The sequence below is a fragment of the Nyctibius grandis genome, chromosome 1, assembly GCF_013368605.1.
Source record: "Nyctibius grandis isolate bNycGra1 chromosome 1, bNycGra1.pri, whole genome shotgun sequence".
Lineage (NCBI taxonomy): Eukaryota > Metazoa > Chordata > Aves > Nyctibiiformes > Nyctibiidae > Nyctibius > Nyctibius grandis.
Genome location: NC_090658.1, coordinates 86161415 through 86285692, shown reverse-complemented (window position 1 = coordinate 86285692; position 124278 = coordinate 86161415). Strand labels below are relative to the sequence as shown.

At 40.7% G+C, this 124278-nt stretch overlaps 2 protein-coding genes across 2 annotated transcripts; both read right to left on the bottom strand.

Annotated features, from left to right (window-relative positions):
- Positions 1 to 61236: 61236 nt before the first annotated feature.
- GPR63 (G protein-coupled receptor 63) lies at positions 61237 to 89046 on the bottom strand. The gene is made up of 4 exons (XM_068400265.1): positions 88775 to 89046; positions 73009 to 73094; positions 68174 to 68251; positions 61237 to 66035 (listed from the first exon to the last, which is right to left on the bottom strand). Exon 4 carries the CDS (start codon positions 65890 to 65892, stop codon positions 64633 to 64635), a length of 1260 nt encoding a protein of 419 aa, XP_068256366.1. The 5' UTR covers positions 65893 to 66035; positions 68174 to 68251; positions 73009 to 73094; positions 88775 to 89046; the 3' UTR covers positions 61237 to 64632.
- Positions 89047 to 116332: 27286 nt separating this feature from the next.
- On the bottom strand, positions 116333 to 119775 carry NDUFAF4 (NADH:ubiquinone oxidoreductase complex assembly factor 4). The gene is made up of 3 exons (XM_068407135.1): positions 119625 to 119775; positions 118873 to 118970; positions 116333 to 116659 (listed from the first exon to the last, which is right to left on the bottom strand). Exons 1-3 carry the CDS (start codon positions 119749 to 119751, stop codon positions 116363 to 116365), a joined length of 522 nt encoding a protein of 173 aa, XP_068263236.1. The 5' UTR covers positions 119752 to 119775; the 3' UTR covers positions 116333 to 116362.
- Between the last annotated feature and the right edge of the window lie 4503 nt (positions 119776 to 124278).

Below are 124278 nucleotides of genomic sequence, written 5' to 3'. Positions count from 1 at the left end.
ATACTGTTGGAGGCTGTCCTGAGGAGCCACGGACCCCTGAGGCCCCAGAAGAAGTCAAGATAGAGGAGGAATCTGTCTTGGTTGATGAGGGTTGGGTCAGGGACCAATTAAGCAACCTGGACGTCCATAAATCCATGGGCCCTGATGGGATGCACCCGCGGGTGCTGAGGGAGCTGGCGGAAGTCATTGCTAGGCCACTCTCCATCATCTTTGCTAAGTCATGGGCAACGGGAGAGGTGCCTGAGGACTGGAGGAAAGCGAATGTCACTCCAGTCTTCAAAAAGGGCAGGAAGGAGGACCCGGGTAACTATAGACCGGTCAGCCTCACCTCCATCCCCGGAAAGGTGATGGAGCAACTTGTTCTTGGTGCTGTCTCTAGGCACATCAAGGATAGGGGGATCATTAGGGGCACTCAGCATGGCTTCACCAAGGGGAAGTCATGCTCAACCAACTTGATAGCCTTTTATGAGGATGTTACCCGGTGGATAGATGATGGTAAAGCTGTGGATGTGGTCTATCTCGATTTCAGTAAATCGTTTGACACGGTCTCCCACAGCATCCTCGCAGCTAAACTGGGGAAGTGTGGTCTGGATGATCGGGTAGTGAGGTGGATTGTGAACTGGCTGAAGGAAAGAAGCCAGAGAGTGGTGGTCAGTGGGACAGAGTCCAGTTGGAGATCTGTGTCTAGCGGAGTCCCGCAAGGGTCGGTTCTGGGACCAGTTCTATTCAATATATTCATTAATGACTTGGATGAGGGATTAGAGTGCACTGTCAGCAAGTTCGCTGATGACACCAAACTGGGAGGAGTGGCTGACACAACGGAAGGCTGCGCAGCCATTCAGAGAGATCTGGACAGGCTGGAGAGTTGGGCGGGGAGAAATTTAATGAAATATAACAAGGGCAAGTGTAGAGTCCTGCATCTGGGCAAGAACAACCCCATGTACCAGTACAAGTTGGGGGCAGAGCTGTTGGAGACCAGCGTAGGGGAAAGGGACCTGGGGGTCCTAGTGGACAGCAGGATGACCATGAGCCAGCAATGTGCCCTTGTGGCCAAGAAGGCCAATGGCATCCTGGGCTGTATTAGAAGGGGTGCGGTTAGTAGGTCGAGAGAGGTTCTCCTCCCCCTCTACTCTGCCCTGGTGAGGCCGCATCTGGAGTATTGTGTCCACTTCTGGGCCCCTCAGTTCAAGAAGCACAGGGAACTGCTAGAGAGAGTCCAGCGCAGAGCCACGAAGATGATGAAGGGAGTGGAACATCTCCCTTATGAGGAGAGGCTGAGGGAGCTGGGTCTCTTTAGCTTGGAGAAGAGGAGCCTGAGGGGTGACCTCATTAATGTTTATAAATATGTAAAGGGCAAGTGTCAAGAGGATGGAGCCAGGCTCTTCTCAGTGACATCCCTTGACAGGACAAGGGGCAATGGGTGCAAGCTGGAACACAGGAGGTTCCACTTAAATATGAGGAAAAACTTCTTTACGGTGAGGGTGACCGAACACTGGAACAGGCTGCCCAGAGAGGTTGTGGAGTCTCCTTCTCTGGAGACATTCAAAACCCGCCTGGACGCGTTCCTGTGTGATATGGTCTAGGCAATCCTGCCCCGGCAGGGGGATTGGACTAGATGATCTTTCGAGGTCCCTTCCAATCCCTAACATTCTGTGATTCTGTGATTCTGTGTGAACCAGGAGAGCCTCTTTCCAGAACCAAGAGGGGAACAACTCTGCGGTCAGTTTTAAATTGATGCTTGATCAGTGTGCTAAATGGCATATATAACATGATCGCCTGGGATAGCAAAGCACTGGGCAAAACGAACCAGATGGTCAGCTTCAGTCTTTGTTGCTAACGTTTGATTTACTGCAGGATGATCAGGGTACAGACTCCAGTGCAATTCATTTTTCTTTAATAAACATCAGAGGATGGAAGTTTGAGAGATTTATTTTTAAGTCATTTTTTTTTTACATCATGTGCTTTTCTTTAATATTGTACTGTTTTATTTTAAAATATGTCTACTTCCTCCCTGTGTATTAGCTGCCCAGCTCTAAGGTAATCACATTGCTTTAGTTATGGTCAAGTTCAATTATCCTAAGGTGCAGTGATGTCTCTAATGTCCTGATCATGTCTCCGCTGTACTCATAGTTATCCCAAGGGACTGGGATGGAGGCTGCCATTTGGGACTAAATTCTCAAGAGTGAGGCAGGTGTCCTATTACCTCCCTCAGTGCTTAAGGCTAAAGTTTAACTTCTTTGACCACTGCCTAATTGCCAGAGACCTCCCAGAGATAACATGCTTAAAATATGAAGACGAGCCCTGCAGTATTGTTACCAAGTGACCCTTCTCTACCCATATTTCCAGATGTCGCAGTTTTGACTCTGAGACAAGTTCATATAGAGAGAGCAAGATATCAGCCTTTTCCTGGACTACTACTTTTAAAATCTAGGCACGTTTTCAGTAGATGTTTTAGCAGGCAACACAGAGCAGCAGTAATGCTGGAACCCAGGATCACTTCCCTGCATTTCACAGGCAGAGGCACATGCTCCAGACTCAGGACTTATGTCTAGGGTGAAACCTAGACATCATCCATTCTCTCTCCTTGTCCCCTGGTTTTCTGGAAAGAAAATCTGTGAGTCTAGGCTGGGGAAGATCTAGGGCATGGGCTGGCCATATCAGTGAAGTGGGTGTCACATCACAGTGTAGTTTTTCTGCAGTATCTCATGAAGTTCAACTGATTCTTGTACTTCACCAGAGGGTATCATCCCAGGCTTTCCTCATGGTAACAGTGGGTCAGTGCAACCACAGGAGCATTAGGAGGGGAGTGGTAAGGTTTTGCAAGGCCTTCTGGACCATGTTTCCAAACACTTCATGGGCCCCATCACGAGAGGGGAGGTACCTGTTTATACCCCCCTGAGCTGACCAGCAATTACAGCATCTGGTCAAAGTTTTTATGAATCTCACTTGATTTAATAGAATGGATGTAGAGCAGTGTATTGTATTTTAGGAAGACAAGTAAAAACACAGTGACATTTATACAATGACAGATATCAATAGCTGAAGGAAAGTAATGTTAAATGACTGCCTAAGTGGAAGCTGGGAGATCATTTCTGTAAACAAAACAGTTGGATGGGATTCAAGACTATAGCCAGAACAATCTTGTTTACCAGTCAAGCAGGAATGCTGCAATAAATCCTCTACGTTCTTGTTAATAATATGTCAAAGAAAATGTGTGTGTGTGCGTGCATGCTTCTTTACCCTCGAAATGCCAAAACTTGAATGGATTAAGTCACAGGAAACCTGGCAACTTAAACCAAAGTACAAAACATCTAGCATGGTTATAGACTACTATTTCCAAACAGAAGTTTCAGTTCATTATATTTAGAAGTACCAGGTACAAGTACTTTAATACGAAAAGAAGACAGGTAAGACCTTTGGAGGACAGATATGGCTGCACACAGGGATGTAACGCAGGGATGTTATCCAATTGGCAATACGCGGCTGCAGTGGAGGATCTAGAGATATCAGCTTTGGCCTGAATCATTAAGCTTTTCTTAGCTTGTTAGAGAGAACATTTGTCCAATAGCGTACATTTAAACATATCTGTAGACTTTCATCCTGCATTTTTCACTCAAGTCCTTACTGGGGCTCCTTGAAGATGAGGGCAGTCAGGAGCATCTCTACAGCACAGTCACACAGACGTGCACAATGGCTAGCAAATACAGTCCATAAGAACCTAGATTTGCTCAGTGAAAACTAATTCAATGTCAGAAGAACAACCATTACACAGCATTACATCCAAGCTAATAAACCTTATCTCTGTCTTGGATATACTCAATATCTGGTTTTATCAACATGTGCCTCTGCTGTAAATTTTTTTCTGTCCTCTACAGTAACATATTCAAGACTGTAGGTGCTCATCTGATTCATTGCAGATTTTTTTTTTAGCGCTGACTGAATTACTAAGTTGCTGCATACAAGAAGCTGCATTACCACCACATCTCCGAAAAATGGGAGCCGTAAGTCCCTTTCATGCATAGTCTGTGTGAGGCTTTGAGAATGAATCACATTAAAACAACAAAGAAACACTTGGCTCCTGCCTGTAGCCTGGGCACAGATATGAAGGTGACCACCAAAATACTCAGACAAGATCACTTATGGAGCAAGCAAAGGAGCATGGTCTCAGATGTTTGAGGAACTGAGTCAAGCAGAAAACTACTTAGCAAAATCAAGAAACACTTGAGCAAGTTTTTCAGGGTTCAGGTGTTTCACTCCAGTACCTCAGCGCTCTCTCAAGTCACTTGTTAGCTCTCACCCAACACCTCACATCCTAATCACCCTCAGGTGCATTCCTGTAATTTCCACTTATGATCAGGAGAACAGCTTGCTGTGAAAGGACCTCGATCTGGCACAATGACCCAGCCTCAGGAATCTCCTGGGTGCATTATTAAATAGAGTATTGGTGCAGCTGGAGGTAACAAAACACAAACAGCCTTAGATAGTTGGTCACATTTGAAGCCCAGTGCTCAGCTTAGAGTAGTTTTATAGCAAAGACATACCTCAGGTAGTCATATCCACATTGTTCCTGGATGAAGATCCTCATTTGACCATCTCTGTCTTCACCTTAGAGTTTGGATTAGCTTTTGCTAGACTAATTATCAAATAAATAAATAAATAAAAAACCCTCTTTCATCCGAGCACAGCTTTCCTGGATTAAAAAAAAAATACAGTGCAAAATGATGTAAACAGTTTATCCAGTTCTGCTGAATTATATTTTTTGTTGGTTTTGTTTCCCAAAGGAAAAAAAAATGGATTACTTATTTCTTGAGAACAAGCTCTTGACTTATAAAAAAAGCAAATCAAGCCCTTAGTCAAACATTTTCGTTGGAAGGAGAGCAATCTGAGTAGAAATTTCTGGCTATGAAAGCAGATGGCCGTAAAAGGCTGCTAATATGAAGAATAGGACTTACCTCAAATAATAGAAAAAATGATAACAAATCTGTAACAGAAATGGTAGCCCAGCATGTACTTTGTGAGCCTGTGTCAGAAGACCAAGCTCAGGACACCAGTCTCCTGTTGGGGGCCAGCCTGTTCTCATATGGCCTTGGAGAAGTGACAAGTTGGGTGACCTTAACGTCACATTCCAATGTTTTTAAACATTTGGATTTCTTTGACCTTTAACTCTTGAATTTCCCGGCATTCTCACAATAGCCATCTTATTCCTTGTTCTTATTCCTTATTGTTTTTTAATTGCTACAAAATCCTTATTGTGATCTTAACTCTTAACTCACTGGAAAGTAAACAACCCTGACTGACTTGGTGGGGGGCAGTGTCTGTTATCGGTTACCAAGATCTTCAACTTAAAGTGTGTTTTCACTTGCCTATAAAACACTGTCAAAGTTAAATGCTTTGAGCAGAGCTCTGTGCCAAACTTTCTCGGGCCAGTTCCTGCTTTTCTCTTCGTCTTTTTCCTTTTCATTCCCAGAAAATTTCAGTCATAACCATCATACATTTCACAAAACGAAACACAGGAAAAAATATGATGTTTCCCCTATACTAAAGAACCCTGAACCTTTTCTTTGAAGAATTCAGGTACTTCACTTGATTTTAGCTCAGGAACCTAACTGACAACAAAAAAGAAAACTTTCTCTCATGGCGATGTCTCCTGCCATCCCCACAAAAATTCACTTGTCCCAGTTATATCTCTTCTGCATTAAGGAATTGCAGACACATTTCCCACAGGGCAAATGTGTGGTCCAGATACTACGTGCTTGGTGACAACCACTTGTAAGCATTTTAGGTTGGGTACATGTTTCAGTTCCTCTGCTGTAAAATGCAGATAACTCCCCATCTTGGAGGAATCAAGTTAGACAATTGCAAAAATTGATCCATCTAAAGCACTGTCGCAGACTGCTGGTGACCAACCTGACAAGGCCAACCTCTGAGTAAAGCTCCTAATTCTGTCTTCAGAATAGATTTTAGCATGGAGTTGCAAAGCGAGCAGTACTGAGAGTCCCAAACGCAGGATGGTGCTCGCTGTGAGAGCATGATCCACTCTGAATGGATGATGGGGAATGGGCTCCCTAGGAAAATAATCATTATGGGCCATTTTGCTTAAAGCCTGTGCTATGCGGGATAGGTAAGGGCACCACAGAGGCAGCTCTAAATCCAGTGTTTCCTCACCAGGATCAGAGACAAGCTCTGAAAAGTCCAACCTAAATTAGCCAGGATTAGTCACTTTTATTTTCGTTTAATATTTTTGGCAACCTGCCAAAGCCCACAAGGCTTTTCAAAAGAGGACTTTAGCAGGATTTCTGCCCATGCCAACAAGGGAGCAGAGGGCTGGCCACGGTGCCCAAGCAGCCCTTCCTGCCAGCCCCCACTGGATGCCACGGCACAGTGGCCTCCTGGCCCACAGCCGCTCCAATGCAAACCTGACACCAACTGCAAAACTTCATAAACCATTACAGTTACACAAATCCAATTAAGTTTCCCTTGCTTCTGAGGCAGGGATGTGCCCTGTGGACTCAGGCTCGCTGTACGTTTAGCGTGCACTGCCTCGGAAATGATGCGATACTTATTTTCTGTATTTATTAATGCTCGTCTGCTCCTCCTGTTGACGTGCTGCTGTCAGGCACAGAGATGGGAGATGCACTGGACCCAGCTGCCTCTCTCCCCTAAGAGACCCCCACTGATTTCCGCAGAGCTGTTTCTGGAAGATGGAGATTTCCCATCAGAAAGCAAAACGCAGCGCTGTTGACTACAGAGAAAAGTCTCAGTCAGAACACAAGGCTGTGATACTGCTCTTTATAGGCATCTAATTGTTTCCCATTACTGAAATCAAAGTCACTCTATGTGACAAAAAACACTGGTCAAGGGTGGAGATTCAGCTGCAACTACAGTCTAATAGTTAAACAAGAGTAACTTAGACCTGCCAGAAATATTAAAGAGGAATTTAGGCTGAACAGGATTCCAGCCTTGCTTCTCTTTTGCCCGGAAGCTTAGGTAGTCTGCTGCATTCCTGGTACAGAAACAATTGCTGTTATTTCCTTGTGGGAGGGAAGCAAGGTCATATCCCTGTTCTACCCTTCAGACTTACTGGTTTACAGTGGGAGCGTTCAGCAAGCTGGGATTTGCACTCTGTACCAAACAGAGAATTTGCATCGAGGGAAGGTAGCTGGTAGTCACCTTACTGTCTTGCACATCTTTTTTACTGCCTAAAACAAGAATATACCATCTAGCAGAACAGCACATGCTTTCCTTTCAAGCATGATATCCAACGACAGTTAGTGCAGTAGTAAAGACTGCTAAATAGCCTGCCATCTGCAATGGATGTGATGAAAAACCATACCCCAGACACCAATGTTTGTTTCCAGCCACCTTATCCAGGTTTACAAAGTCTGTGTTGCACTACCTAAATTACAAGGTCCTTATTGTCCCGAGGAATCACGATAGGCTTCCTTTTAGGAGGCACAGAGAAGCTGCATCATCAAAAATCAGGATTCACAGCAGCCATTGGACTGAGTGGTAGAGTGTCTCAATTATCCAAAATTAAACATTGCTGGGAAGGTTATAGGCTAAGTCACACCACTCACTTCCGACTCATTAAGGGCAGGAAAGCAACACATGTTGTTCTCTGGGATTCAAAGCTGTGAAAATTCTACCAAGATACTTAAGCACTCTACCGAGATACTTCAAGCAAACACAGTCTTGACAGAAGGACATTTGCGCATTACCACTCTTCTAGACGTGAGAGCTCAGCAGTGAGCATGGTCACCAAGAATGTGAAAAAAATAGAGTTGATGCTAGTTTTCAGCTCTCTTCTTTATCCAGTTTGGATTAAGTATTTAAACTTCCTCAAGAAAGTGTCCTGTCCTGAGCACTGGTTATTTGTGCATTCTGGAATCAAGAAAAGTGCCACATTTCTTGCTGAAGACATTTTCATATTATGTAGTACAATGAAATATTCATTGGTTCAAACATGTGAGAAGAGCTCTATCATACACAGTTATGTCCCTCAGTTGGGAAATCTGGAGGATCCACTTCCAGCTGCAGCAGATGACAACAGTCACTACGTGACTACATCAACCAGCTCCAAAAGTCAGACAGAAATTTGTTGGGATGCAGCTTTTCCAGAGGAAAGGCTGCTTCTGTGGACATTCATACAATAGGATGAGGGCATTGTTGGCTTCTCTCCTCTGAAGACCGCACTATGGACATCATGGTACATGTTCAGCTGAGAGATCCCCTCCAAAAACAACAGATCCCCCTCCAAAAGAACCAGTTTCAGCATGGTGGTACACAGTCAGGGTTATTAATCAGTAATACTGGCTGTAATATTCTGACCTTCATTTTCTCAGAACAGTAAACATGGGAGGCAAGGAATTTAGCTTACTCATAGATATTAAGAATATTACCAATAACACTGACGCTGATGGGAACCAACTCTCTCTGAGGAGCAGTAGACAAGTGGGTTTGCAGAGATGCTGCTGGACACCCAGAGGCTGGGACAACGACAAGCCAAGGGGCAGTGGGTCCCTTGACAGAGGCAGAAGTTTGTCATGGTCTACCTCTGATCAAATGACCTGAGAGCTCCTTTTGCACCATATTTCCATAGGCACTCTGGAGGTGGTGATTCATACATTTTATCAGGCAATTGGGAAACCTTTCAAACATATCTACTTTCTGCTTCTCGTTCTATGTGGCCAGATGTGAATTTTAAAATTACATAGAATGGAAACAGTCAAGAATAACTCTCAATCGTTCTGTTCAGGGAGGAATTGTTGGGTTAAGAAGGATTACTTTTAGTCTGTTCTATGATTGGATAAAATAGAAATAGACTGTCCCTAACAATATCCCTGGTGGGTACTAAGGTGGATATAACTAGTAACAGCTGGATGAAAACTTCCCAAATACAAGGGTATGGTGTAAGCAATGAAAGAAGGCTGTATTAACAGAAAAATAAACCCAGTAATAACTAACAGAATGAGACAGAAAGTAAATAGGTCTGTTGTAGCTAGCTCCAGCTTTATTTATTGGAATAATCCTTGTAAGTACTGAACCAAAAGCATATATGTAATTCCTCCAAATATCAAATATTAGATATGCAGACCATGTTCTAAGAGTGACAAGCATAGTAACAGAAAAGTGAAAGGGAGAAAATGAAATATAGGAAAATAACAGCAATGCATCAATCAGTATTAACAGCAAAACTGCCTTATATTAAAATGATGTAGCAGTTTAGTCACAGAAAGATGATGCTCAATCTAAAGACTTGCCACATGAATCAGGCATTAAGAAGAGTAATTTTTGTCAAAAAAAAAAAGGAAATAAATAACTAAAAACCAAAGTCGTTCATCCTATATAACTATCCTATATTTCATTTTATTGTCTATTGTATTGTCACAACAGTCCCTGGGTGACAAGTTAATACAATAAAGTGCCATGACAATTTTAAATGCATTTTTCCCTATAAATCATTGATATATTTTCAGCACACTTAGTATTTGTATCACTTAGGCCACATACAGTAGAGTTTGTGCAGATGCCTATCATTATAATCCAGGCTAGCTAAGATTATTTTCACTTGATGAACACATCTTGTGTTACCACACAGATTTCCTTATCTTGTTAACTGGAGAGATAGGTAAGTGTGTGTGCGCATTTATTTCTCACTTGTCTCATAGCCTTCACAAACAAAGGAGGGAGTTTTCTTTGTCCTGGTGGATCTATGAAAAGCAAGTCCTTCAATTTTTTTTAGTCCTGTGTCCAGCAGAAGTAGGACAAAATTTTAAAGAGGCTTTGACTACCTTACCTTATGGCCACACTCACAGTTACAAACTCAATCCTCAGTGACATGGAAAAATTCAGGAAATTTAGTTTTGCACCCACACAATTTAGAAGACCTGGCTTCTTCATTCACGTACAGATCTCAGTCAGACACCAATAAGCCTGTCTTACCTCACTGCACGCAAGTATGGCTTGTCAGGATGCAAGCAGCTTGCACAGCTTCTCTGCGGTTATACAGCACACAGAGAAGCGTGAAAGTTAGCAGGACAGCTAAGCAAGGCTACTTCTAATCCACCAGGTCGCAATCCATCCTCTACTGTGTTCAAATGAGTCTATGATAAATTATTTACCCCTGAAGTTACACGTGTACTCTGTCACACAGTGTGTGCCAGCCACATGAGATGGCTCAGAGATGAGCGTACCCGTCTGGACCTCGTCATACAAAGCTCACACAGCAGCCTCCCTGCTGTCCTGCACATCAAGCTGGTGCTGAACAAGCCTTCCAGAATGCACTCTCCAGTGAACTCAAAACCTGTTTTGTCAGGTCACAAAAGAGAGTTGGTGGCTCTGACAAGTTTAATGAAAAAACAGAGCAAGTGGGTTTTATGCTCTTCACATCAGCCCTCAGGAATGACCAGAAACTCACCTTTCAGCATGAAGAAGCAGAAATGCAGGTCGTTTGCCATTATCCTTCATAAATTCAAAACTCACTAAAGAAAGCTGTTGAAAGGATGATCTAACAGAGTTGGTAAAACATCACCTGCAGTGCAGTAGTTTTCTACCCCAGGAATCTGTTGTTCATGTGTCAGTCAGGTCAGCTATGATACCTCTCACAAAAGGCTCTTCATAGAGCCCATCATTTACATCCAGACAACTGCAGCTACTCTCATTAAGTTCATCATTAAGTTTGTTACAAAATACATGCCACTTCCTTGGAAACAAGAAGTATTCAATGATGTGACACACTTTTGCCATTTCTACATTTCTGGGGTTGAAATTCATCTCTCTTCAAACAGAGTTGCTTAGTGTTGCTACATGTTACTTGACAGACAGCCTGTCAGAGACAGTCCATCACCCCAAGACCACCTATAATCTCAGGACATTGCCAGTTATCTGAAGGTTTACCGCGTGACATTGTGTGAAGGAGAAAAACTACATTTTTCTCATCTCTCTACCAACTGTCATGCGAGCCAGTAATTCATCATAGATATCAATACTGCTTGGTATGTAATATTCACTATCTTTAATGTCAAAATCAAATATAAGACCATCCTGAGCCAGGAGCTCCTGCTTTGCATGGAGGTAAGGACCTGTGAATGCTGAGTAGGAGCACATCTCCTCCTTGAGACTGAACTCTTACTGACAACATCTGGGATTGGAGAGCGGATGCTTTATTAGGACCATCAGAAGAGAGAAGATGGAGGGTTTTCTGACAATAATGCATTTAGAATTGGAGTTATGTTCATAAACACAATTCTTTAACTGGGATTTTCCCTTTTTCATACCTGAGACATTAGCCTTTTATTTTTAGATTCCAGAAGCACAAATCTTTATTTAATGATATTTGGCAGTTTTTCAGTACAGCACTTCACAGTGCTTTGGAAACATTAATGACATTTTAAAGATACAGAATAGCAGCTAAATAAATTGATGTATTTATAGAGTCATGGGCAGTTGGGAAGAGGAGGGAAATGGGCACACATCTGCGATTCTTTACTCTCATGAAACAGAAGTCTCACCTTCATAAAAATCTCAGCAAGCAACAAAACCAAAACCTTTAGAAGCACACTGGGAATAAGACAAAACACAAAAACACAGTTCTCTTAACCATGTAGACACATTTTGAGACACTTACTAGAACTGGTATTGCTTAACTTTGCTAATGACCTAGGTAACAGGAGAGCATGTACCCCCAGCAAACTGTGGACCATACCAAATTGTAGGGAGTAGTTCATATACCAGAGGGCTGAGTTGCCATTCAGAGAGCCCATATGGGCTGGAGAAATGGGCCAACAGGAACCTCATGAAATTCAGCAATGGGAAATGATGTACCTGGCCCCGCTCTGAGCAGAGTGTTGGATGGAACAACTTCTGGAGAGCCCTTCCAACCAGCAGAGCCTCTATGTCTGTTAGCAATCTTATGATCCTCACAGCACCCCTTTGAGGGAAATGTATGTGTACGTCATATCACAGGGGCTGAGGGAAACCACGTGAAACACAATTGATGTATTCGGTACCAACACTGTTTCATGGTTTTTAATCACGCCTCCAAGAGGAAAAAAAAAGAAAAAAAGACACGCAACGTGGTAACAGGAGGTGCACCCTAACTCAAATGACTGAAAAGGTTCAAATTTCTTCTACCCAATGATAACACTGTTATATTGTCCTAGATAATATTCATGACAGTACTGTAATTAGTCCTTAGTAATTTTGAAAGTTTTAATTAGAGCCAGTTATGAAACTTCCCAAATTAGGCACAGTTATGTTACATTATTTTCTAAAAAGCTCATACTTCATAACAACCTGCTAATGTGCATTCAACAAGCTGTACTAGGACAAAGAGAACTCCACTGGAAGACTTCTGTATTCACCACAGGCTTGGACCATAACTTACTTTGTATAAGCTCTCTTTGCCTGGCTAAAAAGACTACAAAAGGTGAAAACCCATTTAATTTAAAACTGTTGGACAGAAGTTATAATTCTGTATAAAACTTCCGAGGACTTAGGGGATTTTATTGCTTTACTTTTGGGTCTTACACTACTGTGCAGCACAACTATTTAGTCTATACTCTAGAAGTGCCAGCAGAGTTTGCAATGATGTATTTGTCCATATGTAACTGTAAATCATGCCCACAGCAAAACCAACACACTTCATAAACATGATTTATTTTCCTTTGAAATTATGATATTGCTAACACACTCCAACCTGTTGCAAGAGCTTTCTTTTCCTAACCCTGCTCCTCAGAGGAATGTATCCTAAAAGATGTTGGGAAAGAAAAAAAAAGCAGTATTCATCTTTTCTAAACGGAGTTTTTAAGCTAGTTGAGGGATGGAGGGTGGATTTTCGTGGCTGACTTACTGCATTGAATGCACATAACAACTCTGAAATAAACAAAAACAAGAGTCATCCTGCAATTCGTCAGCTATGAAGTAAATCAGTAGTGCACAGAGATAGCAGTTTGTGACCCTGATCAACCTTTACCCACACTTGCCATGGCATTGAGGAGACCTTTGCACAGTGAGATAGCACTCCTACACCTGTGTGGTGGAGCGAGAGATTCCTGCTGCTCTCGAGAGCTGTGTCTTGCTTCATTTGGCTGAGCGGAGGAGGATGCCCAAGGTCTGGAACAGGCCCATGTCAGAGCATGAGTGTAGTCACTAGAAAGGAAGACACTCAAAACAGCATGGAAAAACTTCAACTCCTTCCCTCTGCACAAAGAAAAAAATTATAGTGTCACATAATGCAATGAATAGGCTAAGGGAGAAAGGATAGAAGAAAATGTTTCAGAAATAAGAATGGGATAGAGACCTGCAACCCAAGCCCAAAAGGTCGATTGGAAAAGACATTTCCTAGGTACAAAACAAATAATAATTTCATGTAATTATCTCATTATTTCAAAAAGAAAAGAAAAAAACCCACAGAACTCATCCCTACCTCCTACCAACACTCCCTCAAATCCACCTAAAAGGAGAAAACACATTAAGCCCTCCCAACAGCAGAGTTTGCCATGGGAAAGGAGAGCAGAGCAGAGCAGAGTCCACTCCCAACAGAGGCAGTCAGTGACACTCGGCTACACCCACATCCACAGATGACTTTCCAGAGGATGTTACTGGACAACTGCATCAACAGCTACTTCAAGACCAATAAAATGGCAGCTCTCTTCTTTTCCTTCTCCTTCTTCTACTAGACAAGTTTGCTTTTTCTTTCTCTTTTCTGAAAAGTGACAATAGCCACATAAGTAGTAAAACAGTTCAAGTACAAAGGACTTCACACACTCAAAACTGGCAGCACAAAGTGGTCAGAGCTTAGATTGCTTCATCCCAGAGTTTCTATAATCTTAATAGCTACTGAGACTCAGAAAAAAATCTGTTAGATTAGATGTCCAGTTAAGCTTTCTGTTCCCACCCATTTGTTGATGTACTATTTACTAGAATAGTATATGAAAGGGAAGAATTACTTTGCTCATTTTGATCAGCCAGCCCAAGCCAAACACGTTGTCACAGCACTGATGGTGGCAGTGCACCATTGGTCTAACCTGTGAGAAGTTTCAAAACTTGTTAGTAAATCTATACTTAAAAATAAACAAGGGCTACTGTATATGTTCCTAAAAAGAAAGTACAATAACTAGAATTATTTTCTGTAAAAAGTATTCATCCAAACATCAACAAGAATTAATCAAATTAATTGTAATATCCTGGTAATATTTATTTTCATTTCAAAATAGAGGGACAATGTTTAACTTGCTTTTCATTTGTCCCAGAATACAACAAATGTTTTTACGCAGAAGTCCTGTGTGAGAGCATTGACACATGAGGTTTTGGGTTTGAAGATATTATTACCCCTCCATTTGAATGTCCATCTTTCTGCTTGTGGTTACCACAGCTAAACTGAAAACACCCTGGACAGAGAGATTTGTTCTAAGAGCCCATGCTATGATCTGCAAGCACCAGTGGTTTTGCTGGAAGAAGCACCAACACCCTGGAGGTGCTGATCGACAGCCGGCTAAACATGAGCCAGCAGTGTGCCCAGGCAGCCAAGAAGGCCAATGGCATCCTGGCCTCTATTAGGAATAGTGAAGCCAGCCGGTCTAGGGAAGTGATCGTCCCTCTGTACTCAGCACTGGTGAGGCCGCATCTTGAGTACTGTGTTCAGTTCTGGGCCCCACACTTCAAGAAAGATATTGACGTGTTGGAGCGAGTCCAGAGGAGGGCGACCAAGCTGGTGAAGGGTCTGGAGGGTCTGACCTATGAGGAACGGCTGAGGGAGCTGGGGTTGTTTAGCCTGGAGAAGAGGAGGCTCAGAGGTGACCTTATTGCCGTCTACAACTACCTGAAGGGAGGTTGTAGTGAAGTGGGAGTTGGCCTCTTCTCCCAGGCAACTAGCGATAGGACAAGAGGACATAGCCTCAAGCTTCGCCAGGGGAGGTTCAGGTTGGACATTAGGAAGAATTTCTTTACAGAAAGGGTTATTAGACATTGGAATGGGCTGCCCAGGGAGGTGGTGGATTCACCATCTCTGGATGTGTTTAAGAAAAGACTGGACATGGCACTTAGTGCCATGGTCTAGTTGACAGGGTGGTGTCAGGGCAACGGTTGGACTTGATGATCCCTGAGGTCTCTTCCAACCTGGTTGATTCTGTGATTCTGTGATCGTAGCCACCTTCCACTCAGACAGCAATGTTCTCCAGAACCTTCCTGTTATGTCCTCTGCTGTGTCCCAGACTCACATTACTATAGGAAAGCTTTGACAAATCAACGAATGTCACACAACATTCTGTTTACAGACAGGATTAATCATTTCCTGCAGTAGCTCATTCCAGATACATCTCAGAGACAGCTGCCTCCCACTGTAGACATTTAATTAGGTCAGCTTGGGGCTGATTCTTTCATGAGAATCCATTGAGAAAGGCAGGAGTACATGATCCTCAACAAGCTGTTTTAAACATTTTGCTTCTATATGTTTGTGAAGCTTGTCAGATGCCATTCAGTTCAGACATACATTTGAACTCACAGGGTTAAAATTGCTAGTATACCTCTAACATGTAAACCAGATCATGAAAACTGCTTCTATGTTGAACTTAATTTACAGCCTCATCTCCAAAATATTTGCATGCATACATATATACACATGCACAATGTGTTACTGCATTTTCAAGAGCTGCTGCTGCAAAGCTAACTCAGCCAACGTCATCTAAAATGATACTTGCACCCTTTGATAATAAAAATTTCCTTAACACCATTGATAAAGCAGAAGCTATGCCATTTGGTGTGCATTAATATGGACATTTCTTTCTTCCATGTTTAAACTTTTCTGGTTTATTTCTACTGAAATATAAGGGTTAGCCTTGCCTTTTATCTGTACAGTGAGAAGCTTACCCTGAATGGGACCTCAAGCTTGTATTCCAACATATTTAGAATAACCTTTCAGTTAGTGAGTCAGCAAGGCAATGTAACTTTCTGGATTTATTTCATCTGTATCTTTGAAGCAAACAGTTAAGCTGCCTGTCTCAGAAAGAAAATAAAGTGCTTGAACTCTTGCCTTGGTCCTAATTTAGAGTTCTGTTTGCATGTTTGTTTTAGCATCTTCTGGGAACATTCTGTCTCCTCAAGAGCTATTCTATCAACATAGAAACACAATTTGATTGAGGTTTTTTTCATAGGCTGTGTCAACCTAATTTTCTCTTAAATACTCAAAATGCAAGGATATAAATTATGCTTGGCATTATAAACGCATATGGCCATAAATAGAAAATCTCAGCAACTGTTATGCTGCCATTATATGTGAATACAGTATTTGGCTGCTAAATGGGATGTCAGCTAGAGATTTTTTTAGAAAATCTGAAAGAAGTCCAGTTTCCACCTCCCTAACCATTTTCTCCAAACCACCTAAATACCCATGAGACATAATGACTAAGTGCAAGATCACATTTTTATGGACTTCTCACTTCTGCATGTTTGAGTGTTAATCACACCTCATGGAACTTAATGGTATTTTACCTTCTTAAATTCCTGCTACAGAAAGGCAAAGGGAGCAGTTCTTTGGGTTTTGATAGTCCGATCAGTAGGCAGAGAGCCCACTTAAAGCAAGTTCAGTGAGCTGTAGCATTACAGTCGTATTGGAGTACTTCATAGCATGCAAGAAGTTTGTACTCATAGGAGTTATGGACACAGCAAATGTCTGCCAGGACTGGAAGCATTGTTCTGCATACATTAACATATTTGTCACATTGCAGAATCATGTAAAACTGCTGTAGGGTGAGTCAGTTGTGCAAACACATGGGAGAAAGCAATTCATTACCACAGGCTTAAACTTCAGTTGAGAGGCTGCTTGTGACAACCCAAATGCGATAGAAGTACAATAGGATTGACTGAAGAATGGCGCAAACCACAACGTAAATCCATTTTTGATCACCGTAGCATGTTTGCATTGGATGTTCTCAGATGTCATCCTCAGGGTAATCTCGGTGATAGCCAGTCTGTCAATACAAGACGTTTGCTTTGCAGCTATGCCAGCCTCAGAGGCTGATCTTCTACACCAGCCCAGTATGCCAATACTGTATTTACACTACTGCACCAGAGCTGACATAGTATTAACCACTTGTTTTCTCATTGCTGAGCAGCACTTACTGGTCTCTTGAATTTGATGTTAATTCTGGAGTAATTACAAAAAAAAAAGAGAAAGCAGTTTAGCCATTTCCTTTCCATTGTGCTGGAAGAACTGGCTGAAGCAAGCTCAGCACACAATGTCTTCCTTTAGGTGACGAATAAAGAATACTTGTGTGCAAGATAATGGTAAATTTGGATGGAACAGAAAGTTGGAGTATTTCACAGGTGATGAATTACCCTTGCGACAAAGCATAGCTGGCTCTCAGCCAGTGATACTCCAGCTTATTCCAAGATCCCCAACATCACAAACCTGATCAGGTTTCACATACCAAGAACCAAATGACAGCTTTCCATGCAGGGGAAGGCAGCAACAACATGTACCCATGGAAAAAGCAAGTCGAAGTAGCAGCTGCCATTGTGAGTTTTGGGGAAGGAGAGGAAGGGGAGGTTTGTGACATGATGACTCTGTTTGAAACAGCTGTTTAAGACCTAAATGCAGTAAAAATATCCAAAGTAGAAGGATCAAGACTTGGGCATCCCAGAACATAATGCATTTTAGGACTGCATGAAAAACAACAACCACCAAAAAAAAAAACCAATAAAAAGTTATTTAGTAAATATATTTGTGTTAAGGTTTTTAAAAAAAAAAAAATAAATGTCCTTGGCATAGGAGAAATTCTGTCATCAGAAACCTGTTTATACAAGGAAAATGCAAGGGATTTAGACGCAGCACATGATCTTCAAGTTGGCTTACCACCAAATAAGCTTGTCTTCCCTCCTGTCTTATTAGATAAGATAACCTGAGTGAAGGACTTGTGCTTGTTCACTTATTTACTCTCTTGGTGAAAATAAGCTGGTTATACTTCTCTTACCTTTGTAGGTCTGAGGACTGCAACAGCTGACAGAACCAGCTGTTCTCCATTCCTCTCTTCTCATATTTTTTTCCTGGCAGAGTACCTAATTAAGTTTTGCTGGGATGCAGTTTCTGTGCTATTGAGTAAACAAACACATGTATTTACTAAAGAGAAAGAAAAATCCCATTGTCTGGTTGGATCATACTGCTTAAATCACAGCTTGTAGCCATCGCTATATCCCATGTAAAACTGCAGAGAAATAAACATCTGAGACCTGGTGGACGATGAAACTAACACTAAGAAGTACATAAACTTAGCCAAAATAAAGCAATATATTGGGAAAGAGGATTTGAAAAATGGATTATCAGTGGCCGTGAGTATTCATTAAAGGAAAGGCTGGACTACATCATCACCAAAATAATTTTTAAAGTCTCCTGTGGTTAATCCTGTGATTACTAGGACAGTAAGTCCAGTGTCCCTCTCATTAAGCCAATAGCCCAGATGCCTGGGAAGAAAAGCAGAAAAGCTCTAAAGCAGGCAATGGAACATGCTCTAACTGAAATCTGCCATTTTATTGCTAAGACAGTGGAAAAGGCCTTTTCTAGAGCCAATAGGATCAACTCACAATTTGGCATTTAGAGATCTGGCATTCTCATCAAGAAGAAAAGATAGATTAAGTGAAGAAAAAAACTGCTGCAATGCAGTAGTGTATTTATCATAAAATCTGAGGTCCATGTTTTTCCCCTTCAAAGTGAGATATAATTAAGAGTTTTCTGGCATGCAAGGAAACAACACAAAATAAAACAAAAAAGCAGGTAATGATAACAATAGGAAAATAACAATTGAAAAATGGTGACTATTGCCTGAAAGTTAAAAAAAAGTTTAATATACTCCAGGAGAAAAAGTGTAAGACAAGGATAACCAAGCTTCAGGCAAGACTTACGGAGGCAATTGATATTCAGTTCACATTAAAATTAATGAAAACCAATTTCAAACCACTTATTCAGAGTTGTACCTTTTAACCTACAACGGCATTTCTTCTAATTTAAGTACAGGAGTTCTATTATAAAGCTCCAAATTAAAGATGCAACAAAATGCAATAATAAAAATGTATTTCAAATACATCTGAACTAAAATGAAAAATAATTCTTCATGTTCTTTCTTATATGAGAACATTTGTTCCTGCCAGTAAGTGTTTTCCCAGTTTCTTAACTGGATTCTAATTCTGGAGTGGGACAATATCATTCCTGCACATTTCCACCCTATCCAAACACTGTTAGTTTGGGCAATAAAATGAGGCTTTTGCTGTCACCACCGTTCTAGGGAAAGGCCTAAGTAGAACATAAAATCTCATTTCAGTCAAACAACCCATTCTGTACCTTATTGAGCCCTACTGAACAAATGCACACCCTTCCAGATTATATGGGCTTCCTAAGAAGTTCAGACAAATTGAAGAATAATTCAGTTCAGTTATACCAAATGCAGCAGACTATACTGAATGCTTTCAACTACCTATGTTCAACCTAAAGCACTGACAGCTCTGATTATCCGTGGTAGTTCTCTCTCCCTCCTCCTACATCTTCCTCTAGCCTCAGCTTAATTGCTCCCAGCTGTTCTTAAGCTTGCTATAACTTTCCATAACTGACCATCCCTCATTTCTCCTGCAGCTTCTTGCAATGCTCTCCAAGCCATATACAACTCATCTTCCAACGGGTGTTAACAAACTTCAAAGCTAGCTGATTTCAATGCATGTGAAGCATTCAGTTGCCAAACTGGGTTTCTTTTTTAAACAGGCTGTGCAACAAGCAGAAATCACATTTCGGGAGATAGCTTGTAAGAGGTGAATTGGTTTTAGAGTTCAGTGTTGTGAATGATTTGATGCTTAGTGTCTGTGTCTGATTATGGAGTTCTACCTCCCCGCGCTTCAGCTTTATTTTTCTTCTTGGGAACAAACACACATTAGAACAGATCTAAAATTTACACTAATTTACAGAAAGTTCGTGTTGGCAATCTAAGGTTGCAATCACCAGTATTGTTTCTAGGTCCCCAGGTGGCCTCTGGAGAACTTCCAAGAGGTCTCCTTCACCAATAATTCGTGGATCTTATGCATGTGCCCTAGGAGGACTGCACCACTAGGCATTTGAAACGAAGGCACGAGTTGGGCACCAAATTTAGGCAGATGATATCCCTCCCTTAATTCCCTCCCTCCTTTTTTTTCCAATCATTTCTGTTGAAATGGCTCTGTTTAGCCCAGTCACCAAACCACACAGTGGACTTGAGCAGCTCTACCTAAGCGAACAGATTCAGTCAGCACCCTAAGCTTCTCGGTTTGGGTGAGCCCCCTAGGCACATCTGTAGCCAGCCCCATGTCAAGACGACATCCAGACACGTGCATCATCTTTCTTCCCACCTTATCCTTATCCTTTCTTCTTGCACTTTCATCTCCACCAGAAGGGAATCAACGTACTCAAGTCAGATAGCTCACATTCATCACTCAGCTTGGGTGCAGAAAGAGGGGCTTGACCTGTACCATGTTAGGCCTTTTCCTGGAACACAGGACACACCAGTGTCACTTAGTCAAGACTTGACGTAGCTTTTTAGATCTATCTAACCACAGTGCTCTTCTGTACCAGGTCTTTCACTTCTTGAATGCATACCAAATGCTCTTCTTTTTTCCTCCCATTCAGATTATGAGATCTAGCTACAGTTAACAGAGCTGCACAGAGTATGGCCTATTTTACACCATTTGTGGGTAAAAACAAGCTATGAATATTGTAATAAATAGCTTCTGTTACAAATTGGTTTCTACATACAGACAGACAGTATCAGAGGCAGTGTTTAAGAGCATGAAGGGCAGTTTTATGAGTGGTTTATGCTGGCTTCTCCCCTTCTCATTTGGGCCTTTTGTCCTCACTGTAACACATCAACTGACTGATTTTAAAAAAAAAAGTTTCTTTCCAGACAGATCAGCAAGATGATCTGACTCTTTCCATCATAATACCAGCACAAGGCAGGCAGTTAGGCAGGAAATCTTCATTAATGAAGTCGGTAAACTGTTAACAAAAATATTTTTCTGAGCAGCGTTCCAAGTGCATCTTAGTTACAGTCTTAGCATTTATTGCACATTTTCTAGAGAGTAAATTAGGTTTCTTCACAAGCTACCTTGGACTACATCACACTCTTGATTGCCAGGATGATAGCAGGCTCTGGTAACAGGCAGTATGGACTGCAGATCTGCAGGTAATAGGCAATTGTTTTTAAAGAAAGAAAAAAGACAACATCTGTTCAACTTGTGCAACTTCAGAAAGCAAATGCTGAAAGGAAAAGCTTTCTAATATAACCAGATTAAAGATAAAAAGAAGTTCACGACTGTAAACAGTGCCAGCTTTAAACACAGGTACTTGTTCAGGTGAAAACATGAAAAGCATGGGGAGCAGAGAGGAGAGGTGCAGGTAGGGAATATTTTAAAATTTGTATATTTATAATTATCTGAAAATCCTGCAAATGTGTCTGAGTTTTAGATATTGGATGTTTACGTCTGCCCTTTTCACCCTGTTTTGCTTACCCTGCTCTCAGTCCATATAAAGCAGAAAGCACATTAGAGGATCCTGACAGGAGCACTGAGCACTCTGTAATTTCAAAACCTACACAGCATATTTGATTTGATATTTGCGAAATTGTCAGACAATTCTTCTTCCAGTCTGGTATGAGTTTTCAGGCTTAAGTATCTTCTGGCAAGGATTTTTAACCTAAAATTTGCAAACTAACTGACAAGGCCCACTAAATTGGTGGCAGTTCCCTCAGTTTTCTAGAACGGCGTAAGCCCATTCCACCTCAGCAAGACACTTCGGTCTGAATTGATTTACTATCCCCTTGTGCAGGAGTATGCCCTCATCAAAACAAATGGATACTCATTTTGCAAGAGGGATCCAAAACCCATAGCACACAAAATGAAGCTGTTCAGATGGAACATCTCAGCTTCTTCACTGCTTTGAAGTATTCACTGGGACTTGATCAACTTCTTCCAAGATGCTACTTCCTTTCAGTCGGTTAAGAAACCTTTTCCTACCTCAATTTGTAAGTACTGCCTAGGATGACACGAGGTGTTCTGTACCTCACTAGCTGTTTCTAGCAACTCCCAGGTTAAGAAATGCTGATCTGGAGCAGTCAGGACTACAGTCCACTCCCCAGTGCTCTATCTTATAAAACATTTCTCTAACTCCCTTCCCTCCCCTACATAGCTAGTAAGGTATCCCTCATTTTACAACTTTTATATAACTGATTTCCCATGCAATGTCTTTGTCATCCTCATGAAGTGAAGAAAGCTTCTTCCATGTGACCTCTTACTTAGTTTCCTTCCCAATAGTCTTCGTTCATTGCTCATTTTCCTTGTGGTGTCCTATGTAAGTGGACTTTAAAGTCTGTGCTGTGCCACCAGAAAGGCCAACCCCACATTCCTGCCTTTTTTTCCTTTTACCAATACTAACACCCCTTTGGTCATTGGACAACTACATCATGCAGCATATCCACCTGAAATCATTGCAAGAGAAAAAAAAACTCATTTAAATTAGACTTCATAAGCTCTTACTTGCATTAATCCCTTAACTGACTACCCCTTATGATCAAATGCCCATGAGAAAAAGGCCAGCACAACATAAACCAGATCCAAAATAGAGAGACCCAAGTGTGTTGGTCCAAGTTAAAGTCAGTTTTGCATTCCTGAAATCTTAGGGGTGGTCATTGTTCCTGACAAAGTTTATAATCATCAGCTCACTGCTAACTTACATTCTTAAAAACAGTTCCCCACGCACAGAGTTACCATTAACCACACTTGGGAAGGAACATAAGCCCTATCTGAAATCTCTGGCTTCAGTTCAGCTACTCCCTAAACCTTTGGTTAGGCCCTTCATGGAGAAACCAAAAACAATCAGTTACCAAACTTGTAACTTTCCTACACTGAGTGCATGCTTCTCAAGAACAAAAAAGATCTATTTGCAATTTGTCATTTGTGAATTCACAGATTCTCACCTTTTCACATATGCAGTGTTAATTAATTCAGAGTTATAGCGCAATTATTATAAATACAGACCTCTCGAGATTTGCTAGGACTCCAGGCAGGTCTGTGTACACACACAAATAATATTATAAGGGAGTGAAAGTTTTTTGGGGAAGGAGTGACCTGCAGCTGACTCTGATAGCAGAGGTTTCAAAATCCCTTTTCCCTCACTGATCTTCCTGTCAACTTGACAAGAAACTTCAAAAAATATAAATGTAAGGAGTATGGCCGATGGCAGAGAGTCTAAAATTGTAAGACCTCAGTCATGAGATTAAAAAAAGTTAGAAACATCAGCAAGAACTAAAAGATCTTTTCTGTTACTACTGTAGCTTTTGTTAGTATTCAGCTTTCAAAGTCTCCAGCAGTTTGATTCAAGTTGGGGGGATGCTTCTCTACAGCATAGAGAAACTGAAACATGCCTTATCTTTTGTAAAATACCTGATATTCTCACTGAATTAGCCAAAGACACTCCCTGGCAGTGTTTAAGGCCAGGTTGGATGAGGCTTTGGGCAACCTGGTCTAGTGGAAGGTGTCCCTGCCTGTGGCAGGGGGGTTGGAAATAGATGATCTTTAAGGTCCCTTCCAACCCAAACCATTCTATGATTCTATGATTACAAAAAAAAAAATAATCTACACCACAAGCCAGGCAGGAAAATGAAGAATAGTGGCAGTGCTGCATGCCACTTCTTTCTCATTCCGCCCAGAACAGCAGAGAAACACTGATGATTTAGTTGACCGTGAAAAGACAAAAGGAAAGGACCAGCACCTGCAAAGAGCTGCTCCCGTTTAAATCCTCTGGAAGTTGCACTTCTCAGAGCAAAAATGGTCCAAAGACTTGATTCAGTGGCAAAAAGCAAACTTTGGTACTTAATTTTTTTGTGGACCTCTGAATATCAGTGCAACTCCCCCAAAGCTGCAGAAGCCTTTGAGCTGGTTTAGTCTAGGCTTAAACATGAACAGCTATTGTTAGGATGGCAGTTTCAGTAGGGTCACCCACCAGCCTTACAAGCAGCTGTCTTTGGAGTGCCGAAGAGCAATCCAATACCCAGGCTGGGTGGCCTCATTAAAAGCATCCTGGGACTCCTCTCCGTGCTTGTACGCTGATTACCCGTGCCTGTGCTAGGTATTGTGTCTTATCCTCAAAACTAATGAGGTCTGTTTCCAGATCCGAGGCAGGGTCATTGTTCTCAGTCTTGCCGAACTGACAATTCTCTCGGGGACATAGCGTGAGAGAGCTCTCTGGAATTACAAAGGTGCCAAACATTACTATAGCAACTGGGGAAAAACAGAGGCTCAGTATATATATCCCAGCTATATTTTCTATTTCTTTTATCATTCACACTCAGTCTTTACGCAACTATACTGTGTATACTTTGGCATCATAAGCTTTTATATTTATTACAAATAAAGTAAAATGATGTTACTCAACTTAATTGCATTTCCTTCCCTGGAGATTCGCCTTGCACATTCATTGACAGGCTAGCTCCCTTTCTCTGTCAACAGAGAAAATTAAATCTTTCTGGCCTAAAGTAAACTGAAGAAGAGTAGGAAGCAGCATGACAGAATGTATAATGAAAACATTCATTTATAACTTCTTATTTTTTTAATGAGGTGTTTCATAGTTTTTTACTGTAATTCTCACAGCATTGTAAAAGGCATAAGGGAGACCTGAATGCTGAATTTTTCTGGTTTTCCAGCTTTAACATTTCTCTGGTAGGTGTTTGAAGGAGCACTGGATATGGAGTGCTACTTGATTGCATAACAATTGTTATATGTTAAATTCCTACTAATTTTTTCTTCTTTCAATCTTTTATACACCTAAATGTACTATGTTCAATGAAGATAATTTAGTGGGTCAAAGAGTGTGTTAAGGGGGACTCCAATACCTCAGATTCCAAAACTGCCTGGGACTAGGGATCAGACCCCAGATTTCCCCTTTATGTGAAAGAAGGTATGCCAAAAAGTTGCACTATCCATCTGAAGAAAAACAACTCCATTTTCTCCTTTATTGCTCTGGATTTCAGCACTGGATTCCACTCGCTGCTCTGGCAGTTACCTCTAGCTTCATAATACTTTGGTGGACTTAAACCACAAAAAAACAGAAATAAAGTCCAACTGCTTTCCAGCAATATGATCTAGGTGTTTGGGTTTTTGTGTTGGACTTCAGATCTCAGCGGGAGAAGATGGTGACGTAAGCTCTACATGGGTCCTGTACGATGACACATTCTTGTGTAAAAAAAGCCTTCTAAGGTTATTAACACTTTTTATAGAGATTTTTTTGTGGACGTGGGTGTATTTATCTCTGATGGCCTTTGATGAAACAATTCCTATTTTTTATCATACATTTTTTATCTGAGTTTTGGGATAATTCTAATAATTTTCAGACAGCTCAGACTAGGTGTATATTCTAAAGGGATTTTGAATATTTATCTTTAAAATGAGTAATCCTGTAATCTCACGTTTGGAGTCATCAGCATTTGCTCCACTGTGCAGAATTTTTTTTTCACTTTTGTTTAAGGTGATTCTTTCAACATTAATCTTAATAATGTGCTACCCCACTTAATCGTTCTCATATTTGAGCAAGTGATTTGTTAAGCAGAGTCAAAAACAATGAAGACTTTGCTTTTCATAAATTTTGATTCTTTTTTAAGTAATAACTGGCAAAGTATGACTAATTTATTTAATAAAGATAATGTTATAATTCATATTCATTGGCTAAAGTATAAATGTGGAAAAGACATAATGGGTTCAGGACAATTTGGAAAAATATAATCTTAGCAACTGGAAATGGGTCATAAAAAGAAGATACCTTGACTATCTCTGAAAACTTCAAAAAAAAAGTTCTCTCTTTCATAGGCATATGTGTGGTATATGTCAGGCCAAAGATAATTCATATAGCACTAAGAATAACCGAGCTATTACCTAGAAAGACTCTAAGCCTGCCTTCATAGTCCAGTAGCTCCTGCATGATCTGCATTTTTGAGAGTAGAATTACATTTTAAATCATGGAAAATATCCAGTGTTTATAAGTAAATATGGTATAATCAGCGAGAGAGAAAGATTATGAGTAAACATGAGAGTAATTGGCTGAAGCAATAACAAAATAAAATGCTCCATGCGCAGAGAAACAGAAGAGGCTTGGAAACATGAATTTATATTACATCTCTTACCCCTGTCCTGCCCCTCTACTCCTCTCTGATGAGACCCCACCTGGAGTACCACATCCATCTCTGGAGCCCTCAGCACAAGAAAGACATGGATCTGTTGAAGAAGGTCCAGAGGAGGGCGACAAAAATGATCAGAGGGATGGAACACCTCTCCTAAGAGGAAAGGCCGAGAGAGTTGGGGTTGTTCAGCCTGGAGAAGAGAAGGCTCTGGGGATACCTCATAGCAGCCTTGCAGTACTTAAAGGGGACCTGTAAGAAAGATGAAGACAAACTTTTCAGTAGGTCTGTTGCGATAGGACAAGGGGTAATGGTTTTAAACTAAAAGAGGGTAGATTTAGGCTAGATATAAGAAAGAAATTTTTTACCATGGTGGTGAAACACTGGAAGAGGTTGCTCAGACAGGTGGTAGATGTCCCACCCCTGGAAACATTCAAGGTCAGGCTGGACGGGGCTCTGAGCAACCTGATGTAGTTGAAGATGTTCCTGCTCACTGCAGGGGGATTGGACTAGATGACCTTTAAAGGTTCCTTCCAACCCAAACATTCTATGATTCTATTATTCTCACCCCAGCTCGTCCACATTCACTTATAATACACCCACTGGGAAAAAGAAATCAGTGACTATGACTCATCTGGAGCTGAGTCCATGTGGATAGGCCAACCTGTTATGTGCATGCCTTATTAGCCAGGAGGTTGCTATGAAAGAGGATTACAATGACTGAGTTGTGCCTTCCTCAGAGGAGTCATAAATTTCTCCTTTATCCTGATATTTATTTCCATTAGACTAGTAGGAAAACATCTTTGAGTGCTTTTTCAAACCTGGTTAAAATTAGCCAGCATCAAAAATAATGGGGGGAAGGGACTTGGCAAAGGGATCAATGCAAAAATCATATAACAATCTTTTTTTTAGGAATTCAGGTCTAAATGGATTATAAGTTGAAGCATGCATGCTCCTTTTCATTACTAAATGCTCTTTTACCCATCCCAAATTCAGCTAAATGAAATGTTCATTAATTTCCAGGGTGAACAAATTTTTCACAGCTCATAACTTGAGCCCTGATCTTGCAGTGAGCACTGAGTCTGCTGCAAGGCCCATGGGATTCAGTGGGGTTGAAATATCCCAGGTAGAGATGAGGAGCTGCCTACCTAGGTTGTTTTAATGACAATATTTACTCAGCCAATGGTAGCTCAGCACCTCATAAACTGCAAGTTATTTATTTTCATCTCTGTGAAGTATGAAGGCCCCTAGTTTACACATAAGGTAATGCCTAAAGTTACCTCCACCAAGGGAAATGACCAAAGAAGCATTTAGCACTGTTGAAGTAAATTTGCCGAGGCCAAGCTCCTAAGCAGAATATATGTTTCTTCTAGAGGTCTTTGATTTCCTTTGTTGAGCAAAGAGCAATTTAGGTGCCCAAACATTGGTAGACTGCGTATTTGATACCTCAGGGTATCCCATCTTGCCTCCAGATGCCACTCCAGGAAGACACACAACTCCAAACATACTGTATCATATCTGTCTGCTCCACATTGATGACGTGGTAACCAAGGGCGTCTCCAGTGGCACTAGGCACTTATGTTTATGTAAGTCCCACTGTAGATAGTGAATTCACATGGGAATTCACAGCAATCAGCATTCTCTGCGTGGATGAGATTGAAACATCTTAAAAAAATGAACAAGTTCAGAATAGGCAGAAGCATTAGACAAAATACTGAAGGACTCTAAATTTTTGAAATCTTTGAGAGTTTGGGCATGAACCAGGTGTATTCCACCCAGCATTCACCAGGAGGATACTGTCAGCACTGAGAGTTGTAAACATGAAGAATTTTGTAAGGCTTTAGAGTCACTGCCAGGTTAAGAAACATCTGATCTTCACGATCTAGATTTTGAACCTGGCTGCTTAAATACCAGACCTAAATGATATTTTAGGCCTTAACATCCTTTGTATGCTTGAGCTGAAATTATCTGATCTGTCATAAAGAAAGTCTGCAGGACAGGGAGAAATTGGACCCCTATCTCCCATCACATAAAGCACTGGCCCATCCACCCTTACAGCACATGGGCTTGAAAGTTAATAACATAGCAATCCCAACCTAGTCCCCATTTCCTTGATTCTTTATTCTGTTTTTATATTTTCTGTCCTAGAATTGACAATAAAGAGGTATGTTTAAAGAGGACAAAGGGGATACAGACTTTCTGGGAAGTCAAAGGCAAAGCCACTGGAAGATTGGAGGAGGTTAAACAGGACTCATTTGTGCGATTGGAAAGTACTGCTCAAGAAAGGTCTTACCTCCTTTAGTTCTGGTACCAGGACTGATGAGTGTTAAATGCACTGGCACTGCAGGATAAATACTAAAAAAAAAAAAATGAAAAGCAAAATAAATGGCAGTCCTTACTCTCCCTAATTGAAACAGAGTAGTTACAGCAATTTACTGTCACGATTAACACAGCATCAGCCAGGCAGATGTGATCTATTAAATAGCTCTGCTTTTGCCAAAAGAAATTAATTCAGTATAACTGGATTTTATAAAATCTTCATTGCATCTAAACATCTGCATCTGAACATCTGCATCTAAATCTTTATAACTTTATGGCACCTTTTGCATTCCCTTTTCTAAATGTTCTATTACCAGAGGGTATTATAGGCTTTAACAGATTTATAAATGTGCATTCCTTTATCTGTGTCCTCTATTGAGAATGCAGTAAAGCGTTGTGTAGATTGCTGTGGCAATCATTTCAACCTCATAATTAACAAGAAGAATCAAGAAAGCTACAGTTTTCATGGCACTGGACCTCCATCTAGTGAGAAGAATAGTGCATGTTTCTGGGGCATAAAACCAGCACAGTTCTTGTTTCCATGTTAAAAAATGTTTTCATAAGGGGAACTGTGCTTAGCTTCCAGAAGAGATGTGGATATATTTACATAAAACACAACAGAAAATGTTATTTTATATTGTGAAAAACTTCACAAACTTCATAGTCTCAGTTTCAGTTAAACGACAGTGATTGCTCACAAATCTCAGTAAAGGAAACAGACCATGAGAAAATCCTGCTGTAGTCAAACACATGTAACAGCTGATATTGTATTGCAATGCCATGCTCCACTGTTTATCCAGCTTAAAGACTGAAAAAGCCAGTCTAAAGGCCCTCTTCTGAGGTGGGGAGGTGCTGTCACCCCCACCGCACAGATACGGAAGAAACACACAGACCAAAGGCTGGCTTTGAAAGGTTTAAAGGTGTAGAGATAGGCACCTACTGATCTTTTCAGATATGCCTAAATCCTTTTTTTAAGTCAAGGTGTTAAGTGCCTGACTCCTCCTAATCATCATGGCTGTCTGCATCTATTGCCACATAAAACCTATAAAACTTGTCCTGACGTGCCAGACTGATACCCTGCTCTTCCTCCTGTCTGGAGGGTGACAGAACTGCAGCGTTAGTATCCGCTACACTGATACACCTGCAATAATGACAGTCCAGTATCTCCCCCAGGTGCTTGCATTGAGGAAATCCTCAGAGCATGCTTCATGAGGTCTCTGTAATAATTTCTGCAACCTTTTTACACGAAGGACAAAGACACCACAGGCATCTGGATACCCAGTTTTCTCTGATGCCTTAACTTTAAAAATGTCAGTTTGAAATTTTTTTCAGCTGCTTTTTCTAGATTCAGGCATCTGGATTATTGCTGTGAGATGCCATACTACAGAAACACCTTTTTCAAGCTAGAAAACAATCTTTGCAAGAGCCTGCCTCAGTGTTTGCAGGTCATAGACCACCAACAGACAAGGAATATTTTAAGAGGCATAGGTATTGCCTACAAATATTATGACAGGTAATGTCTTCAAACAAGAAATTTGCGTCAAACATAATAAATAAAACCATATGACATTTTCAAAAGAGGTTCGCAAGAGAATGTAAAGCACTTACGCTGACATAAATCCACTCCTACTTTCAAAGCCAAAATTTGCACATAAACACACATTCTGTTTTAAAGCCATTAGATGACTTTTTTTTAATTTAAAAAATAAATCTTGTTTCCCAGTTCTGTTAGACCATATCATTTCCTCCAAATCATATGTTTTGTGGGTACACAAGAAAAGCAGTAAACCTAAATAGTATGATCTGCATCCCTGGAAAATATTATTATATACCAAGGAAATATTCTCCACATAGTACAAATTTCAGGTGAAATACTGCAGTGATGAAATTTCAGATGAAATAAATGAATTTATTTGCATTGATATATTTGTCTGGACCATAATCTAATGTTTCTGTAGTTGTGATTGCACCAGATTTAGAATTCCAGATCCCTAGGTATGTTTCATTCACTCTTCCAGCCTCACCTTAGTCAATTTAGTTATGGGGAGTGCTTCTACATCATTTGCACCTTAAGCAGAAAAAATTAAATCTACTATATACTAGATATAGTGGACCTTAGTAGCAGCCTTTCTCTTTGCCAGAATGTGTTAAGTTTTGCTATCTATCATCTAACCCATTTTTAGCATGAGATGTCAAAGAACAACTGCAAAAATCTAATAAGGAAATAAATGTATATACTCCTGTTCCCAGACAAGAAAAAAACACACAGTAGGGAAAATAGGGTTGAGAACAGTAGCACTGCAAAGTATGGTCATAGATTTGGAGCAGCAGGAGGGTTTAAATATTAAAAGGTCCTCCAGATTTATTTTTCAGAGTGGTTCACCAAATCTTTGATCTTCAAGGGTTATGAAACTTTGACTGAATTGAATTTATGTTCGCAGTGTTTTGTCATATGATTCTTCATGATGCTTACACTGTTCACCTGCATTCTGTGAAACAGCTTCTGCAGGTTTGGCAATACCAAACCCTTACTGATAACACTGCTCCAGTCAGCTTTTTGGGCCACAAATACTGCAGCTCAGTATCTGTTCATGAAATGGACTGATTTGTATAGAGCCAAGTAGTTCACAGGCAATAAGAAGTTGAATGAGATACACAAAACCTTCCTGTGGTTCAGGAAAGATACACTAGAGATTGGAAAACCTGAAAGCAGAGCTCTGACTTCTTACGTGAATCCTGGGGATGCCCTGGAGAGCTCTTCATTTGATTCTATAGTCCAAACCTTACTGCACATTAAGTTTTGGACTTTGTCATAAAATCAAAGGCAAGAGGCAAGCCCATGTTCAAAGCAATGCTCAGCTCTCAATTTAAAAGTGCTCTCACTAGGCAAACAGGAGCTCTGGATAAAGCCAAAGTAAGCCCCAGGTAAGTCCTACAAAGAGAAAAACAACTCCTTCCTCAAAAAAAAAGGCCCATATCATTCAACGATGTTAATGATTTGCAAATTACAGATCACTGAGATATGCACATCCAGACTGAAACTCTCTAAAAAAAAGTCAGATGCCAGGCAGTCACTGAACTACCTCTAGAGAGCTACTGAGGCAGATTAAAATAGCCTTTAATGGGCTGAGCTGCTAAATTGTAGGATCTGTATTTGGCACAGAAATCTGAGCATTCAGCTTAGCCCACATGGATGCTTATTGCAAAGTCCTGCCTGATAACTGTGTCCCCTTTTTTTTCTGCATTAGCAGATGAGAGTCTGAGGGATTAGACATTGGTTCTGTGTATTAAGATGCTCTAGACTGTTTTTTCAAGGACTGGGAAACTTATCTTCCTTTTTCAAGGGGAATTACCTAAGGATACTGGAGAAGTATTGGTGTTCTGATGATCAGACGTTATAACCTTACTACAGAATGAATGGATCTGTCCAAAGATAATGTACATCTCGTATTTTAATCCATGTCTTAAACCATGTAAAGGAGATTGGTTTAAACAATAAAGAAGACTATGGTTGGGAGGGATATACATGAATACTAGAAGAGTTGACAAAAACACTTGTAGGCTGGAGTGGTTTCTCTGTGACTGTAATTATAAATAAACAGTTATGAACTCTAATACTATTGTTAATCAGAGAAGTATAGCAACCATTTGAGATATGTTCGTAAAAACAATGCAGCATTTGGAAAATAGGATATAGGAAATTATTATAGAAAGAATTGAGAAGAAAAGGAAAAAAATCTAGTAAATTCCTCCTAACCACTGCATATGGTTTTGGTCACTTCATCTTGAAAATAATAGGAAAGGGTGCAGGAAAGTATGTCAAAGATGATGGAAGAAAGGAAGTGGTTGCCTAGGAGCTTTGGAATAGATTTCTGACAAGGAAATACTGACTAAATCAGGACACTTTTGTTGAAAGGACACAACTGAGAGAGGATACAAAGGAGTATCTTTTAAGACAGAGTGGGTGAATCAGAAGCAATTATTCGTTGTGTCCCATAATTCAGAATATGGATGGCACTACCTGAAAATATTAAGCAAACGCTCTGAAGGGAATGCTTGCTCACATTGTGTGGTTAAATTGGGTTTGTCTAGTGCTACTGAAGTCCGTGTTTCAGATGTAGCCTCCAAAATGGGTGGTCTTTCAATTGCTGGTACCAACAGCTGGGAAAATATAAACAGGAAGGATCACTTTATGCATGCTCTCTGCTTTACACTTTTTATGAAGAAATGCTCCCCAGCTGGGAAATGTGGGCCTAAAGGAGGAAAGCAGGCTGTTCTGTACAGAAAGAGAGAACTTTTTAACAGCCGATTTGACAGAGCAGAGGTTAAGTCCTCTGAGATTTCAGCAAAAGATGGTGTTGTCCATTTGTGATACCGCTTCTGCCAGAGGAACCGAATGACAGGCACACCATCACCAGGCACATTTAATAGTCTTTAACACAAACGGAAAACAGAACTGGAAGATCAAGAGTGGATATAATTCAACATTAATATATACTGCACTTTGCAGACAGAGGAACTAATCCAGAGATTATTAATACCCTGTCAGTTTGGAGATAGAGAGCTCTCATCTACTCCTTCCTACCTACTAAACTTTAGAAAGGCTTCACGCTTACAGACTCAATCCAGTTTAACATAGTTCATCACCTGAACTCTCCACTGAAGAAAATCCCTCCAGAAGGTGTTACTTTAAAAACCAGTGTTTACTGAAGTAACGATGACTTCAGTTGATGTTGTTTCTGGAAGTTTGTAGGGTGGTATTTGCTTTTCTGCACACAGTTTGAGAGATTTGACCTGAGGATTAATTGAGATAGCTCATGGTTCTTCTGTCTACAAGTATTTAAATACGTCCCCCTGAAGGTCATACACAGCTCTTCTATACTGCAGCTATGACTAAAAATAATACAATGAATGAAACTGCTGGAGTTGCAAAACATTCATCAAAACCTTCTGCTTTCTCTCTCATTTTCCACATGACATAGCTTACTTTCCTCTGAGTTTAGAAGTCCTGTTGTTTTCCATTTTCAGATTAGCAATGCAGGTCTCACCATGCCGTTTCTTTGTGCAAACATTAACCCTAAGATTTTCTGGATATCTTCTAATTGAAAACTCTTAAGATAAATCAGCTATACAGTCTTGCATTTCTGAAGGAAACTATATAACATGGTTGCCTGGGATAGCAGAGGACTGGACTTAACTCAGGAGATGTTTTCCTGCCCTGTGTTACTGATTTCTATTTTGTCAGCCTGAAACAACTTCAGCCTAAAGACCATTATGCTCACACCATACTCTCCTTGCCTTATGTTTCTTCTAGCAGCTGAGATTGCCGAGTGTGACATTTGCCCTCTACAGTGATGGCAGGATGGCAGCTATGATGTCCTTCATCCCCTAGATCATCCTCTCTTCATCCCCTCTTCTGCCCTAGGGCAGAAGAGCTCTATAGAGTGGGTTGTTCAAGGTAAAAACTGCTGAAAGAAGATCAGAATTGGGGGTTGATATCTCTGTTCTTGAAGTGAGTGGGACTTTGTAAACCACTGGCATTCTTCTCGGCTTCGGGTGAAGGAGGTGGTCCCCCATGGTGGCTGGCAGGCAAGTGGATTGAAAAAGCTGGTTCCTGTGTGAAAGTGCAAGAAAGCTCCAAGGCTTTTGAGAGCAATGTTATCAAGTTTAGGGCTGGGAAGTGAAGAAAGACACAAGCCCAACAGAGTGCCAATAGAGAATGGAAATGCCATTCAGGATCATCGAAGCTTGGCCTTGCCTTTGCTCCTTCCTTTTCTTGTGCCTTTCTTGTGCTGGAGGAGGTGGAAAGGCTTCCTGTGTCTTGGGGCTGACACAGGCCCTAGCAAGGAACCCACCAAGTGGGTTGTCCTTGTAAGGACCACATGACACAATAGATGCCTGTGACAACAGGCTGATCCCTTCACAAGAAGGGTTGACCCTTAAGGCACGTTGGCCAGGCTCACCACGTACCCCAAATATAACTAGATTTCCTCCACTACGCTCTCACCAGAGCCCCACTTGGCTTTAGGTTGTGCTTACTTTAGTAACTCCTGAAAGTGCTTTTCCAGAGCAATGGTATTCATTCTGCCTCACCCCTGTCTTCCTGATGCAGAAATAAAGTCCAGCTGGAGTTCGTTAGCTCCTGGTTAGTATTAGTTTCCACTTTGGAGACCAGTATTACGAGAAAAAGCTGTAAAACACTGATTTTGAGGAAAAGCAAGCTGGCATTCTTCTTTCTGACTCTCTAAGGTTTCCTCACTTATCCTGGGATTCAAGGAGCTTTTCCAACCCTAGCAAAACACACAACATAAATAGGACAGCTCCAGCCAGCTTTAGTCGATTCCTTCAGGTGTGAAAATCTTAAGTATTTATAAAACATTTAATAGAAATTTACAGGATTTCTATATGTAAAATAAAAGTGTATGAGATATGTATGTATATGTTATTAAAATTGCCTCTTTAACTAAATATTGACAATAAGACAAAGAGCTATTAAATGAGTACTGAGCTTAGCTTCATGCAAACTGGACATAGGAATGCGTAAACAAATGTCAGATGCGTCATTAATGCTATGGCAATTTTTTCTTCTTCTTTCTTAACTCCCTGGATACTATGAAGCCTACATAAGTGTTAAGAAACTTCTTATATTATTGTCAGTCACAGACTTGACAACCTTACTCAAAATAAAACCATTGAAGTGGTATGCTTCTCTTAGCTGAAAAAGAAAAAAAGATTCTCTGTTTTAGCAGGACTTTCACACCACCAGAGTTGCGCTACCAGTTGCCATTTATACCTTCCCTACTTCCCTATCCTAATTTAAAACATTACTTTTGAAGGCTGCACAGAGGTAATATATTAACAGCAGCTTATTAACTGGCATAACGCAAAAGGAATCCAGGGCTGGAAACAGTGGAAATGAGATGGAAATGCTGCAATAATGCAGAAATTGTGCACATGAAACCACTGATTTCCTGAGGCTCCTTGCACCTTGCTGTCATTGCCTTTTATGTACCTTGACATGTCTGCCACCATCACTACCAGCACATAGAAGTATTAATGTATATTTATAGAAGAAAAATGTGCTAAAGCCTGAATGCTTTATATAAAAAAATACATTCAAACCTTATCTTGTAACTCAAAAGCCTATGACTGCAAAGAATCACTTCTAGAAATGGCATCTGAAATACGGCTGTAACATTACAAGGTTCTCCAGCCACATGTACAATTATATTCTGCCTTCCTCTAGGTATGTATTCCTATTCAAAGTTATCTCATTGCTTTGTTATCTTGTGAGGCAGTAGGGAAAAACAATTGTAAATTCCTCTGGTCTGCGTATTTGCTTATTTGTTTGCATTTATTCTATGCGAATGTATTATTCTGCATTATTATTTACTATTTTATTTAAATTTCTTAATTATGCATCTATGTATTTACTTAAGGCAGAAAAACGTGTGGTGTATTTTTTTCTGAATATGCTATTACCTTGTTCCCAGCATATACAGTAATTTCTTGTCATGTGTTTCTAAATTCCTTACTAGATTTCCTTTGTCCAGTTCAGGAAAGCCACTCTTACATACAGCAGTCTCAGGTGTGGATTCCTCACAACTGTTTTTAGGATACGCTTGCACTAAGATTTATACCATTCTCTGGAGGCGTCTGTCTTTCTATGCTGATTAAATGGGCAAGTTGCATGACTAATCTTCTAATTTAGGCATCTTGAGGCTGGTTTTAGGCACAGGCAGTTCTCTGGGGTCCTGGCCACATCACCTGCATATCTGGCATCATTAAGAAAAGCACCTCCCTTCTTACCAAAAATCTTCACTTCCACTGCATGGTCAGAAAGTGACAAGTTATTTTGTCCTTGGCCAGGAGACAGCAAAATTCAGCATTGCCTGCCCTCCATGGGAAGACCTTGGTCACTTTGAGCAGACATCTCAAATCGGCTGCCTGTGATTTTATAACTCTCAGATCAGGACCTCCACCCACAGTTTGAGTTCAGCTGATAAGGCTCCACATATGTGAAGAGTGAACCTGTACAAAGCCAACCACGTAACACAAGGCTCCCCTTCGGGCGTTATGAGTCAAGAGGATGTTATTGCCAGCACTGCCAGGAGCTGTTCTGTGCTCTTCACTTCTTTTATTCCAGATCTTAACAGAAGAGCCATCCATCATTTTGCTCAGTTTATTCTTCATAAGTATGAATTTGTCATGGATTTTCATCCTGACTTTCTTGGATGGTTGTCAAATATTGCAGAGCTTTATAATTCAGATAGGGATGGAGAATTTTTGATCTTTTGCTGTTTCAAACATGAAAAGAAAAACATTTCTGACTCCTTACTTCTTAACCATTGATTCCTTTCACAGTATACCAGTGTACATTCAAAAAAAACACAAATTTCCACCTTCAGAGGAAAAGTTTCAAATATTTTTCTTCTTGTATTTTTCACATTGCTTTCTCCTTATATCTGTCTAAATAAAGACAACATAGTTAGCTGAAGCACTGGTTTCAGTATCCCAACCATGCGGAAATAGTAGAAGAATCTTTGGTCCATAAGTGACATCCCTACTGTATTTTGTGCTATTCAAATATTTATACTATACCTGCTGTTGCAATTGCTAAACATCTGTCAGGGCGACTCCTCCATTTTTCTTTTTACAGCTTGTTTGGCAGAGTCTCTGGATTCTAAGATGAATGATCTGCTGGCTTGGAAACCTTCTACTGCAAGTATTTGCAAGAATCATTTCCTTAGCTTCTATCTCTTTTTTTAACTATTTCTCAAGTTTCTATTCCCCTCTTGGCTCGTCTTCAAAGGATCTATTTGAACAATAATCCAGCATTATAGTCATTGCCTGTTGCTCTGGATTGTCCTGGTCAGGACTTCATTGCCTTAATGGCATGATGATCTGTTCAAACTGATACAGCTCATCCCATGTGTTGGACAATCTGCATATTGACTTCAAGTTCAGGTATTGGGAGGACAGTCAGAAGCAAGATCAAGTAGGTGCCGTGGCACTCACATGTACCTCAAAAAGTCTTCAGAAAATAGTGAGTCTTGAGATTTTTGCATCAGCTTGAGTGGGGAGGTCCCCCAAGACATCAGTATGAATTCTAAGGATTTGCACATATTATAAGTGAAAACGAGGCCAATATTTGCTTCTGTTCTGATTTTGATTCTTAAGAGTATGAATCCAGGAGATAAGATGTCCTTTGGAGGGGAAGGCAATATTTTCCTTCTAAGAGGCTCTCTTTAATCAGTCTTTGCTTGGTGTGTTTGGCAGGGTTGTGCTGTAACTATCACAGTGTAAGAAATGAGCAGAGAAAGCTCAAATTAACATCAGTCAGATCAGCCTGGTCTGCTTCAATTTGGTGTTAGAGGTCCTCAGAAATGAGGGCCTCAGGAAGAGTAAATATGTGGATTTCTCTGACACAAACTGTGACAAATATAATAAGAAAAAAAAATGCCTCACATGATGCATCCGAATGAATCACACACAACACTACATGGACAGCATGTTCACAGCCATGAAAGGCGTCACTCTTAGTACAGCCCCTTGCTGACTCCTTTAAACACTGTTATTATTTCTGCAACTCAAAGCTACAAAAAACTTGCACAAACTGTGCTGTATCATTCTCCTCCCCCACCAAAGCTTAAAGTTCTCTAAATTTGGATAATCTTTAGATTTACACTATGTTAGATTACAGCATATTTTGAAAACAAAAGCCTTAGGAGAAAACCAATGGCTGTGAAGGCTAAAAAAGCCTTGAAATAATAAACCCAGCTCCTGCTGGAACACATAGATTCAGCACTGCAACTGTGTGAAAGCAAATCAAATAATCAGTTTGGATTGCCAGTAGATCAGGACTCCCCAGCAGCTGCCTTTTCAGTTTCTCAATGGGGACCAACAGATGGAAAAAAAGCCAGAGAGAGCAGGCTTGCTTTCTCTGCCCACTGAATAATTTCCCTCTTATGCCTTTTTGTCCATCTGTAGCTTATAGCTCTATTTACCCAAAATGATTAGAGCTTTCTGTGAAGCAGAAGCTCGGGGGAACAACAGAAGGTCATGTATATTCTTGCTGATACAGCCACCTGTTGTCTTGCCACATGCCCCCTCTATTTACTGCTGACTCACTCAACCTTTCTCCCTAAGCCCAGCAATGCCAAATGGGACCTAGATTTCTTCTTTTCAGTTTCACTGTAGCAAGTTAACAAAATGCTAAAAGCTGTCTGCCAAATTTTGTAACCTTTCTGTAGTGAAATCTGTCCTATCTTAACCAAAAATCTTCACGGTCTTACCTCCTGCCACCTGCTCAACCATACAGAGACGTGATGGTGGCATGGGTTTCCAGACACAGGAAATAATCTTGAGTCAAGCACATAGCCAGAAAGGCACAAGAGGGGGAGCAAGGCAGGTTATTTATAATGGCTGAAGATGCTTCATGATGGCAAATCATCTAAGCCCCTGGTTTATTTTCTGAAGTGACTTGGCTCTGCTAGAGATTAATTTTCTCCACAGGACTTTTGGCAATGTTGTTAAAGCCTGCTGAGACACTCTGGACTGCCAAAATCCACACTAGCAAGGATCTCCAGTATACTGACATTTCTAGGTCAAGCTGGTTCTGAGAGATTTTTATAGAAAATATCACAAGGCATTTCAAAAAATGAAGCACCTAGGGTTTTTGAGAGTCCCTTGTCTGCAAAATAGAAATGGTCCAATTATGTTGGAAATTTTCCAGAAAAATGTACCTCTGGCTACAGCTCCGCTCTACCTGCCAATTTCAGATGGAAAAGACTTTAAAAAAGAAAAAAGAAAAAAAAGAAAAAAGAAATCATTTGTTGATTGGATAGAGATGAAGCAGCCAGAATTAGACTTATAACAGAAAGTGATTCACATTTTATCTTTGAACTCACTGTACAGCATCTGTAATTTCAACTGCTCTCGTTTTGAAGGAAAGTGAGGAGCAGAAAAAAGTATGAAAGACTGGATTGGAGATAAGTTGAAGGGGGCCATGGGCCCAGGGGAAATGCAAATAACTATCTCAGTGGCCTTTTGCCACAGTCACTGTCTCCTACTTCTCAGAGAGGCTGGACAAACTGAGACATATTTAAAAGACTTTCCCAATTGCTTTCAAACTCTAATTGACTAATTCTTCAGACGGGTCGTCTCTCTAGTGGATGTATTCCATGAAGAAGCCATGTTTATTTTCTTTTCCAATCACAAAGGTGTCGTTTTAGTGTTTTTAAATGTTTGTGGGAGGATACAGTCTTTAGGTTGCCTATCTTCTTTAGTTACTGCTATCTTTTGGTTTCTACTGAAACCAGCTAGCTTCCTGACCTGAAAGAGCAACTGGGCAAGCACCATTTGTTTGGGGTAAACCTTGTTAATAATACTTGCACTGGGAAGGATTAGGTTGGCTTTAGTCAGCATCAACATTTTATTTCAGGAAATCTGTTACACGATCTGTCAGATTATATTCATTATGTGAAGTTTTTTAGGAAGAAGCACTCAAATTAGACTTATAAATACTGCAAATCTTTGAGATACGCGAGAGAAAAACCCAGAAAAACAGACCCCACTGAAAAGAGGGCCAGGAGAGCTCAGATGTGGTGTGTTTTATGGGCTGGTAGTAGCCATCTGCCCAGCCAGCCCATGCACTGCTCTAGCTTAGCCATGGTATGTTCTGGCTGGCATTTAGACCCAACACTTCAAAAGGGGAGGCTCCAGCACCCAAATGGCTTGAGCTGGCTCCAGCAAGCTTCATGGTTTCACATGTGCTTGGTCACAGCTCCCTGCTACTTGAAGAGAGCCACAGAATAACACTCATTTATTTTCCAGTACTATACCAGTTGTCAACAAGGAACCCATCAAGAACACATTTTTTTCTGCTCAGAAAGTGTCTGGAAAGCAGTATGAGGTCACGTCTGGGATAAATCCAGGTAGGGCACACCAGGACAGAGTGACAAAGGAGATTTAAGTTGTAAAAAAATCAATACCTCCTATCTCAAGGTCTAGGAGTACATTTCCCATTCTGAGAATGCATGCCATATCTACCCTCCCAGTGAAATCCCTACGAGGTCTCTGACAGAAAATCTACTTCTCTCGGTTACAAGATCCCTTTAAAACTCTTACTAAGAGAGCCATGTTTTGGTCAGTGCAGCCCCCCTGAACACCAGCCAAGCTCCCTCCCCCCAGCCAGACCTGAAATTCATAAAAGGCACCCAGCAAGGAGATATTTTGGTGCTTGTTTCCACCAGCCCTCCTGCACAGCCTTCTGCTGTAGCCCAGACTGCTGGTTCTGCCTTGGGGTACCGCTGTCTGTGATAACAGCCAGTATTGATTCTGGGAGCAAGGACAAGAGGTAACCTTGCCCTTGGGTGATACAGACATAAAGGAGCCTCATGGCATAATGGGTCGCTGTGCCCATTGACTGGCTCAGTGGCAGCTTCGAAGTTCAGGGCAGCTCTGACTGTCCTGTCCTGTTCACTCCAAGGCCTCACAAATGCTGTGGCAGAGCACTTAACATTCAGGGCATCCAGGACATTAGGGAAAATCCACCAAACTGCAGGTAAGCATCCAAATGCATGTTCCACAGCAAGGAGCTGATACCCCAGCAGAGAGCCTGTGGAGCCTGTGTTATTATAACAGGAAACTAGGAAAAAAGGATGGGGAAGTACATTGCACTTGCCACATCACAAGCTGATAGCCTCCCATTATCCGTGTTCCTTCGCTGGTAGGAAGAGGTCATTAGTCTGTCACTGAATCTGCAAAGACGGGACTCTTATGTTTGGCCAAGGGATGTTAGGGCTCATGAGCAAGCTGATCCTGATCTTTCCCCAGCTCCCTTGGTAGCACTGTCATAGCAGCTCTTTCTGATTGCATAATGAGGTACCCACTCACCAGAGGAGACTGGCCTATAATGGTATCTGTGGCCCCTGCTCTTCTACAGAAACTTTGTTCGAAAAACAATTTTCCTTACCCTGAGGGATAGACACTGAGCTGAAGACGATCAGGGTGGGCTCCTGGAAGTTTGAATGGATGCCCCAAGGTCAGCCACAGCCTTTTTGCCTTGTAGCTTGGGTACCAGCCCCCTTAACAGTGTTTCAAAGACAGAGGATTTTGCTACCCTTGCCAGCAAGAGTAGGCAGAGTTGATACAAGAATTGTCATAGAGGTGATGCAGACAAGCTGGGGGAGAAATGTGGGCAGAGAAATCAGTGTTGGTGAGACATGAAAAGCCAGCGAAACAGTGAGATGGAATTTACTTCTGCCAAATTTTGCACTCAACTGAAGCAAGCTGGAGATAAATGTCTCTGTCTAAAGTAGGCTGAGACCAGAGCAAAAGTTGGGCAACCCATAGTGCCCCCTTCAATGAAAAATGGCTTCTTAAGGTTTATATCTCATCTCACCGCTAGAATAGCAAAGCACTCAAGCTTCCCAGAAGCAAGGGAAAGGAAACTGAAGAATTCAAGCTGTAGGGTAATGAAATGCGCTTTCCACCCACTTAGATTTAAGGTTGTGATTCAGTACTGCATTTATGCAGTTTCTGGGATGGAAGGGCATTGTGGTGCATCTAAATCAGATTTCTGAGCCAGTGGTAGCAGATGGACCTCAAGAGAAAAACCACACAGTCAGATAGCTAAAATAAGCAGATATTTTTCACCGCCTCTGTTTCAGCGATGGTGTCACCCTCTGTCATTGCCAATTCTTAGAAGACTAGTAACCTCTTTAAAAAATGTGACACATGGAAGATAAAAATATCAGTAGCAGAGGTTAGCTAATCTTGTAGCTTCACAGTTTTTGCACAATTTGCATCATCTGTATCATCTGTCTGACACTTTGACACACAGTGTATGCAGAGACTGTACTGGCAACCCAGGAAATCAGCCATTAAAGGCTATCTCATCAATACTATTGTAAAAGATTACATTAATAGAAAACCATTAAAGATCGATGTCAGCCACACTTCATAATGAACTCAGTTTTAAGGAAAAATTGTAAGAGTTTGAGAATTTGTATAGTTTTATCACTAATTTGTTTTATTAAAAGATAACTCTATAATAAAATAGGCAAATGAGGCATTGGAAAATCTCTCATGATAACAATCTTAACAGAGAACAGTTTCATCCACTTTAAAAGTTGCTCAGTCTTCCTGTAAATTTTGCTTAATGTTTCCCTATCAAAGCAACATTTGCTTTTCTCATTCCTGCATTGGGAAGTTCTGCGCACTCACTTGCTATTAAAAAAAAAAACAAACACCAACTTTCAGGACAGAATGGCTGCTTCTTATTTGATTGGGATGCTGGTGACAATCCAGTGTTCACCCAAAGTGTGCAGTTTAATCTGAGGGTGATCAATCACTCCAGCATAATGCCAAACATTGCCTGTGGTTTCAAGAAGAGGAATAATTAGTCCTTTCCAAGTCTAGCCTAGGTGGTGATATTAATAACAAGTAAATTTAGAGTTGCATGTGAAGTAGAAAAGTTCAGTCATTGAGAGGCAAAACAGAATAGCATATAAGTTAGGAAGAGATACGCGCTGATGTAACATTTTTTGTTTCCGAGATATCCAGTTACAGAAGTTGCTGTAGTCAAACGTCATTATGATTTTATTCAATGCTTAAGATTAAATGTGGCAAAAAGCATCCATCTGTTCATCTTTAGCACCCACCCAGACAGAATCTATAGTGCCAATTTCTGCTTAGAAGTACACCGAGGTAAACTAGTAATACCTACTTTGACAGTAATGTATTCACTCCAGGTTTAATATAGAATAAAATTTGTTTCCTGTTTGGCAGTTCTCAGAAAGATTAGAAAATTTCCCTGGAGCCCTACCTAATATTTCTTCTGTAAAAATCTCCCTAAGCCCTACCTAATACTTCTGAAAAAAATAGTGCTCCTTATCTACCATAGTGTTTAAGTCACCATTTGGCAGATAAGTGTAAACACTCTGCCCACTGCTTAACTGCTGCGCAAACTGCTTTAAGGTATCATAATTTAGAAAAGCATCATACAATGCCACAGTCTATTGAATATGTAGGAAAAAAATTACAGACTTTCTTTAATATCTGGTTCTCTTATTAGAAAATGCAACATCTGTGGGCTATTATAGGAAGATTTGAATATTATTTCTTCAAACAACCAGTTTCACCCTACCTGAAGCAAAGCTACACAGAGTTAAGGTTACATCAGTCTTGTGAGCCTGCATATTACCACTGTCCTCATGGGTAGTTAACTGAATATTTTCTCTGAAGTGCAAACCTTGACAGATTTTCTAAAAGCCCTTCTTCACTTCAAATCAATTCACCTTGTGTCTCAACTGGCTTTGTAAGCTCATGAAACCCCACGCAACACTTGCACTACATATCAGATTTTACCAAGAAAACTTGTTTTTACCCATATTCTAAGAATATCTGGAGCTTTCTTGCTACATTCCTCCATACTGGCAGCTAGTGTTTTAATTCACAGATTCGCCAACAAACATTAACATTAGTTTAAATTTGCCTGGGCATTTTGAAAGACTGGAGGTCTTTTCCTCACAAAGCCTAAGGGAAAAATTTTCCCTGTCCACCTCCACTCTTTTTTCAAAATTCGGTAAAGCACCTTTGTTCTCATCTCAAAGATGGCCCAGCACATTCCTAGTAAGGTAATATGCAGCTCTGTTCTCATTATGAACAGATAATGTTAACTAATGGCAAGGAATGATATTACAACACAGTGAAAGATAAAAAAAAAAAATTAGTCTAAACTCTTCCATCACTTTTTCACAAGAATTCAAAAGGCAAGATGTTAAATGACGATGTGGTGCTTAAGTGGCAGTGTATGGAAAGCTCTGCGCCTCTTAGGTTCAATGGAGACTGTGATTGCAACAATGCTGGGACCTTACGGTATGGCTGAAGAATGTGTGATCATTTGCACTCACCAGGCAAGGCCTTTGATATGTATGTTATTTAGTAGAAACATATTAAAGGGTGGTAACAGCATGAGCCCACACCAAGTTCTGAGAAAAACTCTAGGGAACCTCCATTTGAAAATTGTTCTGGTAAGAGTAGCTGGATCTTACTATCAATTTCTGAGAACATTAGTGGTTGCTGAAGGCCCTCCTAATCTTGGATTTGACATCTCTAATCTAATTAAAGTTTCGATTCACTTCTGTAACTTTCAGAGTTTCTAAAAGGCAATGGCATTTTTAAATGTTAACAGTAAAACTACTGCATTTGTAGTAAAGAAGTGCATCTCAAGTTAACTGCTGTATTTTCTACTTGGCCTAATAGAAGCAATATAGGAAATTAATATAAAAAATGGATTGCTGTTAAGTTTTTAAGAACCACCTGTTATTTGATAACTTCAGAAATCTACTTTGAAACCATGAAACATATCCACTCCAATTCATTAAAAATTATTAATCTCTCTTAAGCCTGAGTATTACAAGCATGTGGAAGCACAGTCACCATTTACTGATGAAACTATAACCACTGGAAACATATGCCGTGACTCAGTGTAATAACTGAAGTTAAAACAGCTGTGGGATTTACTAACTAGGTGCTTTGGTTTCTCATACCTAGAAGCAAAATGAATGACAGGTAAAATACTTCTCGTCTATCCTTATGTTTCCAACGCCAGTTATTTAGGTTAGCTAGGATAATGAAATAGGTGTTTAAGAAGTTTGCAAACAAGCCATTGGCACTACCTTATGAAAAACAGAAAGGTGGCCTTATGGAGAAGTGGAACACATGGAAAGGGAGCTGAGAGCGCTCGCTCTCCTTCGCTTGCTGTTTTGCTGTGTCTGGGGTTACCTGCCCAGAGACAAGCTGAGCTCGCTGCAGCAGACAGCCTGGCTCCCAGGCCTGCCACAGGCCATGACTATTTCACTGGCTCAGTCTGTTGCCTTACCGCAGGTGCCCTTATTTTTTTCTCTTCCCTTGGATGCACAGCAGACCCTGGATGCGGTGCTGTCAAGGACTTTATTCAGATGTAAGAGCTTGCTCAGGAATTTAGCAAAAGTTTCCTCACTGCATTCCTGCAGTGGGCGTACGAATTTAGCTGTGGGACTTTGCTGGCTTTAGTGGGAGTTATGCAGCAATATCTGAGCACAAATGTGTTCGTCTACATGTTCCCGTGGCTGACATTCATTAATAGGATTATGTCCACAGAAACATAATAATCCTTTCTGTTGGGCTTCTCACGTATAATAGGATAACATAACATTTGTCTGTATTTCTGTCCACTTTCACCTTTACTTTTGCTGAAAGTAAAGCTACTTTGAAAGATCAGAAACCGCCTCTTTATGCAAAAGCAGGGGTTTTTTAAAAAAATGGCTTTTTACAGTTTCAACAGTTTTGAAACAAATGTACCAGCTGGTACAAGGGCTAAGAAAGGTTAGCGCTTTAGCATCTCTAGCAAGGAAGAAGTTCCGGACTCCTTACTCCTGCCCAGTTAGCAACTCCCATTTTGACCTATAATCAACAGATGAAGAACAAGTTCAGTGCCCCGGACAGACCTTTCAGAAAAACCTTCTTGATGAAACTGCAAACATGATTGTCGATTAGCACCAGTGTGGATGGCAGCTTGTTAAATCTTGGAAAAAGCTCTTAGAAATTCATCTCGCCTAGCCCACAGACTTGCTGGGAATAACACCATATGCTATGACATTTGACAGTATTTCTTCTGCCTATTTAAACACAGCACCAGGTTAAAGTAACCTGGACTGTGTACCACAGTCCCATAATACATTACGGTAACCATTACAGTAATGTACTGTAATATTGTGGAATATTGTGTCCAGTTCTGGGCCCCTCAGGTCAAGAAGGACAGGGAACTGCTAGACAGAGTCCAGCGCAGAGCCATGAAGATGATTAAGGGAGTGGAACATCTCCCTTATGAGGAGAGGCTGAGGGAGCTGGGTCTCTTTAGCTTAGAGAAGAGGAGACTGAGGGGTGACCTCATTAATGTTTATAAATACGTAAAGGGCAAGTGTCATGAGGATGGAGCCAGGCTCTTCTCAGTGACATCCCTTGACAGGACAAGGGGCAATGGGTGCAAGCTGGAACAGAGGAGGTTCCACATAAATATGAGGAAAAACTTCTTTACGGTGAGGGTGACCGAACACTGGAACAGGCTGCCCAGAGAGGTTGTGGAGTCTCCTTCTCTGGAGACATTCAAAACCCGCCTGGACGCGTTCCTGTGTGATATGGTCTAGGCAATCCTGCCCCGGCAGGGGGATTGGACTAGATGATCTTTCGAGGTCCCTTCCAATCCCTAACATTCTGTGATTCTAGTAATCACGTACCACTGTACATCACAAGCTGTGTTGTACCTATATTTAGGTCCCAGACCGTGAGGACAATTCTCTGTAGGTGGAATTGAAAGGCTGATTTGCTGAAGGTATTAAAGATATCCTCGGAGAGGATGGATGAGAGAAATGCTGCTGGATGCAGCTTGGAGCTAAAAGAAAAACCTTTAGACAAGCTTTTCTCTGTGCTGTATTTTATATTATTCACTTTTTTTTAAAAATGGCTAAAACAATATCATATACCCATACCATAACAGGAAGTGTTTTAAAAGTCTAATAGTAGCTAAATATCACGAACAATACAAGTACTAGATTCAGAATTTGATGGTAGCAACATTAATAATAGTAATCAGGCTGGAACATCTGCCTTAACAAAACATTTGTATTATTCTTTTAACAATTGAAAGTCAAAATCTTATAGTAATGATGCAAACATATAGTAAGTTACCTACAGGCAAAATTAACAGCACAAGTTACTGGAAGAAAGCAAAATGTGATGAGTCCTGAAAAAAGGGTGAGTGCCTGCAAGGCCTGCCATAAGAATCACGCTGGAGAGTCTGAGAAGTGTTACCTAAAAACGTGGGGGTCATCTGTGAGCTTTAAGTAGTGTCATACAGGAAAAGAACAAGGTGCTTATTCTTTCTGTTGCTCACACACTTAACCAGAAGCAAGAAAGAAGCAAGATGAGAACACTGGCTAGTCAAAATTTGATCTAAAGCAATCTACTCCCTCTTTATACCTCTGAGTAGAGAGGATTGTTGCACATATCCAAAACATAGTGGGAATGCTATATGAGATACCTCATTTCCCTGCCCACACAGGATTTGATTCAGTAAAACTATAGAATAAGTGTCATGGAATAATCATGGTGTAATTCTGTGCTTTTCTCTTTTTAAAACAAACATGACCATGGTAATAAACAAGTGACAGCTGGAAAGTGAAGGAAAAAATGAGCTTCATCTTAGCACACTTCAGATATGCAAAAGTTAACCCACCAGTCTAAGTTTGCCCTCCTTGAGAGTCACTGGAAGCAGGTGAGCATTTCTGGAGAATGACTCATCCTCCTAAAATAAGTTTCTTGGATAGATGGGATGATTCACCACCTGAAGGTACCTGGAGAGCACATGGGAGTAGTTAGATTAGATGCCTAAGTTATTGGTGCTGAAAGTTAGGTAAAATGAATCTCTAATACAGTAACTATCTGATATTTCTCAGAATCCAGAAAAAAAATACAACAGAAGATTCAGGAATTTGCCTTACTCTGCTAGACTTACATTGCTTTTCAAAAGCCAACAAATAGTTACAGCTTATTCTTGACAGAGTTCAAAGCAATGCCATTAAAAGACATGTACCAAGCAAGTGAGTGCAGTAACAAAGTACCATTTTACTGTTCCTTTTGTTTCTCACATTACTATTAGAGAAAGGAGACACAAAGTGATCTTGAAGTGTAGTTATGATCAGGAAACCATAATGGGTCCCATTATTACCTTTCAAATACAAACCTGTTAAAGCAATGTGCTTTTCACTATAAGACATAAAAACCCACACAAAATCATGCTGATCCACAACACTGACACCAAGAACATTAAGAAACATCCAGCCTGTTTCCTTTAAAATCCACCAGCCTATACTGACTGGAGACAAAAACAAAACCACCCAAGCTCAATTCACTGCCTTGTTAACAAATGTTTTATTGTGGTAGAACTGGATATAGCTCCTGCAGGTCGCACAACGGTGGAGATATCCCAGCTCCTAATCCCTACTGGAGCCTTTTTTCTAAAACATCTCAGGGTATAATATGTAGAAACTGGAAGTAATTGGCCATTATTCTCAAAATGAAGCATCCTCTGTATTACTTTCACATGAGTATATTTCACAGAATCACAGAATCAATCAGGTTGGAAGAGACCTCTGGGATCATTGAGTCCAACCATTGCCCTGACACCACCATGTCAACTAGACCATGGCATTAAGTGCCATGTCCAGTCTTTTCTTAAACACATCCAGAGATGGTGACTCCACCACCTCCCTGGGCAGCCCATTCCAATGTCCAATGACCCTTTCTGAGAATTTCATAGCAATATATGTCTCCAATTATTTCTTCATCTGGAGGAGGTTTCAGTCCACATAGCCATGCAACTTTTTTAGTGGGACAGGGGTGAATGAACAGCCAGCGAGAGGCTGCCACAGTCCATGTGCTATACTAGTCCTGGTGGCAGGGAAAGGTCAGCTAGGTAAAAAATTTGCACGTTTGTTATTTTCAATAGTCCTTTGAAAGAAAATAATCCCAATTTCTGGCAAACACATTTGAACTAATTCCTCAGAGACAGGGTAATATTAGGCAATAGCATGAAACTGTGGGCAACCGCATGTTCTGACACACATATTTAGAAAATAGTTTCTTTTTTCAGAGGTTTAAGCACGTTACTGCCTAAGCCATAATTGCATTTCCTCTGCATTTGCAGTGATTCATTGCATTACTAGTACTGAATGAAAAGGTCTAAAAAGCAATATAAAACCAGATTTTACTATACACATGCACACACTTGTTTTGAGTCAAGTAAACCAAAGTTTTCTACTGCACTATGAGCTCAGCAGGGTATCTTACCATTTGAGGCACAGCTCATATGGAATACTATGATAAATATCCTTGACTATAAATAAGTTAAATTAAAATACCACTGGCTTGGACAAGTTCATTGGAAAAAATGTATAAATTTGATTGCTCAAGACTTGCTTGCTAAGTAATTTTAATGAATTCTGAATAAGAAAAGTGACATATGGGTCATCAATGCATTACAAACACAAGGACTTGGTGCTCTACAAGAGCCATTATACTTCTTTGTCTGAAATATTTACCCAGGTTTATATTGTAAGCATGCTTGTTTTATCCCCTCTGTCTAGGTCAGCCCTCAATCATAAGACTGGCTCTACAGGCTCAAAGAGCAGTGCCTGTATCATGATATTGTATGATAATGATTGATATGATATAATGACTAAGACTACTTCACTCTCCACCCCCAAATGACAGCCTTGTCATTTACCACTCCAACAGGGAGGAAGGCCGGTACAAAGAGCTACAGTCATCCCATTGCTATTATTTGAAATGTAGTAGGAAATGTGTAGCTGCAGAGCCTTCCCTTTTCTGCTGTGTTGTATCTATCCTTAAAGACCAATTCCAAATTATACCATGTGTTATACAGAGCTTTGTGTGGATAGGTCTGTAAGCATACATGGATGATGATGATGATGACGACAATGATGCCAACAATATGTAAGTACCCATACACACATGATTAATCCCTCCCAAAAGTACATTCATCCAAAAAAATATTTAATTCTGCACAAAGGAGAGTTTCATACTTTCAATATTGGTGTCTGCAAAAGCTCAGAAAAAGACTAGTGCATACCCACTCTTCAACTGAATGCACAGAATTTACTTCTACCTCAGACTTCAAAATGAAAGCACTTGGAACAACTGACACAAATAATGAAATTTTAATATTAATTTTAAATAGCATTTTAATTTCATCTCTTTCTCCTTCAGAGATCTGTTCTGTACTGATCTGGTAGAGCCAAGTACTGCAGGATTATATTACAAAGTCTCTTGTGACCCACTATATTGAAATGAATGGATTTATTTCACGTTTACAATTGCTCTAATGAGAGTAAAAAATAGGCCCCCTGTAATGAAGCTGGTCCAGCCTTGGAAATGAAGATTTGGGAAAAGTAGTCCAAAAAATTTTAAATACCTGAAACATTTCCAAGATGTTTTTCATGTAACACCAGCAGCATACAAAAATTGACTGAGGTACTACAGAATGACCTGGAATGAATAATTTAAATACATAAGCAAGCTGAGGATCTTTTCTAATCATGTTTGTAAGCCATCCTTCCTAAATACATACAGTTTTGTATTAAAATATATGACCTTGGAGAAAAGGTAGTTTTTCAAATGCCCTATGATTCCTTAGGGTGAAAAAACTATGTTATGTGCATATTTTTTTAAAAAACCCACATAACTTCTGCATATCATTTCTTCAAATGTCAATGGATAAGCTGCAAATAGATCAATAAATGGATCAAAAATTATAATGCTTCCCTCCATTTCAAGGGCTGGCAGGTGAGAACTTGCCCTGGTTGGTGGGAATTAGTAGGAATTCCTAAATCCCTGCTTATGGCAGTGTCCTCATTTAGCCCGCAGCCAGGGCTAAACAGTAAACAGTTTTTCTATCACCCAATGTCCCTTCCCCAAATGAGGAAGGGAACTGGGAAAAGGAGGGAAACTTGTAGGTTGAAGTTAAACAGATTTAATGAAATAAAGAAATCAATATAAACAACAACACAAAAGAGACAAATCTATACTTATCTACAGAGCACTATCAAGTTGCTCCAGGAATCACAATCGTTAGAAATTAGGAAGGAGGCAAGGAGAGCATAAAAAACCCCACCCCTCCCCAGCAAGCCCTTCCCTTCTATAGTGAACTTGATGTTAATGATAGAGAATACACCTGTGGGCCAGACTGGGTCAGCTGCCCTGGATTTAAGTGCTAAGGGCCTTGATCACCATGGCTGGCCACAAACTGAAACCAAATCCCAATGCAACCAGGACAGGCAGGAATGAAACAAGCGAATGAAACAAGCCAGGGATTTAGTTCTCACACCGAAAGGCATGGCTCAGCGCATATACATCCAGTTGAGGTGTCCCTTTATGATACAATCTCTATACCTGACTTGTTAAATGGCACAAACCCTGTCCTGTAGTAACCTGCGAGAAGGCTTATTGGCCCATGACAGATTAAGCATGTTAAATATTTAACAGCAAGGATTGTGTTCAGCCATGTTGTCTCAAGTATGCCCTGGACCATTTAGTTGTACTGACCTTGTCTGGAAGCCTGCAGCTCCCCAGCTCCCTCACCATGTCCAGGGCAAGGTGACCTAAGGTTTTCAGGGTCCACAGTTTTAGGTGGCCCTGATGCAAGGCACTGTGAGGCTGAGGATATTGGGTCTCCAACTCCCCTGATACACAGGTAAAAGTCTTCATGCCTCTGGAGCCCCACCTTACCCGGGATTTGACTGCTTGGCTTGGGCTTTGCAGCAGAGACCCTAAAAGCATTTAGGGAGTTGGTAATTTAAGAGTTTAAGCCTCCTGATGCTCCTTCTCACAATGAGACATCTACACACCCTGGTCTGACTCTCTGGAGGTTGCCTGGGATCCCGGATAGTCCGGGAGCCTCTGGAACAGACAGACAGCAGCATTTTGTTGAAGAAATATCAAAAGAGATGCCTTCTGCTTTTCTAAAGGAATTGTTTCTTTGTTTGCAGAGAGAATATTGAAACTTCTAACTTGCCTTTTGAATCAAAATTAAAACAGTCTCAAACTGCCAGCATTTCCCACAGAAAGGAAATCTCGGCTTTGACAAGCTCTACCTCTCAACAATTTCAATCCACCTCAACCCAATACAAGAATTTCACATATGGGATCTGAACTTTGTGACTCAGATTTCTCTCCAGATTTTTCTGGCGTCTTCACTTTGTTGCTCCCAATTGTAGACCTCTGCCTGCTCAGACCTGCTGCAGAAACATAACGTGAAATTCTCCGTGCCAAATTATTCTTGTGAATAATACAAATTACTCCACCGGTAGCAGAACTAAAGAATCCTGGTTTCCCAGTTTACAGACGACACACAGTAAGCACATATCTCTCTTTGTTCAACTTATTTTTGTTCCTTATAGTTTGGGATGTAACAAAACGCACTGAAGCCAGCCAAACAATAACTTCTCTATGCCAACCTAACACAACGTTTTAAAGTAGTGCTAGTATCAAAATTTTAAAAACCAGTAATGTTCTGAAGGTTTATTACTCAAATCCCTGAACCAAAAGCATCGATCTAGATATGTAATCGACCTATGGCAACATGGTAAAATCTTAATTGCTGCAAGACTGAAAGCAATACTTTCTGTAATCAATTAATCAGCCTTCCTGTAACTTATTTATTCCAAACCCCTGCTTGAATGATTTAGAGCTTGCAACATTAAATGAGGATATAATTAAAGAAGAGAACCTATTTCTAACACCACATTATTTTTTAAAAGCAATCCAGTCATTTGATACATGTAATGTAAGCAGATCCCACAGAGACAGTGCTGATCTTTAATCTGAGCTGCAAAGTTCCTACACATCTCTGGATGGGAGAGATATGAGGGGTTCAGATTTCCAGGCATTTTTTCGCCCATTTTTCCTTCATTTAACCTGGCCGAGAAGTCTTGGGGAAACTGATTCTAAAAAAATGAATCAATTATTTATGTTTGAGTACTGAGATAGTGCTTCACGGTGGCATCGTGATCCTCACGTGACAGGGTACCTCCCAGAACAACCTCCCAACCATGAGCTGCAGAGTGTTCCTGGGGCAATACTGGACAGTGCTCAGATATTCACTACACAGCACCAAGATACCCATTCATCCAAAACCGGTTATGGCTACCGGGTGCGATGGCTATAGAGGATTTCTCTAGAAGAGGAGAGACCTGAATTCAAGTCCTTGTTTAATGAATACATGTGGTTTAGAGTCCTGGGTTCTTGAGGAAAAGGGTGGGCATGAGATCACTGTATTAGCTCTGCAGGCAAAAGCGCTGCATTAAATGCCTGGACCCCGACACAGCTTTGGTATGACTAAGGCACCTACAACCCAGCAAGGTGAGGATGCAGCTGATTCTGGGCACGCCCAAAGAACAGACCTCGTGCAGCTTGGAAGCGTAGACACCTGCCAACCCTCCGTACCTCCAGGGACAGGGAAGCATCTGACTAGAGATTCTGTTTACTTACTCTTTTTTTTTTTTTTAATTAATGTCTCTTGTGCATCATTTCTCACTTTATAAAAAATTGGATAATAATACATCTTTCCTATGCAGTGTCAGAAAATATGCATATTTGGCGAAAAAATTGTGTCAAAAAGAAAGAGTGACTGGAATGATCAGAGCAAAAAAAAAAATATTTGGCGGGGATTTCTGTGCTAACAATGATTTTGGACAGTCTCTCCTTACCTTTGGGAGTCTGACATTCATGACCAGATACATTTATTATTTAACTCAAATATTTAGAACATTTTACTTACTTTCAGATTGTATGTATCCTACATACACACCATGATTAGTCAGTTAAGTCATGATAATGATACTCTTACTACTGTAATGTTTATAAACGCTATTGAACAAATATTGAAATTCAACTCGTAAAATTGATGCTAGAAAATGGCATCTCTTGAACACTTACTCAAACCGAACACAAAAAGAAAAAGGAACTTACTCAAACATTCAAAAGATTATTGGAAGTAGTTGTGGTCACTTTCTTTTTTCCTTTTTTTTTTTTTTCCTTTCTCCTCTATCATTTGTACCATGTATTTAGCAAAGCCATCGGATAAAGCCAAAGTAAGAGGAGAGAGTGAAATCTCTATCCTCAAAAAGATGAGTAGCCAGGTGTGTTTTTTTTTACTTAAGCAAACTGCAAATATATATTTCTACTCTGACACAAAGTGGCACAGAAGAAAAGATGACATCTTTTGTGACTTAAGAAGGCACTCCTATATTTCATTTCACTCTGTCCTCACAACTAGAATAACCATTCTTTTTTTAATAAGGCTAACATATTCCAGCTGATTGCTTTTCTCACGAGAATTCAGTATGCTGAATTATATTTGGACTTTTTTTCATTTTCCCTTGATCGTGCTGTGGTGTATCTCTACATTTGAGGAGAGGCTGAATATTGTTTTACATTCACAGTAGACGGTGATATGTTTTATGTTCATCTTCAGCTCCCGCAGGAGTATTTCCTTTGGTCAAACAACAGCTTTCAAGGAAGGAGACTCCAAAACAGGCCCTGTACATGGTACTATTCGTGGCCTCTCTGTCTTGGGATAACATTTCATCATTTTTTCCACCTTGTTTTGCTTTACTTTTGTACATACAGTAGTTTCAGCCCCTCAGGAGACACTCCACAGAATCTGTTGCTTAGTAATAGTAACCTTCATGGAAATTAGCTTAAACTTCAAAAGAACAAAACATCTTTCATTAGTCACAGGTTTTCAGATAATTAATTCCTTTGAGAAAGTTGATTAGAAAAGCCAGCCAGAATCAAGTACCACTAATGTTGACCTAAGATGAATTACAAAGGTTAGTAATGCTCTTGAAAGGGACATGTCTTTCTACCCCCTTAAATTATGTTCGAGATTCTTTTTACCAATACCCAGGGTCACCTTGACAATGGCACTAGTAAAGTGAAGTTTTATGTAAGTGGAAACAGCCTCATATACAGAATAAAGCCGCAAAGAATTACTGTGGTCATATAGTCTGGCCTCCTGTGTAATAAGTCACACAAACTAATTATTGTCCTAACAAAAGCACCTCAAAAAATATTCTCAAATATAAAATGCTTTTTGAATTTTTCTTTTTCTTTAAAGACCTGCTTTATTTAAAAGAACTCCTGTTGCATGGTAAGGAAGAGGGGTTAAGGACCAGAGAGGCACCAGAAGAGCTGCAGACTCCCACTGAGAGGGTCAGAGATAGGGACCTACATCCTCTGCGCTGTGAGCAGAGAAAGTCAGCCACCTCTGTGGGCTGTCTCAGGTCACCCACACGACAGGAAAGCAGCTGCACAGAGCCACTCAGCAGAAATGCTTGGCAGGACTGACACCTTCCCGCTGAAGTCCTGGCTTCTGTCCCCCACTGCATCCAGCTGAAATCCTACATCTCCCTGTCATTTGGAGGAAGGCAGGTACCTAACTAAAAAGAACTCGTCTCCTTTAAAACACGGCCACGTGGAAAAGGACTAATCTCTCAGCCTGATGGTTAGCGCATGCTGCTGAAGAGGCAAAGTGAGCAGCAGTGAGGTGGATTGTGAACTGGCTGAAGGAAAGAAGCCAGAGAGTGGTGGTCAATGGGACAGAGTCCAGTTGGAGGTCTGTGTCTAGCAGAGTCCCGCAAGGGTCTGTTCTGGGACCAGTTATATTCAATATATTCATTAATGACTTGGATGAGGGATTAGAGTGCGCTGTCAGCAAGTTCGCTGATGACACAAAACTGGGAGGAGTGGCTGATGCGCCGGAAGGCTGCGCAGCAATTCAGAGGGACCTGGACAGGCTGGAGAGTTGGGCGGGGAGAAATTTAATGAAATATAACAAGGGCAAGTGTAGAGTCCTGCATCTGGGCAAGAACAACCCCATGTACCAGTACAAGTTGGGGGCAGAGCTGTTGGAGACCAGCGTAGGGGAAAGAGACCTGGGGGTCCTAGTGGACAACAGGATGACCATGAGCCAGCAGTGTGCCCTTGTGGCCAAGAAGGCCAATGGCATCCTGGGGTGTATTAGAAGGGGTGTGGTCAGCAGGTTCTCCTCCCCCTCTACTCTGCCCTGGTGAGGCCACATCTGGAGTATTGTGTCCAGTTCTGGGCCCCTCAGTTCAAGAAGCACAGGGAACTGCTAGAGAGAGTCCAGCGCAGAGCCACGAAGATGATTAAGGGAGTGGAACATCTCCCTTATGAGGAGAGGCTGAGGGAGCTGGGTCTCTTTAGCTTGGAGGAGACTGAGGGGTGACCTCATTAATGTTTATAAATATGTAAAGGGCAAGTGTCAAGAGGATGGAGCCAGGCTCTTCTCAGTGACATCCCTTGACAGGACAAGGGGCAATGGGTGCAAGCTGGAACACAGGAGGTTCCACTTAAATATGAGGAAAAACTTCTTTACGGTGAGGGTGACCGAACACTGGAACAGGCTGCCCGGAGAGGTTGTGGAGTCTCCTTCTCTGGAGACATTCAAAACCCGCCGGGACGCGTTCCTGTGTGATATGGTCTAGGCAATCCTGCCCCGGCAGGGGGATTGGACTAGATGATCTTTCGAGGTCCCTTCCAATCCCTAACATTCCGTGATTCTGTGTGATTCTGTGAGGTCTGATTGTTTCTCCCACCACTTACCTGGGAGCACAGCGCAAGAAGCAGCAGAAGCTTTGTGGGGCCAGAATGCAGGGCACAGGAATGAGTGAGATGCTGGTGCCTGAAGACCAGGACACTTGAAGCCTCAGCTCCCACCTGCATTTACGGGATTGCTAACACATTTCACATCAGGTAATCCCTGAACAGAAACTGAAATCAGCTAAGCAGTTAGGACTGTCTTTGACATTTCCGACTTGCCCAAATTAGTAGGCTGCAAAGTCAGGCCTCCTCAAGTGAGTCCCTAGGCTTCTTTCTTACTTTCCATTTAGTCTTCTAAATCTCCCATTGCTCCCTCTATCTAGTCTAACAAAATAGACAGGAGAGCAGCTCAGTCTATCCAACGATGCCTTCTGGATTTCTAAATTTGAAATAACAGAAATGGAATAATTACCAGAACTTTAAAAAGTCGTGCTAAAAGGCTGGGTAATTTTAGAAGTGACTTTATCAAGTCTTGTCTACGCTGGAACATGAGAAATCAAAGACCAAGTAATTAAAGGCACAAGGGTAACGCATTCTAGTTGAACAATGCTAAATCTCAGTGTAGATGCTCTCACAGAGAAGCAAAGTGATCTAATTCCTTCAGACAAATTGGACCCAACTGAGGCCAGTTTGCTTTTGCAGGAGAAAATCCACACCATGGTTAAAAGTACAAGTATTTTGCATCTCTTGTCTACAAAGCACTGGAAGAAGTGAATCAAGTTCTAAAACGCACAATCTTTTTTTCCAGTGCAGTTATCACCAGAAATCACAAAAAAAAAAAAGACTACAGGTAGATTCAGACACTTTAGAAAGTCAAAGGTAGAGCCTTAAAGCCCTGTTCATCTGCATCTGACCTTAATGTTCATAGGTGACTAAGTTTCCCACATTAAAATTCCTTAAATGGTTTGGGGTGAGATTAATCTGACCTACTGTGAACATGTATCTCTCAACGCTCCAGGTTTCCTTCTTAATCACTGGAGAGACACTGGCTTTTCCAGGCTGTTTCTCTCACTCCTTTTGGAAGGCAAACTTCTAAAACAGCTCCTATAAATCGTACCTGGAAACATCCACTCATCTCCACTGACTGCAAAGGAGCCTCAAGTGATCAGTGGAGCTGTCTATGCTATAGATAGCTAAAATATCATAGATGTATCCCATCACATACATCTGCTTCTGCCTATGTCCAGAAGTGCTGCAGCACTGATGGCAGTGAACAGTGCAATGCCCATCTCAAACTAAAAATTTACAAAATAGGCTTTACATTATCTATGTCACATGAGAAAGTCCATCTGTAGGCATTTTCAGAGCTCAACCAACAGCTAAGGCTGCAAAAACCCCATAAAGTAAGACAGAAGTCTTGGTAGACCACTCCCTTAACCTAATAATTCAGTAGTGAAACACTTAGGAAGGAAATACGATTTCAGTTGCTCTCAGGATCCCAGAGGATTTTAAACAGTCTCTCCTGAATGCTTTAAGCAGCGGATTACCTAATCTGAGGTAAGAACAGAAAGGGCACTCTCACTTCCTCCATAAAAGCTGTTTCACTTTGAACAGAATAATTAAGTATTCACTAGAAGAGAGAGATGCCTGGGCTGGGGTAGCTACTGCATGTGACGGGGGGAACCTGGCTTCCACTTCTGCGCTCCCGACAGCGTAACTGTGAACTCTACACCACCTTGTATCAAATGGTGGCTGAAGCACAGCCTCCCACTTTCTTGTGAGTACACTCGCTCTTTCTCTCTGGCCCAAGGAACATAAAGTGTGAAAGAGTCCACAGGAGGGACTGACGGTATCTCCCACATCCTCTAGGACACACCACAGTATACAGGCTGATACATGACAGCTTCAAATCTCTTCCAGTGAGGAAGGGAAGGAAATCCAAGTCCAGGGAACCAAATTCGAAATCACTATTCTCACAGTTAAAGTGTCAATAAAGAAGCAAGAGATGATGGAAGAGATGCCACTTCACCATCTCTCTTCCTTTGAAAGGAATGACTTTTTCAGAAAAAGACACCACTGACACCCCAAAGAACAGCAGGGCTTAAACTACAGCACTGAGATTTTCCAGTAAGTGTCAGTGGCTCCCTCTTGCCATCCCAGGTGTTTAGGCAATACCCTCAGCCATCAAAATCTCCTCTCCATCTTTGACACAGACCCTAGGCCCGGTAAATCAAAAGGAGACACTCTTAAATTTATCACAGCAGTGATTACATCCCCTTTGGAGATCAGATTAACTGACTCCTGGAGGAATTATTGTCATTTATTTCACTAGACCTTCTCTTTCAACAGACAGGGCAGTGTTAGTCGAATTCCTATGCTTGGTGAACAGGCTTCATTTTATTTCAGGTCAACAATACGAGCTTGAATTGCAGTGATCTATTTAAGGCAGAGCACCAATTAAATAACGAGTAGGTCTCATTATTGCTATGTCCTGCACCCATACACCAGTAAAGCTGGTTACCTAGACAGGACAATAAAATAAAACAGGAGCAAGTTCTATTTTGGTATTTATGAATACTGTGTCACTTACCTGCAGTACTGTTATTGATTTTATGCCAAGCTGCATCCACTGTCACACAATAAAGTAGAACACAACCCAATATTCTGTGCATAAAGTATTCATAACTTCCATTTTAAAAACAAAAATAGTCTCTGTAAAGGGCACTTAAGAAGTATCACCCATTACAACTCACTTTTTCCTCCATCACACAGTGCAGCCACCAACTTACAGCTCTTCCCCCTCATATCTGAGCTGAATTGTGATTGTCTTCATGAATGCCATTTTTGTTCAAGGACAAGCTGTAGGAACTTCTGTTCTGGTGGATGCTCACGGGCAGGTCCTGTGCCCAGGGCACTCACAGAGACACAAGTCAGCTAAGGGATTCTTGTTCAGCCATGAATTGGCTATAGACTGTCAGTTGCCAAAAGACAGGAGTGGAATAAAACCTGTAACGCTACTGAAGATAAAACCAGAATCCTGCACTAGCACTAGAGGCAAATATATGAGCTCCTTTAGCAGCTCTTCTCTAACAGCCCTAATCTTACAACCAAAGGTGGTAAAACTCACTCTCTGCCCATCACAGATGGTCCAAACTGTACTCAAGATGGGAGGGAGTGGCACTAGGTGCTTGCTGGCTCCACAGCTTCTCCAGACACCTCCACCTCCTCCTGCCATCAGCACCAGTGCCTCCTGACACTACTGTACCTGCTCCAACACAGCAGCGCAGAACATGCTACCTTGGGGAAGTGAAGGAGACCAGGCGAGGAGAAGGAAGGAAGAAGTGGTTGTTGCAGAGGTACGAGGAAGGTGTTTCAAAATTAGGTGTGTGGGCAGCTGAGCAAGGCCATTCCCAAGGAACTGGAAATACCCAACCCCTCTCTAGCCATTCTTTAGAGACACACCTTGACTCTCTATTTAGAGAAATTACTCCAGCACAATTTCTGCTAAACTGTTAGCAAGCTGAAAAATTTCCCCAAAACAGCCAAGATGCTGAGCATTTTTCATTCTACTAATATGGAGAATAATCCATCACATAAAAACACACAGCACTTGAATCATAAAGGTCACTGTCTTGTGTTGAAATGAATCATGCCATGCAGTACCACTGCCTGTTTTATTTATTGCACAATAAGATGATCTTAATTACTCAGTCCTAGCTAAAAGGCAGGATGCCCAGTTCAGGTAGCATTTTTAGGAAAATTATTTTCATTTTAGGCTTTCTCTTTTTTCGCTGGATATTATTTCATTTGGTTTAGATATATTGACACATCTCTACCCCAATGTCTCAGAAAAGAGCATTCTGTAAATTCTTTACACAATAAACATTTTGCCTTAAACAAAACCATCTACATCAGGCAAATAATCTTTGTTATTTAATATACAGATAAAATAAATTGTGTTTGAAACTATGAAGTTGGGCATTAAATCCAAGAAACCTGTGAATGCACAAAGATAGAGCAATTCTACAGACTTTTGCTACATTTTTTGAGAATGTTCATGTTTATTTTTCTCTTTTTTTGTTGTTGTTTCTCAGGTATTTTCACAGGTGTAATATGTACAGAAAAGATAACGCCATTCTACTTAACAGCTTGTTTTAAAACAGTAATTCAAGGTTTCTCCACATCAGCAAATGACTACTCTTCAAAAAAAGATAAAATCAGTTCATAATGGCAAAGTAGTGGCTCCTAGAAAACTCGACTTAAGAAATTCCTCACTATTCCAACTGCAACAACCTTGTGCTCTGAATTTTTAGTTTTCACACAAAAATAAATTAAAATCTCTTTCTTTCAAGAGGGGCACTGTTGAATAATTTGAGAATTAAAAATCTCAAATGGTTGTAGAAAGACCACTGAAATCTTGCAGTTGTTTATGCATATGCCCAAATAAAGAAAATATGAAAGCATTAAGCATACAAGTGAAAAAAATAGTAACAGAAAGCAATAAGACGCAAAACAATTTTCTTTTCTATATACATAAATATTTTTACATGACTAACAAGAAATGTCAAAAATACACAACTCTGAGTACAAAAGAATCATTTTAGCAATAGATTTGTACAAATGAGACTTGTGTAAGCATCATGCTTTGACAGAATGAATTAAACTGCAACATAATTCAAAATACATTAATTTCAATCTTCCATACCAAAGATTTCTGAAAATATAACATGAGGGAATCCAGTTTAGTAACAAGTATCATTTCTGGAGAGGAAGAAAATTATAATTCCCCAGTAGAATCAAGAAGGATCAATTTCAGTTTTTAAAAATCCTTGGTCTTGGTCAAGGTCAAGCCCACTAAAATGCCTCAGTAGCCTCAATCCTGCCAACGCGTATGTGTTTTAACATTACAAATGTTAGCAAGGCTATGCTGATCTTGGCAGGATCACAGACAGCAAGATGAGCAGTTTAGTGGTCTTCAACTTGGTCCTAGGACTTCAGCTGTAATTACCAAGGCACTGCTCTACAGACAGTATATTAGACGCAACAGCCCAAATGGTTCTGTAAACACGTAATTACCCTGGGGATACTTCTGTGCCACCTTGTTTCTTTTTTTGAACACCCTTTTGTTCACTGTATGCTCTGATCACCTCTCAAACCTGGTAAGTGTGAATACTGTATCACCATGTAAGTTACTTCTGAATTCAGGCCACACAATTTGGGTTTCTTTTCCACAAGTATCAGCAGATGCAGCTCTTAAGTGGAAACCCTGTTACAGTCAGCGTAAACAAACACTAAATTATCAAGACAAATTAACTTTCTTTGATGTTTGCAATTTCTACTTCACAGCCAGTACTTACTGGAGATTATGAAATCCCCACAAAATGTTTTCCCCTCCCTCTTCAAGAAAGTGATTTCATTAACTTTCCTGTATTACTCATTTTCTTCCCTTCTTGAATTACCATGTTTTACAACATTCATTCAAGCCTCTTACATTACAGCTCTAGAAGACAGCAAAAATACCTGTTTCTGCCACCTTAGACAGTGGCACTCTACTACATTAGCTCTAAGTACAATTTTGCTGCTTTCAGAGATGAACAGGCATGACAGCTCTGAAACAGAAAATCCATACTAACCTTCCGCTAACAATGTAAATGTAATTGAGAAATAAAAGCTATACTGCAAAACACGCTAAAACACTCTGTTTTACAGCAGAACTCCTTTACTGCCTGTCATTTTGATCAGAAGAATTCATACCATCATCAGTGAAGCTGACAAGGAATAGAAAGTACAGACATCAATAACATTGGCACTGCCTGGGTGCCTTTACCTGTAATCCACAACCTCAGCTAGCAGCTTTTCTAAAAAAGAACGGAATTACTAAATTCAAAATTGTTCCTTTTATACTCCTAAAACTTAAATATTGCCAACACTTTTACCAATAGTTGTTGATAAGAACAACAGAGAGAACTGTTAAATTAGTCCTTCACTGAAGACCTGAATAAAACATGGGGTATAGATGTTTAGTTGGCCTCAGGAAGCAAGCAGTCCCTTGACGTCCACACAGAACAGGGCATTTCCTTCATACACGTATATGAAGGAAATGCCCTATACTGCGTGGATAGTTAGAAATAGATAAAATTGTTATTATTTGCTCCTCAGGTACAAGAACAATGAAGAGGTCCTCATGCTTTGGGGTACCTAAAGAGACAGGGAAGCAAGAGAAGCCCAAACCCTAGCCCTGGCTGATAAATTAATTAAGTAAATTAAAATTAAACTGAAAGTACATTAATCCTCCTGTACTTGGTCACAGATAACCCCAAAAAGCCCACTGCAAGGATGCACAAACTCCGCAGGCATTCTTCCCCAGCCTCAGAGCAACTGGGGATCTCACTTCAAAGCCCAAACCTAAGTCTTAATTTTACTTACTTCACATTAAATATTTATTTAGCTGATTAAAAAAAAAAAAATCTGAGTCTGGATTGCTATCATCAACAAAAACCTTTGCCTTTCTGCTTTCCGGGTAGGTAGCGAGACAGGCTGACATTAACCAGAAAGGTGGTTTGGCATTTTAGGGAGAGAAGCTGATGCCTAATAGATGAGAGCAGCAAGGTAAACCCTTAAGGCAGCAGGCACTACAGAGGAAAAGGGGCAATGAAAAATCAGTTTAAAGTAGTATTGGAGAGAAAAGGGGAATTTAGCTTGCATCCCTAGCAAACTCTGCTGGCCCACTGTTATTATTTTCAGTTTATGGTTTCGGTCTAATACTTAAACTGAAAACAAGCAAGTTGAGGATTTTTTTCCCAGTCATTACTAGGTAGACTAAGTCCTAGCCTCAACTATGGTTCATGTGCTACTTGTTTGCTGATTTACCTTACTATTCCTAATTCTATCCCAATGAACACCTGACAGCATAATCTCAGCAGCACAGAGCACACCTAGCCTTATACAAGCTCCAAGCAGAAAGAGCATTATACCAACACAGTGCAAATTGTAGGCCCAAAGTCACAATTTCAGATAGGTTTTCAGGCATGCCATTAGGTCTGGATAGCTTGTAACAACCTAAAGGAACAAGGACAGCCACCCCTTCTCCCTGTGACTATGTTCACATTAACTCTTTTTCTAAATCTTGTGTTAGCCTAAACCTCCGGACACGGTATTTTCATTGCTTGCTTTCCCTTTCATTCCTCCATTTTCTCCTTTCAACTCCCTTGATAACTGAGCAGCTAATGTTACTTTTGATCAGCTGTTAGAAAACCAGCAAATCTATGACTGTACATGTAGCTATACCAACATAAATTGCCCTCCTAGAGCTTACATGGGTCTTTCATTGAAATTCACCAATATAACAAATAATAATAATACCCTTTCAATACAGAATCAAATATTCCAATGAACAAGTTCTATAGTAAATTTTGTAAAGTGCACAAAAATATTAATGGAAATATTAAAAAAAAGAAAAAAGTTTTCTAGTGTCACCATGAAAACTTCTGAAATATTGTTAAAATTAAATAGAAGTCATCTAACGAGACTTTTTGGCTCTAATATATCGGCAGACAGCAGCAACATTTTTCAGAAAAATTACACCAACTAAATATACTGTTTCTTAGCAGCACAAAAAGTCCCTACAATTAGATGCAATTGCAGGCCTAGTAAGCATAAACCCGACAAAATGTTACAAATGTAGTTTTCATTTAAAAGAATGGATTTCCATGGAATCCTAGAGGTAACATTTGTTATTTTGTTTACATTGTATTCTGGTAGCAAACCCAACTACAACCAATCGCTTTCCGCCCCCCTACCTTTCCTCCCAAAATTGCACAGAGTACTGGAAAATTTAATCAAGTTATAAGATATGGCCACACTGAAGAAGCCATATTAAACAAAACAAAATTCAACCTAAAGCCTAAAAACAATAATCCCAGAAAATAACAACCATTGTCAAACAACCGCAGCTTCACACCACCGACCGATGCTCCCCGCACACATAGATGGCACTGGGTCGGATGCGACGCCTTGTATGGCCAGGTAGTTGTGGCAAAAACTTAAAGTATTTGGGCATCAAGTCCAAGCATGCATCATGAAACTTCTTAATCCTCCAGTAGTAAATCAGTGGGTTCAGTGCAGACTTGAGGTAGCAGAGCCAAAGGAGCCAAGTGCTTATCTCAAAAAAGTTGTGCTTGTAGTAGAAGTGGCTGTTGAATGTGGCAATAAGGCTGTAAGTGGTGAAGGGCGCCCAACAGACTATGAAGACAAGGAACAAAATCAGGATGGTGGTGAAGGCACGAGTTTTAAAGCTCATATCAATATTCATCTGAAAAGGTCTCTGTAAGCTCATGAGACCAAGTTTGCTGGCCTGGCTGAGGCATATGCTATCGGGGTGGCTATGGATACGAACTGCATTGTGGCGGACAGTGTTCAGTATGCCCATAAAAGAATACAACATTACCAGGAACGGAATAAAAAAAGAAATTAGCAAAATAACTATCACATAGGCTCGGTAACCTGGGCTTGTAGAGTAGCCAAAAACACACTGAGGTGCTCTTGAGGGTATCTGCAGATTAGGATTCCCTACTGATAACGGAAAAGCAACAACAAAGGATGCTGCCCAGGAAATCACAATGAGAATCTTTGCACGGTAAGGGTTCAGCTTATCTTGCCTCTGAACTATGATAAGAAATCGGTCAATACTAATAATAAGAAGAATGGCTACCCCCTCTATGACAAAAAGCCAGAAGAACATGGCAGAGACTCTGCAGAATATATCCCCAAAAATCCACTGAGTGGTAATGATGGTTATCAGAGCAAAAGGCATGTTCAGCACTGCCAGCAGCATATCTGCAAAAGCCAGGCTTGCTAAGAGGATGTTAATTGCAGATCGCATAGCTGCCTTCTGGTAGACCATGAGGCAGACAACAAAGTTTCCAAGGAAAGAAACCAATAGGATAAATATCATAGCAGCAGAAAGAATGATCTGGAGTGGCAAACTCAAGCTCCTGAAAACTTCTTGCGATGGCAGGATAGCTGTAGCGTTTACCAGAAAAGTACTTCTCTCAGTGGTGAGCACAGCCCCTGAACTGTATCTCAATGGCTGTGTTGTGCCACTACGAAGCAAGAACTGGGGAGTGGTAAAATTCGTATAGGCATTTTCATAAACAATAAAAGTAGCATTGGAGGTCCCAGAGTGGGCCAGTGTCAACATTGCTGAGAAAACCATTGCTTCAGGAGAAATGAAAGCAGAACCAAAGGTCTTCAAGGCATTTCATCTTGTTCAGGCAGTATCTTATTCCTGGTCATTTAACAAATCAAAATTCACCATCTGAGAGCATCAAAGTCTTAAATTCATGTCAGTGTTTCCATCTGAAAAAGAAGAAAGAAATTTAAAGAAACAAAGTAAGACTCCCTGAAACCAGTGGGAACCAAATGATTGCTCTGCTTTCCTTAACGACAAAAGGATCCTTAATACACATTTACATTTTAGGTCAACACAATTTACTTAAGCACCAGACACAGGAGTCTTGTAACATTTGGTCTTTTTCTTATAGATCCTGCTCCCGTAGTCTTGCTGATACTGTACAATACTCTCAACTCACCAAGCTTTTTTCTGCTATAACCAGGACAGGAAAACTTTTGTGTTTGAAAACAAACTCTACTGATTAAGAGTGAATAAATCAAAACAGTATTTTTATTCGAATCTTGTAATTTTTAAACTAGCTTCATGATTTTGTTTTTAAACTGCCTACAGCTCGAAACTTTAATAACATTTCCAAATAGCTTAAATAGTGTCAGCGTTGCCTATCTGCCTGTTTGGTAAGCACTGAAAATACCTACCTATCTGAGCTATCCTACATAATACAGAATCCTTGGTTCCATGTCAGTCATCAGCAGCAGATGCCTCAGGAAAAATATATAAAACATCCTAACCTGTTATTAATCATTAAATAACTTGTCCAAAGGATGAAAGTATTTCTCAATTTGTTTCATGTAGTCACTGATTCATATCAAAGTGCAGGAAACTAACAGTCGCTACAACCCTTCCCCCTGCAGCAAGCTTTCCTTTCACTGGTCTAGACATGTCTTCATTAGTTCTCCTTGGTATGCCACATAATTTAACCGTGTGCGCCCTCATTTTCCCTGTAAATCTAACCCTTAGACATTCTGCTGAATTCCCTCCCTCATCGTTATGCTGATACAATGCAACATTTCCTTTTATAGTTTGTGTACTGTCTTATACTATTATTACATGTATCCTATTACTATGTGTACTGTTCTTACAGACAAATAAAATGCAAAGAAGTTGAGAGTTGTCTCCCCTTTTCAGTGCTAGCTCTTCACAGAACTCCTCCCCTCTATCTTGGGCTACTAAATTAAACGCTCCCAGAGTACTCTGGTATCTGATCAAGCTGGAAACCAGAAGGATTCTATGCCCTTTTAAAAAGCAGATCACCATCGTCAGAAACAAAGTGGGATTCACCTCACTCTTTCTGGATGACTGTAATAGTCACTTCAGGCTGTTTTCATGTTTTCAGTCAGAAGGGGGATATAGGCATCTACAGAGGACAATCGATCTCATCCATCTCTGCACAGGGTGACAAGCTTGTGCTACTAACTCGAGAAGCTTATGTTTGGTAACACAAATCCTGTCCGTGGTATTTATGCAGCTTCTGAGTGGTATCAACATTGGGCAAAAGTGAAGGGAGGAAGGAATGCTTTTACAAATTTACACAAGAACCACATGCTTCGTGGAGGATCAAAAGTTTGCTTTTCCCTGGATAATACTTCACCAACAAAGAAATGAACTGTAAGACAACAAAGTCTAACCTATGTGCCTAGTTTTCATATCTAGCAATCTGAATGCAAGTCTGCTCAGGCTGCTGTCAATGATTCATCAAGGAACATCAGCACTATGACCTGCTCCTCATTTCACAGCAAAGCTATCCCCTTCCAATCTGCAAGCTCAATATTGCTAGATGATTTCCAGGGCCAGACCGCCTTCAGCATTTTTTCTAAGACAAATGATTAACCTCTCTGTCTCCTTTCAGTTTCAATGGTATCGTAAGGGATATTATCATAAACATCCTAATTTCATTGAGTCATACAAATTCCACTTTCTAGAGGTCTTCTTGCTTGAACAGGAGGGAATGTCATAATTTTCTATTTTATCCTATTATATTTCAAAGATTGTTAAACTCAGCAAGAGTATACTAAGCTATGTACATTGACATTTGCAAAAAAATGCCAAATTCTGTTAACTTTATTCTAGATTTTCTTCTTCTCTCCATTCTCTCCCTTTCATTTTTATTTTATAGTAACTCTTCTAGAGAAAACCTCTGTGTTAATTACAGGCTAAAGCACATATAGTAGCCAAAACTCTTCTTTCTTTGGTCTTTATAAACCTTTCCTTTACAGACTTAAATCTGTAGCCAACAGCAGAAAGGTTAACACAGCTTTCCAGGATAAATAACCAAGGATTTTAGCAATGAACGTGAAAATCTCACCCAAAGTTCCACCAAGGTTTATGACTCCACAAGCCAAGAACACTGAAGAGGGAAGGAAGCCGTAGCGTTCTGCAGGGACTGCAAAAGAGCATAAATTCAACAAGTAATTCTGGATTTAAAATCATGGAGTACAGAAAATTAGATCCCCAGGGCAGTATCTTTTAGAGCTCTGTAAGGAATAAGGCAGCAAAGGTAACTTTTGCATTTCTGATTGTTTTTGAAAAGGTCTCTCCACCAAGGCTCTAAAAGAAACTAATCTGCCATTAGATAAATTAAAGCCCTCTCACAGACAATAACCAGTTAAAATTAGGAAACAAAAGAAGGAACAGTTAGTTTTGCAGTGAAAAAAGGTCACCAGAATGATCCGACAAAGAAAATCTATACTGGGGTTCAAGCTCTTCAACCTACAGGGGAGAAGAGGGAAATGTGAAACTACGACATTTGCTGCTGATGAAAATGAACTGTTTTTCAGAGCAATTTAATAAAAATAAAGGTCAACTATAAAGAGGTACAGAGGGATCTCATGACAGTTAGTGACAAGCTAATACACTGCCAGATAAAATTCAGTGTTGCTAGAAGTAAAGGCATGCATGTATAAAAAAAAGTTGTCTACATAGTAACCAATGCTAAACCAACAATTACCATCCAGAAGAAAAACAGATCTTCCAAGTTTTGATAGTCTGCTCTATGAAAACATTGGCCAAGTGTTCAGGATTGTTAGCAAAGAAACAGAGACAAAAAGCAGGAGTTATTTACATACACTGTGTATTTATATACACTACCTGCTACAACACACATCCATAGCACCTCTTATCTTCAGTACTATGTTCAGTTCTGCTCCACCTGATCTCCACTCAAAAGTGACTGAAAAAAGGTACCATAGAGGTCTACAGAATTACCAAAGGCACAGGGAAAGTGAATGATTGCTATCTCTCATAATATAAGAATAGGAAAAGTCAAAGGAATCACAAAAACCCAGAATGGCTGAGGTTGGAAGGGACTTCTGGAGGTCACCTGGTCCAACCTCTCTGCTCAAGCAGGGCCACCTAGAGCCAGTTGCCCAAGACCATGTCTAAATGGCTTTTGAGTATCTGCAAGGATGGAGACTCCACAACCTCCCTGGGCAACCTGTGCCAGTGCTCTATCACCCTCACAGTGGAAAAAAAAGTGTTTCCTGATGTTCAGGGGGAACCTTCTGTGTTTCAATTTGTGGCCAGTGTCTCTGGTTGTGCCACTGGGCACAACTGAAAAGAGCCTGGCTCTGTCCTCTTTGCACCCTCCCTACAGGTATTTCTATACATTGACAAGATCCCCCTGAGCCTTCTCTGCTCCAGGCTAAGCAGTCCCAGCTCTCTCAGCCTTTCCTCAAGCGAGAGATGCTCCAGTCTCTTCATCATCTTTGTAGCCCTTCACTGACTGTCTCCAGTATGTCTATATCTCTCTTGAACTGAGAAGCCCAGAACTGGAAACAACTGTTTCACAATTAATTGTGAAAATACTTGCCACAGGATTCTATGGATGCCATAGAGCTTCTGCGGATTTAGAAGGCAATTTAGGACATATTTCACAGGATCTTTATATGTATGTCCATGCCAGGAAGAGGTGAATCACCCTCATGAAGCGCCTGTCTCCCTCTGCTGACTACAAAGGGTACGTGGCCATCTGATTTGAATACAGACATTTTGAGCACATACATGCAGTTACTTGACTAACTTTAAATGTATACAACAGACTTTGCTCACTTAGGTTAAGTTTACAGCTCTTTAAACATACTTATGCCACACAACTTTACACTCTGAATTATGAAGTTCAGCAGAGCCTTAGATGATAACATGTATCATAAAAGCTCTAAGGGAAAAAAAAAAGAAAAAAAAGCTGCAAATGTTCCAAGGTAAAGAATCAAAGTTTTAGAAAATACTGCTTTATCACAAATTGTCTTTCTAAACAGAAGGAACCAGACAAGTGGAGTAGGAGCAAAAGTGTTCTGCACCCTTAATTTAGTCAAAAAGATTGTGCTACCCTGCATTTCTTAAGTCAGTAGCATCCAGTATATAGCAAAGGACAAACGACTCATATGTGTCTATAGACTATTCCTAACAAACCCAGAAAAAGCGACTAAGAAAAATTATCTCATGTATGCTCTCTCACCATCCCAGATCTCTAAGCAAATAGCTACCTCCTATTTTGTGCTTTCTCCCCTCAGTGTGAAGCTTGTATGCTTTTCTGTACAGTGTCAAGAGAAGAGGAGGAGAATGACTTCATGCAAGCTGCTGCCTGGACTTCGACAAGTACTTAAAGTGGGAAGTGAGCGTTAGCCATTCGGCTGTTGCATAAGTCACCAGCCGTATCTTCTTTTCAAGAAGGACAAAAGAGTGAGCAGTGATCGGCTGTTGCAAAAGAAGACACCTAACCTAATAAGAGGACTGCAGGCTTTGGAACCCAGGTAGAGAGAAACTCTTGAGTGTTGCTCCTGTGCTCGTTGCTTCCTGATTGATGGTTTCCAGGCAGCACCCTCCTCTGTACTCTATCACTCTGAGGTATGAAATCTCTCTGTGCACCGCATACTGAATCTGCACGCTCAAATGTGTTCTGGATTTACACTTACCTAACCTGCAGGCAAGTTAGTTACACTCTTTCCTGGCTATCATCCTTCATAAAAGTGACTGGTATTTCAGCCAATAAATTCAAGAGGACCCCTTCTGTAGCAGTCATATAGAAATTTTTTGGTTTTTTCTCCTACTGAAAGGGCTTCTACCATAAGCATCCACATGATTATTAAACATGTGCCTCCATCCCTCTTCCTACCCTTTCAACTTCCCAAAAATTATGTAAGGATAGAAATTTAAGCTGAAAGGGACCAATAAGATAACTTCACAGCAATTTCATTTCAGTCCTCACTCACTCTTTGAGAAAGACAGATTGTGCAACTTCAAAGCCAGAGTCACTGCTGAATGGTAATCAGCTTGTAAGAGACAGCCATGCTTTGGCAGTTTAAATAGGTAAGCTTTTTGATGGTCAAAGTACTCATGCAAGAGGCAGATACCTTTTTGTCACAACATTCTCACTCGTGGAACAAGTACTCTCACTGATTCTTTTCAGATGCAAAAAAGCTTCACACAATCACTTTTTTCCATTTCAGTGCTGAAAACTACTGGGTATGCACATTTTCTCTCAAGCAAGGTTCTCACTCATATGCAACTTTCTTTTTATGGAACATAATAGACAATTATTTCAATGAAGTACACACTTAAAGCTAAATACCACACAAATTTCATTCATCAAATATAATTATTGCTAGCACTATGGCATCTGTTTTTAACAGCTTTTGAAGCTAAAAGGTTTCTGTTCAAAATTTGGATAGCATGCTCAAACAGAAATAAAAGATTGTAGCTTATATGCAAAGCCAACATCAGTCAAAACCAATAAGTCCAACACAGACAAAACAGGGAACAGAACAGTACCGTAATAACAGCTATGTTTAATGCAGATCAGAACACGCTCTGAACAGCTGCCAAAATGTTCAATGATTTATTAAATTTATCTCCTAAAAGTAAGCATATTTTCAGTACTGCCCAGCACCAAGACTTGGTCCAGCACACAGAAATCATTCTTCTTCAGAAACCTGAAGCTAGCAATGCCAGGTACAGTGATCCTATTTCTTGGGGATGTTTTAAGTGGTCACAAATGGGAAGATTCTGCATGCTTTATAGCTACTATCAATCGTTTTATTTTGAAGGTAAACTTTGGCAAAAACAACTTTTGCAACATAAAAAACATTAAAAAGGTACAATATTCTTACTGGGGGGGAAAGAATAAAGTCAACAACAAACATGAAGGCCATGGGCTTATTTTGTTTTCAAAAAAATTTATGTGTTCATAGAAAATACTCAAAGTTTGTGCTGTCTGACACCTCGTTATTGTACAAAGAAGCCTGGGACATATTTCCCCCTCAATACGAATCGAGCATTGTTTCCTGTGCCATTAAGCAGAGGTAGGAACATATTGCAATGGAATCCTTTCTGCTATAGCCAGTGCAAAGAATGAGTCAGAGCACAAATCAGCAGGGACAATGTTCTTACTCACCTAATTGTTCCTCCTAAAAGGAACTAGCAGATTTCAGTTTTAATACCTATTTACATATCCTAAATTGAAACTAATCAACTACACTGCATGAGTAGATGACCCATAAAACTATTCACAAGAGGCATTAGTTTAATTTAGGAAATTTTCCTTTTTTCCACTCTACAAACACTACTGCGGCAATTTTCATAGGGAAGTATTGTGGGAAACAGCCACCTCTGCTTTGGGTCATTAAGTACAATTAATTGCCCTCTTGAGGATATTTCTTTCTGTCCTTAATTCAGAGAGCCATTAACCATCAAGAAATGTCAGCCATGGGAATCATTATTACTATCCTAAACCACAAATGTGCACAATGTAAAGAATAATTCTATCTTCTTAGCTCTTGGGAAAAATCATGTTCTCAATTTGTAGATCATGTGAAAGGACTTACGCAGTTCTAGGTTTATTTCTAGCATTGTCACAATATTCCCCCTGACTTCTAACTTTCCCACTAGTTCAATGGTCATATTGACCATATTCATGTTGAACAGCTAACTGAATACTGCACTACCTAGAAGAACAATAAACATTGAAAAAATTATTGAAAACATACTCTTTTAATTCATAGTCTCTGCCTGGTTATTAACATACAACTAACAAGTTGGAAGCTTCTTAAATGCCTGGCTTCCTAAATATTAAGTGGACCTTTGGAGATACATGTAATCACTACATGTCAGTTTGACAAATAAAAAAAAACAACCAAACAAACATACCAATCCAGACAGGCACCCATGAAGAGCAGGAATCATAAGTCATCTTGTACTGTTCTGTTCAGCAAAGTCTTCCTTTTCCAAATAACCTGTTAAAAAAAAAAAAAGTTGGTGACATTTACACACAAGGCAAGACAAGATCAGAATAGCAAAGTTTTTCCTATAATAAAACTTTATTTTTATTGGGAGAGGTAGAATATGCTGTCTCCTGATAAAAGGCAGATCACATGCCCCTTTCTTGCAGAAGGTATAGACCTTAGGCAGGACTAAGGTATCTAAGTTTCATCAAGCCAAAGAGATCTTCAGCTGTCTCATCTGTGGAGCATAAGAATCTCACCATTTAATACTAACATTTGCCAGGACTAGACTAACTTTTTGGTTTAGATCTCATTCAGATGCATTTATTTAATTTGTAGACAAGCACACTGCAGTTAGCTCCTGTAAGTCTTATTTGATCTGTTAAAATACATGCTTAGCCTTAAACATCAGGATCCTGATCTTGAGACCCCTAAAGCTTCTCAGAAAAAAATGTCATTTAAATCCACAGAGTGCTACTGAACATCATGACGAAGCTGAATAGATTTTCCCCAAATGGCAAAGATATCAGCGTAACAGTATAGGAAAAACAAAGGGCAAGAAAGCAGGTCTAGAAAGGAAGAATAAACAATGAAAGTTTCAATACAGGATTTCAGCACTTCCTTTACATGCTCTCATACTAATCAATCATCAGCACAATGCTATTATGCCTCAAGTAGTTAAAATGATTTCTGTAAACTGGGCCTAACATAGCTAAAAAGCTGCATATTCCATCATGACATACCTGTTGTTAACTGGGAACCTCAATTTTCACTGTAGGTTTTCCACATACTCTCAGAAGGAAGCCAGAAAATTCCAGTGAACCTTAAAAGCTGAGTTTATGTCACACTAAAGATCCCCATGACCTGATTTATATATAAATATTGTTTATATATAAAAATCAAAAGAACAAAGACGTGGGACAGACACTTTCACATGCTGGTTTTAAAAAGGCTACACAACTTTTAATTTCTGCCAGAAGCAGCTTCTGGAACATCTGTAAGTCACCTCCACATTGGAGCAAAAGATGCCAGGATCCTTCAGGAACAAGTTTCTAAATAAATGCTGTACACAGTGGTTGAAGGACAAACCAGCCAACGAGTTTACAGTGACCTTCTATAAGAGAAGCAATAAGAACAAACTGTACTTTAAGACCACTCGTAATCTCCTGGTTCCTCCAACCATTTGAGTGCTGAGTTTCTGTATCTGCAACCAACTTACCATGGACTTCAAACACCCAAAACATAAGGCCTGATTTGCCGGACCGACGACTGCTGAGAAATCAGTCTTCTGCAGAACAAACCCATTATTTAGCCACAATGGAAGTCAGTGTCTGAAAGATTTTCCTGATAATCTATTAATACAAATTATTTTCCATTAGCACAAAAATTTGATCTTTACATTTATTCCACAGAACAACGTGGGAAGGAAAAATGCAAGTCTCAGATTTAATGTATAAAAGAGATAAAATGTAGTCATTAGATTATTACTGACTTTCACCACTTTGTTTGTTCCCTCCATACTGAGATAAGTATTATAAACTGTTTATCTTCCCTCTTAGGCTTTCTGAAGTGTCAAAGCAGCAAGTAGGTTTGCCAGCAGGCCGAATATACTGCCAGGAACTTGGATGGATTAAATACAGTGACAACCTGTCAGGTCTTCCCACCAGACAAGCACATTCTCTGACATAAGAACCGCTCCTTCTCTCTACTTATGTGTTTATAGAAAGTATTTCCAACTCTCATTAAAAGTACCTTTAAAACAGATTTAGAAAAGCATCCAAAACATCACCATAAATTAGAAAGTTCTTCCACTTCAAGCCTCCAAGAAGGTAAAAAATAAAAGCATTTTTTCAAAGTCAATTTGGAAAATTTTATTAGATACCTTGAAGGCCTTGCTCATAAGTGGGTGAGACTGCTTTGAATACTTTTCTGTTGGCAATCAGGGGTTAACACCATTTCCAAACGACATTCTGGTTTTCCCTCCATTATAAATGATTAGTTAGGCTTTTTTGTAAGAACAAAGGGGGAAAGCTCTGTTAACCCTTCACGATCCTGCAATGAAATTTGAATGCAAGGATTCCTGTACCTGCAAAGAGCTCTACTTCTGGTATTACAACCTTAATGATATCAGCATTTAGAGCTGGCAGAGGTACTGAAAGGGTAGTCCTGGCCTTCCTCATTTACTCACTCATTCCTGAACCCAGCTCCCCAGTCCCAAAGCAGAAGGATTGATCTGGACTAAAACAGACCCTGGCAAACAAATTTAAAAGCTTCAAATTTCTGGCCTGAAGCTGTGAGTTGTTGGGGTACACAGACCAAGGCATAAGATCTAGATTTGGCTTCTATATACTAAGAGGTATTTACATTCAGGACAGTGCTGTATCATAAGCGAGAATGGTGCAAAGCTTGTAATTACCGATTATCTTAGAGGAATTTGCATCTTATTAGGTCTATTTCATTTCCCCAAAGCAGTAACTGTCATTTCCAAAGAAACTAAATAGCAGAACTAAAATCACAGAGATCTTAAACACCATTAAACTTAAGAATGTTTCCCACAGGCATACAGGTTATGTTAAAGACTTAACAACAGGCTAGAGAAGGTCTCAAAAATATTATGAAATGTTTTCAGTATATCACTGCTTTTCAAATGAGTCATAACTTTTGTTAAGTACTTTACTGACAGCTCTCTACATCTAGTTGCACCTACTCCACACCCATTTTTTAGCACGTTTTCTTAACATTTTCTTGGGATATTAAGTCAAACCACAGGCACAAATAAACTGAAATACTGAAAGCTTCCTTTCTTTTCCAAAAAGTCGGTCTATCAGAAGATAACAGGCAAGTGAAAAAGCCTGCTTCAAGTCAGAAAGCCTTAACTAGAGCAATTTCTCCAGTATACTCTCTGAATGGAAGACTGAGTTCTGTGAAGATGTTTCACCTTCATATACCATAAGGTGAAGATCTAAGGCTGTTTGTATTACATCACTCTTACCTCCTTTGTAGTGCCCCAGTACACCGGACATACACTATTGTACTGCTTCCTGCTAAAACCAGCAGAAGATGGATTTTCTTATCCATCAGTAGTTTCGACAACAGCTGTTAGAACACTAACTTCTACCAAAATGCAAGGACTTACAAAATTCATCTTTTAAAAATGGTAACTCCATCATCAATAGCATTCTGTATTGATGGAATTTATTAAGCTCTCTCTCCCACAAAAACATATGTTTTTTGAAACAAAAATGATTTTAACAAAAATTCATTTTTTTATAAAAAGTTGCAGAGATGCTAATGGAGAATTGATTAGAATGGCTGAATTTCTACTCTTTTCACACTGTGTGCCGCCCACAATAGGTTCCTGGGATTTGCTTTAGTTCCCAGAGCAAACGGATCAACCCCGATTCTGCTTTTCCCACAGGGATTCAGCTCATGCTACAGCCAAATTCTGCTGCTGCCCTAGAGTGTCCCTGCTGTAATGCAGATGTTATGGATCTTACTTCTTGGCACTTGGTTCACAGAGAAGAGGTGCTGGTAGCAAGTTAAATAACGTGACTCTATTTCAGCAACAGAAATACTGCTGCTTGCAGCATCCTGCTCTGAGAGTACTTAAAGGCTGCAAGGGTAAGATTTAGCCGAGAACTATATAGACTTAGTTTATATGTATATTTATGTATTTCTATCATACACTTTTCTTCTTACACATATACACACGTGTATGTGTGTATTTTCAGTACTTATTAGCATCTCTATTCAGTCAAAAAAAAACATAAAATGTTTAATGCAACAAAATACTCTAACAGTTGTTTGTGTTCCTTTGATTTTTTTCCCCCAGATTTACCGTATACTTTGTTATTAGTCTAAATTAGTCCATTAAATATCAACTACATGTTACAATAGTAACTTATTTTTCATAACACAGAAACAGAGACTAAATAAACGAACTTCTTAATAGTTATCCATGTCATCTAATTGTTTTAATGGCTTCAGAATTATTTTTGTCTCATGCCAGCCAACTGGAATAACACTTTCATGATAGCAATTGTTTCTTAGAAACAATCCCAATTAGAAATCTGTTCATAGTAGAGATTAAAAAAGATGTTAAATTGAGAGTACCCGTTTGGACAACTCTCAGGGTGAGATGACATATTACGGACACTCAGACCCCATGTAAGAAGGCACTAACAATTTCTGTACAGACGTGACAGGCAGGGCTTGGAACACACATCACAAACAGCTAAAAAAATCAATTAAACTTACAAGCTGAGAATATTTAAATAAGTCAATATGGCGATTTTTAAAGCACACTGCTTCATTTTAATGTAGTACAAGAGATCACTACTTCAATTTTTTCTGGTTTGTTTTTTTTTTTTTTAATAACAATGCAAAGCAAAAAAATACACTTATCAACTGAAGGATTCAAATCCTTCGTAGGAACAATCTTTTTAAGTACCTTATAATTCCCTGTTACAAATAACTTGACAGTTAATTGAACTGATTTTGCAATACTCAGTGGTTTTGTGCTACTTGGGAACTGTTGAACAAATAGTAGGCCAAATCAGATGTCCCACATGGACAGGCTTACAGCAGTTCCCAGCTCACGAACCTCGTATTTAAGAAAGGCTTGTTTCCATAGAAAAGCTCCTTCAGTAATAAAAGTGAGGAATTTTCACACTATTTAAAAAAAATAATTATTATTTAAAAAAAAAAACCAAACAACCGACAACAACAAAAACCTTTCAAAAAAAAAAAACCCCACAACACCAAAAATAAAAACCAAAACCAACCCAAAACCTCCCTAACCTAGAAAGAAAAGCATTACCTCACCAGGGAGAAGTCACACATTAAAGTCATGTTGTCTTCCACTTTGGTAGTTCAAGATCACATTTCCCTGCTTAACTGAAAGCTGGTGAAATATGCTCAATTAACTCATTTTGCAAACAATATCAAAGTGTTTCTTCAGTTACAGAGACGTTTATTTGTTTTCAATATGAAACTGATTCTGAGAAAATACCGTATGGAATTTATCATCTTGCATGTAGGATAACTCTAAATAGAACAATGAACGTAACACATCATTTCTAATTTGATTGCAACTACTCAGCAACCACTGAAAAATTCAGACCAAGAGACTTCTATAGATTTTTTTAAAACACTGAAACACACAAAAGTCAGTAACAAATGCAAGTTATGGGCTAGATTTATAGGAAAACAAGGTGTAATGACATCCATCGTAAAAGATTAGAAGATTAAACCCTTGCCTCTGTGCTCTCTATAAATCTCTATAAATCCTGAAACATTGATCATATTAAAATGAACATTATCCGGCACAAGACATCAAAAAGAACACATACAAAATTAGAAGTGATGTTCCTCCTATATTTTGAAGGCAGAAGGGAAAAAAGAAAAAGAAAGATTCTGAACTACTGGGGTATGTTTGCAGGTCATTTTAAAGGATTCTGTATTAGGATGTCATGACTGACAATAAAAGTATATTTTTGCTACCCTTCTCTAGGATTGACTTAAAGTTAAATGTTTTTGTCTAATCTTCTGATTATTTTCTCTTTATTTCTATCAAAACCACTTTCCTACTCCAGATGTAATAGTCAAGCTTCTGTTAGCACATCCTTTACACTCACAGTCCTAGCTGAAAATAACTTCTATAGAATTTTTTGCCTATCAAATCATTGTTTTTTCCATTGAAATTCTTGTTGGATTTAACATATTTCTACAAAATCTCTCCAATAAAAAACCAAAACTGTTTGTTTATACATCATTATTTTGTTTACACAGAAAAGATTCACTCTAACAAGACTTGTTCCAGCACACCTGGCTACAGTACAGTACATTTACTTTCAGTTCCCTCAAAGTATTTCTCATCCATGTTCAACTAAAAGTCCAAGAGCCACAATTAATCCTGCAGAACATTTTCATCTGGTTTGTTGTCTTCTTCCTACTATCCCTTTCTTATGGGCACTGTGCAGCAACAGTTAATCTGATCTGCAGCGTGCTCTTTGTTGCCAGATTTCTCATGGGTCCTACAGCTCCTTCCACCACACGAGGGGCAACAGTTTGTCAGAAGATGAGAAAGAGACTTTCAGGGAAGATGCAAGGCATCCTTCAGGGAGCAAACAGCCACAGCAACAATTAGACAAGCTCTGTCCTGAAGTCCCTCAACAAAGGGGCAATTAAAGAGGAAAAGTCATAACTTACACACTGCAATAGCTGTAGTCTGCTCCTGGCTACTCTTTCCAGTGATAAGACAGTGGCAGATCCTGATCTATATGTAGACCAACAATACATCAGTGCAATAAATCCAGTCATATGACAAATATGGAGGGAAAGGTTATAGTGCACTTAATGCCACCTCCACAATGACCTCTGTTGCCTACCTGGCTGAGAAGACCAGAAACAGTCCTCTCCAACGTACTCTAAATAACAGTTTAAAGACCGCACGTTGAAGAGGTTTAACACTACTGGAACACTGACTCATTTTCCAGAATGTGTTTTATTGAAAACAGTTTATTTCAATTCAGAAAACACAGAATGGCAATTCTACCGACCACCTGTATATACTTTAAATCCTTCCTCGGCCTTGCATTTCACATTTAGCTCACAAACTTTGTTTGTCAAGTTTTTATAATTTTCAGTCTTACAAAGACTTTTTCAGATCTCCTCTTTTTGTTACGGAAGTACCTAAGGCAAGTTTCTGAAGCCATACAGACTCACCCATTGCCTGTTCTCCTCTGAGCCTGCTTTTATTCCTTTTCTTCTTAAGCAAACAGTCTGTGAAACTCATGCATATTCAGTCCATGACAGTCTCATTTTGAGTAGATATGCCCCATAAATAATACGTCTGAATAAAGTTATAACCCCTTGCTCACGTGCTTGAATTTACACCCTCCTATGCATGGGATACAACCACAAAACAGCAAAGAAGACTCTTGCATTAAGTTTTTGTGCTGCCCTTTACTATCCGTCTATCTGCTATCACCATTTTTTTTTGGAAGTAGGTGCACTTCTAAACATATAATATCTAGATACAGTCTAGTCATTCCTTTTATGTTAAAACACAACTCACACAACGCTGAGAACATGGACACCATTACCTTCTCTAGTATTTCAGAGTTTCCAAGCCCATCAAGCTGCAAAGAAGGGACTTCAGCTGCAGGAACACAAGGCACTTAGGAGTACAGCAAGCAACATGAAATAAGCACATTACTTTACCTCTTACGTTGGAGACCTTGGGAAGTGGGAGGGGGAAGATCCATATCCTAGCTATACCCTTTTAAAAGTCTGAGGTTTGCAGGTATTTCAGGCTTTTCAAACTCTTCCTGCTTTCTCCAGTCACGTCATCTTACCAATGGCAGTGGTTGCTGTCTGTCCTCTGGGCTCAGCCCACTTAAGTCAAGTCTTTATCCCTATCGCCACATGCTTAGCTAGAATGGCTCAGCTATGCTTGCCCTTCTCTGTGAGAAGAAAATAAAATCCTGTTCTATCAGTCAATACCCTGGTTTGGAAATCTGATACATTTTCAGCAAATGCATTAGAAAAAAGACCCAGGGTCTCTTCTTGGGCAGAGCAACTATCAAAAATGCAATTCAATTCACTTGCTCTGGGCAACTTCATATATGTAAATCAAACAGGTATAATATAGATGTTAAACAGCTTATACATTAAGTTCAAAATCTTCACCAGGTCCATAGTAGTTCTACTCTGTCTCATGTACTTTGAATTATCTCAGTTTCTTTCTAGTCCCAGTTTTTCAGTAGGACCATGCTGCTGTCTGATCTTTGTTACAGTTACGTATCCACTAAGCAGTAGTTTTAAGATTAATTTAAATGATTATTATAGGATCTGTTTTACTGTACAGCTTTTGTCCATTTTCTAATTCTAACAGCAAATTTTTGTTCAGTGACCCACACAGCAAGAGGTCTAAATGGGAATTTAAGGTACATTTTGTAAATACAACAAAGCAATGAAAATTAATGAACCGTAAAATACAGGAAATTAACTTCTCATTGCATCATCAATTTATCTACCCACCTAAATGAGTTTAAAATACCAGCTTCAAGCAGTCTGATTTTCTAGGGACACTCAGCTGCCACTTCATTTATAGTCTGTTTCCTTAGCAACACTATAATCCATCTGGCTGCAGAAAGCTAAATTCTCAAACCGTATCCTCCTGTACACCGGAAATAGGCTTAAAAACATTTATATTTTAAACAGCACACAGTCATCATGATTAGTGAGCCTATACATAAATCTAGAAAGGCAATAATGTTCTTAACACACACGCAAACTCTCCCTGGTCTAGCTTGAATAAGTGACTCACATACCGAGAATGGCACACAGTCTTTTCAACTCCTAGGTGTTAAATAGCATCTCCTTCCTGACACTGCAGTCCTAAGCAAAGCTGCTGAAGACCTAAGTCCTAGCTCTGAGAGGGAGAGATCTTGCATGTCATCTTCCACCAAGAATTTCAGAAATGAAAACGTTTCATCTTTGTTCCGCCATGCCCAGCTGAAGGAGCCTTCAGAACTGCACAAGGTCAATCTGTTCTCTTAAGACTTTTCTAAGAGAAGTAATTTGAAAGACCTGGGATACAATGCTATTAATGGCAGCCAAAAAAAAACCCAATGAAGGTTAATCACATTACAAAGCAGAGCCACTTGTCTTAAAAATACTTACTCTTCAAGTTTTTGCATCTAAAACTATAAATATCATCTGTACAAACTAAAGTAAAAATCCAGGCCTCAACAGCAATGTTTAAACATTCCTAAGAGCATAAAAATTGCAAAGCCAAAATATTCAGGAAAGCCAATTCAGAGACTGGAGGGTAACCATGGATTCCTCAGCGCTGTAGCCAAGCTAAGATGAAACTGGATAACATCAGGCCCTCCACCACCAGAATGAATGGATACAACTTAAAACGGCAGAATGCATCTTAACTGTATACCATTTTGCCTGAATTCGGAAACTCCAATCTAGCAATGGAAATTCAGTTCTTATCCAACAGGCAGATTAATCAGTTATGTAGAGTAGAACAACCTCCTCATTGCCTACATCTCACAAAGACCCATCAACAGCAAGCCAGTCTTTAATCCACAGAGTGATTGTGCCATGCAGTCAACCATTTCAGTGAGAAACCTGCATAGCTTTGCCTGACTCTACTGTACAGTCGTGGCATACAAGTCTATATTGTCTGACCTGCTGACAGCAACTGAAGAGAGATTTGAGCTTTCAGAAACCAGGGGTCTACTCAGGCAAGGAACTGAGCGATGTTTCTCACTGCTATTCATTGGCTAGCATCCCTCTAGGAAGTACTAAATACAGTAGCACTTAACTCTAGACACCTGATGCTTCCCTCAAACAAGTCCCACCTGACTGTTGACTACAGCCAACATTTCTTAGATCTTGGCTTCTTAGAAAGAAGAAGGCTGACTATATCTGAGAGAAGCAATGACAGTTCTTCGTGTCTTTTCTCCCAGGAGAGGGAAGAAATGGGTCAAACTCACAAATACTAGTCTAAAATCACTTATATGTTCAATCATATATGTATTATATGAGTGACCACAGCAGCAAGTTCTCAGGAAACAGGCTGTTAATCAACTGATATATACGGTTGATTACATACATTTTGGAAAAAATATTTTCAAAGAATGAGTTTAATCTTTTTCACTATGTAGATGACAGCTCTTTGAAATACTTAGAACACAGTGGTGTTGCAGTCTGCAGACTGGCTGAATAGTTATCTGGGTAGGCCTTTTGGCAACGTCTGGCAAGTTTAGCAAGTGCTCATCAATATGAAGCCCCAACCTAAGACCTTAAGGAAGTCTGTTTCCTTATTAGCATCTGTTTTTCCCCACACACATTTTCTTCCTACTAGGGCTAAGACTGATCTCGCCCAATTTCAACACAGCTTTGAGGTAATCACATAAGCTTAGTCACCAGTCACCAGAACATGCATTTCTGGAAAGCAAATTCACCTAAACCATTCCAGATATCTATTTTAATTACCTTGTTTCTTAACAGTACTGTATATGAAGTCCATACTTCTATGTATCTACATTGGTCTGCGTACATCTGTACTGCCTGAACAACTGATTCAGGTGTATGCTTCTATATAAGAGCTGCATAACGCTTAATAGGTGCATTCCACAATTCTGTAGTTTCAGAAAACTACAGAAATTGCCCTGTCAACAGCTGACACCAGCCCCCCCCCCTTCCTGGAGTTAGAGTGCTGGGATCCTCAGTGCACTCTGGAGCTTGACAGAAGCCACAAAACACCATAATGGAATCTAGATCATCCATCTTCCTCATCGTTTTAGAAGTGCAAAATCTTGGAAGACCACCGGAATGCCTGATCAGTCCCTGAGCCAATGCCTAATTTGTATTCATTTATATTGTCATCAAGAAACGAAGAATGATTCCTGATTGATTCTGTGATTCCATGATTATTCAAATACCTGCACACCCAGAAGCAGAGACAGACTTTGAAAACAGTGGGGAAACCAGAGAGAATAGGGGACTATTACATTTTCAGCCTTGCTGATAATAGCTCAAAGTGTATCACCATATTGCCAGTGTACCATGGAGACATTTTTTCAAGTCTACCATTTTTAGTGGCCTTGAAAATACATATTGAGTTCATTTGGATCTGGCAGTTTAACAGCAAAAGTGCTATTACGTCAGATTTCATGCTTTGATTTGGTATTTCTAGAAAAGATTAATGCAGTCAGAACTTGCTTTCTTATCAAAATGAAGGGAATGGGGAGTGGAAAGGCTCTTAACTTCAGCCAGTAAATGCACTCAGCCCCATCTCTATCCTCATAATAAACGCAACAGAAATTTCTTATGGCAGATGCAGATGTCCCGGTACCAGTAAGGCATAGCACAACCTCTCCCTGTTATAAATACTCTGAACATGCCTTTATGAGTCAGTATTAAATATTGCCACATTTTTTTCAAATGTCACCTCCTTATCATAAATGACACACTTGGAGCTTGAGCAGACATGCTGAATGAATTCAGCAGTATGAAGGATGGAATTAACTTCTCAGCTCTACCAACTCATGAACCCTTCAAATCAGAAATAAGGCAAGAGGTGGGAGGCCCCACTGCTACTCTGTTGATTTTGCTCCAAAAATAAACAGGTAGTTCTTCTCCAGGCCACATACAATTTTTTCCAGAGTACTCAATACAAGCCTACAAAAGTCTGGGGTACCAGTGTACATGGGTGCATTTTTGAGAGAACGGAAGTGCAAACATAACACACATATTCCTTCAACATTTCACAGCATGTCTTTGGCTAGATGTGGGAAGTTTGGATTTTGATTTGCAGATTTTTTGTTTCTTAAAACCATTTTGGTAGTAAGTGGAAGCACAGGAAATGTGGATACAAATACAGTTTGAAATCATTATTTGCACTTTGGAGTTTATATATGCAAAAGCATATACACATACAGTTAGGGATACAGGAATCAAAATATCACAAATACATTATGTGCATGTATTTCTAAACACATCCACAAATATCATGTAAGACTCCAGAAAAATGTCTAGAGAAAATTCAGAAGTGACAACTGACAGAAGAGTCTAAATCAAAATGATCAAGTAATAAAAGGCCTGTTGGAGTATTGCCTACTGAAGATACAAATTTAATCAACATATAATATCACGTGTTTTCAAATTATTTTTCAAGTCTTTGATAAAAAGAAGTCATCTCTATTTTTCATAAGATATCATACTCTCTTTTCTATCATTACACACAATGAACCTTGTACAATCCTTTGAAAGGGATAATTTTGTGAACTGAATCAACACAATTCAAACCTTGCTTTAGTAACTCCAAGGAGAAGAAAATCAAGGAAGAGATGCAAAAAAACATAACCATTCACTAATTTTGGTTGCCCAATTTGAGATGCTAAGTGCTCTGAAAAAGATCAGATCCTAGATAGCATAAAGCACAGCTCCCAAAGGCTGCATCATCACTACTTCAAAGCTTTAAATTTCCTAACACTTCTCTGTTTATGTGGTCTTAACAATATTCTTTTAAACACAACTTGTGTATAATATACACCTAGATTGAGGTAAACTAGTTTACAGTTATGCAAGAGATTTCTCTAAGTGCCATTCAAACCAGTGGGACGACTCAGAGACTTCAACATGTGCCTAAGTGTAAACCCCTTACTGAATCAGTGCTTTTACATAGAGACAGAAGAGGAGAATAGCTCACCTTTCTCCCCAAGTACATGTTGAAATGTCTCAATGTTAAGATTTGTATTTTATGAGGTTTCATTCAAATGAAATCGACTGCAATTTCACTGAGACAAGCTGTCTGTTCAGGAAAGCACTTTAAAGCATTTACTAAGTCCCATCACATACGTAAGGTTTAGGTAAGTAAGCGCTATCCTCTGGAAAGGAAGGCGACTAAACAATTTTCCTACTTAAGTTCAAACTGCGCTACTAGCCAGGTTAGCAAAATAATGGCTGCCAGCAAATACAGGAACAAAAAAAAAATAGACTGTTCTGCTAAAGTATTTTATAAGTCTATGAGAGGCAGTGCAACCTGACAGATAAATTTGCAATCCGAGATTCTGCTTCTGGATCCTATGACCAAGATTCCTTAGATTAATAGTTACACTTCCTCTTGCCTCACTTTCTTCATTTGTAACTATTAAGTCTGACACCCTTCAGAATTGCTTTGAAATTTATTTATGAGACTGTTACGTGAGATGAACCACATGTATCAATACTCAAAAAGCAAGCACAGCGTAAAAGACAATGCACACGCACTGTCTCATTATTGAACCAAACAGTGAGATACTGAAAAAATGTGAACCAAAGTACACGCTTACAAAACGTTATGAAGTACACAGCCTTCGTTTGTAATTTCAGTGACAAAAAAGACAGCAAGCATGGTGAGAGTCCACAATGGTTTATTTTAAACATCTAGTCTAATAATCTTAACAGGCTAGTAAACTCTCCAGGCATCTAGAAGTAAATAATCTTCAGAGCATTTTAAAAAAATACTTGCTCTGCCCAACTTGCTACTTATGGAAAACTAATTAGGAAAGTAGTAGAACAGCATGAGAACACAGGCCACAGACATGTTCACATCTAGCCGTCATGATTGCTTATGGACATGCACTGCTCTGGGAGTACATTCCCAAACAAGAAGAACAAGTCGTGTAAGCCCTTCCCTGATCCTGCTTACCCCTCCCTTATGGGCAAGTGGGAAAGCCACCAAGCCTTCACCTACTCCCTCTTCACCCACCTGCACAAGTGGAGAAAAAAGCAGCCCTGACAGTTCTAAGCAGCTGACTATGAAAAGCAGCATTTTATAGTGCCCAAGATCCTTAATGCAGGGAAATTAGATCACTATGATTGAATACAGAGTTAAGAGAGGCTACTAACAGTGTTACTGATAGACTATGTCCACACTAGTAAATCAAGCAATGCCAGGAACCATTCCCAGGAAATGGAACTCACTCAGTCACACAGACTGCTGAACTGCTACAGACTGGCACAGCATCCTTCTAACCCAGGCCAGCTACAGCTCTCTCATGCAATTCTTGGGCGTGATTTCAGATTTAACACAGGCCAGGAGCCAGTCCCAACCAGTAGCTTGTATTCAGCTATCTCGTTCTGGAAGGCAGGAGAGTTTAGCAGCATTGACAAGGGCTAATCCATGCCAGATGGCTTCAGGACCAGAGAGAACAGTGTTGGGCACATTTCATTAACTGTCAGAGAAGTGGTCATAGCCTCTCCAGGCTTTGTCTGCTGTTATGCTTAGAGGAAGACTTTAAAAGTGGCACATGCAATGAAGGATATGAGCATAGCCTGATCAGCATCACCTGACAAAAGTCACCTACACATTGTAGTATATAACAAGAAAATTAGAAACCAGTAGAGCTCGTCTTGGCTTCTTCCTGTTTCCTCTGAGCAGACAGACCTTGCACATCATCTACTAATAGCCACAGTCTCATTTCTTTTCTCAGTTAAAAAAACAGAAGTTCTACACATTTAATGTGCGACCTTACAGTAAGGCCACTTTCTAATAAATGAGTCATGCAAAATAGCATAAGAAGCTGAGTTTCTGAGGGCTGATCATTTGGCAGTAAATATTTCAAAGGAAAGTTATTCAGAAATGATTATTCTTCTAATTACTAGTCTTTACCAAAACTGCTTCTGTAGACTAAAAATACAATTACTAGTGAATCTATTATGTTATCCTGGAAACACAGCAACAGCAATGTTGGCAAATATATTTTCACAACAGATAACTGTGCAAAAACAACAGTAAAAATACATTTGAGAACTGACAATACATGGCTATCCTGTGTTACCAATACTCTTTGAAATATCTTTACAATTTCAGATATCTAGAAATGGTCTATTTAAAACTGTCCCTTTCATAATCTGATGCCAATGCTGCTTTTGCTCTAATGCCAGAACGTATCAGACATTCCACACAAAATGCATTGTGCAAAACCCATTTGCCGCTGTTTAAGCATTCATGTATTCAGTAAGGATAAACAATTTTATTCAACAACCCTCTTGGGCATGAATCTAACGTGCCAGCCATACCTAACTCTGACCATTTGAAATGCGTATGCTACCTGTATCTTTATGCAAATCCACCGTTTTCTAGGAAAAGTGCTTTTACTGATTTACAAGGAAAAGTTTATAATATGCTTTGTTATATATATTAGCCTGCACTGGATCATCTTACTTTTAAAAACCAAGTATGAAGAAAACCATGTGGAACATCCAAGTAAAAATTACACGCTCATTTAAAAAATAGGAATTGTTTTTAATTTTCTTAAGTGAGGCGCTTCTTTTTTTCCAGGAGCGACTCCCCACCTGAGAAGCAGCACGCACACCGTGCCGGACACCGGCAGGTTCTCCCTGATCAGGAGTTTCGCACAATCGCGAGTCCGGAGCGCAGGTGACACAAAACAGCCAGCGCCCCGCGCCCCTGACGAAGTGTCCCGCCTCAGGGACGAAGGGGCCGCCTCCACCCCTCGGTGACCTACGAGCCGGCACAAGCTGGAAGGCTTCGAAGAGCGAGGCCGGCTCCCAGGGACGAAACCGAAGCCGGAAGCGCGGCCCGCACATGCCGCCTCCCCACCCGGCCCCCACCGCCGCCAGAGGAAACCCTCCTCGGGCGCCCCGCGGCCCGGCGGCCGGCCGTGCCTGCCCGCACGGCCGCAGGACGCGGCCGAAAAGCGCCCACCCGGGGCTGGCGCCGGGCCCCGCTCGCCCGCCCGGGAAGCGCCCGCCCGCCGCCTCCCCTCAGCCGCCGCGGAGCCCGCGCGCCGCTGACCGTTGCCCGCCAACGGCTCCTGCGGCGCTCCCGGGAGAGGGGTCGCCCGGCCGCCCTGGGCCCACGCACCCTCCGCGGGGCGCCGATCCCCGAACCGGCCTAGCCCACGGCCGCGCGGGCAGGGGACGCAGCAGGACCCCTGCGGGTCCCTCTGGCGCTGGATCGCCCTCTCGGCCGTGGGACCCCGGCTAGGGCAACCGGCATAACCGTGCGGGGCTCTCGGCGGTCCCCGTTGCAACTCTACCCCGCTCCTGCTGCCCAGACCACTGCCCCCCTCGGATCGGGGCAGCTGCAGTCCAGCCCCGCGGAACTGCCGCCGGCGGATCCAGCGCCGGCCGCGGCGCAACGCCTCTCCTCGCCTCACCTCACGGCGTGGCCGGTGCTCTGCGGAGCCCAGCGCAGCACAAGCCCGGCCTGAGCCCATCTCTCCGGGAAGTTTCGTGCCGTCGCAGCGGCCGGGGAAAACAAAAGCTTCAAAGCCGGGAGGAGGAAGAGGAAGGGCAGAGCAAGCACAAAAGTGAGGGGCATTGCTCGCCCACCGCCCCCGGCTGCCGACCCCCCGGAGGCAACCTGATTAGCGCCGCCTCCCCATTTGCTTCGGCGGCGGCTCCTCTTCTGCTCAGGCAGCGCCGCGGACCCGCCGGACGGAGGAGCAGGCAGGCGAACCAGCGCCTGCCTCCCTGCCGCCCCGCCCCGCCCGCCCGTCCCGCTCGCCGCAGCGCCGCCGAGCCCCGCCCGCCCCGCGGCTCCGCCTCCCGGGGGCGCGCGCACGCTCCGGCCGAGCGGCTCCCGCGGCCCCGGAGGCGGGGGTTGGCGCTACCCGGCGGAGCGGGCCCCGCACCCGGCTGCCCTCCGAGCCCTGCGCCCCGCACCTGCGGGCAGAGGGGCGGCTTGGGCTGGGCTTAGCTGCTCTGCAAGGCCCCCGTTCATTTCTCACCGGCAAGTGCCGAGCAGGCTGTTGCTGTAAAGTTGTAGACGCCTCTTTTAAAAATCCAGGTAAAAGGGATGCTGAAAGCAGGGTTAACAAACGCAGAGGAGCTCCAAGCCTCCTGCCAGGCAGGGACTGAAATGTGATACGCGTCTGGTAGTCCTGCAGTTCTTGCGTACATAAAAGGGAAAATTAATATGAAATATCTCTACGAGTCGCTGTCTCGATTGTGCCGGCTGATTTCTAAGGACTAAGACAAGCTCTTTTATCTCTTCGTTGCCCACATAGCTAACTCGGTAAGGAGGAAGATTTGCCAAACAGGGTATAGTTGCAACACTAAGGTCACACAGGGTGTGGTATTGGCAGACGTATCACCTCCAACCGCGGCAGGGTGACTGCTGATGCTGAGAAGTGCAAGGCAATAGTTCATCATTTCAGGCCAGGTTCAGGGTAGCTTATTGTGGTTTCAGCTAGTCATTTTCATAATTAAAATATGTATTATTTGGCAAGACTCACCATCATGTTAAACAGATTTACAAGAATGTAAATTGATATGAAAAGTCTACATTATATTACAGAACTTGATGTCTGAACCAGGAAGAGTCTTTCACAATCCCTTTTCCTATTCAAACTGCATTTACCTGATTGCCAGCTAACAAGTCTCTACATCAGACCACAACTGCTCCCAGTGAACTCAGAACATGAGAGAAGAGAAAAAGGAAGCTTCTTGTTCTCCTAAATGAATCTCTTAAGCATGACGCTGATGTGAACATTGGCAGCACAATGTTAGCAGCTACATAGACTGATACTGCTTTGACTTTTGAGACGTACAACTCTCAGTTGAGTTCAGCTGCCCTGCATCCACAAAGCTATGGTTGAGAACTGCAAGGCAAGTCCAAAGAGGAAGCAATTCCTTCTGGCTGCTTTAAAAATTCTTGACCAAGTAAAATTATTTCTTTATTCTTACATCTTCTTTAACAAGAGGGTGTGAGCACTTTTTTTTTTTTGTAATTTCCCATCAGAGGAAAATCGCTGTTAAGTTCTAGCACTCATTTTGAGCGTACAAAGAAAAAAACCTGTGGGCTCTCATTTATTTTCTGGGATGCACTCTGAACTCCTCCCATTTGAAATAAGCATAACTAACCAGTGAGAAACTGCCCCACGGGACCTTCTGATTTGTTTTGCTGTGGTTGGCTAAAGTCCTTAAAGGCTTTTCCTAGCATAGGGGAGACATGATATACTGATTCAATTTTAAAATCCTCAGATATTATCACTGCACTCCATCTTGTGGAAGAGGCAACAACACATTTTAAAATTATCTTATAGTGGGGTTTTTTGAGTAATTAAACCTAACAATGTCTGGTTCTTGATGCCAAAGCAAGGAACTACAAATAGCAGTGGATACAAGAAGTTGTTTAATTCTCAGTCTACCTAATCGTACCCAATGGATTTGTGTAAATGTCCCTTGGTTTTAGGTATAAGCTTCACATCTTCTTTGCTTTGGAAAGGAACTTTAGGAAAGCATTCGAAGAGTGTAATCTGAAAAGAGAAACTGAAGCAGAAAGGAACCTGCTTTCTAGGTGAGATTGCCAAGGAGCACCCCGGATTTGTGGGAGTCATCATAAAGCTGAAGAAGCAGTCAGATGGAGCAGGGATAGTGATCTGTGGGGATTTGTGGCTGGGGTAAAGACTCTGCTAAGCAGGATTGCTGTGTAGGAAACTGACTGGTTTGGGTGGGGGTTTTTTGTTACCTATATAACAAGTACAATAATCTAGCTGTATCTGGGACACTGCGTTGAGGATCGCTGTCTTACCAAAAAAAAACCCAAACGATGAGGTTCTCTCTGCCCTTCTGAAATTGCCTTTCGTGGCTAGTGACCTTTTTTCCCTTGATGTTCAGGGCTGCTTTGGGAAATCAGAATAGGTATTGAGGCGACAACTGTGAACCATAGCAAAGGCATATTCATACATATTTGTGTCTGGCCGGGTGCAGAGAAAATTGAGCAACTCATCTGGATTCTCAGCTATAGAAAGGTTAACCTTATAATAGTTGCCCTAGGACAAGCTTGAAGAGAAAGCTATTTAACTTTAATGAATAACTTAAAATACAAAGGGCTAGTTATTCCAGCTGTTCCTTGAAAGGAAGAAAAAAGGTTTTCTTGAGAAGAGACCACAGAAAAGCTTAGTCATTCAGACCCAAAAAAGCAGGGAAAAACAGGTCTTGCACAGGAAGAAGTTAGGAGAAAATTGTATTGTACAAACGAGGATTCTCTGAATTACCTCACCCCAGAAGCAGGTTCCACAAGGAGGCTGAATTTAATTAGCAGACGTGAACTATGCTTTATTTTTTTTCCAGAACTCTCCCCTCTCTTGCAGTAGCAGTAAAGTATGTGCCTCTCCCATGATGCGGCGTTGAATAGCAATGCTGAATGAAGCACTGGCCTTTTTTGTTTCATTTACCAGGGATGGGCTTGGACAACACAGTGGTCAACTTGCTGATTGCCAGTTCACTTTACTGCTCCAAACTGTGCTAAGCGCCTGAGGGAACTGAGGTTTACTCTGGAGAAAAGGAGGCTGAGGGGAGACCTTATTTCTCTCTACAATTATCTGAAAGGAGGTTACAGCGAGGTGGATGTCAATCTCTTCTCCCAAGTAACAAGTGATAGGACAAGAGGAGATTGCCTCAAGTTGTGCCAGGGGAGGTTTAGATTGGATATCAGGAAAAATTTCTTCACTGAAAGGGTTGTCAGGCGTTGGAACAGGCTGCCCAGGGAAGTGGTGGAGTCACCATCCCTGGAGGTATTTAAAAGACATGTAGATGTGGTGCTTAGGGACATGGTTTAGTGGTGGACTTGGCAGTGCTAGGTTAATGGTTGGACTTGATGATCTTAAAGGTCTTTTCCAACCAAAACAATTCTGTGATTCTGTAAGTCCAGTAAGGTAGAATTGATCTGTTCTAAGTAATGCCTCAGTGCAAACAGGGCCTTGAAGGTGGAGTATCTCTTTCTGTCTACTATTATAAGATTAATTCCAGAGAATCACAGAATCACAGAATGTTAGGGATTGGAAGGGACCTCGAAAGATCATCTAGTCCAGTCACCTAAATCATGTCACACAGGAACGCATCCAGGCGGGTTTTGAATGTCTCCAGAGAAGGAGACTCCACAACCTCTCTGGGCAGCCTGTTCCAGTGTTCAGTTACCCTCACTGTAAAGAAGTTTTTCCTCATATTTATGTGGAACCTCCTGTGTTCCAGCTTGCACCCATTGCCCCTTGTCCTGTCAAGGGATGTCACTGAGAAGAGCCTGGCTCCATCCTCTTGACACTTGCCCTTTCCATATTTATAAACATTAATGAGGTCACCCCTCAGTCTCCTCTTCTCCAAGCTAAAGAGACCCAGCTCCCTCAGCCTCTCCTCATAAGGGAGATGTTCCACCCCCTTAATCATCTTCGTGGCTCTGTGCTGGACTCTCTCTAGCAGTTCCCTGTGCTTCTTGAACTGAGGGGCCCAGAACTGGACACAATACTCCAGATGCGGCCTCACCAGGGCAGAGTAGAGGGGGAGGAGAACCTCTCTCGACCTGCTGACCACACCCCTTCTAATACACCCCAGGATGCCATTGGCCTTCTTGGCCACAAGGGCACATTGCTGGCTCATGGTCATCCTGCTGTCCACTAGGACCCCCAGGTCCCTTTCCCCTACTAAGGGCAGGGAATCTTTGTTGACTACAGTATTTGTTAGCCTTTTCCAGACTCCTTGGTCGTTTTCCTAGAGCAATGACTCATCACTTCATCACTGTGCTGATTACATTAAATTATTATTATTATTACAATATAAGTAACATAATGCTTATGCTAATTCACTTTGTGCTCAACTGTCAGAATTCTTGAAACAGTTGGCAATTGAAAGCATCCTACACAAGCATTTCAGCATTATTTAGACTTTTCCTGATTATTCTATTCATATTTATCATATTTAACTCATGATGATTTTCAGTATAGTATGTGAAAACTCAGAGCAAATGATGAGACCTTTTTGTGAAACCATTAGTATTGTTTGAAGGGAAATGAGGACATAACATGACTGCTCTTCAGTTTTTGCTAAGATTCAGCCCCACAGATTTTTTTTCTTACACAACAGGCCAAAGAGTCATGTTGGGGCGGGGATAGCAGGGAAGACTTCCCCAAAAGGAAAAGTCTGCTTTTTTGAAGCATTGAACATGGATGATGAAATGATGCAGTTAGATTATTTTTTTCCCTAACAGTAGCAAGAAAACATGCAGATGAACAGAACAAAAATCAGAAGTTGAGAGATTTTATGTTTGCACTTAAGCAGTTAGTTGTATACAACTCCAAAATAGTCTTGAATGTCAAGGCTGCCTCTGAGCTCCGTGCCCTGAAGAAAATGAAGACTTCAAAATGTGGTTTCTCATATTTCCAACAACAACAACAAAAAAAAACCCTTATCATCCTTTTTGCCTGCTTTTTCTTTCTAATAGAGTGAATTTGAAGATGTAAAAAACCACAGAATAATGTAACAACAAAAGGACAGTACCAAGGTCTGACCTTGGTGGGGTTATTCACGTGCTTGAAGTTACACAAGTATTTTTTGTTCTGCCCATACGTGGAATGCAAGCAAGCTCACCACAGTAACTGGAGCGAGAGAAGAAAGACTAAGTGAGTAAGGATTATAGTGAAAAAAACAGCCTGCTATTTTGAAATGGAAATTTATGACATTTATCTGAGAATTGAGGCAGAAGGCTTGTGAACTGGAGCTGAGTTTGAAATGTAGCATGAAAATGCTTTCACACCTTTCTCTAGAAAAATGAGGTCCTCTAGAGCTGCTTTTGCAGTGGAACACATATCGACTAGTCATTTTGTCACAGCTTCAGTGCTTTGTTTTCCATCCTGTTTTTATTCTGAGAGTAAGAGAGAGAAAGAGAAAGCATTTGAGCAAAATCTGTGTCCTTACCATGCAAATATAAGACCGTTTATTATGTAATTTCAGGTATCGACACATATTCAGTGTCTTGTCTTCTCTTTTGGCCATCTGACTGCTATTGAAGTCATTCCTCTTTTATTTCTCATAGCAAAAATGAAAAGATGGTCAACAAACCTCATAAATTTACCTTCCTCTCAAAGGCCTTTTGCTGCTTCTGTTGCTACTGTTTGCCTTTGAAGCAGGATAAACCAAAGCTCTGTTGCATCTGTGTGCCAGCCGCATCGTCATGAAAAAAATATTTTGGGAAAATTCAATTCAGCTTCTGATCTATAAGACCCTGAAGTGTGTGGGCTGTAACTTAAATCCTTCAGCAATTATAATCATTTCAGAAGCTTGTGGAAGTGGAGGACATGGCACGGAGTAGTCTTCAAGGTGATATTTTGCCCCTGAAACTCAACTCTGAGAACTATGCATCTTCATCCCATGTCCCAGTTTTAAGAAAGGAATGAGACTCACAACACACCTTTTCATTTAGACTCTCCCGTAAGAGAACCAACCGACCTCCCCTTGTAGTTAGTATGCTCGACACTTACAGCAAATTTTACTTTCAATAGATGCTATAAACCAAGATGGACAACATAGATACTATTCAGTTAAAAAAAATCTGATTTCTTTTTATTCAGAACCCAAGGAAGTACCCCATGAACTTAATGTTATTAAGTGACTTCTATAATAAAACAGGTTTCTGAACTGCTAACCAATGACAGATGCTTCATAGATCCTCCAATTAAATAAAAATAATGGTGAAAAACTAACTTATCATTGAAAGAGCATTAGAGTAAGTAAGGCAAAGAATTTACCACTGGAAAATACCTGTGTTGGAATCCCCTTCTCTGAATTGGTAAGTAACTTCAGCAAAGAATGAACATGAAATAGTGAGTTTAAAACAAAATTTTGTGTTCAGTGGATTTAAAAAGAATATAAAAATTTTACTGTGGCTTTGCACATAATTTTCAGTTCTCTCTTTAAAAGAAGATACTACCCTATTTTAATTACATCTGGGATTAGCTAATTTTTAAAATGCTTTTTAAGTTCCCTTTGTCCTAAATATGCCTTACCATTTTTAGAACAGAACTAGTAATTTAACAGCGACTTTCACCTGTGGAGGCTTTTACAACTCATACCCCTCAGAGAGAAAGAAGATGTCTTAAGAGCATATGTGAACACAGGAAACACCCTGCTGGGTCAGACTGGGAATCCTTTTTTTCTCTGACAATGGCAGGAGACCCTGGTGCACATGAGGTACTTTGAGGGTACATCAAATGAGGCAGGCTGCAGTCTCTCCTTCAGCTTCTCCAGAACCTCTTACTGAAGTTATAGCTGCACTTTTTTCTCTCAGCTTTTTATTTATACACTCCCCAACCAAGGCCCTTCCAAGTTGCAGGACCTCCTCATCAACCTCTTCCAGGCCCTGTCCCTGTTGGTTATTCATATCACCAGAAGAAGGAAGCTTGATGGGGGGATCCTGGTGACGATGGGGCCGGTGTCCATTCATTCCATCATCCTCCCACATCTCCAGTCAGAGCATTACTGGGCAGCATCCACCTGCTCCTCAGTTAACCTTCAAGAAGTAGCAGGTGATGTCAGGGTTTCTCTGCTTTATGCTGTCCTCCAGTTCCCTATCTCTATATTTTCAGTCCTGTAACTCTTCCCTTTCTTCCATTTGTTGTTCATTGTAGCTCATTTTTTCTCCTTGTTTGCGTTATCTTTAGCCCTCTCCCTCCCTAGGGGGGGGCTTCAAGGTTTTGCTAATACCTACCTAAACAGAAAAGCAAATAGAAACAGCAGCAGTAGGAAAAACTATTTATAGAGTGCACATGAGCTTGGCCACCTTCTTCAGGCCTTTTTCCTGGTACTCCCTTGGCTTCCGTGGCTGTTACAAAGGTAGATCCTTGCCTAGTCCTTTTACTATCTGTTTTTGGACCTATTGTATACAAACTTGTCCAATTCCTGTTTGAACCTGCTTTTGGGATCTGCTTCCACAACCTCTTTTGGCAGCAAGTCCAGAAAAAACTGTGTAAAGTATTGTGTTCTTTTTATCTGTTTTAAACTAATTTCACCAAATGAGCCAAACTCTGCAATTTGATGAAAAATGGTTCCATATTCGTCTTTTCAGCCACCTTCATGATTTCATAAACCTTGAACAAGTCTCACCACAGCACTCTCCTTCTCCAGTTGAAAAGTCTCAAATTTTTTAGTCTAATCTCATGAGGTGGCCACTGCCTTTAATCCCTTAAATAATTTCAGTTGTCTTCACTGTATCTTCCCTAACTCTACCATGTCCTTTTCCAGATACCAAGACCAGAACTGTATAGAACATTCAAAATGTGAGTACAATAGAGTTACACTGGAGTTGAGGCAAAATGATGCTCTGTCACTACCATTTCAGATGATGCCAAACACCTTTTTTGCCTTTTGTTTGAATGCTACTACAAATTCACCCAATGATTTCAGAGAACTTCAGTCTCAATAACTCTAACATTTATTTTCTGAGTTGTATCTGGTCATTAGATCTGGCAATGCCATGTGACAATGTGTGCTTCAGAGAAAGCCAACTCATTTAGCCAATTAAATAGCATTGTTAATTTTTAGAAGTGCTAGTAACCTATACAGGTTCAGAATTTCATTCTGAATCCCACGAATGATTACTTTTACAATTTCTTGTATAATGTGTGAATATGTCTATTGGACCCAGTGTTGTAGGTCTTCCAAAGGAACAGCTCTACTTTGAGTGAAGTGGAATTCTTATTTAAATGAGCTCAAACATGTCTTTGGTAGGAGGCAGATGAGGTGAAAATGCTGTAGATTTAGATTCTAGGCAGGAAGACAGCAGAAAGAGCAAATCAGAGTTACTTTTGGAGCAGTACCTGAGTCCTGCAATACAAAAGTCAGCTTCTTTCTTTGTGGCTGGTGATCTCCATGCTGAGTAGATAAGGAGGAGGGGAATGGGTGCTCCTTAAACATCATTGCAATCTTCGTAGGTTTTTATTTCTTTTCTTAACTTCATCTTTAATTTTTAGATGCACAAATGCCAAGAGTGAGCAATTAGGAGGTTGTTATTAGAGACTTTATGACATTGAGTTTTCTCTGTGTGTGTATATGTGCATACACCCCATATATGATGCACCCTCTGAACTGAAGGCCTTGCATTAGAGTTCAGCTACAGGCTGAAGAAATAAATTTTTGCTTATCCATTTTACTTAGACAAAGAGAGAAGTAATGGCTTTCTAGTGATCAGACGTTTTGCATATTACATTTTTCTTGGCACATTAGTCCTTGTCTATTCAGTATCCACATGAAACATTAATGTAGGGCACCTGTAAAGGCAATTGCACAAACAGACGGAATCTTTTATAATGCTCTTCGCTGTTTTGGTTTTGCATTTTTAAAAATCCAGACATTTTAAATCCGTTTTCTAGCAAATAGAAGAAGGTGCTATCTGTTGTTTTTTTAGGGGGGAGGGCTGTAAAATATCCAAATAATAAGTAAAATATCCATTTGAAAATTAATAATTTGATGCTATTCTGTTCTTATGGATGATGATTACTGGGGAGGAAAAGATTGTTAATGTGAAAGCTCTATGTCCTTTTAAAGCAACTCTGTGTTATTAAAAGTAAACATGTTTGAAGAATTAACCTTTTGCCAATGATCAGCATGCACCTTTCCCTTTTTGTCTTCAAATAGACCAGCTGATGCCAGCTCTGATTTTTTTTTTTTTATGCAGGGAGGAGGTGATTACAGCAAAGATGTATTTTAACCCACAAACTTGGAAAAATAAAACCATCCTTTTTTCAGTTTCAGATCATGTTTACTGAAGCATATTTCTCCTGATTACCCTATATAAAGTCTTCTCTAATATTATGATTGATGCCTATAAATACACAGGCAGTGAGATGGCAATCACCAAAGAGAGAAAAGAGTTATGAATAAATTTAGGCTTGAAATTTAGAACATTTCTAATCATCAGAAGAATCAGGTTCTGGAACAGCTTTTCAGCAGAAGTCACAGTGGGATGAACTCTTTTCAGTACAAAGATGACATCTGTGATTTCCAGCTCTGCCAATTTAATCAGAAGGCTGTAAGACAGCCTGGAGTCTGTCTTGTGCAGAACAAACAAAAAAAAACCCTGAATTCTGCAGTCTGAGCATCCTACTGTCTATGTGAGGACATAGCTACAGCTCTCTCTTAGGGATTGAAAGGAGAAAATCCACATTCTGCTCTGCTACACCTTGCCTGTGCAGGGAGTGAGCTCTTACTGAGCTGTGGAGTTATGCTAAGTAACTTTTGTGGAGGCATCCTTGGAAATTTTAGACACGACTCCTTTTCTGCTGGAGGGCACTATCATCAGAGCTGAGACAGCTGAAAGGCTCTTTACAAGTGTTTCTTATTTGCTTCAGCAAAAGGTCAGGCAAGATTAGTTCAAAATACATTAAGCAATAGGTTAAACTACGCCAGCTGACTTTGTGCAGAAGTAGATTAGGAGTGCCCACAGAAGCCATTCCACAAGCTGAGCTCCAGAGGCAAGTGAACTCCAAAAGAAAGGACAGCAACAGCTTCTGCCATTTCTGTGGTGACTCTCTGACACAGCCCAGCAGCTGTATCTATGCAACCAGTTATTTCTGCTGTAATGTGAATGATAGTCTCTGCACAGTGAAGACCTTTGAAATATTAAGCTTGCAACATTTCCGGACAGGGTGGAAACACTTTGCTTCCAGATATGTGCATTCTCAGATATTTTCCCGTGGCACACTGAGAAACGCCTGATAGATGGCAGGAAAAATCAACAGGCAATATGGACTTGTGGATCTAACTCAAAAACTGCTGTGCTTCTTTTCACACTGAGCTGAGGCCGGTTTCTTCTTGGCCTGTTTGGATGCCTCTGTACCACACTGCTGGTCCTTGCAAGTTCTGAAATGTTAGTAAAAGGGTGTTTGACACCTTGACCAATGAATGTCTCGAGGCTAGTGAGTCAACCACAAAGCTACCACACAGCTTTAGCGTGGCACTCATGCTGGCATGTTTTAGCCCAGTGTATTCTTCTTAAGGGTGATCACTAGATGCTTACAGGAACAGCGTAAGAAACAGGCCATGTACCAAATGATTACATCTGGTTTCCAACAGTCAGTGACTTGTGGACTTCCTAAATAACTTCTTCTTCCTAGATGATACATCCTGACTGCTGTGTTTAACAGCTACACATGGACTTTCACTTCATTGTTCTTGGGTTTTTTTTACTTCTTTTTTAATCCACTTATACTTTTGACCTCCATAACACCTCACAGCAATGAGTTCTACAATTTAATTATACATTAAAAGAAGGACAGACTTGCAAGACAATGCACAGAAGCTACACATGCCTCAAAGCCTGTTTGCCATTTTAGTGCCCTCATTGCAAAGTTCTGGCCTACAGAGACACATACAGAAGCTAGAAATGGAAAAGATCCATTATATCATAGCGTTAGCTCCAGCCTTAATAGAAAATGTTTCAGTCACAGCTTGACGTGATAACATCAGTGTACTTAAGAGATACAGCAGGTCTCAGAACAGTCTGCAGGGTGTGAAAATAAAATGACTTCTACAGCCTCCGGGGTGTTTTTCCTCAACAGAGCAAACAGGGCAGGATTCGTGTTAGAGCTACTGTGAGCATCTCTTTTGGAATAGCTGTTATTTTGAGTAGGCCTGTCATTTTCCTGACAATTGTAGTTCTAGAGGTATTTCCTATCCTTCTTCAACAATTGCTAGACTAATACTGTGTGCATTTCTTTATATAAGCATTACAGAGATGACATCATTATATTAATAAATCACAGTAAGTATCTTCATGGGGAATACAGTTGGTTTTCAGTGCCATAAACATTGGTTAAAGAAGAGGAAATAAATGGTTGACTGTGGTTACCACAGTCAGTCAGTCTAGAAGTAGAGCTCAGTCTTGAACCATGAAGGTAGTAAATCACTGCGGTAATTTTCTAAGGATTATGCAGGATTGTCTCTCACTTGAAACTGCCTGATCAATAGTGGGTTTGGTTTTTTCCCTAAAGCTTCTTTTCTATTTCAAAGAAATAGGAAATTAAGGAAGCATTACATCACTTTATTTTAGATCACGTCAGATCATCACAGTGGTCATATCTAAGATTACATAAAGTATGAAAATAAGGATAAAGGAAGAACTCAGAATAATGATAAACCATTGAAAGACATAATTTGCTCTGGATTAATTCAGATGAAATAAAGATCAATTAGTTTAAACAAAAACTCATTTGGTGATCTACTGAGGGCTTTTCCTAACAAACAGCAACACTGGAGATTTATGTAATACTTTTATTTAGTGGTAATCCAAAGTGGTATACAGATGATATATGGGATTATTTATTTCATGCATCTCTACAAAGCAATCTCTTCTTGAGTCGAAAAATTGTAATTATTCTCTGTCAACAATAATACACTGTATGCTGGATCAGCAGTGTGGTTTCTGGGTATCTATCTGGAGTATAATTCCATCTATAGGCAGAATATACAAGCTATTGTCTCCTCTTTTGAGAAAATGATAAGAAACAAATGTTGAAGAAAATGCCAACTATATGCTGGAAAACCTTCCTCCAAACCAGTCCTCAATATCTGATTAAGATATCGTGGGGTTTACATTAACTTGCCTGTTTTTTTCATACAGAGAAAAAATATATTACCTTTTTTTCTCTCAAGAAGTTTTAATTCCTTCAGTCCTGTTAGTGGATGAAAAGCTTTATTTCCTTCTTTTTTTAATGGAAGTTTCTAAGCCTTATGATTGTATAGAAAAGATTAAAAGTCTGCAGCAAAGGTTCAATAATTGCAAATCAAATAAACCCCATGAACCCCATATGTCTTTTAAAATTCTCTGGTGCTTGAGGACAGTAATACGATTCTTGGCAACTGGGACGCAAGACACTTCTGTGCTTGGGACTGATAATATTGTAATTCCTACCTCTTTGTAGCTGTTTGTTGTATATGAGAAATAACTTAGATGATTGTGTTATAGCCTCACTTTGCATTCCAAGAAAACTCCAACAAACTCATACAGATTAGGTGACTCCAAAGTGAAGATGTTATTTTTTTTCAAATGTTATTTTTTTTCAAATTTTTCAAATCAAAATGCCCTCGATTAACGGGAACATTCAGTGGCATGCTGAACAAGGAAACCAAGCTTTTATAACAGGTAAGATTTTGTAAAGCTCAGTAATTCATCACATCACCTGCCCCAGTTTATGTTACCTAGACAGACTTGAAATGTCATACACATTTTAATTAGCACACTATATACTATTGCTAGGTTTTAGTTACCTAGACAGACTTGAAATGTCATACACATTTTAATTAGCACACTATATACTATTGCTAGGTTTTAAACCAGATACAGGTTTATAATATCTGAGAACGTACATAGCAAGAAGAACAAATTGCCAATTTGTACATAGCTGAACATGAAATTGGCAAAATTTGGTGCAGGGCAGTTAGTTATGTAAAAGAGCTTAGTTCTATCAATCCAGATCTCCAGGTTCATCTTAGGTTTTTGATATGACTTCTAACTATTATAAGTGGCTCTGATTTATATACATTTCTAACTGAAGCAAGCCTTCCAGACTGCACAACCATGTAATCCACCTACCAGGCATATGGGGGCTCTGGAACAAATAGATGCAAACAGCTCCACAATTGTTCATTGGCTTTGGGAAACAAATGGATGCCTAGTGAACCATCAGCATCACCTCAATGTTTTGGAAGTCTGTTCAAATACTGCCCTTCTCCATCGCCACTGAGAATATAAATTCGCATAGCTCAAAATGGTATAACTGTTATATTCAATATTCCTGTGTTGTATTTTTTGGATACTCAACATTAATTTTTAGTGTAATTCTGTTCTAGGTGTTTGTGCACTACAAAAGGTTTTTGTTTCTAAGTATGTGTTCTGCTACGGTAATTATCCCTCCCGCACTGTAATTCAAGCCTGAAAGTTGATTTATTCTCCATGTGTTCTTTGTAGAATTAAATGTGTCGCTGTTGTAACTGACTTACTTCTGACAAAGCTGATCTAAACAGTTGCAGAAATGTCTCATTGCCTTCGCAGTTATGAGCCCAATTAACTTGTCAACATTTTCCAACGGTTATTTACTACAGATTTACCACAACTCTAATCAGCTATAGAGGTGGGAGAAAGAAGGACAATTAGGGTAGGGAATGTCTTTCCTTGCAATTTTCTAGTGACAAGTGTAACTGGAGCCTCATTTCACAAGTATTTTAGGATACATAGGAAGTCAGAAATGGTGATGGGTCAGAAACTCATGAAAGGTTTCTTCAGTGATTGTGATCTGACTCCGAAGCCTACTGAAATTAGCTTTTGTACTAATTATTTAACTCTTGGTTGCTTCAACAGACACATTTAAAAATGAGATTATCCCATCTGTCTTAGCATATTTCACATGTCATTTCACATGCAATTTGCTACCTAAAGACCAGCTTCTGCTATCTTTGTTCATCATATTCTGAGAACACCACAGCTGCATGAAAAAGGTGAAAATATAGTAAAAGATTTAGAACATTGGCTATTGTTCTCATAGCATTAATCCCTTTCATCTTTTGCTTCTTTGCATGTATTCTGTATTGCCTAAAATAATTACTGTAGATTTTCCTAGGAAAGTATCACACTGAACATTGTGTGATTTAAATATAGCTAGAGAGCACAAGGGGCCTTGTTAGAGAGCAGGTCACTGTGCATTGCACTTTCTGGAGCTGTTGAAAAGTGCAGAGATCAGCAGCTGTTGATCTAGCCTGACACCTTCAGAATAAACACTGTGTTCACAACACCTTCGTTCTTCTGAGAATACAAGTGACTACTCCTTTTGAGAGGGGGCTGCCCCCACACCGCAGATATTTTTTCTTCACCTCAGCTGTCACAGCGGCGAAGCATGCCTTCCGGGCAGCGGGGCAGGACACGAGCGGTGGCTGATGGAGGTTCCTGGCAGCTTCTTCCAGGCCCTCAGTCCATCACCGCCTGCTAGTGATGTGATGGTACCATCTGGCGCCAAGCTGGAATTGCACAATCCATTCACTGTCAGGGTGCATCATAACTTGCAGTGTTCAAGAGGTTCAGCACTCTTTGACGAAAGGCATCTCTGTGAGGGTGTTTATTTTCAAACCTCTCTGGGGTGAGAGGAGATGCTTTTAGGTCTGGGAAAGTACATATTGTGTTCAAGAACCAAATCGTGATGATCTGTCCATGGATAACTGAAGTTGCAATTCTGGTTTTAAGACACCTAAAGAATATATGTAATGAATATAAAACTAAAGTTGTTTCTTTTCTGAGAGGGCACTGTGGCTGAAAGGAAACCATGGTAACTAGGATGGCATATGCTGGTACCTTGTTCCCGAGTGATAAAAATGCACATAGAGTAGGCTTTGTGCATAGCAACAAAACCTAATCAACCAAGTTTTCAAATAGCCCTCCCTCCAGCCCACCACTGCAGCTGCCATCCTTGTCCCATGCAGTATGTATGCCCAGTCTTCCTACTTCCATGTTCACTAATCCATCCTTTAGGCATGCAATAAGCAGCAGAAAATACATTTCACACAAAAGAAAACAATTTATTCTTGTTGGCCATTGCTTTAGAAGAATACACAACTAGATCTCCTTCCCTGTAGAGCTGTTGTTAAGTATGACTCATCCTTGGCCAACATGTTGGATGTTCACTTTAATTAGAATATGTGCATCTAAAGATTGTTGTAAACACTTGCTGTTAATAGCAAATTACTCCCTTGTATACAAGTGGAAGTAGAAGCAATTTTAATATATTTAATACATTAAGCTGTACATTTAAAGTCATGTTAGGGCAGCACATTGACAAAAATTAATTAGGGAAATTCTCTAATTAGCATACATTGGCTGCCATACAAATAGTGTTGGCATGAAAAATGGGAATAATGCAAATTGTACTTTACAGTGATGATTAAATATTTTCTAAACACTAAACAATATTATACAAATCTTTGATAACTACCCTATGTGGCAAATGTGTATGAGGATCCAATTTATTCATAGTAACTAGTGAAAAGAGAGAAAGTATTGCTGCTTTCTAGTTGTTGATGGTACACATTAAATAGGCTGACTTTCATAGAATCATAGAATAGTTTGGGCTGGAAAGGACCTTTAAAGGTCATTTAGTCTAACCCCCCTGCAGTGAGCAGGGACATCTTCAACTAGATCAGTCTGATCTGGTTGCTCAGAGCCCCGTCCAACCTGACCTTGAATGTTTCCAAGGATGGGGCATGTACCACCTCTCTGGGCAACCTGTTCCAGTGCCTCACCACCCTCATCGTAAAAAATTTCTTCCTTATATCTAGTCTAAATCTATCTCTTTTAGTTTAAAACCATTACCCCTTGTCCTATCACAACAGGCCCTACTAAAAAGTCTGTCCCCATCTTTCTTATAAGCCCCCTGTAAGTACTGAAATGCCGCAATAAGGTCTCCCCAGAGATTTCTCTTTTCCAGGCTGAAAAGCCCCAACTCTCTCAGCCTGTCTTCATAGGAGAGGTGCTCCAGCCCTCTGATCATCTTCGTGGCCCTCCTCTGGACTCGTTCCAACAGCTCCATGTCCTTATGCTGCGGGCCCCAGAGCTGGACATAGTACTCTAGGTGGGGTCTCACCAGAGCAGAGTAGAGGGGGGAGAATCACCTCCCTTGACCTGCTGGTCACATTTCTTTTTCATCTCACATGCAGATGCTTTCCTCATTACAGGCAGGTGAAATGCCTTTATACTCACCTGGGATCTAACTGCCCCACACAAGAGAGCCAGCATCTGACACAGCACAAGTTGATGATCCAGAGATCTTACAGTCTCTCTTGGGAGATCGTAAAAAAGAACAGGAATATTATGTCTTTCCAAATGTAGCTTAGCACACTTGAGTAAGCTTAGACTGCTCACAAAATCTAAGCTATTACACTAATACTAGAATGATAGTATTATTTTTGTGTGTGTATGTGTCTGTTGTGCATCAATAAATCATATTTGTCTGTAAGCAATGTATCTTTTTTCTCTTTTTAAAGTTCACTGTCATTTACTGACTCAGGATCTACAGTGTCAGATTCCATAACGTAGCATAATGCTGTATCACTGTGTTAAAAGGAAGTCTCTAGGGTATTAGACTAACTGACTTTATTAAGATCATCTATACTTTGTTCTGACATGGTCAGACCAATAGCACATGATGAGAGCATTATCATGACTTTTACTACTCGGAACGTGGCACTCACAAGGTGCCAGTTCACACTTTCATGGAAGAGTATATTTCAATGTTTTTCATCCCTTTCTGTTGGTGGAAACCTGACCATTTAATGTAAATATTCACATATCTAAGCTGCAGGATCAGGGCTTGAGGGTCCATCCTGTTCCATTCCCTTGATGAGGATAACAGTGCCCCCCTGCACTGGCACAGGCTCTAGTTCACCAGTTCTTCCACAGTCTTCTTGTGGCAGGTCAGAATTTTTCAGCTTTCTTTTATCACGGGCTTGAACTTAAGATGAACACCTACTGGAAAAACAAATGTGTATATGCCACAGAACCATCAGAGAGTCTTCCTGGAGTGAGGTGATATAATGATAACAATTTGGTGTATGCTGCTAAGGCAATGATCAAAAACATAGACATGTCAGTCACTGCACCCAGATTTTGTTATCCGTCTGATGTAGACCCGAGGCATTAAAAAACTGTGCAATTTTTTGTGTGGTGTCTTTGTGAAAATGTGGGAGACATGAAAGTAAAATGTCAATTCACTTGTGCCTATGTATCAATACCATCAAAACAAAGAATCAAAGCATCATAAATTATAAAGCTGATCTATAACAGACTTGTTTCCAACTATTTCATAAAGTTTGGAGCCTTAGAAAATGAGTAACAACTACGGATCTTTTAAGCATGCAATAAATGGAAACAATTCCTTCGTAAAGTGCTCTGACTGTAATGTGGAGCCTGTAACGTTATTACGGGAAAATGTTACTACAGAGGAATTGCTAAGGGAAGAGGAGCAGTTGTGAGCTTACATATAATTTTTTTTTACATTATTGTTAATTAAATAAAATAAGGCAATATTATTTCCATTGGTAAACCACAGAGGAAAAACAGGGATAAGTTTTGTTTGGATTTTCACTCATTTCCCTGTTCTCCCACCCACAGCCCTGGCTGCTGCTTTCCAGAGACGAATGCATTGCCTGGTACTACATATATACAGAGAAAACACACAAGCTGGCAGGAAGAATGATGGTGTTACCATTGCAGGAATAATCCTTAAATTGCGTATTTGTAGTCTGTTGAACGATTCCTTTGACTTTTAAGCTATATTTTAGTACCTTTTCTCTCCACTCATGTCTTACAGATGAGGTGGCAGAGTTGGCTGCCAGTAAGAACAGGAATCGGAAGGATGACATTCCAAGCAAAGGAGCAAAGCATAGATGGATGGAATCAAGTTTCTTTCCCCATAATTTTTAATGTTCTGGTGATGCTGAGAGACATTTGGCCAGGCACAGGCAATATGGAGTCACTCTGGGCCCAGAGGCATGCAGCAGAACAGCAGCAGGTAACAGTCACAAGTTGCAACAGAAAATTTTGCCTAGCCGTAAAGAAATTACTTGTCCCATGAAGACAGTTAAGCACTGGAAGAGGTTGCCCAAGTTGTGGAATCTCCAGCCTTGGAAGTATTCAAAGCTTGATTGCACAAGATAAATTATTCCCTTACAATCTAAATTATTCTGTGATTCGATGAATTCAAAACTGTTTACAGCATGGTGCCCAATGTTTTGATGTAGCAAGAGGTCTGCCTCTTTCCCAGATGAAATGCTCAGTTCTTCTCCTTCCACTAAGATCATTCCTCGTTCCCTATAACCGTTAGATCCCAAATGCCTAGAAGGCTAACTGCACTTGACTTGGGGGTTGCCCAGCCCCTGTTAAAACTGTCAGCCCGCTCCTGCAGGTCAGTAAGACTCCAGTACTCATTATTCCAGTGCAATTGGCTTTGTATAACCTTGATGGACTAAGGACAAGCTCTGAAAGTATTATATAAATTATAGATGCTGCTAATGATCTGCAATTTTATAAGTAAAATTAAAAAGTGAAACAGAAATATTACTGTAGTGTGGCAAGAGACGCATATGTAAAAAAGCATGCCTAGGAAAAGTAAAGATTAATTTCTCATATTATACCTATAAATTATTTATTCCTACTCTGCTGCTAGAAAGCCTCAGAAAAAAAAAAGGCTATATTATTCCTAACGGTAAACCAGAGAAAAACATAGCAATAAATTAAATAATGCTTTGTGTGATGACTTCTCTAAGAGCTATGGGGTAAAGTGTCCTTGCAGAACACAGCTAAAACAAATATTAGTCTTGTTTTCATAGTTTACATTTAGGTGCATCCTGGTAAGTCACCTTCCCAAACAATGCAATCAGGTCCCCTGAGCCCCCGCCTGCATAAATCTCGTGATATTCTTATAAATCTCTGGGGGCACTTAAAAGCTTTGCTAGCTAACAACGTAAAAGAAAAAAACAGAGGCCACCTGCAGCGTATATGGACTTGGCAGGGCTTTCGGAAAAAGTTTTATTTGGGGAGGGGGGTTATTTGAAAGGATTCAGCAACAAAACCATTTGGCTGTATCTCCTCCACAGCCTAGAACTCCCTTTTTGTCTAGTATGTCCAGTGAAGGGATGCAACAGATAAGCTGTTTTCTCATTTTTAAGCCATGTTTTTTCAGCTGAATCTTTAGATACCTCTCTGCAACCATAGAAACAGTTTGACCAATTGGAATGCACACTGGATTTTTATCTCTCAAGTAATCATTTTTCCTTATCATGGAAATAACTTGAAACCGGCAGCACGTGAAGTTAGTTCAGATTCAAATTGTCTTCCACTTGAAACAAACCTTTGATCAAGATTGCACAAACGCAACGTATCTGTGTCTAGTACCCAGTGTAGAAAGGACGTAGCATTTGAAAATCCTTCATGACACATTCTTCAACCTGACATTTGAACCTATTTGTCTAATGTTTTCCTCCCTCATTCGGGAAGCTGAGATGATCTATGCAGGGGAAGGTGAAGGAGGTGCTATCATTTCATCAAGGACAAAAGATTATTTTAGCAAAGGCCTTTCATATTGTTAAAAACTAAAAAAAAAAAAGGGAAATTGTCACAGAGTCTGGGTTAAATTCAAGGTGGAAAGGAGTAATAGCACATCAAAAGCCCTATGTAATTTATATTAATATCACTTTCTGCATTTTGACTTTAACTACATTTAGATTTTCATCTTTCATTTTCAGAAATATCTAGCAGCTAAGACAGAAGGAGCAGTTCACATTTCTCAAAGTATTGTTTTAGGTTGCAGAAAACTCAAGGGGATTTGAGTAGCATGGTTCACACTCAGTTCAAGCTGGTTCATGGCTGAGAACTAATTACACTTTTTTGGCAAAATGAAATGTTACATCCTAGAGCACGATGTTGTAGCAAGAGGTGAATTCTGTAACAAGTTCCACAGCAGCAGAATTACAGAAAACACAGAATTTTGAGGATAAAAATCCAACAAGGTTTTCCTACAGTGCTCTGTCAGTAAAACTATGGTTTTTCCTTAGGGTGACTCCGAAACATTGCAGTTTCACCACTTTCTGAAGGCTAGAGAATTATGTATGTCATGGAGCCTATACATCACAAACAGGTATTTACGTTATTTGTTGAAAGAACAGACTTGCTTTTTGTCGTACCTTCTCAGCTTTTAATCACAGCTATGTGTCCATGGTAAAATTCAAATAATTTTTATTCAAAATGTACAAAATAGTACATTTCTTTCAAAAGGGTTAAGAAACCATGATTAAATGTCAACCTAATAAGAGAATCACAAGAAAAATGGCTCCATTTCTCAAATTGCTACATTAATGAGAACTTTGCAATATAGAAAAAAGGGTTTAATATTGAAGTATTGCATGTGCAGAAGTGAGCTGATAGAATTTATCTTTGTTAAGTGACGACAACTGTGAATTCATTCCCACACAGGAAATCTTTAACTGCTGACAGCTAATTAAGAAAGGCAGAACACAGTATGAAATTTATTCCCACTTTCTTCCTCTGTGGAGGAGCAAAGCCAACAGAGTGGCTTTATTTCTTCCTAGAGACATCTTCAGTAGCCTGCTTTGCTTTGATTCATTGCTTTTCAATGCACTTACTTTCTGTTTATTCCAGTTTCACTGTAGCTTTAGCTAGGCAGTAGATCAGCCTCACTCATTGTACACAGTTAATTGCCTGTGAAACAGGACTAGAAACCTCACAGATGATACTCATCAACAAAGTAGCAGGGGGAGTGGGAGGACTGGATTTAGGTAAGGGTGGGAATGGTAGTAACTAGCATGGGACAAACTTTTGTTCAACAAAAGTCTTAGCATTTCTTTTTGAGATTGACCAAAGGGAAAAAAAAATCCTCACTATTTAGCAAAGCAATGGGTATCTTTGGTGTCTGAACAAAGTATTTTGCATTCAGTTTGAACTGTTCTTAGAAATGAATGTCATCTCATACCACCATGCCAAAATATTTTATTACAATATAAAAAAAATAGGTTTTAGAACATGTTTTTCCCATCCCAAATCAAATAACTTGGAGATAATGTATTTCAAAAATTCACAGAAGCATTTTGGTACCTCTGCATATTCAGCTTTTTGCCCCTAAACTGTGTGCAAAAAACATACTCAATTTTAATAACTTGTTTCCCCTAGTGGACATAGCTGATAATAGAAGTAAATGGAATATATGCTGGCTCCAACCAAAGGATAGCCACTGATGCTGACAACAGTAAAGTCTGTTTCTCCTTCTCAGTTTTAAATATACCTGTTTTGATTTGTTTTCTGCCACGTTAGTGAATTAAAGTGGTTCACAAAGTGGCCTGCCAATTGCCTGCGCTAGCAAAAAGAGAGGAGGTGGGCTGTAGCAGGCTGCAGTGCTGGGAACAGTGGTCAGGCACAAGGCTTCCCTCCCTGCACAGCAGTGAGCCCTTCCTGCACCCACCATGCTGTAGCCCCTACCACTTCCCCACCTCAGCCCCACCAAGAGGGACTCGGACTCTGCTACACTTGGTGCTCACAAAGGAAATTCATGGTGTGGAGGAACTACGCAACTAAAATAAGATCCATAGTTTCCAGCTTTTGAGGGGCATGGAGACAGCTAAGCTAGACTCCTACCTAACATTCAATTTCCTCTTCACCTTAAGGGGGATGCAAATCCACATCCCCATTTTAAAAGGGGAGACCTAACCGTCAAGCCTGTGGCATCCTTTAGGCTACAGTGCTGTGCTGGAAACACCAGAGACTGAGACCGAAGGCAATCAAGTGTGACATGCACGGAACGCACAACTCCCAACAGACCTGTCCGTACAGCAGCTCAACATGGCTCTGGCCATCCTGGCTTACAGCTCTGCCCCTACTTCACACCCAACCTGTGGCCTGGGTAGTATCAAAACTGCTTGAGTCACAAACTGTGCTGCATTGCTTTTCCTGGGAATAAAGCCCCGTGCAATTAATAACAGGGCATACTTTAGTTCAGAGAAAATGCTCTGAAGGCTCCACCTTTATCTCTTTTTTCCCTCTGCCAACACAGGCAATTATAACCAGCTCTGCAGTCCCAGCTGCACTCAAATTGTCCTTTCTGCAGAGCCCTGATCTCTCTCACATAAGCAGAGCTCCCAGCTGCGACTTTACATTCAGGCTTCCAGTTTGAGCAACCCCTGGCAGGAGCGAATCTAGCTTTCACCAGCACCATTTGCAGCTCATCAAGAGCAGGATCCCTTATTCTCTGGGTGAACCCAGCTCACAGATGTGGCTGCTGCTGGGTGACTATTTCAAAGGCAGGGATTCCTCCAGCCACACCATCACCTCCCTCAGCTTTCTAAAAAGTAGTGGCCTGAGAGCCTCAGTCCTACAAGACACCATGCGTTTTCCATTCCTGTGCAAGGAATCCTTCTAGGAGATGATTATGGGGTCTATCCTGCCTCGAGTCACTTCTCTCCTGGGTCATACAGCAGCACTACTCCCATCAGGACACCAAAACATCCCACCTAAAGACAGAGCTTCAGCAATTGAAGTAACCCAGAACCAAAGGAGACTTTGCACAACAGTCATAGAAGAACCACCTTGGCAGATTTATTTTTTAAATTCTCTTTCTGGCAGCGGACAGATCAAACTTGGCTCCACCCTGCAGAAGCTCCCACAGTGCGCTCCCTCCAGCATGCTACAGGTGTGCTGTTGTTACTAATGCTGCTGTTGCCTCCTGTAAACGTAAGCCTCTGTTTCAGACCAAGAAAACTAATGTTAAGAGAAAATAATCCATGTTTGGGTTTTTTTTTTTTCAGCAGAGAACACTTAGCTCTGATAACAACACAGCAGTACCTAAACTGTGAAAGGTTACAGAATTCATTAGACTTGTAGATTGCTGGGAACAGATTTAATAACAACAGGCACTGACAGAGTGTTTTGATTGCTAATAGCACATCAGTCAGCATACAACTGTGGCAGTCACAAGTGCCAAAATCTGTTGGCACCTGAAGCTCACCTGCACTGGTCTGGCCTCCCCTGCTGTCAGTTCAACACTGGCACCACCTGATTAAGAACCAGAACACTCCTGTTTAGAAAGGGCCTCCAGAACAGAGCCATGAAGCGTGAAGCTTCATGCAATCTCAAACATGAAAGCATGATGCTCATATGAAACAAGGCGAGACAGCCGCCTTTTTAAACTTTTGCGTTTTGATCCTGTTTTATGACTACTTGAGGTTTGACTCCATTTTTCAATACAGAAATAAGACATTCCATTTTGTAAGTTTAATACGTACCTCTCACATATAAACATAATTTTCTTTTCTCCTTGAAGCGACCTCTCTTTTTACAGAGGTCACTTAAAAGACAAGTTCCCTGTGCTGGAAGGCTACAGAAAGATCACTTTTTATACTGAAGTTCCCTCTGATTAACCTGCACAGAAAGCAGAGTTAAAACTCTTTCCTGCCTCACAGCTCCAATCTTGCTGTCTTGGCATCAGACTGCAAGAACCTAGCTACAATTAATCCGTGGTGAGACAGCACAGGATTACTTAGTTTCACATAGCCCAAAAGAGAGCTTCTGAAGTTGTATGAAAAGCTACATCCCTTTCGAAAATCTGTCCTATTTGTAAGTTCTGCAGAGCAAAACATGTACTCAGCCGTCTCATTTTTACCTCAGCAGATGTGCTACTCCTAGAAGGCAAGAGAGCTCTGCAGAAATAAAACAGGTTGTTGATGCTGAAAGGGCAGAATACAACCAACATTTGCATGTGAGCTAGTAAAGAGCAAGAGTGCAGCTGCATAAAGTTTGCACAGCAGAGAAGGCTGGGAATAGACTTAACAACAGAACAAGGCTAGAGGAATGGGACTATGTCCCAGAAAATGTGGGTAAGTGAGCTACTAGACTCCCCCTAAAAGGGCATTTTTTGGAAAAATTCAAGCCAGGAATTCCAGTATACCTGACAGAACTCCCCTGAAGAAAATCAATTTTATGTCTCACCAGGAATGTAACCCTCATTTCCAATTGAGGCTCAGCCTGCCCTGTGTACTCACCCTGTCTCAGTGCCCAAGGCGGCCCTGGCTTTATTCAGTGACATTTGGAAAACTGGTGTAGCAATGCCACATATAAAGAAGTCGTTAACCATGTGTCATTTACACTAGAAATGAAACAACCCCCTTACAGGCTCACAAAGCTTATAATTGCTACACATTTTACATTAATTTGGCAAGAACAAAGCAGTTTGAGTGAGGCAGGTTGTTCCTTACCAAATGTAATGATTCTATATGGTGGCTAAAAACATCTCAGCTAAATTTGGTGCACCACATACATGGCAATGAAACATGAAAAATTCTCCACATATGAGTACCAGGAAATTGAATTGGTTCCCAAAAATTCCCCATAATTACCTCTTCAAAACAGTTGCTTGAAGAGTACCTTTTCCTTAAGCTGACAGCCAAACAGCTATGGGAAAGGTATATAGACAGAAAAGGACACAGACAAAACCAAATTAAAAGTGTAAAGAAAATACAATTATTCTTACGATTAGAAATTGCATCAAAACCAGAAACTGGTAAGCAGGCAAGATAACTGATGAGTAAAGAGTCCCTTGAAACTGGAGGAAAGGAAATAAGCAGTTCTAGAAAAGATGCAACAGTGAGAATAGTCTTGTCCCAGACATCAACCCTAAACACAGCATTATCTTCAAAGACGTACTCACTTGAACACAGCTTAAGCACGCACCTGTCAAGGACCTTGCAGGTGGCTGCGGCCAGTAGCTTACACAGGACAAGATGGTAAGTGTTGAGAGTGCTTGATCACGGACAGGCTTTTCGACCACAGCAAAGAGAAAAGATCCATGCTCCTGGATCTTCTGGTGAAGTTTGGGCAAGTAAAACACTCCATGTCTTAAGAGACAGTAAAAGCAAAACATGCGGACTATGGATAATTTGGATAGATAAAAGTACAGATTTTACATGATCCCATACCATCAGCAATGCCTTCAAAATTCTGCTTTGACATTGCCCAGCAGGTGGGGCACATGACCAGCAGAAGGATCTGTGTGCAGACAGCAAACTGCATTGCACCTAATTTTCCTGAAGCAAACGTGCTGTGCAGGAGAAGTTCTCCACTCCAGAGGAGCCTTCTGGGCCACCGGGAGTTCACCTGCTTCCAGGGAGATGGATTCCTTGGCCCACCTCTGAGCTGTGGGACCTGCCTGCTTCCCCACCGTGGACAGTATATTCTGAGGATGAGATCCTGGCTCCAGAGAAAGCGGGGATAGCTTTGCAATCATCTCATTCATGGACAGGATTTTGTCCAGAAGGTATGGCTGGAGCACTGAACACGATGAGCACCGATTGTCCCAAAGCACGTGCCTTCTGAAGAGCGTAAGCAAAGCAGTAGTATACCATAATGTCCCTCGGGACTTTGTACATGAAACAGGGTACTGTAATGGTGTAGCCACATCACAAGACAGTTCACAAAGGCAGACAAGAGGCCCAAATACATACCAAGTTATTCAAGGGGCATGGTTAAGCTGTTGTCTGGTGCCAATTGTAGTGAGTTTTTAATCAGCTCCAATACCTAATTAAAGATTCATTTTTAAAGAAGGAAATCACAGCATCTCCAATAATAGTAAGTTATGTCTCCAATAATAGTAAGTTATGCATTCCACAGCTGTTTTCTGAATATTACCTTAAATACTACATTAGGATGAACAGTACTCAAACAATAAAGTATTTACGTTACAACATTCTATTAAACAGAGTATTTTGTGGCAAACAAAAAAATCTTAATGTGGTACATAACTCAGATGCGTTAGTTTCAGCGTGCAGCTCTGTCCCCATTTACAGAAAGAAAGACATGCCTATGCCCAATCCACACATCCAAAGACCAACAATTTCGAATTTTTGTACAATGCACTTAGGTGTCATCTTCCACAAAGGTGCAGCGTTGTACAGCATTATGCACTTCAGAAATGAATCAAGCAAAACCTTGAATACACTGTGGCAAACTGTACTGTAAATACATTGTTCCATCTCAGAGACAGAAGTGGAAAGAATCTCGCTGTGCAATAGCAAAGCTGATCATCTTCTTGGTAAGGTATTTTACCAGAATCTGAAATCTAAGGCCTGGCAGAAAAGTTCTTAAAAAGAAAGTTACATTGTAGGCCTGGTACTGACTTCCACTCTCTTAATAAAATTCAACTTCTTTGGTGATGGGCACTAGGAATGTTAGCACCGCATAAAATTAAGTTTTGGGTTTTGTTTCTTTCGAATGAAGGCAACCATAATGCATTTTAAAATATCAATTCTGATTATCTGCACCGCCCCCCCAGCTGATCTGGAAAACATGAACCAGTTTTCACTACAGTGTTAATCATCAGTGCAAAACTTCCTTACCTACACAGACCTGAATAGTCACACTATCAGGAAGGTTACAATCCACCGTTACCACCTCATAGTTTGTGTCATCCTTTACTAACAATTGGAAAGGATGCTGTTCATCTTCAATCTGGTAGCACATGGGTAACTTACTGTGAGTGAACATGACCTGATCTAGCCCACATTTGGCTAAGTCAGACAAGGCCTCCACAGGGAAAAAGGGCTGTTGTAACAGGACAGACAGACATTTACAGAAGACCTACTAGTGGGTCCAATTAGTAGATCCAGTTGCATTTCATGGCTACCTATTAATTATAATATGAACCATTATTTCTCATACAGTAGGTGCCAGACTGCTGCAAGAGACTGATGCTAGAAGATTATCACTCTTTACAAATTCATTGACTGACACAACAGTACCTGGAGAGGTGCAGATATTTAAGCTAAATCAGAATAGAGTGGAAGAGGAGCTATACATCAACCATTACTGTTCCAGCATCCACCTTCTTTTTATTTTAAGTCTGACACAGCTGAATTTCCCAAATGATCTTGTGGTTAACCTTCTTTACACAGTATAAATACTACTCCATTCTTATACAAAAGAAATAGAGCTGTTTGTATGTACACACACCTTGACAGCAAGTCGTTGAAAGAACAGTGTAACATTAAACTACAGAGCTAATACACACAGACCACTGATTCAGCTGAAGGCCAGGATGTCTCTGCTAAGAAGGCAATCTGTTAAGGTAAAGTTCTCACTAGAACTTGCGTGTTTTATCTGAACTCATAACATATGAATGGGATAATCAGAATGAGAAAATCATGTGACATGCTCTCATAGAATTTATTAGTTATATTCTGGTTTATAAACTGTATCCTATAATTGCTGCGTTTAACTGAAGCCATCCAATATAGAATGGAATTGCTTGAATACATCTTACTGGTATAAGGAAGCAGCCTTGATGGATGACACGTAACCAGCTCTTTTCGGACACTGAATATACTCAAGAATAAAATTAAGACACAAGTGAGATCACACAAGGTTTTGGTAATTATTTTTATGTTGGCTTTATAGCTTTTTTAGTTTCTTTAGGAAACTCCTTCACAGTGAAAGGAATGAAGAATTCCAGAAGAGAGTTGACCTCCTTCAGTTCCAGGCTGTATTCCACTGCTATTTTCTCTGCAGTCCATATTTGAGGATGAAGTTTATGATTATTAAGAAGCATCAGAGCCTCCACAATGGAAATTTTGCCTTTGGGAACTTTCTTAACATCTAACTCTCCCAAGTGGCCTAGTTTTGTAAGTCTCTTTTCCTCCTGTTTACATGGAAGATGTTCACCACCTCCATCTTTTACCTAATTGTGGGAAGGAAAACAAAAAGAGCTTAACAGCAGTTCTGTTTAGTATGCATACTGCAGCAGCCAAGCTGTTTTCCTAAATATGGCATTTCCTGTTAGCTTTTCCCATTTTCACAGCAGTAAAAAAAAAAAAATAATCCTTAGCCAGCCTTGCTTCTTGGTGTCACAAAAACTGTCAGTTCTTCCACAGCCATTCTACATACGATGTCAACCCCCACCTAAATTCTGAAAGGCTACCATCCATTGAAGTGTTGTACAGACTCAGCAGCCCTTCACACAAGGCAAACTACACATTTTGGTAGCCAAACGTAAATGCAGGTAACCTAATATTTGGTACTGAGTCATGGCAAGGGAAAAAAAAATCATATTAGAAATTGGTAACCTTCTGATACCAGTGGAAATCTTTTTCATATAGTCTCTCTCCCCTTCCTTTCATTTTCAGATTTTAGTTTTGCAACTAAAAGATACCCCTTCTTTTGCTCTGTCTAGAGAACAAGCTTTGCTGGACAAAACCAAATTGTTTTGCAGCATCATATGGAGTTTAATTCCCATGGCTACTGCAGTGCTCAGACATGTGAAGTCTCTTCTCCCAAGACCCTTCATATTTCCAAGTAATTTCCAAACCAGCTCTGCCTTCTCCATGTTGCCTTTTATTAAGATTTAACCAGTGAATGACACTGCAAAAAAGACACAGTGAAAACCTTTCTTAAATTTAAGAAAAAGTACTTTTAAAGTTATCAGAGGCCACAGCCATTGATTAGCCCACAGACTCTGTATTAACTCACAAGCTGAGAATCCACGTCAGCATCCAACTGATGTGGATGCTACAGCATCTACAACTGCATGTCTGTTTCTAAACTGCAGAGAATGTCTGATTATGCCACCAGTTCTCCATTTCTTCCTTTTACTTTGTGCTAAAACTGTGCTCAGATAATGAAATTTTTTCTGTCTCTGGGTATCTGCCACTTCAGGACTTAGAGTTGGTGCTTTTCCGCTTACCACAGACACACATACCAAATATACATATAGGTGTATATACATACACGATGCACAAAGTATTCAGAATAACATCAGGAAAGGAAGGAAGCTTTTGGATGAAGTTTGGCCCACAAGCCTCCATGCTAACACATTAATCATGCTCTTCCTAACAACTGCAAGTAGACACACCATAAGAGCAAGTCTTATGCGGCAGCAACCTCAGAGTAGGCACAGAATCAAGCACTAAGATTTGTTCCACTGTTGGCTTTTTCTCAAATCTCTCTTGACAGGCTTACAAATGAATAAGATATTGAAATCAGACCTTCGGCACTTCAAGATTAGAGTCCTATTCTCTATTATGAAAATTAAGGATAGAGATTACTTGGAAACATCAAGGAGAGACTGCAGAAATCTGTTTGCATTTTTAAATACTTTCAGTCTTGAATACAAGGTACTGTGAAAGTGGCAAATTAGAGAGACTTAGGAATTTTATTGCTAGTTGATTATAAAGCTTTTGTTACTGAATAAAGCAGCGAGAATAAAGTGGTCCAATAATGCAACAGGTAAAACGTATAAGCCATAATGTAACATGGTGGAAAGGATTTTACTGCATTTTACTGGAAGGGGTATGCTTTGCCTTCCAAGTCAAAGACTGCAGCCATTGGCATTGAGCAAACTGATCACCAAACAATTCAGAGGGTTTATGCAAGAAAAAACCTAACTAAGGCACTCCCTCAGCCACCTAAGGAAAAGTCTCTGCAGAGTACGACATTAACATCAGTAGTTAAATACTCCACTAAAATGTTAACGTCTTTGTTCTCTACCACATCCATGCTCCCATGGTAGTCCCAGTCTCTTCTCTTCTAACAACTCTATGAGAGATCTCTGGCAAACCCCTGCATCTTTGCAAAAGGCTGGCCAACTGTCCTTCTGGCTTAGAGGAAGGAGAAGGGGGAATTCAGGTGAAAAACAAAGTAAGATCAATGTGATGTTAAAAAGGAAGACTGCATAAGCACTTAAAGGTTGTACAATCACCATATGTAACCTGTTCCATACCCAGGGTCAGAGTCAGTGCTACTGATATATAAAATAGTAATGAAAACATCACTTTTATCTATAAAAAAGGTAGCTTTTGGGCACTAATAGAGCATTTTTCTTTATACAGAACTTGTGCTGAGTTTGAAAACCACAAAGCTGATGCTGCTATGCCTCCTACAGAGAGACATACTCACCTGCACAGGTGGATCTCTGGACTCGACATAAACATCTTTTAACAAGGTGAGGAGCCTGTCGTCCTTTCTGTAAATTTCTTCTTGTATCGCTGGGTGGTCTAAAGGCAGTGAGAGAAGAGGGGAAGAGAAAAACAGAGAAACGGCAGATCTGAGTCAGATCGTTTCCTTGTTGTTAGTTCTGCCAGGTTAATCGCTTCCCCAGCGGAACGGGGGGACACCCCAGACGCACAGCGATGCTCGGGAAGGTTCCGCTTTGCCAGCAGCTCTAGCGCTAACGGCACCGCCTCACACGGCGCCACCGCGCCGCCCGCCAAGGCCAAGCGGCGCGGTGGACAGCACCCGCGTGCGGCGCTCTGCCTCCCTGCTCCGCAGCGGCCCCGGGGCAGACCGGCTGCTGCCGCCGCTGCGCGGGGGCCGGCTCCGACCCTGACCGAGAGACCCGGCACCAGGAGCCGCCGGCCCGGCCGCCCCTAGCAACCGCCCCTAGCAACAGCCGCCGACTACGGCTCCCAGCATGCCCCACGTGCCCAGCCGCCCCGCTCTCAATGTCACCGGCTCCGCGCCGCCCCGGGGGACGCCGCGGCTCCGCCGCTCGCCGCCGCCCCGCGCCCCCAGCACCTCGCCCACGCATCGCACCCCCAGTACCCGCTTCCCCCCTCCCGTGGCTCGGCCCCGCGCCGGGCCCACAGACATCGCCCCCCGCCGGCAGCCCCTCCGTGGTCGCCGCACGGCCTGGCGAGGCCGGCACCCACCGGCCTGCTCGTCCAGCCGAGAAGTGGGGTGCCGCGGCGCGGGCGAGGGCTTCTTCTTGCTGATCTCGCGGCGGGCCCGGCTCTCCAAGTTGAAAGTCCGGAACACGCGGGTCAGCCGCCCGCCCATCGCCGCCGCCGCCGCCACCCGCGCCGCGCCTGCGCGGACCGGAGGCGCATGCGCACAGGCCGGGCCTCGGGGAAGGGACTGCCCCGTAGCGGGCGGCGGCGACTGCAGCGGAAAAACCACCCGAAAACGTCAAACAAACGAAAACCAGCGACGAGGCGATTCCCTGTTTTATCTCGCAGAGCCCCGGCGGTGTTTTCTCCTCACCCTCGGCACTGCCTCGGTCTCCGGCCCGCCCCGGCGCCCCCCCCAAGCCCGCCCGCCGCGGCGGTGAGGGGCCGGCGGTTTGGTCTTGCCGTGGCTTTTCTAAACGCGCGGGTGACCGGAGCCCCCGGGGGGCGTCCCCCCGCGCCGATGGGAGCCAGGGCCGGGCGGGGCCCCTGGGGGAAGACCCTCAAGGCGGCCGGTTCTCCCGGGGCTTCCCTTTCAGCCGCGGCTGCCGGCGCCGCAGCGGCAGGCGCAGAATGAGCCACCCGAAACGTCATGTCGTAACTGTCGCCGCTTGATGTGTCGGGGGGTTACGCTCGGTGGGAGCTGGTGGGATAACGGAGTGGAGTCCGGGCAGCGAGAACGGGGATGGGGCAGGCGCCTGCCGTCCGCAGCGCAGTGCTGCGGCTCGGCTTGGAACCGCACCGAGGTGGCCCGGCAGCAGGACTTGGAGTGGGTAACGTGTCTCACCCTCCCTGTAAATCTCAAGGTTTTACTTGGATAACGGTAACACGGAAGTATTTAGGGATGTTGTGCCTCTCACGTGTATAGCATTTTTTTATAGGCACCTCACTGGTTCGCTCAGTGACAGAAAATTAATTTTATAAGCAGATATCATCTAGAATACATACTCCACATGGAAATCTGGACAAGTCCCCAGTACTGTTCAGAATTTGTAGGCTATGCAATCTTATCAGGGTGCAAGCCCTCTCTTTCAACCCAACCAAATAACCTTCCTTCTGCAAAAGTGGCTAAATGGTGAGAAAGAGTTGTGAGAAAGTACTTGGTCTTGAGCCATGCAAGGTAAGAAAGATAAAATTGTAGACAGGGATAAAATTGTTAAGATAGAATCAGCAGTTTAAAGATTCTAGAAGAAAAACAGAAGCATGAAAAGATACAAAATCCTCTTGAGAGAAAGAAAAGCAAAAAGAGCAGCACTAACAACAATTAGCCTGTTGCAAGAAGCAGTAGAGCCTGATGGTCCCCCAAATGATTCCGGGGTCAACCAAGACTCATAGCGGTCTTACCAAAGGACGTTATTAGTGGCTCATTAATTCCAGCTGCTGTGTGAATTAGCCAATAAGTAATTGCTTTATGTTTTTAGGTTGTATATATGCTGTTTGCAGACTTCTAGTGCATGGTAATAGTTGCCTGAATGAAGTGATGTGGAGCAGGAGCGTTAATGAAGGACAGAGACAAGACCCAGCTTCCTGCTGTGTTCTTTTTTAGGAGGAAAACATGTATTTTCTGCTCTTGTATCCATCTAGTCATGCTTATTACTGTGGGCATGCAAAACTTGGGTTTTCAGAACTTGGTCTTCTACTAGTAGCATGATTTAGTAATACCAGTGATGATGTGGTAGTTATTAAGGCTACAGTGTGCTTGAATACTGCATAATGAATGACAGTGTTTTCCATAGAGGGAAACCAAATGGACTTATAAAGGCAATGGAGACAAGGTAATGTAAGTGGTCCATGATCTCTGCTTTCTTGGGGAATCCTGAAATGCAGTTTCTCCTCTTCTTCATTTTAAAGACTCCCACTGTCTGTAGAAGGATAGAAACATGTCTTTGATTTATGTTCTCTGGTAATAAACTTACTGATGCTATCTTATTTTAGGCACTGTGTGTGTAGTGATACTAAGAAAATAAGTGATATTAGTGATAATAGGAACATGGGCGCTGTTAAAAGCTGCTGGACTCAGACTGGTGGCAAGTTTAATTAAATATCAGTAGTCAATTACTTGCTGACTAAACCTATGTTCTTGAGTACAGGGATATGATATTTTTGTAAGTGGTTAGCCTGTCTGGTGCTGCTGTAATGGTAAAATTCACATGGATATCCTTGGTGGTTATAGATCTTTGATGTATACTTTAGCATTTCTCTGAGACATATTCTTATTAATCTGTGGATGCAAGCTGTTGTGCCAGATTTGGAAAGATTCTCCCTTCAGAAGCTAAGAACTGCCGGCTTCTGGGATCAAACTCAGCACAGGGCTTCTGTCTCCATAAAGCCTGAATGTGAGTTACCTTGCTGCAATATTTACTGACAGCAAAATTCACCAGAAGGCAGTCCATTAAAGAGTGATGTCATGCTCTGCCTGTCACTTCCTATCACTGAGGATGGCACAAGGCTGTTCTTTTTATGTATAAGGAAGCACCAGAAGTACAAGATTTTTATTCTGAAGAATTTTTCTTAGACTGTAGCAAGCAGAAGAACTGAGATTAAAAAACTTTTTTTTTTGATAATTTGGTATTTGACCAATGTGACCATGTTGATACTAAATATCACTAATCAACAGCTTGGATTTTTTTTTTCCATATAAAATATCCGCAAGTGTGATTATTAAAAAATGAATGTGTAGTTCCTCAAAGCATAAGAACTGTGTGTATTCACCTTATACAGTGTTACAAATGGGATGCATTTTTCTTGAACCAGGAGCCTGAATTTTTCCAGGGAATTTAAAAATAACAAAAGAAATAAATCAGTTCTCTTTTAACAAAACAGCCCATGACAAGAACACAGACTATCTAACTGAGTTTCTGTATACTAACAGCCTGTTCTCAACAGCAGACAGCATCAAACGCATCAGAGAAAATACTGTAACTCGCACAATATATGTGTGCCATAGCCTGCCACACTAGATCTGCTTTTAATCCTTTCCCACCTCTAAAAGAAATTTCAAGAACTACTCTGCACCTGGAAAATAAAAAGTACATTTGTGACCATTCTTTGAGTGTTTTCAGTTCTTTTAAATTCTTTGAATTTGTTTTCAGTTTGTCATCCCAGTTTTGATTTTATTTTTCATTTTCAGCTAGTTCTGTAGCTGAATGGAAGATCAAAAATTAATTAATTTTGGTAGTTAACTAGCATCAAAAGTTTGATCTATTGAAAATTCCCTTTAGAGAAGGGAGAACAGGAATGTCTGTTGTTAACTTGTTTTGCTCTGAGGTACTACCAAGGTTCCTCTGCTGTCTTTACTATTTAGAAAAGCAGGAATCGGAGTATCAGTTCAGATGGGGAGGTAATCTCAGTGAAATAAGAGTCTTTTTTTAGTAGTGGGTGCCCAACTTGAGAATTTTTGAGAGGGGGCAGGTGAGGTTTGCTACATGATTTATGGTCTGGGAATGACCCAGGGTCAGCAGCAGAGGAAAATTAGAAGTGCCCTTATAAAGCAGCGGCATAGTTTTATGTTTGATTCTCTCCACATTTTCTACCAGTAACACTGTTTTCCTCTTCTTATATTTTTGTTGCTGTTTGTTCATTTGTTCATAATTTATGGCAATCTAAAGGGATACTCTAGGATACTCTAGCAAATTAATGTATAATTAGGATTCAGGGAATTGAGTCCTCTGTCCTGATTACTGGTTTCCCAGTAAACACAATGAGAGCATTGATCCATTTGTCCTTATCTCATCAGCGTTAGGCAGAAACAGAGAACATGGCATTAGCAAGAATTTATTATGAGCCAAGCAAAAATGACTGTCCTGCAACTTTGTGAAGATGAACTTAAGAAAGATGGACATTTAGATCACTGCCGCCTTTCAGTGATTTCTGGTTATTCTGTTACTTAGTTCAGTTTGTTTCTGTGTTATTGGCTTCAACTGTGATTCTGTGAACTGATCTGTCTTTTACTGGCTCCTGAAGTCTCTACAAATACATGGTAGGCTTTTGCTTATTTCCAGGCTGTGATCAGTGTTACTGAACATTTGCATCTTTTCAAGGCTAGGTGGCTGCAGTGCTTTATTTAAAGCAGTTTTTGTCAAGTCCTTACATGGATGAAGCTTAGGGAGGATGCAGCAAGCTCACATTTCCAGGCTCACATGCCAGCCCAGACAGGTCACTAGCTTCTTGTCAGATAACATCATTTTAAAGACATTAAATTGTCCTGATTGTGGCTTGGTATACCTGATAAAATTTTCCATAGTTTTCCTATCTGATTGATTGTTATATCTCAATTAGCAGCTTCCTTTGACTTGGAAATGCTCAGTAGGAGCCAGCATATTTGAGAATGAGGCAGCCTGGTACTGGAACTAATTAATTATAGCAATTACATGTGCATTTTTACTCATAGGGTTCAGTTCTTCCTGCTCTTTTCTCAGTGGCAATACTAGTTGAGAGAACTGACACCCTCATTCTTTCCTGTAACCTTGGCTTCAGTTCATCCCTCTTGCCAGAGCAAGGGTGTAGGAACTCTTCAGAGTGAACAACATCAGATAGCTGGTCTGATTTAATAAAGAAAAGAAGTCCTGTAACTTTTCTAAGCCGTATCAGTTACTGATGGTTTGACCAGTCCCACAAAAAGCTACCAGAAACACAGGAG

What these genes read in the sequence shown, in the direction of transcription:
- NDUFAF4 (XM_068407135.1), bottom strand. Translation starts at nt 119,751, where the DNA reads ATGGGCGGGCGGCTGACCCGCGTGTTCCGGACTTTCAACTTGGAGAGC. An exon ending in TCGGCTGGACGAGCAGGCCG is followed by an intron (nt 118,971 to 119,624) that starts GTGGGTGCCGGC and finishes CACTGCCTTTAG; the next exon opens with ACCACCCAGCGATACAAGAA. An exon ending in CCAGAGATCCACCTGTGCAG is followed by an intron (nt 116,660 to 118,872) that starts GTGAGTATGTCT and finishes TCCCACAATTAG; the next exon opens with GTAAAAGATGGAGGTGGTGA.
- GPR63 (XM_068400265.1), bottom strand. Translation starts at nt 65,892, where the DNA reads ATGGTTTTCTCAGCAATGTTGACACTGGCCCACTCTGGGACCTCCAAT.